Here is a 144179-nt window from a genome sequence, read left to right as displayed (position 1 = left end):
CTAGCACATCTCCCCAAAATACATACATACATACATACATAGCTTTATTTCATATTCTTAGGATCAAATGGATATCAAAACATCCAAAGAAAAGTTTGGTCCCTTGCATTTCTCAGCCTAAGCCTAATTCATGTATGCTATAGATTCATACAGTTTAATTTATTCTTTTTAACCAAGTACATAGTGTTAAAAAATCACAAGGACTGGCATATTGAATTAAAATACAAAGTATCTTTATTATATAGAAGATTACTTTGGAATGTGATATTTTCTTAATTTAATGCATTATATTATCTCCCAGAAGAAGAGCTCAATGAAGTATAAATTATAAACCAGAATATAGTTTAATAGAAGAAAAGTAACAAAATGAGATCACCAAGATATAGTCTTGTATATCAAAGATACATATATGTGTTGTCTTTCTATACTCTAACTCAATTTTGTGCCTAAAACTTGTAAAGAGATATTTGCTTTGTCATTTTCTAATGCGTGTTCACCATAAAGCACTTCTGAATTTTTTAAAAAAATTTTCTACATTTTTTATTAGTGTCTTAAATTGTACATAATGGTGAGATCTGTTGTTCCATGTGTGTGCATGCTTACAATATCACAATATAAATTGTTCAGTATAACTCCCCTGCACGTCCGTCCCACTCTCCCTAGCCCTTGGCCCTTTCTTCCATTCTACTGATCTCTCTGATTTTCATGAGATTCATTACCCCCTCCTTTCTTTTCCTGTAGCTTCCATAAGTGAGTGAAAATATACAATGCTTGATCTTCTGAGTTTGGTTTATTTTGCTCCTGTGACTAAAAGAACTAACAAGAATAATTTTAAAGGAGAAAAAGTTCACTTGGGGCTCAATGTTTTGGATCTTAGTCCACTGACAGCTGGCTTCATTCTTTGGGGCTCAAGGAGAGGCGGAACATCATTGGGGAAGAGTGGCTTAGGAAAGCAGCTCAAGACATCACATCAGAAAGCAGAGAGAGAGCTCCACTCAACAAGAACAAAATATATACTCTCCTTGCACGCTTCCAGTGACCCACTTCCTCCACCCAAAACCTACCAGTCTACAGTCACCATCCAGTTAATCCCTATTAGGATTAGCTCACTGATTAGTTTAAAGTTCTCCTAACCCAACCATTTCAGTTCTAAACCTTCTTGCATTGTCTCACACAAGGGCTATTGGGGGACGCCTCACATCTAAACCATAACAGAAGCCTACAGTATTTTTTTCTACCCACTCAATGCACTTATATTATATGTTGAGTTTTGCACCACAGATCTTAGAAAGGTGATTGTGTTTCATTCAGAGAGCCAGAGTGAGGGTACATGAGGAGGAATGACTGCAGAAATGAAGCTGCTTAACTTGGCAGAAAAAAAATTTTGAAGCAGATAGAAAAATGTGGGGGATAACAGGGACTTAAAAATCCACAAAGGGTATTACATGCAAAAATAAATGCACCCCCTTCTGCTTCCCTGGTTTCTCGTGTCTTTTACCAAAGCATGTGATTCTGTATTATTTTATTTCACTCACCTCCACAATTTCAATATCAAGGCATCTTGACCCTTATTATCCTTCAACTCAAAAATTCCTAAATTCTAACTTAATTTGTCGGTCCTGTTTGTCTTTATATTTGTCATGATTGAAAAGAAATAATTATTATTGTTGTTTCTTGAATTTGTAACACTTTGGCACAGTTGAAGCTTTTCAACCCTTTCAGTATCTTGGCAAATAAGTCTGAGACAAAGGACAATAATTGCAAGTTGGCAGTGTTTGTATCTTGAATTATTCACTAGTTTTTATTAGAAATTCTTGAATAACAATACCAGAATTTATCATGTTCAGTGGAAAGGGATTTGTCCCTGTTTAGACAATATTTTCAAAGCTGAATTAAATTAAAGTTTCATATGAAGCAGCAAACACATTTTTAAAAGTTATGTTGTTGTCCTTTTTGTTGACGTTTTAAATACAAACTGAAGTTCTTAAAAAGGCTTTCTAATAGGTATTTAATGTAACTGAACAAAATAGGTCTAGGATGTGAAAAACAAGGAATAATGTTACACCCCCAGTTCACTAATCCCTTCAACCTATTTAATTGCATAATATCATTATTGATATTATTTTCACTGCCCTACACATTTTTGGAAATGTTAGATGTGATTAAAACTGAATATGTCCTCCGATCTACTTAATTTCCATAAGTTACTATTTTAAATAAATTATAACTGAACATATTTATGGACTAATTCCCCTTACAGGATGAATTTGGAATGTGTAGTCTTTGCATGCAATCACATAACACACATGAATAGAGCAATAACATAGGTGCATTTCAGCATAATTTATTTTTAAGGTTAAATCAACTGACGCTTTGAAAACACTGTAATGCACCAGGATCTATCTAAAGTACTTTACATACTTTAACTCATTAACTGATGGTAGGTGTTATTACTAGCTCCATCCTACCTATCAGACAACATAGGCATGGGGAAGCTCAGACTTGCTTAAGGTCACACAGATGGGAATTATTGAGCTGGTTTCAAGTTCAGGTGATGAGATTCCACAGTGTGCCCCAGCTTCCATCATATTAAAGTGCTTTGTTGAAGATAAGAAATGTGTTTGTGAACTTTGAATTTTATGATACATATTTGATATAATTAAAGTTGTTATTCCCATGTGGTTAGTCAACTTTGGTCACTGTGACAAAACACCTGAGAAAAACACCTTAAAGAAGGAAAGATTTATTTTGGTTTATGGTCTCAGAGGTTCCAATCCATGGTCATCATTGGGGTCCCTTTCACTGGTCTTGTGGTGAAGCAGAACATCATGGTTTAAGGGGTTTGGTAGAGGAAAGCTACCTCATGGTAACCAGGAAGCAGAAGGAGGAAAGGGGAAGAAGAGGATGGGAGTAACCAGGAAGCAGAAGGAGGAAAGGCGAAGAAGAGGATGGGAGTAAAATAGCAACCTTTCAGAGGATACCCCCAGTAATTTGCTTCCTCCAATTATACTCCATCATTCAATATGAATCTATCAATAGATTGATCTATTGATGAGACAGATCTCTCATGAACCAACCATGTCCCCAAAGCCCACCTTCAACACTGTTGCATTGAGAGTAAAGCCCTTGAGCCTTTGGGGGAACATTCCAGAGCCAAAGTAGAACACATTCCATAAAGGATTTTAATTTAATAAATTTATAAGTATTGATTCCATTCTTTAACTGAGACATTTTTGCATTTCACTGCAGATATGAAAAACTATTAAAGTAAAGCATTTCAATATTCATACTTTATCAAAGTATGAGGAATCCTCTAACCATACTAAATAATTCAGGAAATTTTCATTGATTTCCTGTTATGCCTGTAATACACTTAGAATTTTAAATAGAAGTCTCAGTTTAAATATGAATATCCAACATCCGCTACTGTGCACACTGGATACCCCTTTCAGAGGGTTTCCAAAGTCGGGCCTCATTCAAATCCCTTCAGCGCTGTGTACAATGGCTCTACTTACTGAAATGTATAGAGAACCTTAAAGCATCAGTGAGCTGCACAGGATTTTTAATTAACAGAACAAAACTCATAGTAGCTTCATTGATTTATTCATTCACCCAATATTTGTTCAACACCTACTTTGGACTCACCCCCATGTGATTCATGATGAGGACCTATCCTTTGGAGTAGTTATGTTCATATCGAGTCCACAGTCTCCTTTTGACATTGAAGAATCAACTCTATTACCCAGCTGTTCACAAATGCTTCTTCCTTCACATCATTGGTACCTAACTCCTGCCAGAATATCAGTGTGCCCAGCTCCTGCCTAACAGTGCTCTTCCCTGGAGTCTCCCACAGAGCATCTGCTAGCTATCACTCAAGCCCTGGTACTAGGTTTGTAGCAGGAATATGACCTATCTACTTCCTAGTCCTCCTATCTCTGTTGCCTCTCAATTTCCTGTTAATCCCCCTCCATCTCTCATCACATCTTCTTCTCCAAACAAATCTTATTTTCGTTGTGGATCTCAATAGTGCTATAGATAGCCCATCAGCTCTCACCACCCATCCTGTGATCACAGTTTGAAATGTGCCACCACAAATAACTGTTTTCCATATTAAGCAGGAGATAGAGAGATCTCATTGCCACAGAGCTTTCCTGATTTAAAACTATCAATTTTTTCCCCTAAAACCTGTTAGATTCCTTCATATAAATGCAGCACATTTTTTTGTGAGTTACAGTGGGAATGATAGTTCTACAATTTAAATATGATTTTGAAAATTCTGTCATTATACCTTATTGTAATTCTTGAAGAAATTGTCTAAAATTTGTTTTCCTCGTCAAGGAACTAAGAAATATACCTGAAATTATAAAGATTACAAAGAATAGTAGGTTACAGTAGAAAAATAGTGGGTTAGAACAGAAAAAAAAACCTAGGACTAATATTGTAGCATTCATATTTGAGAAAGAAAGTGGAGAGAGAAAGATTTATTTTAAGAAATTGACTCAAATAGTTGATTGGACACTGACAAACCCAAAATCTGTAGTACAAGTCATCTGCTTGGAGGTAAGAGATATGGTCTTGAGTCTTTTTTTTAATATATATTTTTAATTGTTGATGGGTCTTTATTTTATTTGCTTATTTATATGTTGTGCTAGGAATCAAACCCAGTGCCTCACATGTATGAGTCAAGCTCTCTAGCACTGAGCTATAACTCCAGCCCCTAGTTGGAGTCCTTTTTAAAGAAACCACAGTCTTTCTTTTTACATCCATTGACTGATTAAACAACTTCTCTCATTTAATAGAAGGTAACCTGCTTTACTCTAAGTCTTCTAATTTAAATATTAATAACATCTTATAAAAGTACCCTCACATCATCATCGAAACTAGTGTTTACCGGAGCTGGGTATCATAGCCTAGCCAAGTTGCCACATAAAATTAATCATCACAAACAGAAAGAAAAAAAAAATGGAAAACTGAAGTATGCATCTATGTAAACAATTGTACAGTTATACTGATCAGATTTTAGTCAGTATCTGTTGATTGTGATGAATATGTGCAGTACTTTAACAAGTGTAAAAATAAAATCAAGGCATTTGTTTGAAGCATGTATATCCTGACCTCTCTATCTGACATTCCATCTGTTGCACCAAGAGCTTAAGAAGAAGATTTACATTAACAGGGTTGAGAGGTGGGAGGGAAAGGAAGTGAGAAGGGAAATCGCATGGAAATGGAAGGCGATCCTCAGGGTTATACAAAATGACATATAAGAGGAAAGGAGGGGTAAGACAAGAAAATACAAATGGAAGAAATGATTTACAGTAGAAGGGGTAGAGAGAGAAAAGGGGAGGGGAGGGGAGGGGGGATAGTAGAGAATAGGACAGACAGCAGAATACATCAGACACTAGAAAGGCAATTTGTCAATAAATGGAAGGGTAACTGATGTGATACAGCAATCTGTATACGGGGTAAAATTGGGAGTTCATAACCCATTTGAATCAAACTGTGAAATATGATGTATTAAGAACTATGTAACGTTTTGAACGACCAACAATAAAAAAAAATAAATAAAATAAAATAAAAAAACATAATATTTTGGCTTCATAATTTTATATAACACAATAAAAATCTTTTAACATTTTTCTGCAAATTGTTTTGGTCAGACATCAAAACACGTAGCTTTAACAATTTTCAAACTATATAATTGAAAATTACATCTGTGCTCCCAGCAAAGTCAAGATCACAAATAATTTTTGATAATTTTTAAATTTAAGAAAATTTGCTCTGCTTAAGTAACCATTATTCCAGCTGTTAAGAGTATTTTGCAAATTCTGACAACTTTGGGATACATATGATAAATTATCTCAAAAATATAAATTTTACCATCAAAAAAAAAATCAAGGCAGAGTACCATCTACATAGATAAAACTAAGAATATTGCCCAGCATGAAACTTGGAAATAATTTCACTATACATCCTTTATATATGCTCATATATTTTCCATATAGGTCTGTTTATTTATTTATTTATTTATTTTTGATAAAAACTCAGATTCTTCTAGGGTCAAAATGTGAAGATATCAATTTCTTTAGTTTGAATTTGAAATGTGCTTTATCTAAAAATTACCAAAAAATTGGCTGTATACTAATCATAGTATCCTAGTTTAAAACAAAACAACAATGAAACCTATGGGCAGAGCAGTGACTATAAGAAAACCAGTTACATACCTCTACATTGAGATAAAGTACTATTAAGATGGAATATGGGATACCTCAGTCAAGATATTGTCCTATTATCCATGTTGCTATGGTTTGGATGTGAGGTGTTCCCCAAAAGATTATATGTGAGACAGTACAAGAAGGTTCAATGCAGAGATGATTGAAATATGAGAACCTCAACTCAATAAGTGAATTAATCACAATAGGAATAATTGAGTGGGAACTGAAGGCAGATAGGGAGATACGGCATGGCTAGAAGAAGTGGTTCATTGGGGCCATAGCTACGGGGTATATATTTTGTATCTGGTGAGTAGAGTCTTTCTCTCTCTCTCTCTCTCTCTCTCTCTCTCTCTCTCTCTTTCTCTCTCTCTCTCTCTCTCTCTCTCTCTCTCTCGTTTCTAATCATCATGTGAGCTGCTTCCCTGTGCCACAGTCTTCTGCCATGATGTTCTGCCTCACTTCAAGTCCTGAGCAAGGGAGCTGGGTGTCTATGGATGGAAACCTCTGAAACCTTAAGCCCTGTAAATAAGCTTCTCCTCCTCTAAAACTATTCTTGTTGGTTCTTTAAGTCACAGTCAAGGCTGACTAAAACACTGGTGAATTTATGGTTGCATCTGTCTTAGCTCCAAAATATAATATGATACACAGGACACCATTATTATTTCCAACCCATGAGAATTCATTTAACAAGAGAGTAAATGCTGACTCTTGGTGTCTAAAAGAAATAAACAATAACAATGGCAAAACTGTATGGGGTTAAGTTGTGGCATGCCTGAAGTAATTCTTAAGGGCACATATGGTTTGTTCAAAGTCACAGATCAGATTGAGCTGTGCTTAGCTGGGGATCACTTGCTTCAGGTTCCTGACTTCAGCAAATGTCTGAGCTCAGGAGACATAAATCAAAGCAGAAACAAACAGAACTGATAAGCTTTGGGGTATGCTAGTCCACCACTGATTAACAGTATTACATGTCAATACTGAAATATAAGGTTCTCAGGCAAATTTAAATCTTAGCCATATTTTAATAGGTAAAATTAATTTCAAAACAGTTAATTTACCCAATATATCTTGTGTATTAACATTTAAACAGGCAATCATAAAATTATCACAACGTTAATATATTGTTCTATTTTCATATTACAACTTTGAAATCCTGAATTTTATACTTATATAACATCTCAGTCCATACTACCCTTAACTCAAGTGCTCAGTACTCATACGATTCTTATAACTGTTATATTGGACAACCCAAGCCTGGTCCTTCCCACCATGTTTGAGCCACTGAATTAAACAAATTAAGCCTATTTCCACCATCTGGGAATTGAACATGGGTGAAGAGTATCATGTGTGGGTTAAATCTGAGGTAACTTAGAAAATAGGCAAACCTACTCACTCTAGAGAAGGACTTTTTCTGTTTTTGTTTGTTTGTTTGCTTGCTTGTTTGATTATTTTTACAAGTATTTATGTATTTTATCTATTTTTAATTTTTATTGGAACATTAAATTATACATAAATGTGGGCTTCATTCTTACATATTTGCATATACAGACAATATAATAAAATCATGTAGAAGGACATTTTTTTGGAGGAATTGAGGTGTAAAATTCAGGATATCAATATAAAGCTAAGAAAGACTTCATAGTTGCTTTGGTAAATTTTGGATGACCTCTGTACTTGAACAGCTAATAATTTAATTTGATTGTTACCAATAAGTATTGAGTGACTTTGTTCCACAGGTTGGGGTACAAAGTTGCTAAATGCTAAAGCCTAAAATCCAGGCCCTCTGTGACTTAAAGCATTTATCCAAGGAATCAGAAATAAGTATTTAACAAAAGAAAAGTATGATTAAAGATATGACATGTGCTATAGAATATTCTTTTTCCTATCAAACATTTTTTTCCCAGAAAGGATATATTAAAATAACAGTAAAATTCGCTCTTTATAAATAGAATGGTTTAAAAGTCTTCTTTCAGGAGATTTTTTTTTTCATGACTTGAAAAATAAATCATATGACAATGATTTTGCAGTGGTGAAATAATATATGAAAGGGAACATATAGATGTATGTCAGTGCATGCAAGTAAATTAGAAGAGACTATTGTGTCTGGACATTGTGAGGAGGAGAATGATGCTGGAAAAATGAACAATAGCTGGTTTATAAATGCAGCACAGGACATTACTAGTTTTCATACAGCGTGTCAAGCAACTGTCAATAAGTAGTTCACCTTCATTTCATTTTCTCCTGGATAAAAGGGAGATGATAAATAAATTCACCTCCCATTGGTACTTCTAATACTTCAATCAGAGACCAAATAGGAAGTTCTTAGTATATTCCTTACACATAGCAAATATTTAGTACATGTTATTTTTTCTTAATGTCTGACACAATTTTTAAGTTTAATTTTACTTGAATGAGTATGAAAGCATAAGGTAGTTTAGGTTGGGCAATGACATACTGCAATAAGCACTTTAGAATAATTACATTGTCAGTTGAATAAATTTGAGGAAGATGAATCCACTATCAGAAGTATTTAAGAACCAGTTAAAAATCCTTGCAAGCAGGGTGTAGTAGCATACTTTTATAATTCCAGAGATTCAGGAGGCTGAGGCAGGAGGATAATAAATTCAAGGCAAAACTCTTCAACTTAGGGAGCAATTTAGCAGGATACTGTTTCAAAATAAAAAATAAAGATTAGAGTTAGATGCCCATAGTTTCAGGTGCAAGTAATATATATATATATATATATATTTTTTTTTTTCAATAGTCCATGTGTGAGTGTTGGCTTATATTTGGATAATATTTGTAGATGTGTGGAGATGAGTGAATAAATTTGAGACCTATTTAAGGAGTAGACTTGAGAGATGGGATGTGGGTGGTACACAAAAGAATAAAATCATATGTAAACTGAGTAGAATCACCTTTGGCAACCTGGCATGCCCTACTCTCTTAAGGACAGAAAACATTGCCACCAAGTTTCTGGATCAGTTTTTGCCAGTGAAAAACTCTGAAAGGCACAGAAGAAAAGCCAATTTGAGAGAAAGAGGAAAAACCATTATTTCCCACTCAGCAGCCTCGGGCGTAAGCATGGGTTTTGGCAGATAGGAATGTGTGTACCTCTTCTGCTGTTTCCCTACAGCTTTCTGACTGGAGCTACAAGGAATGGAGAATACTGTCAGAAGTTTCCTTGTAGTTCTGCAAATTAAGAATTTCCCCAAATCATCAATTTTTCCCTGACCTTCCCTTCTCCTCTGTTTTAGGTTTCAGACTATCATTTCCCTGTATTAAATTTCTATCTAGGACATGAGTAGAAAAGAGTGGTTTCTATTTCTCTCTTAATAGACTTAATTTCTCTTCTCTCCTCATTGTTTCAATTTTAACTCTACCAATAAGAAGCAGTTGAATGAGATCTGGAAGGCAAAAGAGATAAACAGAAGTGATGATTCCCATAACAGAGGGCAGATGCATGAGGATTAGAGGAAGCAATAATCTGTAGATCCCAGGCTTTATGTTTTCCCACCAATTTCTTATTGAGTGTCATAAATATCTCTGATTGTTGACATTTTCCTACAATAACTTTTTGATTCCCTGAAAAATTAAAAAAAAATTTCTTATTTTTCAAATGAAATTTTCCAATATTCTTATGCCTTTATTTCCTTAAATTAAATGTTATTTCATTTGATTTACCTGCAGTCACAGCAATGAAACTTCAATAAACAAAGCCCTCACTCGGAAACTTATGTTTAGCTACCAGAAGATTCAGATACAGAGTAAGGAAATTATGCATCTGGGTTTTAATTACCAACAATAAAATTTTTGATGTGTGTTTTAAAATATTTTTGAAAATATCTATGAGAAATATGGACTTCATGGTAGTGTTTTAATAAAGTATATATGTTTTGGATGTTCATAATTGGAATTCACCAGTTGATTCCTAAGTTAAAATTATAAATATATTTCACAGAAAGCTATTGTTGAATTTTATACTTTGAAACTGTCCATGACTTTGATTAAAAAGTAAAAGAGATGTTATAGTATCATCAGATGTAATAAAGCTGAGAAATTGAATGACTAGATGGTATGCTGTTGAAGAGTCTCTTCATCTTGCGATTTTAGCCAGTTTACTACTTGTGTTTTGACACTTGTCAAATCAAAATTTTCAGCTTATTTTTAAGAAGTTGTAAAGGATTTTTCACTGGTTTGGTACATTTTTCCAAGTTTGACATAGAATGTATAAAAATAATGTTGATATAAATCTGTGTAGTATAAAGGCATGATAACATTCCAGCTGCCACAGTTCATTTAATTCTTATTAACTTGAAATAGGAGGTATCTATGACCCAAAAAGAGCAATCCTGTGTCTCCGTCCAAATTTAAGCCTTCTTCTTTTTTGGATAAGTGAATTTCATAAGGATAATTTATGCTTTCTAATTTATGCTTTCATTGATCACCTATTAAGCACAAAGCTCAGTACTATGCTCTGTGATTATTAAAGAGATGACTTTTTGGCATGATGAATTAGGACCAATTCAGAAAGGAGTAACATATATGAATACAATAATCAAAGCCAACCAGTGATAAAAATAAAAGTTAAGTAACCACTCTGTCTTCATATGTACTACAAAGTGTCACTATGGGACTCTGTAAATGAAATGACTTTCATTTAATCCCTTTTCTAAGTGTACTTTTTGATACATTTAGAAGTTTCTGAAAAAGTGCATGTGGATGAAGATAGTGCTTTAACATTATTCCAGGATATAACTTCTTGGCATCAGTTCTGATATCTAGTAGACTAATCCAGCTATGTTTCAAAATAAAATTGCCCATAAGGATCTTGTAGTTACATTCTGAAAAATTCATGCTTTAGAAATTTTTTCTATAATTCTTTAGTAAAACATTAAACCCACTTTACTGTTAAATTATATAAGAAAAAAAAATCTGATCTACAGGCTTATGCTTTAAATAAATGTCAGGGGTGGCCACTACTAAAAGAAGATCTGTATCTTATGAGAAGTACTGTGTATGATAATCACTCCACAGAACGTGTCCATTCAAAGAAATGGCTGCACTGGGAGAGATTATGGATGAAATGTGGAGTTATATGCTAAAAATCTAGGTTACTTCAAAGTCATATACTCCTCTTTAACCAAGCCAAGTTAGAGCACAGCAGAAGAGCAAACTAGTTGTGTAGAAACCTCCTCTTTAAGACATGAAAGTACTGTGGAACAAAGAATAAAAATGTCATTGCTGTAGGAATATACCTCCTCAGAGGTTTCAACAATACTTTTCTGGGTAAGAAAAACTGTGAAAATAATAAAAGTATTCCTATATTTCTGTAATAAAATATCTGATATTTATCTTAAAGCATATTTTCTAATTTTATCTCAAAAACAATTATTTCAATGAATTCCTATAAAGAAACTAATATAGACATAGGGAGGTTTGATAATCTGATTTTCCACCTTCAAGTCTATCCTCCTCTCTCAGATGTTATGATAATCAATTTTGCACATGAATAAGCTGATAGGGGTTTAAAATCATTACCACATAACTGATAGAGTCAGTACTGGAACCTGACCTCCACAGCATTATCCAGACAGACTCTAAGCCATATTGTTTAACACTCGGGACATTGAAAATAAATCATTATTTAAAGCACTGGAGTACCAAAATATCCTGTAAGTATATCAGGTTTTCAAAGAGTGATTCAAATACAGATTGTAAAGGTGGCCAGTGAGATAGCTGCCTGATTTTATAATTAAAGTTTTATTGGAAAAAAAAACTATGTTAATTTATGTGTTGTCTATGGCTCTGTTGTGTATATTTAATCAGAGCTGAATAGTTTCAGTTGGGACCAAATGTACAGTAACCTTAATATATATTATCTTGTCCTTTAAGATAAAGTTTTCTGGCCACTTTCCTAGAATTCCCCAAGTCACAAAACACTTCAAATCACAGCACAACATTGATAAAAAGTCTATAGGACTCAAGTCATAGAGTGTGTTCATTATCTAAAAATTGTTCATATTTTCTACTGGTGTCCATCATTGATTATGCCTATTTCAGATAAACTTATATAACTTTACACAGAATTTCCATTTTATTTTATTTTATTTTTTTCAGTAATGGAGAACTAACTCTGGGACCTTATACATGCAAAGTAACCTCTCTGCAAATGCACTATACCCACATCCCCATACCCGTAATGATCATTTAAGGTCAGACTTAAATGTATTTGGAAAACAAATCAATTAGAATGATGAACATAGTGATTTTAGAATGTAGAATATGATTTAAACATTGGTGCATATTACTTAAGTCCTAGTTAATTTTGAGATAATAAAAAAATAAAATAATTTAGCTAAAGAAAAAAAATCAGAAAAATAGTAAGAAATTGATTGCATCATAATTAATTTGATAAAATTTAGGTTGTATTTGTCCAGGTATATTGATGTATAAAAACTGATAATATTGAATATTTTATGTAATATAAAAAATCTAGAAAGTTGATTTCATGAAGTTTTTCACAGTATTGTTATGCTATGATTGTTTTCTCTTGCAAACCAATAAGTTAACTCTGTCACAATTTTATGGACATTGGCAAAAAACATGAAAGTTGAAGGTCAGAAGCAGCAGAGTTTATTACATAGAGCAAGAGAAGCAGCCACAGTGTTTGTCTTGGTGCCAATTTCCATCCACAATTTCACAGAGTGATACAAAGAGCTGTGGGTGGTATCTGCTCATGCATTGATTTGTGTTTTAGAAGAGGAACCCTGAGTTTAAGAAATATGAATCTTTTATATTAGGTGGTAAGCATGACTGTCCTTTGTTTCTATGGGAGATGCGTATAAGAAAACTGGACTTAAGCTCTTGATTTTAACACTGTCCCTGTTTCCCTTCTCCCAACATTTTCACATCACATCATTGAAAAATGGCCCAAATAAAGAACAGTTTCCCTGTGCACAAATTATATATGGACATGAGCATGCCAAGCAGAACTTCTGTGTATGCCTTGTTGAAGATATAATGCTATTTTTATATTTTTTTTTATATGTACACTATGTATTGATTATCCACTTATATAACTGGGTGTGATGCTTTCAAAATGAACTGTTGTTGCTTTTTCTCATCAATAAATTTCTAGTTCCAAAGTTTTTCAATGACTTTCATTTTTGAAATTAAAATTTGGGGAGATAATTCTGACACCGGCATCAAAAGGAAAATACTTGGGAGATGTAATGTCCCCACTTACAAAAATAATAAATAATGAGCAAGCTGCAAAATGATGACCCTTCTTAAACCCACCAGAGAACTGAGGATTCAAGGAGAAATGAAAGAGCTGGGACTTGCTTCTCTGGAGGGAAGGTCCTTTTTGCCTAGATTAGGACAAGTGGCCTTAGGCTAGGGTGGACAGCAGTGAGAAAGAAATTCCTGGGTCTTGCAATCATTGAAGTTTTCACTTAAGGAACTGGAGAAAGTTTTCACCCTGAAAGAGATAACAACATCAACAAAAAACAAACAAAACCTTGAGTTCCCAGCAGTGGAACATGAAAAATAACCATTGGAAAAATACATCCAGAATCTTCTCCTGGGCGTATCCAGAGCAGCTTGTCTTCTTAGGCCCATAGCACTCTGCCAAGGCTTACTTTCCAGATAGAAGACTTAACCATGTACCCCACTTATGGGTCAAGGCATTTGCCTCCCACTATCCCACTAGCTTGATGCTCACATAAGGGCTTAGTGGAGCTAAGAAATAGTTGTGAATGCTACAGCATGGGACACAGGACTTATAAAAGAGGTCAGTCATAAATTGAGACTTAATTATAAAGTTAGATAATGTTTCACCTCTCTTTCAACCCATCATCACGTTACCACAGGTCCAGTTAAAAAAAAAAACAGTGGATCAAGAAATTATTGTAAGCTTGATCTCTATGTAATGAGACAAATGTCACCTTGGGAATCTCAAGTAATGAATAGACACCACAACAAACATGACTGATAATAATCCAAATATATATGTCATTACTGTATTTATTGATTTTTAAATTTGTCCTAATTAGCTGCACATGAGTGTAGAATGCATCAAAGTGCATCTCATTCATTGATAGAGTATTTATAGATTCATTTGCAGTGCCCAGAGCTTTACACATGAAAGGCAAGCACTCTACCACTGTTACACCCTTAGCCCCTTGGTCAATACTTAAAATGTACATGTCACAAATACAATAACAGATCTTAGAACAGTGGTATAAAATATATATACAATATCTTATATCATTCATCTTAAGTGTAATAACTTAGAAATTGGGAGTTGGGAAAAGATAAACCATGGTAATATTTAATCATCAGAAGTTGAAGTTGGTATATTAACTGCAATCAAATGGGACTTTTGAACAAGGACTTATGTAAAAGTGATACGGATATATTATATATGGTTTTATAATTAAATATTGTTGAATACTTATGTAATGAAGGAGTCAATTATTCAAGATGTTAAAACCCTTAATATATATTCAGCTAATAAGACAATATCAAAAAATGTGGGGCAAAACCTGATAATCTGGAAAGGAAACAGACATATCCACCTCAGAGCTACTTCCCTGATAGTGAGCAAGTTCTGAAAAACTCATTCTAAGTTGAAAATATTGTTAACCAAATATGTGTGTAAAGACCTCACCTGCTGACCAGCACTGTTTTAGTCTAGGCTACCTGAAATGTGGCAGGTATGTTTGCATTAGCCTTCAGCTGGCACAACTGTCTCACAAAATGCTTATTTTATAATGAAGGGATGAATCAATATTACATGTAATTTATTGAACAATATACTAAAAGTGAAATAAAGAATGATATTTACCCATATGCATTTCACACACCCATAAAGTAAAAATATTGTTGAGAACCATTGTAAATCAGGAACCACATGTTTAATGCAAGATATCAGTGCCCTCTTTCATCAGGTAAAGTTCAAACAGACAAAATATAAGTTATGATATAGTTGGTATGGACAGTAGAATCATTTATTTGCTCTGATTGACAACTATAGAATGTTACTTCCAACAGTAGCAAAATATATATTCATCCTGAGCTTCCATGACACATTCACGAAGATAACTTGCATGCATTCTTGATTATTAAAAACACTGCAACAAATTTTAAGACAATGGAATTCTATAAGAATTTGTTCACATACCAAATTATATTAATAGATAAGCCAGGATAGAAAAAAATAGTTGCAATATTGTTAAATATTTGTAGAACCAAAAATTTTTTTCTAAGTCTCACATGGCTCCAAGGAGAAGACTTGAAAATTAAATAGATATTTGGATTAACTGTAAAATAAAATTAGAACTTATAGAGACTCAGGGGAGACAGCAATGGATGCTCAGAGTGAAATATGTAGCACAAAATTCATATGTTACAACAGATGAATGATCTAAAAATCAATATTGTAAGCTTCCGCTTTAAGAAACTGGAGAAGGAGCAGTTTAAGCCTAAAGCAAGTAAAAAGAAAAAAAAAGAAAGAAGTCATAAAAGTCAGAAGAGACAGCAATGAAATTGAGACACAGAAACAGCTGCAGCAACCAGTGAAATCAGCAGCTGCTTTCTTGAAGAGATCAAGATGATGATTCCATCTCTAGTTTGGCCAACTAGGTAGGAAGGGGTGGGGGAGAGAGATGGGCAGGAGATACAGAGAGAGAAACAGACATAAAATATTAATTTCAGAAACAAAAGAGTGGTGGTAAGCATTAATAGATGATCTTGTAAGCAAAAAAAAAGGGGGCGGGGGTAATAGAAAGAACAACTGTATGTGATAAATAAGATAAAATAGAGCAGGTAATTGAAATTCGTGCAAAGAAAAACAGACACTCTGTATAGGTTTGTATCCACTGAAAAGGTGAATGAACAATTAACCTTACAAAAATGACTACACCTAATCCAGATGGTTCCATGTGTGAATTTTATCAAACTTTACAGAAGGGATCTCAACTCTCTGTGATCTTTTCCAAAAACATCAAAGCCGAAGGAAAACTTCCCTTCTGTGAGGCCAGCAGTACTGTAATGTCAAAGCCAGACGAAAACAGTGTAAGAAAGATTAACTACCCTTGAGCGTATCTGCTGAACAAGAAAGTGAAAGTCCTAAATATTATGTTAGCCAATCAATGTAGTAAAGTAAATATTAGCCAAACAGTTTATAAAAGAACTAGACACTCTAGTCAAGGAGGATTTATTCCAGTTATGTAAGTCTGATTCAGCATTTGAAAATCAATTCACACAACTTACTACATCAACAAGTTTAATACACACACACACACATACACACACACACACACATATGACCGACATCATTCATAATGCAGACACTGGATTCTTGCACTTTATTGGCAAAAGGCAGGGGTTTCTCCACACTACTACTTAATATCTCATTGCAATCTCTATTTACTATAGTTTACAATAAAATAAACTATCATACAGCCTTATTAAAATAAGTTTTAAAAACTTCATTCATTGATGATATAAAAATTTTTTAGGTAATTAAAAACAGCAAACAATAAATCTTGGAATGAATGAGAAAGATAGTAAAGGATCTGCATACAAAGTTACTGAATAAAAGTCAATTAACTTTTTATAGAAGAATGCCAAACAATTGGAAGTTGAAATATACATACATTAATGTGTATACTAGCAACCAATACAATCAAAATCCTTAAGTATAAACTTTAGAAAACTTGGAAATCTAAGGAATCAAAGATACAAATGAGTGGAGAGAAGTGGTTTGCTCACAGAATAGAGGACAGTATAATTAAGATGTCAATTCTTCTTAATTAGGTATGAACATTCAATGCAATTTCAAGACAAACTTCAGTAAGCTATTTTGTAGATAAAGACAAATTATTCTAAAATTTGTGTGGAAAGCAAAAGATCTATAAAAGTCAATACATACTGAAGAGGTTAAATAAGTTGAAGGACACACTTTCCCCAATCTCAAGGCTTGCTTTAAAACTATAGTATTTGAGATAGCAGGGCATTACAATAGATTGATGGAACAGAATGAAGAACTCAGACATGACTCAGATAAGCACAGTCAAGTGATCTTTGAGGAAGGGTCAAGAGGAAATCAATGGAAAATAGGCTTTTCAACAAATGACATTGGAACAATACCATTTCTAAAAGCAAAATAAAAATAATAATGATGAATCTAGAAATACATTAAACTATATGCAAAATTACACCTTAAATGAAAACCCCAAACCTGCAAATTTTCTAGAAGAAAATGTTGGATGGAAGTATTTTTGAATTTGGGTTTTCTGGTGCATCTTTAAATGTGATGCTAAAAGTATGGTCTGTGAAAGAATAAAAATATAATAAGTTGTATATTATTACAATAAAATATTCTACTTCAAAACAGTACCATTTAAGACAATTAAAAGAATAATTACAAAATGTGTTAAAATATTTGAAAAACACACATGATAAAAAATAATTGTCTAAAATACACTAAAAACACTGAAAACTCAATCAAAGAAAGCAAATAAGCAAATCAAAATGTGAGAAAAAGATCTGAACAGACATACTGAAAGAGATATACAGTTGGTATAATTACCATTTGAAAGAATGTTCAATACCACTCATTGGGAAATGCAAATTAAGACAATTATGAGATATAATTATGAGATATAACTACATTTATTAGGATGGCTAAATCTTAGAAGTCTCCCAACAGCAAATGCTGATGGAGTTGCAGAGCAAGGGGAACGTTCCTTCACTGTACAGTGGGGAACTCTAACTGGCACAGCCATTTGGAAAACCATTGGCATCTTAGTAAACTAAACTGTCCTATCACATGATCACGTCATCATACTCCTCAGTATTTACCAACTGATTTGAAAGTGGATGTCCACAGAGAAATCTACAGTGAAATGTTTATATCAGCTTTATTCAAAATCATCAAAAAGGTTTTTTTGGAGGCCCTCAATGCACACTGCTAAGTGAACAAGCAAGTCTAAATAGGCTATGTTGTATGATTCTAAAGATATGACATTCTAGAAAAGGCCAAACTACAGAAAAGGCAATGTGACCAATAGCTTCCAGGTATTTGGTGAAAGGAAAGGAGGACTGAGTAAGTGAAATACAGAAAAATTGAAGACAATGAAAATTTTCTCTATAAAACTGTATCTGAGGACACCTGACCCAAGGATTATCTCAAATTCAATTGACACCATTCCCATCGTACAAACTTTAATATAGTAAAATTAAAAATATTTCAGAGGAAAAATATATTTCAGAGGACAAGGGAATTCTAAAATGGAATGCATAACATTGTAAAACAATGTTATTTGTGTTACAAATAACAAACACCACACAGAAAGCAGGGGTCCAAGGTGCTGAGTTAAGTACACTTTGGAAATGAGCAGATTCTATAAAACTAAGGCCAAATGAGAGAAATTGTACAAAAGCCCTGACATCAGGTTGACTACATTTTGTCCCACATGGTTATCAATACTGACATAAACATAAATGCTAATTGGAATCAAATACCCAAGAAAAGGGATGGCAGAGGTTAGACACCAGACATTTCACTAAAATATGGAAAAATATATGAAACACATCAATATCACTTTTAACTACCATTAAAATGAAACTTTAGAAGCAAAAGATTAGTAACAAAATAAATATTTCTAAATATATATTTTCACCTTATTATGCTTCTATTGATAGTTGGGGGACACTTTGGGACACATTGTCTTACAAAGTAGTTTTGAAAATGTTAAGGTTAACTATATACTACTTTACTCCAAAGGCTATCCACCATTGCTTCCTATTCCTAACTAGTATCTCTTGACTCTTTTATTAGTAATGCAAAGCAGTATAGGTTTGTTATTTAGAAGTTCATTAATATTCTGATCTTCTCCAATCTACAGCAATGTCTTAAGGCAAAGGCTAATTGTAAAAGCCACATCTCAGATCGTTTGTACTTGAATTAAGAAACCACCTGGAAGAAGAAAAGCATATTGAATTGCTTTGTAGAGGTGATGCTGTTGTTGAGATTCTTATGTCTCAGTGGGACCATGGCCATGTTTAACATATTTAATACTTTGCAACATTCTAACTTTCAGAAAAGCAATTAGAGATCATAATGGAATACTCTGATTAACTTAATGCTGTATACAGTATAAAAATAAGTGAAAATTATTAGGGAAAGGGAAAATTGAGTCTGAAATCTGCCTCAGGGAGAAGTGCATGTGCGACAGAAAGGAGCATTTAGCTTTTAGAATTGTGCAGCATGTGGCAGAACAAGACTCAGAGTGGAATGAATAACTCTGCCCTGGTAATGTTCTTTGAGTTCAAATCCCAAGGTTCCACAGGCTTTGTGCAACCAAATTGGTTAGAATAGAGAACACATTATGTAGAAGCAAATAATTTACAAGGGTAGAGACCCTTCCACAATCTGGAAATGTTAATGCAATAGTGATTCACTTGTAAAGCCTAAGCAAGCTCTTAGTGTAGTTATATCTACATATTTAATAAATTTATTATTCAATGCATATTAGTATTGGAAACAAATAACAGACAATACTGGAAGCATTAATAAATTTAGGATCTTAATGTAATAAGACATGCTCTGTGTGTTAGTGCTAGTTCCCTGTGCGTATTCAATTGTGTTCTCTTCCTCTGAAAAGTTGACAGTAATGTTTGCTTTGGCACAAAATAGAGAAAGGTCCATATTCTTTAGTCTCAGCAGAAATGGGCAGCAGGCCCCCCTTCTGGGACAGATGAGGCGGATGAATTGTCTACTGTGTCTTGCCAGACTGAGGCCAAGTTGCAGTTCAGCTCCAAAGGGACAAGATATTTTAATTACCTGCTTTAGATCACAGTCATGATTTGATGCTGATAACTTCTATGGTGCTCTAATATTTTTTCAAAAATATTACCAAGGAAGGATTTTAGATTAATTGCTTTCTACCATGCAGAGAAGAAAAAATATGGGGAGCCGTCACTTAAACATATTTGCCCTTTGGAAACGTGTCTAGCGCCTAATTCATTCTAATTTTTGTCCATTGCATGTTTCTTATTTGAATAATCTGTATGTGTTTTGCCCCTCAATTAGATCAGAAGACATTTTGAAATAAGAAATTTCAAGAAAAGACCCCAATTAAATTTACTTATATTGTTTGAAGATGTCCACATTAAAAATCCAGGCTATATTTGAATATGTGTTAGAGGATAAAAAGCAAAATCACTCACACTACAGATATGCAAAAACATAGAGCCTCATTATTTTTTTAGTGCGTCCAAATTTCTTATATCCCCCTTCAGCCATTTTCCAGTAACTCAGTTTCTATTGTATAAATATAGAGTCACACTATTTATCCTTCCCCTTTGCTACACTGTCCACAGATGCCCTGGCTATAGGGATTGTAACTGCCAGTACCCACAGGCAAATCATCCTTACTTCAACCCCCACTGATACTGAGAGTGTTTTCAGTTTGGAGCATGAGTTCCATTCATTATTTGTCCTGGGCACCTGCCAGGACACTTCTACTTGGTAAGGTCATTTGTATTAGGATTCTACAGAGAAGCAGAACCAGTAAAATATATATATCTCATGTGCACACTGGGAAACGTGGTTCTGCCACAATCTAAAAGCCAGGGAAAAGTGTGGGTGCAGCAGAAAGATGCACAGGAGTAAGTCCTGGAATCTGAAGTCCTGAACGTCAAGCTCCAGTATCTGGAGGGTAGGAGCAGCAGTGATATCTGAGGTGAAGGAGAGAGAGAGAGAGAGAGAGAGAGAGAGAGGGAGGTGGGGAAGAGAGAGAGAGAGAGAGAGAGAGAGAGAGAGAGAGAGAGAGACAGAGAGACAGAGAGAGAGAGAGATTGATTCACCCACTTTGTTCTCTTCAGGCCCTCAGTGTACTGGATTGATGAGGATGGATGGTCTTTACACATTCTACTCATTAAAGTGTCATTCTCTTCCAGAAGCAGCACCCCTCTCCCACTGCTCCCCGCTACAAAACAAATAATTTTACTAGCCCTCTGGGCATCCCTTAGCTCAGTCAAGTTGAAACAGAAAATTAACCAACAAACTTTCCAGCCATCGGGCACCACAGCTGATTCTGGACCCTCTGTGAAACATAGGAGAGTTCAAGGACACTCCCAAAGCATTTCAAAGCAAAGGGAGGAGTAAGGCATGCGTGCCACATTCTCTTTCCTGACTATGGAAGCCCACTTAAGTCTTGGCCCTTGGGTGGCAGACTCCTATAAAATTTCAAGTGGAAAACAGGACAAGGCTGATTCTCTTCCCAGTGTTTGGTGGAAGTATTTTATACTGGCTTCACTGAATTTTATCTCAGTGGGAGTAAGGAAAATTTACTTTGACGTCGTTTTTTGCCTGCCTTACTTTGTAGCATGCCAAGCTTTTAATCTGTGTGTCTGAATTTTTTTTTGGGGGGGGTGGGAGGAGACAGAGGGGAATGAATACAGTGCTCTACCACTAAGATACATCCCTGACCCTTCTTTTAAATTTATTTATTATTATTCTGAGACAGGGTCTTTCCTAAGTTAATGAGGCTGACTTTGAACTTGTTTTCCTCCTGCCTCAGCCTCCTGAGTCACTGGGATTACAGGTGGGTGCCACTGTGTCTTGATTGAAAATTCTTTAAACTATTAGCTTCTGAGAGTATTTTCTAAATATGATATAAAGATATTTAAAATGGTGTTCCACTTTTAGATATAAAGTTTAAATCCCTTGTCTATCTTCCAAAAGGCTGAATAATTCTACATTGGCAGGCCAATTCTTTATTTGTCCTTTACAGCCACAGCTCCTTTAGGTCATTTACTATCTCTAGTTAATAAAGATGATGGTCTCATATATACAAATACCAAAGAAAAAACACATCTTTATATTTCAAAGGCATACAAACACACACATGCACACACTCATATAAACATGTATACATATAAGTCACACATTTATAATAGAAGTAAAAAAGAATAGAAATTTTCTTATAATATTCAGTCTTTATCAGCATAGTAATGTAAACAAGAAATACTTGCTATATAAAAGAATAAAGGTGGGTTATAAAACAAATAGAATTTTTAACATTGCAAAGTAAAGGGAAACAACCAGAAACAAATTTGCTCCATCTCTCCAAAAGGATCTCATGAATTTTTTATTTCTCTTAGAAAATAAATCAGACTTAAGTTAATTTGTTGTAATGTGTAAATGTTGAAACTCTATTAAAATTTATGCATTGGTAAAATAGAAAATATCATATTACTCATAATAATATAATGATAATCATATACTCATCTATCAAACCTTTAAGAAAACCAGCGCTATATAGGTCTTCCAGCGAGTTTTTTCAAAAAACATAAATTAAAATGCACAATTCATTAGAAATAAAAATTTAATTGAATTTTAAGCTACAATAGAAAACTTCTTGTAGGATTGCATACAGGTCCCAATTACTTAAAATGAGAACCATGTTGATAGGGCTCTCAGGATGCCAACAAGGTACTATTAGGATGAGAACATTGTTTAATATATTGGGAGCATAGTTTGCAAAACTGAACCATATTAGGGGAATTCTGGGAAATGGTCTGCCTTCTCACTACTGAGATACATACACACACTAAGATACATCATATATAACCTGCTAGGTATGGCCTGTGTGCACCTCACTAATGTATTAGCATGCTTAGATAGGGTCATGGAGGTGATTAGGTTAAGAGGTTGGAACCCTTATGCATGCAAGTAGTCTCCTCATATAAGAAAGCCTAGAAAACTGTCTTGCCTTTTACATCAACTGAGAGCTCAGCCAGGAGTTGCCTCATGTGAGCCAGATGCATTCAGATCTTCACCAGACAGGAATCACCAGTGCCTGATGTTGGAGTTCCTGGCCCCTAAAATATGAGAAATAGATTTCTGTTGAAAAGCCACCTGATTTATGTTTTTGTTTGTTTGTTTGTTTTTGTTACGAAGTTTGAACTAAGACATTCTCCTACCCAATTTAGAAAAACATGGTTCTCTAATTGCTGGAGATGTTGAACATTTTTTCATATATTTGTTGATTGATTGTATATCTTCTTCTGAGAAGTGTCTATTCACTTTCTTGGCCCATTTATTGATTGGGTTATTTGTTTTAATGGTGGTAAGATTTTTGAGTTCTTTATATATTCTATCGATTAGTGCTACATCTGACGTGTGTGTGATAAGAATTTGTTTACAATTAGTAAACTCTCTATTCACCTCATTGATTGTTTCTTTTGCTGAGAAGAAGCATTTTAGTTTGAATCCCTCCCATTTATTGATTCTTGATATTAAATCTTATGCTATAGGAATCTTGTTAAGGAAGTTGGGGCCTAATCTGACATGATGGTGATTTAGGCCTACATTTTCTTCTAATAAACTTGGTATCTGTTTTAATTCCTAGGTCCTTGATCCACTTTGAGTTGAGTTTTGTGCATGGTGAGAGATAGGGGTTGAAATAAAACTACTCTAAGATTTCATCTCACTCCAGTCAGAATGGCAGCTATTATGAATGCAAACAACAATAAGTGTTGGTGAGTGAGGATGTGGGAAAAAAGGCACACTCATAGATTGCTGGTGGGACTGCAAATATGAAAAGCTGTATGGAAAATCCTTGGAAAACTGGGAATAGAACCACAATTTGACCCAGCTATCCCACTCCTTGGTCTATACCCAAAAGACTTAAAAACAGCATACTACAAGGGACACAGCCACTTCAATGTTTATAGCAGCATAATTCACAATAACTAAACTATGGAACCAACCTAGATGCCCTTCAGTAGATAAATAGATAAAGAAAATGTTGTATATATACACAATGAAATATTACTCAGTATTAAAAGAGAATAAAATCATGGCATTTGCAGGTAATGAGTGGAATTGGAGAAGATAATGATAAGTGAAGTAAGCCAATCCCCCCAAAGCAAATGTCAAATGCTTTCTCTGATTTAAGGATGCTTATTCATAATATGCTGTGGGGGGTGGGGGAATGGGAGATTAAATGAACTCTAGATTGGGCAAAGGGGAAAAGGGGAGGGAGGGGAAAGGAGGGAGCATAGGCGTAGAAAAGACAGTGGAATGTGATGGTCATCATTACCCAATGAATGAAGACATGTATGAAGACATGTATGAAGACACGAAGGATGTGACTCTACTTTGTGTACAACCAGAGATGAAAAATTGTGCTCTGTATGTGTACTATGAATTGTAATGCATTCTGTTTATATAGATAACAAATTAAAATTAAAAATAAAGATATTGTGTGTCCACATAAAACTGAAAAGTAAATATTTAAAAGTTAATGACAGAAAAAAACATGGTTCTCATAAGTATGAAAAGGAAATGTACGTGTGTGTGTATGTAAACACAAACATTCTTTACATAATCTCATGCATAGTGTATAATGTTTCAAGAGTAGAAAACCAGCTTAATCCTGTGAGGACTCTGGTTACTTTAGACTTCAAATAGGATGCTTTATTAGCAAGACATACTGAGAAAATACTTTCTTTGATTGATTTTGCAAACCAGTCAAAATTTCTTATTTGCCTTTTGCAAATTTTTAATCAAAATTACACAAAATTATGAATTCAAAAAAAAATCAACAGTCTAAGTCCAATAGGCTATAATTCTACCCACCCCCTCTAATTTGGGGGATGGTTAGGTTTCTCAGCATATTAATTTCATATCACCACTATCCATTTTCCTAACACACAGTTACCCATTTTCATACAGTGTGGAATGTTCTCCATTTTTTGATTTACTTTTATCCTGAGTGGTATTGTGCTAGAGGAATCAACAGACCTGTCTGGAGGTCTGGAGTCATCTATGTTGTGAGCTACTCTGTCTTTCAGTCAAGAAGGGCTTTACTTCCTGTGGTAGAGATCATGCAGTCTTGGTATCAGAAGAGGGAAATGAAAGAAACATGTTAAACTTCTTATTTTGCTTTAGTTGTTTGGACAGAGATTGCTGTTTAGAAGTAACTCAGGGAATGAGGTCTGTTTGTGGAATCTTACTTTTGTTATTTAACAACAACAAAAGAATTTGCAAATTCTGAGTCTCTGTGGTCGGTTCTGAGGTTCTGAGTGTCTGAATCTCAAAGGTCAATGCTAATGCTTTTTCCTAGTTGAGGTTTAAATTGTGGAAAAAAAGAAAACAATTAAACACAGCTAGTGTAAGTGCAAATAATGCAATAGAAGCCCAAACAGAACTAAGGTAACAGAAGAAGCAGGAGTCCACTGTGAAGGAGCACAAAGGGGTGCCAGTTTGTTTGAATTCTCCAACATAAATTTAATGGAGCTTTTCTCTACTCGTTCTTATCTAATAGTTTGTCTGTGGCTCAAGAAAACACAAAAATTAGATGAAAATATTTCCTTGTATGCTTTGTGGAGAGATAATTATCATAGAAAAGAAAAAGACATTTTCATTGAATTAATACATTGGGCATGTATGCTAATGCATTCGATATAGGTTATCTAACAAAAAATATCATTGAGTAATGAGAATTTTTTTCTGTACCTACAGAGGTTCTGAGTATGTCATTTCTGTGGGTAATTAGCAGCAATGTGAATGATACATAATACTAATGAAAAAGAAAATGTTTGGCACTCAATATTAGTGATAGAAATTGAACTGCTGCAGAGATAATGTAAAAATGAGAAGATGTGATTTGAAAAAGCTACTGGACTCATTGCTGTGTATATATGATATCTAAGCAGTGATAACATATAAAGTAATAAAAAAACATCATTGGACACCAAGTATAAAGTCCCTTGGTTCCTGGGGAGCTCATGTGAAATGGAGAGCCAGTGCATTGGGATGGCTAAAGGCCTGGAGTCAGATCTTACTTGTCTGAGTTTGCATTTCAACTGTGCCACCTGTTAGGTGTGTAACCTGACCTGACCGCCTCGTCAGTCTGTTTGCATACAAGTTTCCTTGTTAGTACCCTGTGGGTAAGAACCACATTTTCCTTGTTATATGAGATGACATATTAAAACACTTAGAACAGAACTCAGAATTGTAACAGCTTAAAAAGAGTGACAGACCAATAGGCCAGTTTTGCCTGATGTATTCAGGGGGAAATAAAAGGAGCGGGGCGGGGACGGTGGAGAATACGAATGATTTTATTTTTACATAATTTCCCTTTTGATGCAGTAGCATAAGTCGGTAAGGACCAGTAAGAATCAGAGACACCTTTGTGAAGCCTGGAGGGAAGCCTGTCTGCAATGACATCTCACCCTGGCTGCATCCTCTCCCTGCACCTCCAAGTGTGCCTCATCATTTATTACTAGGATGCAGGTTATCCATCTTGTTAAGGTTCTCGGGAGCATGTATCACCTAGCAGTCAACGTGGAGAGGCACAGTGGAGCTACTTGTAAAGTAGATGCTACCTGGATAACGTGTTTGATGTTGATTATTTACTTAGTGTTCAATGAATGAACACAAGCTTGAGAATTTTTACAGTGAATATATTTTCCTACTATGTCCCTTGATACAATTTTTTTTCTGGTCAGAATGTAAAACAATAAAGTAAAATGTGTGTGCATTCTATATTACAAAGAGGGAGAGAGTTTTGCTATTACAAAAAAGATTATTTGGACACAGTATTTTAACAGCAAGTTATACCTGTAAGTTATTGTGGATAGATATATTGTCTATTGTGTCGACCCCTAATTTTAATTCCATAATTAATAAAGCTTAAACATATTCAAATAATTTGGTGAAATTCTCTACATATCATATGAGTATTTCAAGGGAAGAAATGGGTTTTAAAGAGAGTTAAAAATAGATAATTAGCTCTGCAGAGAAATCTTCCAGAATAACTAAGGGGTCATCTGGGAAGAGAATGGAGTTTTGAAAACTGTGGAGTCCTACAAGCTGGAAAATTGCCTGGAACTTGCTTAAGCCTCAAGACTGACTCAGATATGAGAGGAAAAGGTGATAAGGGTATGTTAGTTAGAGAACATATGGCAATGTGTCCTTAAGTTGTTTTTTTTTCCTTTTTTTTTTAAGAGCAAGGAAAGTAAATGGAAGTTCAGTTTCTAACTTTGAATTATATCCTGCTAAAGATGATGATAATAACTTCCTTAATAATCTATTTTTTTTATTTCTTACTACAAAGTTAGAATTATGAAGATCACATGTTAGATATTAACATGTTTGCAATACTTTCTATTGGATCCATTCCTATGTTTCTTTTTTTTTTTTTTCCTTTTCTTCCATGTAGAAGTAATTAGTTGCCAAGTGGGCAAGACCAACTCCATTCTTTGGCAGATTTTTCATTTAGAATATCTATTCTTAGAAAAAGTGACCACAAAAAGCCAATTGCCAGTTAACTTCACAGTTTTCCCCCTCCCCAAATAAATGCCATAAAGAAGAATTTTTCCATCAGAACACTTCATATATAATGTCTGAATGAAGCCATCGATTTCTTCCTTTGATAATGATACAGAATTACTCTAGGAGGGTCAAGGTGAAGGGGCAGGAATGGTGAGCTTAATTAATGTCCCAAATTAATTCATTTTCCTTTTTGTTTTTATCCATTTTGTTTTTCTAGTACTTGAATAAGGAGTTAGGTCTATAAGCCTTTATAAAGGCAAAGTCAAGGAGGTCATGATTATCATTGTTTTAGTCATATTAACAGGTGAACTGTCAACTATTTGCTGTATATTTGTCATGGTGCTATATTCCTCACATATTATGATTTCAATGAATTTCAGTAGTCTTATGACTCATGTACTCTTTATATCCAGACTGTACAGATAAAGGTATCAAGAAGAAAGATTTGGGGGCTGGTGTTGTGACTCAACGGTAGAGTGCTCGCCTAGCACATGCAAGTCCCTGGGTTCAATCTTCAGCACCACATAAAAATAAATAAATAAAATAAAAGTATTAAAAGAATCAGGAGTCATATTAAAAAACAAGGTTTTAAATAATTTTCTTTACTCAGAAAAGTTAGCAAGTAGAAAATAATTTAAAATGGATTTCCTAGACTGTTCACTCTACTAGCATAAAAACAAGGTACAATAATGGAAATAAATGCTCATATTGCTTTGATATTTCCTGTTTTTTATTCTTCTGTGATAAATTTTAGGATTTTTTTTTAGTTACATGTAGAATGTCATTGATATTTTGGTGGGAATCACAATTATATCACCATGAGTGATCCTGCTGACATCACAATATCTGATCTCAAATTAAGTATATATGGAGAAGAGATAGCAGATTTACCAAATGGTGCTGGGAAAACTGGACATCCACATGTAGAAAAGTGAAACTAGACTTTTACCTCTCACCCTTCGCAAGAATCAACTCAATGTGGATCAAAGACCTAGGAATTAGACCAAAAACATTGCAAATTCTAGAAGAAAATACAGGGTTAAACCCTCCAACATATTGGTGCAGGCCCTAACTTCCTTCATAAGACTCCTAAAACTCAAGAAATAAAGCAAAAAATCAATAAATGGGATGGCACCCAATTAAATTCTTCAGCACAGCAAAGGAAACAATTAAGAAGCAGAAGGAAAACAGAGTGTACAGAATGTGGGAAAGTCTTTGCCAGCTACTCTTTTGACAGGAGATTAATATCCAGAATATATATAGAACTAAAAAAAAATAACACCCAAATAACATAACCCCACCAGTATATGGGCAAAAGTATTAGACATTTCTCAAAAGGAGAAATGCCATTAATCAACAAATATCTGAAAAAGTGTTCAACATCCTTAGCAATCAGGGAAATGAAAATCAAAACTACAGTGAGATTTTATCACATTCCAATTAGAATGACGTCCATTGAGAATACAAATAACAATAATTGCTGGTAAGGATGAAAGGAGGAGGTACACTCATACATGGTTCATGGGACTAAAAATTAATACTACCACATTGGAAAGCAGTGTAAAGATTCCTCAAAAGACTAGGAATGTAATTACAGTATCCCACTCTTTGATATTTATCCCAAAGTACTAAAATCAGCATACTATAGTGATACATGCATATGACTGTTGATAGCAGCACACTCTACAATAGCCAAGCTGTGCAACCAACAGTTGAGATGCCCGTCAACAGATAAAAGGGTAAGGAAATAGGGAATCTTATGAAAATAGAAAGAATAACAGTGGAATATAAGGAAGGGATTGAGAAGATACATGGGAAAGAAAAGGAATAGGGGAATTAAATTGACCAAACTGTGTTATGGCTGGCATGAATATATCACAACATATTCTACTTTTATGTATTGTTATAATGTATCAGCTACAAATAAATGTTTAAAAGATCATTAAATTTTAATATAATTATAAATGGTAATATACATCATTCTATTTCCTTTAGAAGATAAAATGTTGTGTTGAATTCTGCCTCTCTATAATCATGAAAGCATTGTAGTTACCATGTCCAGCCTTATTTGTAGCTAAGAGAAAAGGTTTAAATATGTTGCCTTTACACAGCGAGGAAAAGTTAGCAAGTTGAAAATAATTAAAAATGAATTTCATAAACTATGGAATTCAATAGTACATCTGATATTTTATACATTAAAATAAAAATGCAAGGGAATGTGTGAAATAAATTTGTGTAAATCACTTTAATAGACTTTATAAACATTGTACATTAAATATAATTTTATTTATTTTGCTTATTATTCATGTTCGAAAATGGAGTTTCTAATTATTATTGGAAGTATTAGAAATACAAAGTGATTTGACATCTTAATGTCTCCAGTATTTATTAGGGAATCATCATGAAAATATTTGTTTTTTTTAATTCAATTTTAGATGCTTAAACATTTTCTTTCTTTCTTTCTTTTTTTTTATGCCCACCATGACAAAATATCAGATAGTTTCCACAGCTTCTGGGAATTTTCAAATATTAAGATAAACAATCTATTTTCCATTTAATAGAAGACCTTAACTTCACACCCAGGGTGAGTTCTATATCTTTCTACTGTTTCTGGTTCTCTGTGTCTGGATTGGGGTGGGAAAAGAGAGATGAGGGGCATGATAAGTATGCTGGAGCAATCATAACTTCACAGCCAGTGTCCTCCGTGATGACAGGCAGCCGGGTCCTGACCCTCTATCCTAGGGTACATGCATGCATGGGGTAGTCAGAGACACATTTCAAAAACTTGAGGTTTCTGTTGTTCCTTCAGCTGTGTGCCATGTTCTTTGGATGACTGGTTTAAGCTTCCTCCAAGCATCTACCATCTGTGCAACCTTTCTACAGAAGCAATCATTTAATCTGCGGGAAATTTACGCAGCTTTGCCTTGTTGAAGACTGAGACTTGCATTGTCCCCAGCTATCATTGTCCCCTTCCCTGCCAACTCAGAATCAGTCAGCCTTCCTTAGAGCTCTCTGGGTTCAAAAGGCAGCAAAACATTCTAAGTTTCAAAGTACTACCTTGTGATTGAGATGTCAGTAGCTCCTTTTCCAGAATATCACAGTTCTCATTGGTGGATTGAAAGATAGATACAGACATATCTGAATATATAAAAGGTCACAGAGTTCTTTTCTCCATTTATCTCATTAGCGTCCTTGCCTTTCAACTCTTTGATATCGAATACCATTTCACAGCAGACAGGAGAACCTGAAGCTACTTTGTGAGTTTTCATTAGCCTCGTGCACTTATTACCAAACTGTACTCCACAGTATGAAACAGAGTTTTAACCAGAGGCACACTTTTTCATGGTACTCACACTTCACTGAAACTTATTCACATGAAGCTTGCTACAGTGATTAACAAAGAACTTGTTTTGACAGAATAGGAAAACTCCATCAACTTTACCCCCACCAGGTATTTTATTAATGAATTCAAAGGAGCTGAAATGTCAAATTCCTAAATTCTTAGGCAGATTTTGAAACACAATCGCTGTACTCGATAACTATCTTGAAAAATACTCATGTATTAAGTAATTCTATATCACTATTCCACATTAATATGCAGTGAAAATCAATAGAATTTCTATACATGACTAAATAAAATAGATTGGGATTCATTACTATATTCAGTCAAGAAATATTTATTGCTTATTTACTATGTGCCGGAGACCTTTTTAGACAAAAGAAAGGAACAAGACTGATTCCTTTCCACATACAGTTTACTTTTTAATAAGGAGAGAGATAATAAATCCTATATTATATTATACTTATTTTACTATACTATATGTGATTTGATTTTTAAAAAGCTAAAGCAAGTGTCACAAGGTTGAACAGTGTTCAATAAATCTCTCTGAGGAAGTCACATCTGATCACTGAACGTAGTGTGAGAATGAAAAATACAAGTGTTTGGGAGAAGATTGTTTCAAGCACAGAACAAGAGATTGAAAGAGTAAATTACTAGTTGGGAAGAGGAAAGAGAACAGACCTCATAAGCAGATAAAAGAAGATAATATGTGATACATAGGTCAGGTCAAAAGTTGATTTATATTTTGAGTGTGCAGTGAAGGCACATACTAGATCACCACGTACTAGGAAATAAAGGGGTTCCCATTCTAGCAGAGCATATTAGCCATGATAATGACTCCCTATTATTTATGGAGTGTGCATGTTTTGTCAAGCATTGATTTTGGGGTTTGTTTTACATATTTTATTGTTTATTCTGTTTATTCCCCCTCATGTTAAATAGCCAGACAAGACTTTATTTTTTTATTTTTTAGCTTGGAAACTGAGGTCCAGAAAGATCAGGCAGTTTGACAAAGTTCAAATGGTCATTGAAATAAAAGGGACCAAATTCAAACTTACTTCTGGGAGGCTCAAGTACATGCAATGCATAAACTATATTTTCTGATTCCTACAATAAACTTTAAGTGTTTTCTTATTTTAATTATCAGTACTTTAAAGCTTACCTATAAAACTGCATTTTCCTCCTGGGGGCTATTTCAGTACTGTGGGAAATATCTACAAGCATCTACATTAATTCAGACTTTATTAAAATTTACGAAAAATAGGTCATGATTTAAGCTTAAGAAACAGCTATATGTGTGCAATATCAAATGACCAGATGAAAGACACAAGTTACTGAAATACAATAAGTGTAATTTCTAGGAATTTGTAACTTCTCTACTTGAATTGGATAGCCTTATTTGATATGATTAAAAGTGACAATTTTGGACCAGGTGCAGATGCTCTTTTCAATGAATTCTGTGGTTGACAATCCTAACATCAACTAATCCAGAACCTGCTTTAAGACATCTGCTTAGTGTTACTGAACACAAATATCATATCTATTCTTGTAGATATTGCATCCTTTATATAAGTTGTTATTCCAAACACACCAGCCTTTCATCCAGGGCAGAACCAACCATGATCCCCACAGACCCCATTTCTGTTTTTCCAACCTGTTTTCCATGGATTGATTCATCCGTTGTTTATCACACTTTTCAGTTCTGCAGCCAAGATGACATCACCCTGCTTTGTGAACATGATGAGCAAGCCCTCTTGGAGCAAATCACCATCATTGCCATAAGTACACTCCTGATTTCTATGTCAGTATGATAGAAGTACAAGCTTTCTATCAATTGATACATTGCTATTCTACTTACAAGTTTTAGCTTTTAAAAATATTTGTTCAGCGTTTTTTATGTTTTCCTTAGTTCATAATGATGCTAATACATTTGAATTTACTGCATCTTCTATCTTCTCATTCAATTATAATATCTTCTTAAATTGTTATTTTTCTTATCTGATTTTCTCATCCTTTTGTAAAGTAACGATGTTGGTGTCACAAACTTAATGATTCTCAGATCCTTATGATAAAAATTAATTTTTTAATTATATAATATGGATGTTCAAGTTTCAAAGTCTAGAGGGAAAATGCATAAACATTCCACTACCCTACCAAAACTCAAAATTACTTGAAATATTTGATTTTGATTTAAGAATCTATTGCCAATTTGGTTCATATCAGTCTTACATGGTATTAATAAAAAAGGTCATATGAAGCATTTTGAAGAGCACCATATTTGGTGCTTTAATTTCAAACTATAATTTTTGAAGTCCATCTTGATTTGGATATCATAAGGGCCATTATTTACAAGTTGATGGAAATTAAAGTGTCGTATTGTCCTTTTTTTTTTTTTAAGAGAGAGTGAGAGAGGAGAGAGAGAGAGAGAGAGAGAATTTTTAATATTTATTTTTTAGTTCTCGGCGGACACAACATCTTTGTTGGTATGTGGTGCTGAGGATCGAACCCTGGCGGCGCGCATGCCAGGCGAGCGTGCTACCGCTTGAGCCACATCCTCAGCCCATGTATTGTCTTGTAGTATAATATTACCCTAAAGTTTTATGCCAATGGCTTAGCATTTATTTCCTTTACAATATCACAATCAATGTAACTATTGCACCCAATTTTCTATTTTGAAAAAAAATGGCACTGAACGTCAGTTATATTGCAAGCTGTTAATAGAAAAGGAAATGCTGAGAATCATATCACACTTTGTAACCTGAGTGGTATGAGTCTGTGTGATTTATTATAATATTTAGAATAAAAAGAAGTTCAAATTTGCATCAAAATGAATCCTTTCACTTATTTCTCATTTTTAGTAGAAATAAAAATTTATTTAATTTTTTTCACACTTTATACCAGTTTTATAAAGTTTAAATTTAATGATAAGTAAATGTTGACATGCTTTTCACCATTGTATTTTGGCATGATAAAAGTATATATTCGGTTGCATATGAAAATAATCTATGAAAAATCCCAAAGCATATTTTCCTGCACCTCTTTAATGTCAAACTATAATATCCATAACAGCACAAACTATAATATATAAATCTGAGTAATTCATTTATATCAAATATATGTACAAATTTTAAATGAGGTTTAAAGAGCCTTCTTGGCAAGAATTTTAAAATATCAAACCCAAATAATTCATAGAATCTTTCACAGTTCCGCCTATTAATGTAACATAAATGTTTTTACATGTCTATGTAACCATCAGATTCTCCAGATGATAAATTTTCTCTCTATATATCATCAGGAACCTCACTCATCGATGCTTTATTCTTAATTTGCGGGAATAAAACAATTGAACGAATGAAACAACATTGGAGGGCCCGATTCTCTTTCTCAGGTTAGGCAATTAAACACTTTGAGAATTTGCCCTGGATATAATGGGATCTTATGAGGAACATTCCAGTCATGAAGTGGCACTGGCTTGCACTAGCATCTGAGGTCTATTTATGTGCATCTCTTCCAACATTTTTATTTAAGGACAATGTACTCCCAGGACATCAGAAAACTACAAACTCAGGCTCACCACGCTGCAGAAAGCCAGACCACACAACGCATTTTGCTCAAATGGGCATTAGCACTTTGGGGATTTTTTTATGGTAAAAAGTCCTAATTGTTGGAGTGCACTGCAGAACCAAACATACATGCTAATCTTTTAAATCGAGGTCCCAGCTCATTAAGGTAATCAAAATTTTCATCCTGGTCGGTGTCGGTTGACCCTAAGGAGCTCAGGGAGCCGGCCAAGGACCCCAGGCCCTCGAAGGCGTAGGTCTGAAGGGAGTCAAAGGGTGGGGCGCAGGGGTCCGAGTCCGCCTCGTCCAGCTTCTCCAGGATGAATTTCCTGAAGAGGGCGCTGTCGGGGCCCACCTGCAGAGACTGCCTGTAGAGGCTCCGGATCTCGGCGGAGGTGGTCTTCCGAGCCCTGCGTTCCCGCATCACCGTGGTGCTTCTGAGCTCAGCGATGTCGAAGGCCTCTGTGTCTTCTTCTCCACCTCCTTCATCATCGTAGCAGAAGATATTCTCTCCGAAGAGGTCCCCTTTCTCAGGAAAGAGGATCTGCTTTCTTTGTTGTCTTAGAGCCAACATCAAAAATATAAACCCTGATGAAGAAAATGTATCAGAATATGAATGCACACACACAGAGCATAATGAACTTCACAATCCTGAGCTTGTTACAAGCTCCAGACACAACCTTGATTTTGAAGATAACGTGACAGAAAGTAATTTAAAACTGGACTTGCAAAATGACATAAGGAAGAAGATAACAAACATTCTGGCTGATGACTTAGAGGGAAAACACTGTGAAAATACATTGAACTGTTTTCTGTGAACAATTTAGAATTCAAATTTTACTTTTCTCAAATATTAAAATGGAACCAAGTAGATTGAATAGAGCATTTTTCCAATCTGAATACACTTGGCAAACTTAGTGACCAATGAGTCCGGTTAAAGTTAAGTTCAGAACAGGACAGTTTGATATTCCACATTAAGGGGACATTCTGTGACATGATTATTTTCTAAGTTGGTATTTATTGACCACAAAATATATGTCAGTTTCTTCTAAAAATTTATATTTATTTATTGATTTAATTCTTATTAAATTCACATATATGTTATATCCCTTTAAGATGAGAAAAGTAAAGCCTAAAAGCATTTAAATCACATCCCCAGAAAGACCCAGCTGGGAGACAGAAAGGTCATCTTCAAATTAAGAAAGTTGTTTCAGAGCCTGGGCCCCATGATACCACATTAATTTCAGAAACTCCAAACTATCTTGCATTTGAATCATAATACTGGTTTGTGCAGATCAATATTTATTACACAAAATAGTTTTAGCAAAATGTAGAAACAGAACAATTTCAGAACACTTTTTAATTAGAAGAAAAACTGTGTGTGCATATGCAGGTGCATGCTTGTGTGTGTGTGTGTGTGTGTGTGTGTGTGTGTGCGCGCGCGCGCGCACATCTAAGCTAACCAACCTTTCCACATCCTTGGATTTACATATCTTTTCAGCACATCAGAGATAGGATTTGAAACACGTATGAAGGGATGTTAGAATTTTCACAAAGATAAATATATTGGTACTATTTTATACAAAAAGAAAACAGTCAGGAGTCTCAGGTTAGTAAAAGTAGAAATTAAAGATGAGGCATCATAACTGATATCAGAAAATAAAGGATAATAAAACATACTGTAAACTATCACAGACCAAGTAATTGGAATTAATAGATAAATTCCTAAAAATATATAGCTACCAACACTGTGCCAAGGAGAAACTGGAAATCAGGACAGAACAATAAGTAGTAAGCATATTGAATCAATAATCAAAATCTATATTAAAGTCTAGGACCTCATGGTTTCAATGCTGATTCTACTGAACAACTGAAGAAGTAATTCCAGTACATCTCAAAATCTGCTAAAAAATTAGGAGAGGGAATACTTCCAGATTCATTTTATGAGGCTCATAACACTTTTTGATACTGAAACCAGACAAATATACTGCAAGAAAAGAAAACTACAGACCAACATCACTGATGAACATAGATGCAAAAATCCTCTAAAAGGGTTGGGGAAGCAGGGAGGACAGGGAAGGTGGCCATAACCACTGTTACTTCATAAGGTTACTATGAAGATAAAATTTTGTAACACATGCAGAGCACGAGGACTATGTTCTGGACAACAGAAGTGCCCAATTGTTCTTAGGTATTTTTATATCTTATATTTGTGCAATGCATATGTCAAAACATTTATTAACTGGCATACATACACATACTCTTAAAATTGAAGTGGTCAGTGATCTTCAGTTTGAAATCTGGATTTGCCCACTCTATTTTTCAATTACTCTATTTGGTTTTAAAATTATAATACATTTAGAATAGCAATTAAACCATATTGCTGTAACATAATTATATATTTATCATGTTACTTTAATAAGTGGAGATATAGTCAGTTCAGCACTACTTACCACATATTACCATAATGAAGATCAGAATAGCAATTATTACTTCCACCCTGAGTCCCAAGAAAAGCACGAGTTTCTTATCACTGCAGGTCTGTGTATTCCCACTGTTGTCACAGTCACAGACATGTATGGTAAGTGTGTTTGTACTTGTAAGTGATGGGATCCCGTTGTCCGAAATTAAAATGGTTATGAAGAAGTTGGGCTCTTCTTGAAGGCTAAACCCACTTCTATTAGTCAAAATTGTAGCTGTGTTATCTAAAACAAGATACCAAAATTTATCAACAACATAAAATAAATCAATCCATCTTGTGTATTAGAGCCACTACTATAGAGATATGATTAAATAAGTTCAAATAAAAGAGAAAATTTTTGATTAAAAGACAACTTGAAGGTTCCCTGAAAATTAATTAATGCTTTGACATTACCTAATTGTGAAATGAGATGAATTATTTAAATCAGTTCCAAAACGTTTTTGAGAAATATGGAAAATAAAAGCAGATCAGAGCAAACATTTCTATAGTCACATATATGAGCATTTATAGGGGTTACTAGCATTAATTTTATGCAGATTCTACCAGTTTTATTTGGATCAACTGCACTAACACTGCTTTTTCTAACATCTAGAGCCCATTATTTTCATACATCCTAGAAATACATAGATTTTCTATTATATAACTATTAAAGCATGTGATCTCAAATAGTAGGTTTTCTAATTAGAAAAAGGAACTGATTTTACTTTTAGGGAAAGATAATAGTAGGATATCTCATTTTGACTTCACTCATTTTATTTTTAAAATTCAGAGAATCTTCAAACAATTTTCATCTAGAGAAGCCACTCAAAATATTAATGAAAATGGCCAACACATACTCAAAATGTAAAATTGTTTTTCCCCAAGTCCCAAAATATTCTGAATGATGTTTGTCAATGTGATTCTTTGGGTCTTAGATCTATATTTCCTCTGTATTTTTTTTTATTCAGAATAGTTTTGCCATACCTAAGTATGTTCTGAATCCATCAATCTGCTTTATAAGATGATAGTAAAGTGCAAATAAATGAAATCTTCTTGAAATGCATATGTAGTTAAAACTTTTTCCAAATCATCTTTTCAATGCTAAAAAGATAATGCTCTTGAAGTCCATAAAACCCATGAAATTTATGTACGAGGCAGATTTAAGTGGTGAGAAACAGTTCTCATCTTTTCAATTCATTGTGTTCTATTACCTTACTTGGGACTACAAACATTAAACCAAACTTGTATTCTTTAGGTTTTGCTATATTTATTTTGCCTCAGTAATATATTTTGAATTATTATAAATATGTATAAGACATATTATATTTGATACTTGTGGGATTTTTTTCTAAATATATTTGAACTACTTTCACTAAGAATTTGATACAAATAAAATAGAGACATGTGTCTGTGCCCTCTCCCACCAAAGGCACCTCTGAATTGGAGACTGGACCCAGTGGTGGGGAGAAATGGCTCAGGTATCTGGTCATAGATATTGTGTGGCTTATATATTTGAGGTAAAAAGAAAGGTTTAAATAGAAATCTATATTATGGCCAAATATCTCTTCCTAAAGCAAATTTAAAAGGAGCAAAATGGCTTTCTATAATTAATCCACTTCTACACAAAAGGAAGAGAAATTCTTTTTCTACCCAAAATCCTTCTAGAATATTTTATCCTTTGATTTATAAAATAATTTTGTCTAGAGGGAAAAGAAAAAAAAATAAACCACTTTCATATATTTATAACTCCTTATTGATGACTTTAAAAATTTGTGAATCAAAAAAAGCTCACCTCACAGTACACTAAGGGTATTTTCTCTTAGTACACTAAGAGTAATATTTACTCTTAATATTAAGAGTATTATTTCTCTTAATCACAAATACTGAAGATTAAGATATGAATGAACAGCTAGGGTTGTGGCTCAGTGGTAGAGCACTTGCCTAGCACATGTGAGGCCCTGGTTTTGATCCTCAGCACCACATTAAAAATAAATAAGTGAAATAAAAGTATTGTGTCCAACTACAACTAAAAAAAAATGTAAAAAGAAAAAGATAACGAAGGAATCGAGAATCCAAGACTGCAATGAAGTTTGCTGGGTCAGACAGAAAAGAGCTTATAGCCACTGTGACTTTAAAAACCCACCTCTAATTTGAAAAAATGCAGTGAGAAGGAAGTGTGGCCAGTATTTTCAGAACTTGACTCAGGTTTTTTTTTTTTTTTTTTTTTTTTTTTTTTACTTTTTTATTCTTACTCTTTTGCTTTATTTCTTGACATTATGATATTAAAAACAGTGTGAAAACAATGCTTCAAGTTCCATTAAAATAAAAAAGCGATTTACAAAAAATGAGTCAAAAATCATTATGACTGAATGGTGTTACCTTGATTATCTCTGATTGTGAAACTTGAGTTGTTTGTGTCTTCTGCAGAGAGAGTGAAATAAAAGTGGTGGTCTTCTATGGATTCATCTCTGTCTACTGCGCTGATGGTTTGAATCACCTACGAGAAGACAGGGATAGACTTTTATCATTGCTGTATTGATTCAGGGCAATTATCACTGCTATTATTATTTTCAGCTTTTATTAAGTACTTTAGCCAAATAATTAGGGACACTACAGATGGGTAATTGTCAAATCATGGAGAAGATTAAACATTTTCTTAGGCAACAATAATTTGTATGTTGTGATTTATAAAGAGGGTTATGATTTTATATAATACATTCTCATAAATGGATCATGTGGATTCCAGAAGCTAAATTTGTTGGAAGTTCTTCGAACATTGTTGCTATATTTTGGCATCATCTTTTACCCTCCTTTCCTACATTTTCCCTTTCCTTCTTTCTTTACTTCCTTCTTTATTCTTATTTATTCTGAAATCCAGTCATTATGACTTGCTGAATTTATACATTTCCTTTTTATACTGAGTTCAAAACGGGTAGAGTTATTGTCTTACTAAAGTATTTGCTAAAGTAATGAGTTTTTTAATTGATTTGAGGGAATAAGGCATTTAAAGCTTAGGGGCAAAGTATATGATTTCCTTTGACCCATAAAGATTATAAGAAAAGCGTTTTCAATCAAAATATGTTCCACTATTTATCTCAGATCATAAAATGGTGAAGTAATGCAGATATGAACACATCAGTTCTGAATTAATTCTTTTATTTCAAAACATGAATGTGTCAGTCAAGTAGTTCATTATTGTCAAAAAAAGATATGCTTGTCAAGATAGCATAGTGAGATTGTGATTAATTCTGAAAATTGAAGTAAATTGAGTATAGAAGCTAGTGTTTTAAATTTTCTATAATTAAAGTGCTTTTAACAATGTGTCAGACAAAACCATCCTCAGTTGCATGATGGCAAATACAAATTTATGAAGCTATATTTCAAATAGCAGATCTCTCTCTACATGCATGAAGAACATTGTGAGGCTAATGTAATTTGTCTATTTCTCTGCATTCATTTATATTTTTTTCATAACCTCCCTAAGTAAATAATAAATTTGTGATAACTAAATAATACAATAAAAGAAAACATTTTCATTCAATCCATGTTTAAAATAATAAATGCAAGTGTTGAATCAGGATGGTACTTTAATTTCAAATATCATATGCTTTTGTATAAGTTGTTTTGTGTAGGTTTTTGTGTAAGGAGAGGACAAGTCCTAACAGTCTCATACTGTGAATCACAGCTTTACTACTTGCAAGTTTTCTAAGTTTAAAAACTGTAGACATGAACACTTTCAAATTCATCTTTAGGATCCTGTGCTTTAACTTATCAAAGAGTTTATTGCCCAATTGGTATATTTCTATTAAGTTTTCTTTGTGAAAACATTCTCTTGTTGATATTTGTACAGGGTGGTGTCCTAAGTGATATTAGTAATCTCCTTATATGAATAGCAAGGTAAGATCGATGGCATACTCTAAAATTCATTTTTATGACATCATTTTTGATGTCACATACACTCTAGATTTTTAGACACCAGATACTTTATCTTATCACCTGATGCTCCATATTGAACACAAAATTTTGAGTATATGGTGAAAATCTCCACTTTGAATATAAAGGCTTAAGAAGACTGCAGAGGCTTTGAATATATTTTGAAATACATTTAAAATACTATCCCAACTATAGTATTAATAGACCGAGAGGGCAAGGATTCAAAACTCTGTCTCCTTTCAACAAACATAATTACAGTTCTATTTGCTTTATAAATTGAGCCTCAAATAAAATATGCGTTATTGGATTCCAGTGCTTTAAAACATAAGAATCCAATCAGTCCATATGAGGAACCATTGATTCAATTGAATTAACCTTGAACACGTGACATGTACACTTTTCATGAAAACAAAAAAATCTCTAACAAAGGACAACACTAAAATTTCTTCACTGAGAATATTCATTTTTCCTTTCAAAATAACATTGAAAAGGACTTTGTGTTAATTTTTCAATAAAACTCTAAGTAAATCCTGTTTGTTACATTGCCCAGAGGTCTAAATGATTTACTTACTTTGACTAACTTGGGACTCATTTCTGCCCTTCTATATTTATGAGAGAAGCAAAGACAAGTTGAAAAGTTAAGAACATACAACAAGCCACCATGATTCAAAAGACTGGAAATAGAGGCAATCGAATAATTCCAAATTACAACAAATGTCAAGAGCTCATACTTTTAATTTTCTCCTTTCTCTCTGGGTAGAATTTTTCCCCATGTCTTTCTCATATACTACATTCAATTTCCTATCTATAGTACTGTGAACTCTATGATGGAAGTATATTGTGCCAGCCTAGAGAGTCTTTTAATAGGGATTCATCAATGGATTCAATGCTATTCTATATATTATTTCACCTAATCTTGCCATAACCCTTTTGAATAAATCCTGTTATTGACCCCATTTAACCTTGAGTTTTATGTGAGGAAAGGGCTGGCTCAGAATGACAATGCAATCTCATTCTCGGATGTTTTGAGATAAGAGATTTACAGGAGGATCATCAGGCACATTACTCTTTCCCTGGGTTTGCTACTGTCCTTACAGGTAGGATATAAAGTTACTGAAAAAAGAAATGGAACAGAGAAGGCCAACCTGGACATTTCTTATGTAAAAGACAGAGACATACAGAGAAATGTATAATATAACATTTATAATATACAGAGTAGATATAGACCAAAAATAATGGTTAAAAGGCAAGAAAATAATCTGAGGTTTCCTGTGAAGTGTTTTTAGGCCAGAAGTAGAGCAAGTGAACTAATTCTTGAGTAAAACATGAATTAATGGGGAAAGTGTCACCCAGACCAAATGCTAGCCCGTGAAAACCAAGACGGCAGAGATATAATAGGTAGAAGTAAATGAGATTAACGTTTGTGGGTCAAAGATGGTCTAATATTGGCAGTTTCATAAATTTCCGCTTAATTATTTGATGGAGTAAAAATAGTTTTTGACTCTGAAGATAATCATGGGAAGAAAGATAATCACTGCACTGTGTATTTTTCCAGAGAAGAGGCATACGTAGGACCACTTACTAAAATGTCACTCCTAGCTTCATTATCCTCGTTCAAAAAGCAGAAATTTTTTGACAACTACACTAAGAAGCTGCTATTGTCTCCAACAATATATTTGACTCTGTTTCCTTTTCTTGCAGATCAGCTACCAATAAAACCTACTTCTAAAATAAGTCTAGGAGTAAATTGCTAAAGATTATAAAATATAAATTGAATCAATAAACAGAAAATGAGCAATAATTTTCATAAATTAATTTTATAAAATGTACTTAGTAAGCAATGTTCCTCAGTACAAAGATGTCAAAGAAAAAGTAGGAAATGCAATAAATAAATGACATAGTTTTTTTAAAATTTCATCTGGCTTTTTGATTATGTATATATTCTATCGATTTGTACCTTGCAGTAGGCTAAAGATGTAAATTCTTTCCCATTGTCAGAAAAACACTATTTATAAAGTTGAATTAGACCATCACCTTCTGTACTAATTTATTGGGAAAATGATTATAAAATAGACCCACTCTGACAAAAATAATCTATATAACTCAAAAGAATTTAAAAATATCTGTTCAAAAACTAAAAGTAAAAATTAATACAGTAGTAATAGTTGAGCCAACAAGAAAATATGGACAGTAGTGTTTTTGCTCTAGTTTTGCCTATTTAGCAGTTACTGGGAAAACATTTTTGAGAAGTTCATGGTAGTATTATATTCTGGTCCTAGACAGAGACAGAGAAATACCCAATTTCTAAAAATGAATCTCACAAAATTGGATTACATACTTTTAATGGCAATTTTCTTGTAGAAATAAATCTATGTTCGGTTAAAAATTATATATTATATATCCTTAAAGTTTTATCTCAATGTATAATTTCAATTCCCTTTAGGATAATTTCAAAATTTATAAATGTTGTACAAAATAAACATATGAATAAAAACTACTAAAGTACAAAAATATCTGATTAATGTCTTGATATAATCATTTGATGCCTATTCCACTGGCAAGAACATGCCAAGTGCTTCCAGACCCTGGACACGCACTGTCTGTCCCTATAGTTCACATTCTAGTGGAGGAGAGAGAGAAACAGAACTACAAACCTGCAAAGTGTTGAGGAAACACTTGAAATACAAAAACCACCTAAAGTCCATAATGCTCAGAATAAATAGGGTCAGAGGACCTGGGATATATACTGAAATTAGGAAACCTGCTGCAGAGTGAGTCTTGTGTGCATCATGAAATGTTCTAAGATGGCATATTACAGAGTTTAGACTTCATACTGAAAATCACAAGTTCTAAATTGGGGAAAATCATGATCACTCATTTTTATTTGGGGTCCTGTAACCCATAGAAATTAATTAGTTTTTGAAAAACTCTTTCGGAGCACATTTTTAAAGCAGGTATGAAAAAACTGTTGTCATGATACCAGGGACCCACTGATTGTTATTGAAGACTTCCTGATAAGAGATCCAAAAGGATGCTAACAATCAAAATCACAAGATTTATTTATAATAAGAAACATACAGAAATTAATGATGTGTTTACATGAATTTAGAATACTCAACATAACTCCAGATGGAGACAGAGCTTGTGAGTCCCACAATTTCCCCTTGGGTATGCTGTGCTTCACATGATGTCACCAAAACAATATTTTTCCCCCATTTCCAAAGGGACTATGTATTATTTTGACCATTGACCAACCACTGAAATATGATTGTCCAGGAAACTGTCTTCATGTGTACAGCCTTGCTTAAAAAATATAATTAAAAATATATAATTAAAATATAACTAAAATATAATTGATTAAAAAATTAGCACGCATTGCCATGTACATGGTGTGAGATTAAAAGAAGCAAAGTTTGATATTACAGGAGTATCCCTTTTCATAACTATCTAAGAAGGATCCACTTCAGAAGAGATGTTAGGTCCTGGGTAGTGTAGGATATGTGAGAAGAAAACAGAAATTGACATATGAAAGACAAGGAGGAGATGGAATCAGTGGAACTTGGTGATTTATTGCATCTGGAGAATGAACATAAGAGGAAGTAAGGATGATGTCCATATATCTTTCATGTGCATCTTGATGAGTGTTAATAGTTTTGCTAGGAGTATTGAGAAAAGGAGGAATTGAAAGCAAACAATATAAGCATAGTAAAGTTTTTTAGTATGTGATTTTGATCATTAATTTTAGCACTAGTTACAACAGTTCATTCTCATATTTATCATGTGTGAAATTTGACTTATTTTATGGCAATGCATAAATTTGGTTCAATTTTATCAAAGAGCTTTCTAGAATGCAACTTTTTGTGTTATTAATTGTTAGAGTCTGTAAACAAGTCTGGATGGCGCCTGGCAAAATGCCAGAGGGAGTGGTTTGTGAAGTAACGCCAGCAAGCCATTAAGTACGGAGATTCCTCATTGGTTGACTGCTGTATCTAGTTTATGTTAATTAGATAAGCTGTGTGGAATGTATAAATACTGCTTTTATCCTACAATAAACGGCTCCTACTCCTGCTGTATCAATGTACACAAGTTGCTCGTCACCCCCCGGCTATTTTGCTGCAGCCGGACTGCGGCAATTAATAAAATGATCATTAGTGAAATTAATAATATAATTACATAATGGAAAATTTTAATAAATTCAAAATATTAAGTTTTGCTACCTTTCTAAAAACATTATGTTTTTAGATATTACCTTTTAATTCTTCAGATCTTGTTCTTAATAATAATTTACATATTGTTACAACCATATTTGTAATACTATTTGTGTTGAAATTAATATGTGCAAATGTCTAATTTCATATTTTTTTTCTTTTTCCATAAGTAAAGCTACTTAAAATGGTTTGGAGGGCTGGAGTTGTGGCTCAACAGTAGAGCTCTCTCCTAGCACGTATAATGCACTGGGTTTGATACTCAGCACCACATAAAAATAAATAAAAAAATAAAGGTATTGTGTCCAACTACAACTAAAAAACGTATATTAAAAAAAATAGGCTGGAGATCCTTTCTTTATTTTGGGAAAGTTTAAATCCTATGATGATATTTGTAACTTATAATTTTGAACATATTCATGTTTGCAATTCTCTTGACTAAGATATCCCTTAGGATTTTATATCACATGCTCTAATAATCTTAATGGTCATTGCTTTAATTCTCTCTCCTTTGGTTTTTTTACAGCATTACTTGAATATTTTGTTTCATTTCAACCTAATGATTCTCTGAACTGTGTATTTTGAAATAGGTATAGATTCATAGGAAATTGCAAAAATAATCCATAGGCTCTCTTAAACACTTCATTCAACTCTTACTAAAGGGTGGCATCAGATGTAACCTCAGCACACAATTAACCTTACATCCTTCCACTCAAATAGTGGAAGCCAATCTCAGTGAGGCTACAGAGGGACTCACAACTTTTCATTTGCATCGTAAATAGCGGATACCCTCACACATCTGGCCAAAGACATGAACCTGGGTCTGCTGCCCTCTGCAGTCCACGCAGACAGTGCTGCTTCTATGCAATGCCAGCGCACCTGGCAGCACATTCTGGTCTTCACAGAAGGGAACAGGCTTCCTGCTAAGAACTTGGAGACACAGTCTCATCACGATCTTGAAAGAACAAGTTTCACTATCCAAAGAATTTTCCCTTAATTATTTGTGAATACAAGTTTAAAAAAATCTGATAATCTTGATGTTAACATTAAGGTAATCAGGGAAAATTGATTTTCTAGGATGATTTATTGATTGTTGTAGAATCTAATTGCCTCAAATTGTGTTACTTCAAGACTCATTAATCTGGTTGCTCTATTAATTTAGAAGCCAATTTGAAAGACTATTCTACTTTTTATTGGATTTAAGGTGCTTTATTATGTGGATGGCATTCAAAAACACTTCTTACTTTGGATAATATTCCTAAATTAAGAAAGATCATCTTTTTATACAAATTACATTTTACACAAGTTTTATATACTTTGATGGTAGCAGGATACAAAATCAATTTATTAAAATGCTCAATCCCCATGCTATTAACAATAAAAATTCTGATGTAATAGGATATACAGCCACATATCTCTTAATAACAGGGACTTGTGAGAAATGGGTTGTCAGGGCTTTAACCCCTGGGGCATTATGATGGAGTACTCTCACACCCACGAGGTGGAACAGCAGACCACACACCTAGGTGCCATGGGTCTAGCATCACCTATGTTGTCCCACTCTGACTGAAACAATGTTAGATAGTTCATCACTGTGTAATATAATATAATTTCTAGACCTTACAAAAGTAAATAATATGTTGATTTCTGTCAATACATTTCATGAACAATAAATTGTTCATATATTACTATCTAAATGTAGGAGGGAGAAAGAGATTAATAGCATGTTTGAAAGATTTCAGTGGCTCTTTCAAAGGCTATTTTGTTATTTAGTGTTTGGTTTTGATTTTACTTGAGGAAAACCTAGTCAGAACATTTCAAAACAGAAATCTGAACTCAAGTTAATCTGAATCTACTATTAACCTCTAGAGAAACACATGAAAGGAACAAGGACAATCTTGTCGACATCATAGCACTAATGCCTAGATTATGAAAATAAGGCTTTTCAATGAACACGAAATACAGTCCTTGTTGTCATGTACACTTAAATCACCTGCACATGGATTTCAGTCCATCACCTGTAGTGCAGCAGGGGGGAGACATATTTAGGTTTCCCTTTGGTTTTAAGTGGAGTAACATTCTTTCAGATACTTATAAAACTGAGATAATTTGAGAGTGACATCTGAAAGTTCCCCTCATGATTATTTGATGATGTCTGTCCTTCCTCCTTAAAGTAAATTGATTGTAAAATAAGGCTGATCCCTGTGACATTTTGAGTTTGAATTATGATTATTCCAGACAGGAGGTGAGAATTAAACTGACTCTTGACCTCAACATCATGAATATCATCCTTTCTACAAATCAATAGAGAAAACCCTTATTTTCATGTTTGTTTTCCACTATGAAAATAATTTAAGGATAGCTATTCAGATTACTATGGCAAAAATAGTTACAATTAACTCCCCTCTTGGAGACAAGTACATAGGACAGGCTTGACTTAATCCATTGTAAATTATGTGGAGTTGGAAAGTTAAACCTTTTTGAGGCATGGTATAATCATCTGTAAACTAGAAAAAAGCATGCTCTTTTATGGATATTCCTGCGTAACTTTACATTTAAACTTTCATCAGAGTGCAGGAGAACTCTTATGTCCTTAAATTCAAAAGACATTTCTTCCTTTCTTAGTGGGGTTTAATCTTGGCTATACTTTTATAGTATGTTGTACCAAACATTAGTATTTGAATTTTCTTTTGAAAAGTTCTACCAAGATGTAGAGGTTGATATTCTAAGTTTTTTTTCCTTTTTCTTTGTTTTCATTCTTACAAGTGTTCCAATGAATAAAGAAAGAATAATTAACTTATTTTAATTAAAAAAAATGTTAATTCTTTTTTCAATTACTATATGGGTACATTGCAAATTTTTAAAAAGTTAAGATACTATGGAAACAGTGATATATGTTTTGAACTTTGTCAAGATATTTCATCATTAAACAATTATTTCATCATTGCTCATAATTTTTTCAAATGTGCTTCTAAAGAGTTATAACATTTCAAAACTTGTACGATGAAAGGCCTACCAGAATGGTAAAAATGAAATAAATTTTCACCATAATATTCTTCTTTTAATTGTGTTGCTCCTAGTATTAATTTAACCCTCAAAGAGATATAAAAGAAGACTGGCACACTATCGTTTTAGTTTGATTTGAGCTTTCATTGTAAGAATTTTTTTATTTTATCATAAGCACAGGGAAAAGAAAACTGAGAGGGGAAGACATTTCACAAATTTTAAGTCAATCAGAATATGAATACCAAAGTAGAAACTAATACTGTAGGCTCAGGACACTGGTAAAGTTTACCATGAAAGCAAAGATGCAGATTATGAGACTTCAGGTGAAGTTATACCATTTAACTTTTCTCAAATTAAAAATTGTATCTTATCCATATAATTATACTGAGTTACACAGTATAATTATATGGATAAGATACAATTTAGTGATCATCCTATAAGTCATTAAACAAGAAGGATTTCATTACAAAATATCTTGTTTTGAGCCATTCTGTTTTGCTAAACATAAGTGGAATATTCACTTCAGTCTATGGCCCAAAGCCACCTATGAGCATGGTGTCACTGTCACTAAGTGGTACCCTCATTCTCAAAAAAATGTGATTACTCCTATTTTTATAAATACACTGACTTCTGAGTTGTAGCTTATGAACCAGAATCTTGGAAAAGAATGTGTCATCCACTCAGGTGGTAGAGCTACACATGAACTCCAATGCAATGAAAAAGGAAAACCCAATCTATCAAATGTATATTTCTCATTTTCACATGGTACAAAAGTAGAAAAGGGTTACTATTAACATAGCTATTTATAAGTTTTATTGTAAACAACAATAGAGGAGTTATAATAAAAAATACAGTGTGGTCATTAGAATCACCTGTCTTTAGTCAACAAATATTTATCAGCCAAATCTAATACTCTGGCCTAGACCCCAAGCCTCCAATGTGTAAGTTGTGCTGTCTTCCCAAGTCTTCTGCTCAGTGATCTTGGCTCAGCTGAAAGCACTGAAAATGCAGATTTACATGGTAAATGACTTACCACCTGGGGCATCATAGTTATATAGAAAATGAAGAATATTAAGCCACTTTTAAAAAAAATTTTTAGAAATAGGTTTTCTTATAAAGGTGACAATTTAAATACATTCACAGCTATTATGAAATTATTGCCATATGAGTTATATATTTTAAAATCCTAACATACTGCATATTTCAAAAAACTAGAAAAAAATCTTGTCATTTTCACCATGAAGAAATAATAAATGTTTGAAGACATATGTGTTTAACCTAATTGAAGCATAATGTGATATTAATTAATAAGCACATTTTGTACAATGAATCAAAATGCATTCTACTGTCATATATACCTAACTAAAATAAATAAATAATTTAATAATAATAATAAAAAAAGACACAGACCACCAAACTACCAGCATGTAAACTACAAAAAGTTGCCTTTAAAACATGCTCTAGTATTTCAAAATAGTTAATAGATACTCTTTTATTCTTAATATTGTTGGGAAAATATATTAAAAACACATATTAAAACAAATAAAATATATTAGAGAATCATAAAAAATGAACACATTTTTAATGTTTTAGGTACCAATTAAAAATAATTTTTTCAATTAAAAATTTTAACTAAAAAGTTGAAATATGTAACTTTAAAATTTAATTGTACTTACAATCATTGTAAAATATGATTTATGTTCAGGGCATAAATTTAATATGTATTGATTAGAAAATTGCAAGATATGTTGATTATTTTCAAATTATTTAAATTTTGAGGAAACAGATTTACTATATTTAAAGGATCATTAATTAGATGTAAACTAGTTAAAGTGATTTTTCGAAGTTCATTAATATATTTGTCTTTCTGTTCAAGAAATCAGACGTGTTTAAAATGTTTGAAAACATCAAAATTTATGTACAGCATATAAATTACAAGTGAAATAATCCACTTATAATATAAATTTTTTGAAAATTATGTAAGCCTAGTTTCCTTGGGAATTGTGAGTTCCAGTACATTTGCATTCTTTTCTTATTTTATTTTAATGATCTCTACCAGTCTACACATATGTCCCTGATGTCTAAATTTGTTAAATTTTATATTTCTGGGCAGTATAGCACAAGGGAGAAACTCAGAACTTTTGTATCTTCCACTTTCTCAAAAACTATGGATTTTAACCCATAAAAAATGAATAAATTTAAAAGGTCATTTTCATATTTATAATCATGTATTTTTTAAAAAATATATGCTTAAAATTACAAGATTTCAAATTTTCAGGATAAAATGGTTCAAGCATAAACATAATTGAACATAGTTCACTTAACAGTTTAAAAACCATTAACAATTTCCAGTATCTTATGGTTGAAAAATGAATAACAATTATGATGTACCTATGTCTTAAGATATTCCTATCTGCTACTGTATTAGAAAATTAAAAGTAAAACATAAGGTTGGTTACTACTCCTGATTGGTAAAAAATGTAATTCCTGCTTTTGTAAAATACAAATGGTCTCCAATTCGCTTCATTGAGAAATTTAATGTCATTTAGAATATATTGATTTCTGTATTTATGAAAATAAGACTATAAAATTTTTGGAAATTAGGGGCTATTTGAAAAATAAACTATGGTATGTTTCATACAGAGTGCCCTACAGAGTGTCTTTAGAAATTTTTAAAATAAAATAATCTTTGTTTTTAGAATTTTTTTAAATAAAAAGAAACATATACTATTATGTTTAGCACAAAACAGAAACATCTAATTAAGATAATTAAAGTGTCTATGAGAGCATTTCAAAGTGGGATAAGTATATAACAAAATCTATGTACAGCATATAAAATATTAATCATGTCTAATATGTGAAATATAGAATCACTATAGTATAATATATATATATATATAAAATATCATATGAATATTAGTATTATACATGATATAGTCATTATATATAGTATATAAAACAGTGATGTGTTACTCAGACTTCGGTAATTTAGGAAGCTTTCTTACCTGACCAGAGTCTGCATTTTCACACACATAAGTCTCATAGTATTCAGAGAACTCAGGAGCGTGATCATTGACATTTAGAACTTGTACGTACACAGGAACTGAAGAAATCTGTTGAACATTGTCTACAGGTTGAATAATATACAATGAAAAAATAAGTATAATAATGTCTTATAATCATGAAAAATTGCCTTCAAGACTATATAGTATATTTCTTTTTTTTCACTTGAAAAACCAAAGAACCAGATCTCTATATGAGGACAGGATCTGCAAATGATTCATGTATTTTTCAACAATATAGCCAAGGAAAATTTCTGTTTCACACATTCTCCTCAAGCAATATTTACTAAGTGTCTTTCACTGGATGTTGGTCATAGTGGGAAAATAGTAGGTATAAGGACAGCTTGCTTCATTCCTGTAATTGCTGTTAGTATTTATATAAACACACCTAATTCTGATGAATGTAGGTATTGTTAATTTCCCTGACTTCACTGACAGAAGATTGAGAAACCATTTACCATTCAGCATTGCCTGAGATTTCAGTTAATGTAGAAATATTTGTTTAAAAATATACAAGGCAAGCTGGGCACAGTGGTGTATGATGTAATCCTGGGAGGCTGAGGCAGGAGGATTGCAAGTTCAAAGCCAGCCTGAGCAACTTATCGATGCTCTAAGGAACTGAGCAAGACCTTATCTCTAAATAAAATATAAAAAGTGCTGGGGATGAAGCTCAGTGGTTAAGCGCCTCTGGGTTCAATCCGCAAAATATATACCAATCAATTCTCTTAATCACTAAAATTTAGGTGCACCTTTTAAAAACAAAAATTGTTTTGTTTAAATAGAATGTTCCACAATGTACAATAAATTATATTTTATTTTAAAAATAAATATAATATTTTAAAAATATCGATACTTCTATTTCAGATGATCAATTTCAACATTGATGATTTTGTATATAAATTATATATCTACTTTTATTAAATCTCATGTTTTAATTTTTTTCCTTAAATTCAACCTGAAGCCTTACTGTTTTTCTCAGGAGAATTCAAACATTTCCAATTCTTTTCCTTTGTTCTTATGTTATCTGCATTTATATTCCTTATTTTCAAATATATAAGTATAACTGAAAAATAAATGTATTTTGGTTTTAATTGTTTCAAGAAAATATTTTTTTCTTTTCTTTTTTTTTCCTCCTGGTATCACGATTGAATCCAAGGGAGCTTAACCACTGAGCCACATCCCCAGCCAAGAAAAAATTTTTTAAGAGAATTTCTAGCATATTTTGGCAAGAAAAGCCCAAAGTCTTTAAAACATATTTGGTATCTACTTTTTTTTTTAAATCCCTTGAATCATTTTAGTATTACTAGATACATGTTTCACTCACTTGAGAACATAGGAGAAACAACATATTGGAGAGAAATGAGACACCACAGAGAGTAGTGACGGGAATTTGGCTAAATGTTCTCATAGATTGTTCAAGTTTGGTTCTAAGGAAGCCACACAATGGGGGCTAATTGAGACCCTACATTTGAGTCATTCATACAAATAAAAGCATTTAAATATAATTGTCTTGCAAGTTTAAAAATGGAAAAATGTGACTGCTGAGGAGTATAGTGTTTATAGTTAATTTAGAAAACACTGAGTGAAACACATACTTTCTTTCATTTGCTCTATTAATATGGGAAAATGTAGCATAGGATTAAGACAACAGGCTTTGGAATCTGATGTAATTGTGATCGTTCTATCCATTTAACACTGAGGGTGGGAAAGCAAATTACAGAGGCTGCAGTTTTTTTTTGTGTGTGTGTGTATGTGTGTGTGTGTGTGTGTGTGTGTTTGTGTGTGTGTGTGAAATTCAAATAATATTGACCTCAAATTTTACTGTGAATTTTAAAATAATGTTACATAAAATAGTTTAACAAATCGATGAGATGTTAATCTGTAAAATACTTAATAAAATGTTTATACTATGCAGTTTCACAGAACTCAATCTTTTTAGCCACAAACTATAATTTTTATAAATTAATATGTGAAAATGTGATTCAGAAGTGACAAGATAAAGTCATTTTCCCTGATGTGCCTCAAATGATTCCCAGTTTCTGCTATCATTGCTGTTTGGTTATTTTCTTCAACATACACAGCATTGTAATATCTATAGTTTCTAGTGTAAGCCTTTGGAATATGTCATCTTTTAAACTATAAATTTTATGTTCTATTAACTGAATAATGTACAGTACCACACACATATGTAAACATGTGAATTATGCAGACCATATGGAGCTATTTCTTAATGCTGTAGGGGCTGTGGATCAGTTGGGGAACCAATGCAGCTTAGGAGCTGAAGTCTTGTCTGAGTACCTGCATTGTACTGTGCTGGTCTTTAAATATTTTAATATCACCCTTGAACAGAATATATGATGACATAATTATAGTGTTTATCAGATTATGCACTTTATTCATAGTACATATGTAAACATACAAGTGTTGAAGTAACGACTTTTGTGGATAGCAGGTATCTTATAACTCAAAGATACATATCATTGTTTTTGTTTTGTTTTACAATGCTGAACCAAAAAATGCTTAGATAATTTTCCAATAGGGATCTTCTATCATAGAAAGGCATTTGTCTGATAAAAAAGTAATTATATAGCTAATTTGATAGTATATAATTAAATTATCTGGCAATTTTTGTTGCATTCATTTATTTTTTTGATTCTTTTTATTCATACAAGATTAGAGCATTTTAAATCTAAAAGTACAAACTATAAATTTTAAAGAGTTTACCTTCTAGTAATTCACATTATGGTACATCTAAGTTAAGAAAAGAAATTATATATTCTTATAAGCATTATATTAACATACAAAATAAGCTAAAATAGAAAACATTTCTATACATTCAATAAATTTTGATCATCTAATAGCTGAGAGCAATTTTATAGAGAAACATATTTTTTGAGGAGTCTAGTCTTCCCTCAAACTGATTTGGATTCTTTTTTTTTTTTTTTTTTTTTTTTTACAATAGCTTTGTAGAGAGTGACATTATGAATAATTTGTTCTCAGAAATAAATACGCATTGAATAAAAGCTTCTTGCTCTCGGAATAAACACCTTTGTGCTTCCTGACAGGAAAAGCCTTGGCATTTCTTCTGCAGCAGCAGGCATTTGTTCCATTGTAACATTTGCTCCTCGTCCTTTATTGTTTAGTTAGACAGAAAATTCAAATCCTGACCCAAGTCCTGCTGCAACATTTCTGCAGAGTTACTCAACATATTGCAAAAAAACATGTGAGAGCACTTTCCACTCTGCCATATCACCTGCAGCTGTTCAATAACATGAGGAATAAGGTAGACTAAGGTTTAAAGCCTCAAAGAAATACAAAAAAAAGTGAATAAGATTGTTAAAATTCAATGTAAAATCGATTATAAGAAAGGATGCCTTCAAGAACATCTCAAATTCACAGCTTCACTCCTGTGCTGTACTACAGTATTACACTAAATTCATGTGCCAAATAATGGCGATGATTTTGACAGTCTTTCCTATTGTGTTGTATTTATTCATTTATGCTTAATGTCAGATGATTGAAAAACCGATTCACTCATAATGTTATGGACACTATTCAAATGGTAAATTGGTATTATTTTACCCACTTTTATACCTTAACAATGAAATCATCTGCTTTTCGCTGAAACAAACAAGCAGACAACTGGTCATTAATGATTACTAAGATCTGACCATCAGTTCAACTGCAAATGTAAGTTTAGTTAAAAAATGGACCACTCTTGGGCTGGGGATGTGGCTCAAGTGGTAGCGCGCTCGCCTGTCATGCGTGCGGCCCGGGTTCGATCCTCAGCACCACATACCAACAAAGATGTTGTGTCCGCCGAGAACTAAAAAATAAATGTTAAAAATTCTCTCTCTCTCTCTCTCTCTCTCTCTCTCTCCTCTCTCTCACTCTCTCTTAAAAAAAAAAAAAAAAAAAAAAAAAAAGGACCACTCTTTTTGGGATATGCAGACAGCTGATGAAAATGATTTGTATCCTCCATATTCTGTACTATAATAATATTGAACTATGTTAAATGTCTAAATTGTAAAAGAATTAACACTCACATTTTATCCTAAACACAGGAAAAAACAGAGGCATTCCATATTTGCTTTCTGGAAGAGTTACTTGTAAACTGATAGACTAAACTAGTTATGTTTGAACTAAACAAATATAAATCATTATAAACCTAAAACTTTAGTTCAAACCTTATAGTTTTACTATTATTTTCATAAAGCAGCATATAAAACTAATTAAGTACTTCTCTAAATTGACAATCTGGAGAACCAACACCATGAATTGAGTGCTACAGTTTGCTACCTGAAACAGTCTTTTCAGATGAATGTTTTTAGAAATTACATAAGATTTTCCTTTTTTAATTAAAATGATAATATAAAAATAAACTCACACAGAATATATGTTCAAAAACTTGTAGAAATATGTTTTTTGTTTTTAATTATTGAAATGAAAATATTTCAATGCATATGATTGTCAGGGCATAAAATTTCAGGTTTTATATATTGTGTTTTCCTCCAAATTATCTTTGCATTAAACATTATTTATTGTTATATAATAAGTAAAAACAGTTTAGAAAATACTTAGTGGTAACATTTTAAGAAAGCTTTAATAGAAATGAAAACATAATAATTTATGATCAAATAATATATATGTACGTAACCTTACATATCTAACATCATTTAACTACAAATTTCAACAACATTTAAAAATAGCTCTGTCCTCAGGTGTAGGGATAATGCAATGTCATTAAGACCACCGTGATGAAATATATGGTTTCCAAATTAGTACTTACATCTTTCTGTGGCTGTGACACTTAGGTTGTACCATGCGTTGATCTCCCGGTCAAGTGTGCTAGTGACAATGATCGTGCCATTGTCACTGATAGTGAACTCTTTATTTCCAGTAATAGAATATCTGCACCAAGAGAAAAGACCCCCCTTGTATCATCATATTTGCTGTATCACATTGATATATAACATGGCTTTATGCCACCAGGTAAATTATTAAAAGCATACTCTGCATAGCTTATGAGATGCCGGTTTTAAAAATGGCACATTCACATATTTAGTGAACTCAGCAGTCATAGGAAAAAGAAACTAATACAGCTTTACATTTAAATTGGTGTATGCTAAATCTAAACACGCATAACTCATTATCAAACCCAAGAGAGGATTTTAATATGTAAATGACATGGTTAAAAAGAAATACCCTGCCGTCCCCTGCAAAAAAATTTTGTGAGATACAGAGAAGTAAAAGTAAGTAGTAGAAATGAGTGACTGTGAACCTTTTCTTTTTTTCTTTCTTTCCTAAATTAGATCTACTGCTTGAGAATCTGTGTATGATATAATAATTACTTAATTACTATCATACAAAAGTTACTTTTGTCCATTTAAATAAAAAATTCAATAGGACTTGATAAAAATAACTTCTTTTAGGTAGCAGATTGACCTTTAATTTTGTTCCAGAATTATATAATATTTCAAGTTCCAGAAATATCCTAGACCCACTGTCCTTTACTTTGGGGATGTACATATTGATTAATGTACAATGGAGCACACATGAAAGGAAGTCAAGGTGCAAAATACGTCATGAGAAAGTCTGCAAAATTATCTCAAATCTACAATGAAAGAAGCCTTGAAGTTCTCTGCATGTCTCATCAGCTTGCAAATGATGAATAATGAAAAGTAAAGTAAAATACCATGTGGTTTCAATGACGGCTTCTCACTGTGCATATATTCCTGAATATTTCCAGGAGACTTCAGTGAGATTTGCCATAATTGTGGCAAAGATGAGAATAATTTAATCTTGAATTGACAGATTTCTAAAAATATTATACTAATTTTTATCATGGTGTTCAAGAAAGAATTAAAATAGAAATTAGAATGAAGACTTAGAGGAGTTCAGTTTTAAATATATTTAAACATTCAGAAGCATTTTATTTAAATAGCTACAAGTGATCATATTTCCCGCTGAATATATTTGTCAGCAAAATAAAAGAGGATTTTAACAGTTGACATTTTGTATTAAATATCCCATTTTGTTTCTGGAAACACCACTGCAACTAAAACCCACTAAAAGTTTGATAAGGAGTTATAAACTCTTATAAATTAGTAGATAATGAATAGATCTAGATCCCATTGACAAATTAAAATGGAATAAAATCATATGCGATCCCCTAGGAAGATTGGATAATAGTATGTGATTTAAGCAATAATAAATAATATGAATTATTTTCCTTATTTTTTTCTAGAGCCACCAATTCTGATTATATAGATTTTTTTTTCTTTCTCACATCATCTTCACCAGATGAAATCTCCTTGGCCTTGAGATAAATTGCAGCAAATCAAATTTTATATGTGGATGCATTTTCCTTTTACAACATTTTTTAAATTAGGAGAAAACATCAGAAAACTAATCAATAGTAAATTATTTTATTTTGGTTTGTACTATCCTCCTCTCAGTTACACTGGCAATGTTCTCACTAATCCAATTAAATGCATATTTTTAAATAACTTAAGTCTCATAGGACTGTTGTCAACAGTACAAATTTTCCCTTATGCCTCTCACCCAGATTCTGCTTCTAAATTGTTGTGTATGACCATAATGTTATTATTATTTCAAGATAAATTCAATGCTCTACTTTTATTAAATAAAATACAAACTATAGTATTGGATTTCACCAGTCACTCCACTAATGTTCTTTTCCCTTATTCATAGTCCTGTCTGGGATTATGTAGTGCATTTTTTTCCATGTCACTTTAGTCCCCTCCACAGTGTATCAATGTCCTTGTTTGGTATGCCCTTTAGTGTATGGGAAAATATTAGTTGGTGATTTTATATAGTGCCTCTCAAATGTCGGTGTCTGTCTGAGGCTTTCTCATGATCAGATAAAACGGGCCTGAAAGTTACAGAGGTATCAATCTTGGTTTAGTAATTGTAATATTAGCTGTGACTCTTGATCAAAGTATCTGCCAGGTTTCTTCACTGTAAAACTACTATGTTTTTGTAATTATTGAAGATCTCAGGAAGATATTCTGAAAACATTTGGTTTCTTTTTATATATTAACCTACTGATTTCAGTATCCATGTATAAATAATGACCACAATATTACCACTTTATTTTGCTAATGTTGATATCTATTCCTTTGATTATACATTTATTAATTACAATTATTTTACAAGTGATTAAAAATGTGCCCCTTAATTTATCTTCATCAGTATCTATTCATGAGAATTGTTTCCAATGATTCAAACCAAAACTCATCATACAAACCAAATATTTTAATTCATTTTTTGTTCAAATACTCAGTTTTGGACATTGGGTATTAATTACAGCATGATTCCTTGGTCCTTTCACCACACTCCTATTCTTCCATTCTTTTATGGCTTCTTCCTTACATTTTTAGAACCACAATGTTCTCCCTGTAATAACTGTGGATTCAACCAGTTCTCCAGTCAGTCTCATTTCTTTTGATTGGAGAAGAGTATTTTAAGCAAAATCTGGGTGCAACAGTCTCCATTACTTCTTGTGATTCCTTTATTTTAAGCCCCCTGAGTAAATATCAAGAGCAAATATATGTATGCATATCTGTGGTAAAAAACAAACCTACCTTTATTATCATATTTATTATATATACATATATAGAGAGACAGTTATTCCTTCACATATGTGGGTTCATGTCAGTGTAGTCAACCAACTATGTATCAAATGCATTTGGAAAATGTGTGTTTATACTGAGTATGTACAAGTTTTTCATTATTTTCTAAACAACACAGATAACAACTATTTAAGTAACATTTACATTGTATAAGGTATTATAAGTAATTAAGAGATGACTTAAATAATATCAGAGAACATTCAGAGTTTACATGTGAATATTATGGCATTTTATATAAACTTCAGAGTTTCATGTAAACTTCAGAGACTTTAGAGACCAAAGATATTGTATCCCTGGGAGTTCTGGAAGGAATCTCCCAGGATATTGATGGATTTCTGCATTTAGAAGGCTTTAGTGTACACTGAGACGTGAGATTCCAATCCTACACCATGGTGTTCATGTAAGGCTTTTCCCATTTCTTTTCTGTATCCTCTTCCTTTGGCTATAGCAGACTTGTTCTCATTATCTGCAGTGTTTTTACGTATTTGTTCAACCCTAGTTTATGTTACATGTATCACTGCAATTACTAAACAGTCATATTAAAACAACAATTCACATGCTGAGCACATTATTTGTTTTTATTTATATATTACAATTAAAATACTATTTCCCCAAATCACTTGGTTATATTTCTATATTTACCTCTTTAATTTTCTTATGTTATTAATTACAATACAGCAAAATACACTTACAGTAGTTTGCATCATATTGGAATATGTCCAAATTCTGCTTGATTTTTCCAAAATTTACATGTATTCACTTCTTTAGACAGAGAGTCCCTTGAATTTGGAGAATTGAAAACTTGTGTCCACCATATGGGGATGACCTAGAACAATTTGATCACTCCCTCTTTCTCTGCATTACCTTTGTATTCAACCATTTCACAGGTTTTATCTTTTAGCTTTAGTTTCAGGTTTTGATCCATTTGTCCAAAACATGTTATGTGTCATTAAAATAATGTTTCAGTTTGGGGAGTTTATGAATAAAACTGCTCTATATTTCTGCCTACAGTGCTTCATGTCAATACAAGTGCACGGTAGGTGAGTTGGATCCACCCAGACACCACAAATTGAGTGGCTAAATATGGCTGAAATTTATTCTCTGAGTCCTGAGAACTCAGAGTCCAAAAATCAAGTGCCATCAAGGAATCATTCCTTGCCAGATGCTGCCATTGTGCTCTGGCCACCTTCACCTCCTAAACTTGTAGATACCCTCCCTCAATCTCTGCTTCCCTGGTCATCTGTTTCCCCCATTTCTGCTTCCATTGTCACTTGTCTGTCGCCCATCCTTGTGCCTAAGTCTTCCTGTCAGGACATCAGCCCTATTGGATTCAAGGCCCACACTCCCGCCCTCTGACCTTCTCCTAACTACTCATCGCTTCGACTTCGACCAGTCTCCCCCATTCAGGCTACATTCTGATGCAGTTTGTTGGACCCAACATCATCTTTTGGAGACATAATTAAACTCAGAACATTGCACTGTCATTATTCCTGAACCAGTGCCCGAGAGGAGGATTTCTGGGGCTTCTGATAAGTGTCTGCAAAACTTTAAAATAATCTTGTATTCTTCTATTTTGAGAAAACTCTTCTATGTGGAAATTAGGTGAGAAGGTAAGAAGAAATACACACAATTGTTTGTTTTCTTATCCAATCAGACTATAACTCATACTTTGAATAAAAGAAAAAGAAAATCACAACATAATAACTAAAAGGAGACTATTTTAATATATAACAAGCATGTTGTATCTGATTGTACCATGAAAATTTATTTCTAAACCATTGTATTTATATCACTTGCTCCTGTTTACTTCTTCACTTTTTGCATGGCATTTCGATTAAGTAGAATTTAAATGAACCACATATCAATGAAAAGTAATTTTTCTCTTCCTTGGTATAGAAAAGGGTTCATTTCCCACCCCCTACACTCTGATTAAGAGTGCATCAACTGCACTGAATTTTTGTTGGTGATTACCTATTTCTTGCATACATTTGTAATGTCCTATTTTACTGCATCTTAAGCAACACTAAGGATCCCTCTGTTAACTAATTCAATTAAATTGGTACAAATTCATTTAAAAAAAAACATGTAGAGAAATGTAGGTGAGCTGTTTCCTTGCTTACATTAGAGTTAAACTTTATTTTCATACTAATTGAGTGACTTATTAATGTAAAGCTGACATTCTAGACTGACTTACCTGATGGGCGATTTCCTTTGATCTGGATCTATGGCAGATACTGTGCCTACAAAAGCTCCACGTGGATTTTCTTCCAAAATTTCAAATATATAAGTTGGGAGGAGGAAAACAGGAGGCTCATCTTCATCCTCCACTCGGACCTTAATGAAAGTGGTGGAGGCATCAGCATGGTAGATCAGGAGCTCCTTGTCCACATGCCGGTTCCTAACTTTGGCTCTAATACCGTAGTGGCTCTGGTGCTCAAAGTCCACCTTCTACAAAGAAAAGCAGTGTACACAGAAGAAATGGCTTCATGAACCCAAGGTATTACTTAGGAAAAAAATGTATTGCTTATTAAATAGCATTTGTTTTTCAGTTAAATTTTACTTTTTATGTAAATGAATTACTATTATATTATCATGACACAGGCTTCGGAAATTTATCTCTTCACAAACTTTATCGTAAAGTGGTTTGAAGTAACTATCTTTTCATTTAGAATTAAAATTATATTTTTATAAGCATACATGTCTTGTGGAGTTGACAAATAATTTCCTGGTATTTAGGATCTTCGTTCAAAAAATCTCCTTTATTTGAAAACCTTCTTATTTATAACAATTGTACATATAATTCTAAAAGCTCTATAAAATCTCTTTCATCTCTGAACTCATTTTCCCTTTAAACCATAAATCAAGGATTCACATTTCAATTACTTAATGAAGCAAAAAACAAACCAGATACACAAAATAATTAAGTTTTTTGTTTTTGTTTTGCATATTCTGAGAAGCAAATAATCTAAAAATATACTTACCTTTTTTAATATAACAATTCCTTCTTGAGTCTCATTATCAGTAATGATGTCAAATGTTTTTGAATCATCCTCTTCAATGCTGTAATCCATTTCTGCATTCTCTCCTATGTCACTATCATATGCCATAATTTTTCCAATAGATGTCCCAATGGGTGCAGATTCAGAGACTGTTAGGCGGTAGAAACCTTTAAAAACAAAATTTCAGATTCTTAGGATAAACACTTAACAAACTCCCAATTATAGCATTCTTTGTGTATGGTGTATAGAAAAATCCCTAGTTATTCTTCTAGTTACTTTTCTAAATTTCAATCTCTTTCTCTCTTTCTTAGAGTGCATGCATGTTTGGGTATGTGTGTGAGTGTGTGTAATATATACACACTTTTTACCTTTATTATAAAATCTGAACTTTTCCTAATAACTTACCTGAGTACCTATCATCATCTCATATATTTTAGTGATATCACCAGTATATATAACTCCAGATACCCATTCATATATGCACCTTAAATTCTGTGATTGACTTTTATTGCATACTTTGACCATCACAAATTAAATTTGATAACTTTTTTTCCATTTTTACTTGAACAATTCTTGATATTTGAAGTTACTTATGAATGTAAGTGTAGATTAAGTTTGGGAGAGACTGAACACATAATAATCTGGTTTTGAGTTTATGAGCTTTGATTACATTAGCCATATTAAAAAAATAAAGAAAAATGGACCCAAAAGAGTTAATAACTTAATAAGAATTTTGGAGCTGAAGATGACTAGATTGATTTGGTCAGATGAAAATGATATCATATATTTAAATTATATAGATGGAATTGTAAATTACTGAATTCATTTCTTAATTATTTTTTCAGAAGACATGTGCATAAAACTAATAGACTATACCATACTTAAATTATTATTTTTAAAAATTTAGTTGTCTATGGACCTTTCTTTCATTTATTTAAATGCAATGTGAGGCAAGCACTTTATCACTGTGTTACAACTCCAGCCGCCCATTCTTAAATTATTATATGTGATTTATTCTGAAATGTAAGAAATAATCCTAGGTGTTTATATTTCAATGAATGAGACTTCTTGAAAATAAAATATTAAAATAAAGCATACGTAATAGAATTATTTAAAGGAATTTTAGGTTCCTTTAGAAGTATACAGCAAGTTACTTAACAGCTTGCATTTTGAGACTATACTTTTATTTAAAGTGGGAGAATAGTTACTTATAAATTGTGAATATATTACTCTTTATTTTTTGTTTTCTTTGTTCTTTTATTTTTTGGAGTGAATGTAATGATTTAACTGTAGTTCTTCCTTATGGAAACATTTTTAAAAATAATTGATTTGATTGTATAAATTAAAGTTCCCAACAATTAATCAAGAGAAAACAATGACATTAACATACACTTCAAAACAGATGCTTCAGAATTAAATATTATTGAGTTTATATTAAACCACCAGGTTTTAAAATTAGAAAACAAAAGAATATTTTCTACCATCAGTACTCAGTCTTTGCAGTTTATTTTACATTCAAAAATATTTTTTTTCAGCATAAATTCTTAACAAGTCCATATTCTAGTAACTGGGATACAACAAGGTAAAATATATAGAATGATGCTTCCCTCTGCTCATATTAGCAGGAATGAAGCATGAAATAAACTGGATACTAACAAGTACTCCGGCTATGTTGTGGTGGATGGTTTTAAATTTTGATGAAGTGGAACGAACTCACTATTGATATGGCTCTTGGTTAAGAACTTAAATAGGGGAAGAAATATCTGAGGACAGAGAAGATGAAAATCCATGTTGATTGCCTGAAGTTGGTTTTCCAGAAAGCAAAGGGTAGAGTGACACAGATGAGGTCTCAGAGGTCCTGAACAGGATTGAATGGTGTCAGATCATTTAGGAACGCTAGGACCCATTAGTTGATACTAAGGGTGCTGACTTTTCATCTGTGAGATGGGAAGGCATAGAACTGATAAGATGTGACATGCACTTAGCAAGATCATGACAGCTGTGTTGAAATAAACTGAAGGAGGAAGACGGTGAAACTCGAGGGCTAGGTGAGAGCTTATTGCAATAACAGAGACTGATGAAGACAGCAGCAGGATCCAATGTGGTTGGAAGGAGCAGGTGAGAAGCATCCAGATTGTTTTGAAAGTGAGAAACGAACAATACCTGCAAAAGATTGAGTTTTTGGTTTGAGAAAGAGAAAAGGACTTCTAAACCTTAACAGAATCGTCTCCTCTTAAAAGTTGAGTGTGTGTATATGTGTCTTTGCTCACAGAAAAATAAAAATCAGAAAGTATCAGCAAATAGACAGAATTGATCATCAACTCAGCTGAGTAGAAATTAAAATTGAACTGGATTTGGCCCAGTTCAATCTGAGTTGGATCATTAATTCTTCACACCCAGTGGCGTTTGAACTAAATAAATGAGATTTCAGCTTTCACAATATGGAACCTGGATTTTTTAATAATTGAGATAAGAAAATCCGTAGGAATAAGAGGAATAGCAGGCAGATGAGATCAGAAGCTCAATAAAGAGAATGTTAGCTTTTAAATGTGTATAACATGTACAAATGAAGATGCTGAGTGGGAAGTTTGATGTCTACCTGTGGAGTTCAAGAGAAAGTTCAGAATGGACATGTAGACTTGGAAGTTTTCAGGCCTAGCAGCAGTCTTTAAAGCCACAGGGTTGATAGCATCAAGGATTAAGGGTTTTGGGAAAATAAGTCCAATGACTTGATCCCAGAAATATATCAAAGTTTAAACTATGTAGAGACTGAAAGTCTGAAGACTGGGAAAAGACCAAAAACCTAACCAATAAAAAATAAAAAGAAAAGGCATGGAGGATGTTACAATGAGCATTCAAATTGTGTCAAAAAGGAATTTTTCAGATCCATGATACTATTATGGAACCACTGCCATTCTTCATTGTTGACCAAAACATTTTTTGTTACATAAATGTTTTGCTTGACAAGTCAGAAGATTTGAGAACCCGAATCCAGACGAGAATTTGCTAAGTTGAGCAGCATCGACATGATTTAGACCTGTGCATTTAGTGTGTACATGCACACTAACAAACCATTCTCCCATATACAACTAATGATTGGGAAACCTAATATGTAAAAATAGATTTGAATGTTGCTAACTTGCTGTGGTTTACTGATTATTCTACTGGAAGAAAATGAGTGAAAGTGACTTCTGTTGAGCCATCAACATAAAGATGATTTCACTGGACATTGGGGCATGGGGCAAATCAGGGAGAAAGGGATAGAAGAAGAAGATGAAGCCATCAACAGTTTTGTTTCATTTTTCAACAGTCAATAATTAGGACATCATGCTCTGGTTGAATATGTGTGAATAGATACAAACACACACATACACAATTTTATTTGCTACTTCTTTGTTCTACGTTTAATCATAATTTCTTCTTATGACAGTTGCTCATGCTTTCTGGAAATGTTTGTAAATGTATTTGTGTAGCTAAAACAGAGTCTCCTCAAAAAGATATTTCCTTAAAAAAAGAATTTTCATACAATCTATCTTACATTTATTATTTGAGCGATCAAAGCAAGTGTCTTATTCTTGCAACAAAATTGAACAATAAAAATAGTCATTTAAATTATTATTTGGGGTCTGCAGAAGAATAATCTCACAAAAGTATCCATGTCCTAATATCTCTGATTCCATAAGTTTACTACCTACAGCCGCAAAAGTGAATAAAAGCTACAGATGAAATTCAAGCTGCTAATCCGCTGGCTTTTCACTGGAGAGCTTATTGTGACTTATCCAAGCATGCCCAACATAATCATACAACTTCTGAAAAGTGGAGAAAGGGGCAAAAGGTTTGGGCAGAGAGATGTCAGTGTGAGAGGTACTTGATAGGGTTGGCTGCTTGATTCTGAGACAGGCGGACTATGTCGAGAACCAGAAGGAGGCATCCAGGAGTTGAGTGTCCTCCAGCTAACAGGCATCAAAGAATCAGGCACTCCCTTCGTAAAACACACAAAACTAATTTCTGCCAACACTCAAGTGAACAAGGTTGTGGACTCTCCCCTGGAGTTTACAGGAGGGCGGAGAGCCCTATCTACACCTTAATCACAGCCTGGTGACCACCCATACCAACTGTTTTTTTAAGATGATCAGTTTGTTTTAAGCCATGAAGTTCGTCACAGCTTGTTACAGCAGTAACAGAACACTGACATTCTACTCCTTCATTTGTATTTGACTTCTCACAGTAATGAAAATTATACCTTAGAACAATCATCACCTTCATTTTACGTAATCCTTGTGGTGAATCAGTGCTTTTAGAATGCAAACTCCAACATCTGTTTGTACTCAACACGCTTACATTTCTGTAATAATGATTACAGATGTTTCTACTTACTTTCCTTAAATACTGGCTTATTGTCATTAATATCTGAAAGTTTAATTAGTACACTCGTTGTTCCAGACAGTGCTCCAGGCTGGCCAATCATATCTTTGGCTTGAATAATTACCCAGTATTCATCTTGTAGTTCTCTGTCAGTTTTGGAAGATATTCTTATGACTCCTTTAAAAATACAAAATAATTCCAGTTTTCATTTCATTATTTATCATACCATCATCCTAGTTAAATACTTAAACAGTCCCCCATACAGTCATTCTCTTTCTATCTGCTGAATCACTAAACTGAGCTGTCTACATTATTTAGATGTTTGCATTTGATATGCACATGTACATATTCCCAGCCTCTCTGGTAAACCATTCATTATCTGCTGCTTCTGCCTGACATTACCTCGAAGACCAATAATAATAATGGTTTTAACACCAACTCTGCTTCCAATCTAGAGTGGCCAATGCTAAAAACACTGGTAGATCATTAGTAAACTACATGTTGGTCTAGGAGTTTCAACTCTGCCATGCTATGAAACCCTGTTATGTATTCCCCATACCCTGCAATGTCCTTCCCATCTCTCTTCTACTAGGCCACAGGGTCATTTCAGCCTTCTGGATTCAGATACTCTACCTTGACCATGCAGTCTAAAGTTTTACTTCCTTTCTTTGTCTAACGGAATCCTTTGTTTCACTTTAGAGTTACTCACCAGTTCAAAGTATGTATTTACGAATAACCACACTTAATGCCTATTTATAAGTATCAAGAGAGAAAAGTCCATGTTCAAGTTTGCTTTATGTTATTGTTATGCTACAGTATCAAACCTCTAAAAATCCTGTATGCTATGTAACACTTTGTACCTAGTCAGTCTTCAAGAGCCAAGATTGTGTGAAGGAATTAAATGTTTTAAGGCATCTACTGCTTATAATAAAATAATGTCTCTCCTGGGTATCCTGAAAAGTAAAATATATGGACCCTCTATGAGAGAAATAAGAACATAGGCATGGAAGTCAGATTCATTCAAATACAATGCTCTCAAGGACTTTGAGATTGGCTAAGATATTTAATATTTGCTAAATGAATGAATACATTAGAAATACATAAAAATTAATTTTGTTTAATTTTTAATGTAATCAAACTAGAATAATATTTGCCTCTTGATAACAATCATATAATTTTACTTCTTTTTGCACGTGGTACATATTTTAGCAATTTGTTATAAACTTCTTTTTTATCTCTATCAATTATTATTTCCTTAGGTGAAGACTCATACAAGTATCTTTTTTGTTGTTTTGATTTTTAGAAGCAGGGTTTTTCTTTTTTGCCCAGGCTGGTCTTGAACTTTTGGTTCTCTTGCTCAGCCTCCCAGGAGGCTGGGATTTATGTGTCACTGCATCCAACTCTGTATCTTCTTAATCTTTGTTTTGAATACAAGATTTAATATTGGTTAAATTGTTCAGTGTTATATATGTATATGTATTATGTATCCAATAAAAATGTGTAAAAAGAAAGAAAAAATATGTGTTCTATAGATTTTATAAGGCATTCAATTGATAAAAGAAAATTGGAGAAACAATGAGAGAAAAAGAATCAAATGTAATATTCATCTAAACGAAATACATAAAAACAATACTTTTAAGTGACTTTGTCAAACCAATTCATCCTGTCTTCCACCCTTGCTTAATCTCAGTCATTGGGATTGCTATGCAAACAAAGATATCTCACCATGTTTTCCCGATGACTAATGAGGCTGAGTGTTTTTAAGGTTTATAGTCTTTTTCCACATCACTTTTTGTGATTGTAAATCACAAAAATTGCTTGTAAAATTTTCTCCCCATATTTTTCAATTGGTTTGTCTATCTTTTTTCCTAATTGAATTTTAAGAATCCTTACATATGTTTTATACCACATACATAAATCATTTGTGATATGAATATGGAAAATCCAATCATCTAATCTTAGAAAAACAGCTTAAAGACTAAATGTAATTAAATGTTTAGGAATTGCAACCCATTTATTTATTGAAGATTCAGGTCTACTTCAAAACATGTTTTTAAGCTGATATTTGCCTGCTTTAGAATCATGTTAAAATGCAGTTTTTAATATTTAATTTTTTAGTTGTAGTTGAACATAATATCTTTATTCTATTTATTTATTTTTATGTGGTGCTGAGGATGGCACCCAGGGCTTTGCACGAGCTAGGCAAGCACTTTACAGCTAAGCCACAACCCCAGCCAACAAAATCAACAAAACGGATTTTTTTTTTTTTTAAATCAGAAATACCTGTTGTGGGTTCAACAGAAAAATAGGCTTGCCCTTGTCGTAAGCTGTACAGGAGACGTGCATTATTGCCACTCGTAGGATCATCAGCGTCACTTGCTGTTACCTGGATGACGAATGTTCCTGAAGGAAAAGCACATATTGACAGGAAATTAAGACTTCAATATTATTAAATATGAGTTCAATTCTGCAAAGCACTTTTCATTAGCAAGGAAGATCATACTATAAAACAAGATCCTAGTTTACCTGCTTTCTCTGAATTACTGAAGTAATGTTATTTTACAGACAAGGAACATAACCCTATGTAAACTAGCCCTGATTCTTCTTCACATTACAGAACTTCAGATGCAGATTCATAACATGTCAAATATTAAGCAGTTTACTATAATGTATAATCCATAATCTTTCCAAGATGTGTTATTATTGGAAAAATTTTAAAAAATACTTGAAAATGCTTTTCATCAAAAATCTTAATGTGGCCGGTACCTCAAACAATTGCAGAATGTTGACAAATATTGATAAAGATTATTGAAATGAGCTTGAAAGAATATCCAGTGGAGGCTAAGAATAATGATTAGGCCTGTTTCAGTTCTTTCCTCTGTACCTATTTGCTTTGAGGAATAACAAAGCAAAACAAAATCTAGTTTGATATTAATAAAGTAAGCCTTCTTTCTAACTTCAGTATTAATCAATACAACCATGTGAAATAATTATTTGTACATTTACTATAAATGCCCAAGTGCAAAAATATTTGCATAAAATATTGAGCTTTGAAATCATATCTATACAAATGAAATTGAGCATTACCAATTTCATCAAAATCTAGATTTGTTGAAACACAATATACACTTTCAAAAAGAATGATCATACAATGGTACAAAATCCCATAAGCTCTGTGATTTTCTTTAGAACTAGTATTATTAATTTCCCCACCACTAACCCTGGACCATGGCATGTGCCTGTAATCCCAGGCACTAGGGAGGCTGAGATATGAGGATCACAAATTCAAGGCCAGCCTCAGAACATTAGAGAGGCTCTAAGCAACTGAGTGAAACCTTGTCTCAAAATGAAAAATAAAACAAAAAGGGCTAGGGTGTGGTCAGTGGAAAAACACCCCTGGGTTCAATTCCCTGTAGCAAAAGAAAGAAAGTAAGAAAGAAAGAAATTTCCAACACAATCCTATTGTATAAACTGGGACACCCTAATAGGAATTGCTTCTATACTTCAAACTGGGGGTGGACCTCAGTATTATGCATTTGTCACTATTTGTATTAGTTCTTTTAATGTTACTTACAACATTTATTTTAGTATCAAAAAGAATCCCTTCTTGTTACATAACTTTAATTAGGCAACACTTTCACAGGGTTGAAATAAAACTAGAATAATAAAATACATGAAAAGAAAAATTTACCTATCCCTTCCAATACTTAATTATTCCAACCACTTAACGTGTAGACACTTGTTAATTTCTTATATTTGTAAGACATGTCTATACAATAATTTTGATGATTTGTTCAAATAAAATGATTCAGAAGGAGCATTACTTTAACCCAACTGAGTTAGATTGATTGTTTCATTTACCCTTCTAAGTAAACATCCCTTGAGTTAAGGAGTTAGATTCTGTTTCCAGCCCTGCTCTTTAATAGCTCATTTTAAGTTGAAGCTTTCTTTACTTCTAACTGAAACTTACCTCTTGAGCATCTCAATATGTCATTCCCTTGCTCTCTACAAAATGGAAAACCTAGTGTACTGTTGAGAGAGAGAGAGAGAGAGAGTGAGAGAAAGAGAGAGAGAAGAAATAAAAAAGAGGGATCTCATGAAATTAGAAGAAAGACCAAAAAGTTGAGGAAAGAGATTGAGAGGGAGGGAGGAGGGGAAAGTAAAGGAAGTACTGAGGAATTAAATCTACCAAATTGTCTTATATGAATTATGAATATACCACAATAAATATCACTTAAATATATAGTTATAAGGCACTAATTTAAAAATAATAATAACAACGATAATAATGCTATAAGGGAGATCAACAGAGTAGAAACAAGCATATCTTGGTGATGGAAGAGGAGAAGAAAAAGGAAGATACGGGGGAATGAGAGATGCATGTGTGAAGAGGGCATAATTAAATTTACTATTATCTATCTATAATTATAAAGCACCAACAAAAATAAAAAAGGTCATCAATAATACATAAACATCAAAAGATTTCAGAAATATAAAATCACTTGATAACATTTTATACATTCCTATTTTGCATATAGTTAAGAATCAATTGTTCAGTCCACACGAGAATGAGAACAATCAGTAGGAGACTAACAACATGTCTTTCAATATAAAATATCCATGGTCTCCTGATCCCTTCTTTCTCATATTATCAGTTACATGCACATTAATTAAGCTAGTTAGATATTTGTATTAGTTCTTTTAATTGGACTCTACCAGACCAAAGATTCTCTTAATCTTAAATATTAGATGTGGATGAGACAAATAAATGATTAATTTCAACACTAATTTCTATAAGAATGCATGATATCCTTCCTTTCTTGGTCAGTAATATTAGAGATGCCTCAAGCTTGAGTCTTGAAGACCTCCACAATGCTTTTTTCATGTACCCCAAGGTTTCTGGGCTTCTAAAACTACTTCTTTTTATGTTGGGATCATTGTTTCCAACTAAAACCTCTGCCAGTAGGTTTATAAGAAATGTGGCTCCATATCCTGATCATCTGTTCCCTAACAGTACCCCAATCATCACTATGAATTGTAATTGTTCTGTAAAATATCTCAGGAACTATTCTACACAAGAACCATTGCTTTTACATGCTCATGTATACCTACTTATGAAATTGTTTAAAAAATATTATTTCTGTATAAAATTGCATTGTGATTTTTTTAATTCAAATTACAACTAAATATCTCATGCTATGAGATATTTACATGACCTTCACAAAATAGTATATTTTTTCGATGGCAATATGTATTAGCACATTTCATGTGTAGGTACATTTATATTCTAATATTGCTATGCTGTACTGAAGAGTATTTATATTACATACATTTGTATTTCATATACATTATAGAATCTGTGTGAATCCTTAAAAAATTAATCTAGATAACTGTTGAAAGGGATCCTAATTAGGATTCTAAAAAAATTTACAACTATTATTCCACACAAATGAAGTGATAATTCAATAGAGAATATAAAATTTTAATGAAATTGGATCATTAAACACATGGTTCTTTTACCAGTAGAAAAGCAATCAATATACATTTTAGCATTAATAAAATAAAGACGGAACATGTAAAATATTACAATAGAAATATAAAGTCATCTGAAAAATTGTGACTTTTATTTGTAATAAAACTTTAGAAAATTGGAAATAAAAGGTACTGTATAAATCTGAACGTGAACATTTTTTAAACTTGGACTGAGTCATATTTAATTGGAAAGTGCTAGCACATTGCTTCTGAAATAATTTTAAAAAGTGATGCCTCCTATCACAGTTATTTTTAAACATTGTACTGGACTAAAATGTTACTACTAAGTATTTACGAGGAAATGAGGGATGATAGATATAGAAAAAGAATAAGTAAAACTACAACAATTGCAATAATGTTTAAAGGCAAAAGTATTGTACCAGAAAATTAAGCATAAGCTATATGTATAATAGTTTACAGGAAAATATTAAATTAATGAATTTAGATGATCATGGGCATAAAAAAACCCAGGATAGATATGTGTACATTAAATAGCTTTGTCCTTACTTCATCTTTAATTCCTGTTGTTCTACTTTAGGACATCATCCTCTGATCGTATTTGTATAGTTGATGAAAACTTAAAAATTGAAATTGGCCAGATCCTTGAATCTCATCAGGAGGAATAAACAGAGAGTAGAAAAACCTTTACTTGGTTATCAAGGAGTCTAAAGGCCAGTGTGCATCCCTCAGTGGAGTCAGTATTGTTTGGTCAGAGATCCCTGAGCTTTTAGGAAATAGGGAGAGCTAAATGACTGGACTCTACCAGCCCAAAGATTATCTTAAATCAATGTGTATCTAACCTGTTTTATTAGAAAAGTATAATTAGATGACTGTGGTCTCAGAATCACATTGCGATAAGACTAACTTATCAATTGTCTTACTTGTTCCAATAATAAACATAAAATATAATTGTATGATAATTTTGGTTTCTATTTTTACTATGATTACTAGTATCAGTTGGCTGTATTACTCTTCAGAGACATTTTTTTACAATTGAAATTAAAAATATTGGTTATGTCTTTGTAGCTAGCTTCTGAATCATTATAACTATCTGTCATAAAAAGTCCTTGTGAATTTAAGTTTAGCTTGATATTTGGCTAGACCTATTCAAACAGGCACTCTATTTGTAGAAACTTATTGTTAAGTAGGTGACACAGGATATCAACCTGCACTGAGTGCTTCAATTAAAAGACATGGTTTTTAGAAGTCTTTGGAAATTGCCTTTACTAATTAGTTCTGACACATAAAATTATAATAATAATATACACACATACTAATAATTCTTATGTATGTGGAGCTGCACTTAAATTACATTTTTGTGGCAATATTAATAAATACTAACCTATATAAAGTTATGTAAATGTTTTTGAAGATTGAATTCATGATAGCATCAATAACAGAATTTCTCAGCACATGAGACTTATTCTGCCATCACTGAGAACAATCTTGTGTAAGGAAAGTGTAGCTCTGTCACTGTTGATTATGTGCATTTTATTATCAACCAAGAGTTTCACAGAAGATTGAACAAGTCTCCTACAAATACTAACTTTAACATTACAAGAAAGCTTTATTGAATGATATTGTCACACATCACATAGAATGCTTTAATCTCTGGTGATTATGGGAGGAATCCAAACACAAAAGCATAAAGGAGAGGTAATTTTTTTATATGAGAGTAATTTGCTATCATGTACGTATTAAGGAAGTCAGCAACCTGTGGCAAGAGCATTTCATAATTAAGGCTTGCATTTATTACAGAATCCTAAATTAAACACATGTGCTATAGTTTTTTTATTTTACTATTTGCTGAATTCAAACTGCATATTTCAAAATAACTCATTTGTTTTAGTATGTAATATCTTGGTGTGAAATTCTATGTTATAAAGGTTAACAGACTTCTTTTAGAATGAAAATATAAATTGTCCAATAGGAAAACTATTTTAACTTGCAGTTTTAATATGAGTGCACTTGAATTAATCTCAAATAAATTTTTGAGATGTTGATTTGTATAAAGCAGCATAGATTAAAAAAAGATTTTTACCTGTACTCTAAGGCTGTGATTTTAGTAATAATCAAAGAGATATAAGGTGAATTAGAGAATAGAGTGGTCAAATTCAGGATGAAAATATTAGTTTCATTGGTTCTCCTGTTTCCACCTTTCAATGGAGACCTGATTTTATCAGTGTGAAGACTATTATTTATTCACAAGTCCTGACTGGCCTATCCTCAGTGGATTTATATTTGAGAAGCAATTACTTTACAACCTAGAACCTCCAAATAAAATTCTGAAAAGAGACAGTATTTTCCTACTTGTCACCTTAACTGTGCAAAGTATTCCTCAATTATTTCTGTTTTTCTGTCCATAACTATCTGGAAACTAGGTCATTGTTATTATTTTTGTGTTTTATTTTTGACATCTCAACTTTTTATAATTTGAGATAGTATAATCCAAGTCAAACAAATTAGACTGTGTAAGAAAGCAAAACATTTAGAAAGAATAGGAAAAACAATTTATCCCAGTCTAATTTATTTTCAGCTCATGTGTCTGAAGGCATAAGATTCTTAAAATCTAATTTTGAAATGTGGTAAATTTCAAGAAATAACATTTTTTTTCTTGCGAAGGAATTGAAATTAAATTTACATGCATTTTACATTAATCGAATTTAAACGTTTTTCTTATCGCCACTTATTATGATATACTTGTGCCATATTGATGATAAAATAATAAAAGTGAGTTTTATATGTGCTATTTCAAAAATATAAATTATGTGAATTTAAATATTTCCTTAATAATCATAGAATTCAGTATAACCCACTTTATTCACATTTCAAATCTGAAAGGTTATAATAATCCTTATTATCTTTAGAAAAACTAAAGTTTTTCTCATAAGACATTTCACTTTCAAGAACATCCTGACTTTGATAATAAGTAAAATGCCCATCATAAAGACCAGAAATGTTGGACTCTTGCTAATGTTGAAATTGTTGTTTCATGAAAAATTGGGTGGACAAAATTTATTTGATAGTGCTCCAAAACATGGGAATAGAGGACATTAACTAGTAATTTATTCTAGCTATCTATAGGGAGAAAAAAATATAAAACCAAACTTTAAAGTATTCAGGCTTTAAATTTTTTTTTGTGTATGTATACATATACATATATGACAAAATTTTTATGTATACATACCTATACATATATGATAAATAATTTTAACACTAATTAGCATTTGATGCATGTGAGGTCTAAATATTTATTGATTATCATTGTTTTACACATAATGTGGCCTAACTTATTAAAGCATGATTCACTTTTAGCAGGATGTTGTAGTGATCTGCAGAAAACAAATCACTTGAGTCTGCATTTTAAAATCCTTCAAGGCAAGAGTTCAGTGTTTAAAACAAACACTTCTAGGTAGGTTTGGGTGATATTGGCAGAACCTGTCAAAGGAGGTTTTATTGTTCATTAAGCAGCATACAAAATCTATTTTTAAATGCCCTTTCCTTTGATGACATGCTAATGTTTTATGTAAAAGCTAATGGCCGTCATGGAAAGGACGGATTATCTGTTTGATAGACAATTACTATGGTACCATTAAAAGGACATAAAAAAGAATATGTAGCTTTTGCACTAAAAACTTTCCAAATGATGACTCAGCATTTACAATTTACCTCCAGCTCTTGGGGTATTATATGCCTCCATCCAGACCAGTAAAGTCTTCCTGCATTTCACAGCCACCAGTATCAGCTACCAAACCTGTCCAGTCACTTGTGTAGCATTTTTGACCACAAATATATCCATTCATTCATTTATTTGATCGTTCCAAACATGAGGCACCCCATGTCTCCTGGTATTGTATTTTCACATGGAAGGAAGACTAGGACTTTTGCCAGCCAGGGTAACAAGTGGGAAAATATAATGTTTTATATCCATTCTACTTGACAATTGAAGTTTGAAAGTAAGTGCATTTCAAATATAAACACAATTGGCCAAACCCCAACATTATATGTAAAGAAATGTATGTTTAATAAGCAAATGTATAATGAATATTCTATGGTACTCATAAATATGGATGAATATTGTCAATCAAAAATAATTAATTAATTTTAATAGAGAAAAATTTGTAATGTTTTGGGTTTTCTCATGACATTCAAATGTAGATTTCTTTCAGTAATTCTAACTAAATTCTAAGTTCAAAGCGCAGACTCAAAATCTAATAATTAGTGGTTGACTCCAACACAAACCAATATATTTAAGAAAAAAAATTGCACTGGTTAGTTCTTAAAGGCTGAAATAGTTGGATACTGAATTTGGAAACAATGGCAACATGGAATTTGGAAACAGTAACCCATCACTTGGCAGTAAATATGAAAATAAATTGAAAAATTAATGATCTATTTAGTAAAATAATTCACTTTATTATTGATTAAACATTACAATAAGCCTGTATAATTATATTATTTGGTTTCTTTACTCCTAATCAAAGTCAACAAAGCGCAGAAATGCTTCAGAGGGCGCTGATGAGAAGGTTAACAGAGCAATAGGTATATCTCTCTATGTTTGTAATAGACACCTTGATGTTACACACTTTGTTGGACTTGGCCTCCAGGGAGGTATAAAAAGTGCTCAGTAGTGTTACTATGAGTCCATGTGCAGCCTGAATCCTGACTGGCACTTTCATAAGACGTCATGATCTATGCAAATTGACTAGAAGATTTATGCATGGACCTCTAACAGGAGTGCACAAGATGAGTATGGCAGTTAGATAGTGCCTGCACTAAACCATGATTTGGGGGTCTCTTGGAAGCCACAGTTAGACTGCAGTGATACCATGTTATCAAAACTGTAATGTATTCAAAATAATCCCCTTGTAAGTGCACCATTCGACTCTGAACAACACCTGCTTTTTAAAATACTTCATGTCTTTCTCTTCTTCCTACATCACCAGCCAAATCTGCTCTTTCTAATTTGCCAGCCCACCCCATTTTGCTTAGCAGTGGAGTAAGCCCGGGTGTTTTTGAGCTCCCTAGCTGCTGCATTCTCTGCTAAAAGGATCTCAGTTATGACCTACATCATTGCCATATGTCAATGACTCACACACTGCTACAAACAGTCTTCATCACTCTAATATGGAAATCATCCTGGGATAAGGTGTGGCTGGCCTTTTTGCATCACACACTTTAAAACCCACCTTTTAAAGTGGCCCCTATTTCTCCATGCAATTCATCATCATCAATCATTTACGCTTTACATTTTCATAACCCATCTTGTCAATTATAATCTTGCTTAAAATTAGTTATTTCTTGTTTGTGTACGGAATTAAAATATAATCCATGTTAGAAATTAATTTCTGTGTGTTCTTTGCAATTCTATTCTCAGTTTTACAGAAAAGCTCCTAGTACATGAGTATGTGAGATATGCTTGATGAGAAAGAAGGATAAGTCAGAAGATTAAGGAAGAAAAAGGAGAAGGATGAGAGGAATGAGGAGGTAAAGAGGAGCCAAGCAGGACAGAGAGGAAGAGAAGGCAAGGAACTATTCCTTTGCTTAGCAAACAAAATTGAAGTATTTAAAATAATTTTTAATATCTAATAATAATTTGGATACATATTTCACAGCTTGATTTGTTTACACACTAGTTAAAATACTTATATTCTAAAGGATGTAGAAATATACCTTTGAATTTCTACCTAGAATATTAAAATATAAGAAATCAGAAAATTATATGAAAGAATATATATTTTTGGAATCATTGGATAATGAATCACATTTTTAGGTAAAGCAGTTTTAAAACATGTTAGCATCATTTTAAATGATCGTTATGGAATCCTATTTGTCAAATTTAAGTAAATTTTTGAATTAAATTATACTATTTATTGTGCTTTTAAAGTATTTTCACTGATTGAATTAAGGGAAAATCTTTGCATAAACATAGTTTTTCCCCTACTAGAAAAACATTTCCAGTTTTCAAGGCAATAAATTCCTATGTCTTATGGAAACCACCCTGTTCTTTATATATCATATTTAAATCATTAGTAACAATAGCATTGGACTTTAAAAGAAACTTGAAATAGTTGCACAGGGGTTTTCCACCACTTTGCTTCATTTTTAGTCTTTACATTCCTTGGTTTTGATGTCAATAGTAGCTCTTGTTTTATAAATTGGCTTTCTATATTCTACATAGATATCCTGCAGAATTTTATTAATTGCTCAAATAAACATGTTTGAACTTTTTTACTGCTTTCCAGAATGAGACAAATTTAATAACACAGGTAATTTATTAATGCACAGTACCATTTAAAAAATTTTTTTTACCATAGACTAGTTTTTTTAAAAATATTTCACTTAAACATGTTCATAGAAGGAAGTATTAATGTCATACTTAGATAATCCACTTCCAAAACATATGCTCAAAAATTTAAAATTTGTTGTCATTGTTAAAATATCTTTGATGTAAATTAATATGCAATACCTTCTGGAGACATCTCTGGGACAATGGCCTCATAAGGTTCATCTAGGAATTTTGGTTCATTGTCATTGATATCCGAAACTCTGATGACAAACTCAGACTCAGGCTCCACAGCCCTTCCAGTGGTGGTGTCTATTACCTGGGCTCTCAGGGTGTAGAGGGACCGTTCCTCTCTATCGAGCTTCTGTATGGCATATAGGTCACCTGTTCTGTTGTCAATGGTGAAAAGACTTCCAGCTCCATCTCCCCAAAGCTTGTATTGAAAAGAGTTGTTTCCATTGTCCAAGTCAGATCTTAGCTGTGAGTACAAACAGGTACAACTGAGTTTCCAGATATGCTCAAAATGAAAAATCCATTTTAAGAGTTCATTTTCTTTTGTGCTAATCATTCCTTGAGTTAATAATTCTATTTAATTCCTATATTATTTTAACTCACACATCAATTTCAAATTTAAGATCGACCATCAGAAAGAGAGTTAATTTTTTTAAATATAAAGAACTACAGAAATTTGATTCTTCTACATAGACAATTCTAGTAATATATTATTACTGAAAAACAAAGCCTCTTTCATAAAATATTCACAACATAGCTGGTCCATGTTTGTTCTATGGTTACATCCTTGGTCACTAAAACCAAAGCCTGGAATATTTATATTTGGTTGGAACCTAGAGAAAATTTTACTTATATCTATGATCACAAATAATATAATTATTACAAGTTACATAATACATAATTATTACAAGTTACATAATACTGATGAACTCAATCTTTTCTATGCAGAAGCAAAGACAGAAAATTTTAAAAAATTACCCAGAGTCTCAGGTTTCTGGGAAGTTTTATGATTTGGCACAGGACTGTGGATTCCAAGATTCACCAGTGATGATAATTATATAACATGCTTTTAAATCTTTAATTTTAAGCTAGAAAATGCCCACTCTTTCTAACACATTTTACTTGATGTTTAAACATACACTTTTCTTCTTTTTATTTTGTGAAAAATTGCTCATTCATAGTTTTGATGAGTTATTTAGATTTTAAAATTTATATGTCAAAAGATGTCATTTGATATTGATATGGTTAAATTGGCTGTCTGGTTTATCATAATTAAATCTACATAAATAATTCTCCTTTTGTACGTAAATGATGCCTTTGTTATTACAAATGTGAGTATATTCACCATTCATGAATATACTCTTCTTCAAAGGAAGACTTCCTATGAAAATACAGAGATAACCATGAAATGCCATCCTAAACCAATTACAACTTGTCTGATGGCTGCAGTTAAAAGTTATTATTCCTCACCAACTCATAAAACTTTTCTATGCTATTGTGGAGAAATTCTAAACATACCCCAAATAACAATAATATAGTATTATTGTTGTTGTTGCTCTTATTGTTGTTGTTTTAATCTGTATTATCATTGCTACATACTGGAAGAAACAGATTTGGGAAAACTAACATCCAACTTGATATTATGGTTATAGCTTTTTTAGTTTGATAGTCCTTAATTATTTATAAAGAGACGAGGTTTTCTATGTCATGAGGTTATGAAATTAAGAATAATTAATATATTTTCTAATGAATATGTCAAATGAGCAATGAATAGACCATGTTTTTTAAATGATATCACTTCAGTGTAGTTTTAAAATTTGTTCAATATTGAATGAAGGTAAATTAAATTCAGTAAAGAATAGGAGTATACCAAGCTTATTTAAATTATAAATTTCAAAGACCAAGGAGGTTAACATTTTTAAAGACACATTTTTTTTTCTTTCTTTCTTTTTTTTTTTTTCGGTACTGGGGATTGAACATAGCAGCACTCAATCACTGAGCCACATCCCCAGCCTTATTTTGTATTTTATTTAGAGACAGGGTCTCACTGAGTTGCTTAGTGCCTCACTGTTACTAAGGCTTGCTTTGAACTCAAGATCCTCCTGCCTCAGCCTCTGGAGTGCTGGGATAACAGGCAAGCGCTACCATGCCTGCCCATAAAGAACAATTTTAAGTGGTAAATCACCAAAACTCTTTTACTGAACACTTGCCTCTAAATGTCACAAAATGCATGTGTTAAACTCATTCTGATCTCATGCACTATAGTACATATTTTGAAATTTACTATATTTTTATTTTAAAATATTTTCTCAATTAAGCAGCTGTTAAATATTTGACCAAACAATGTCACTTTATTTTTTTTAACATAACTGCCTTTCCAATTTTTATTTTTTTTAAATGAATGTATCAAAAGGCACTTTTGTGGGACACATCTTACCAGCAGTTCTTCAGTTGCATACACCTAAACATCCCCCAAAGTTTCTTCCAAACCAGTTATCTCAGTGTAATGTGAGTCATGAGGTTGTTTAGAGGAAAAACAAGTATTTTCATGGATGTTTGTTATAGAAAGAAAAGAACAGGCGAAGCCAATCATTCTGTGAGATGAGGAAACAAGAGGCTGGTGTAGGTGGCAGAAACGGAGTAGGAAATGTGACAGCCAAGGAGATAGTCTTTGTTCCTGTCACATTGGTACAGTTAAGTACCTTATTTACGAAAAGCCACTGAACGGTATTTGCCTGTCACCCTCTTCAGTGACAGAAGAGTTTAAGTCATTCTGGAGATCACTCTAAATGGAGCTAGATAGACTCAGTTCATTAGCAGCCCCTTAAGACGGACCCTATTTGTGCCACAGGGCATGTGATTTACCTGCAGACATTGTGGAGAATTAAAAGGGTAAGGAGGACCCTGTGGGAGACAAACACAGACACACAGGAGTGTTCTGAAGCCTGTTTGCCTAAGATCCTAATCTAAGCCTGTGGTTGAAGGCACTCCTGTGCCTGTGGTTGATAGGATAGAGGTACTTAGATGGAATCCAGAAACCACACTAATGCTGAGGCTCCCCTGAATGGGCTAGAAGACAGTTAATGAATTTTGAGTGCTTCACCCTTTGGGCCCAATTAAATTTTAGTGCCAGTTAATTAGCGGTTAAACGTACTTCAATTCATTCATCTAGAGAAAGAACCTTATGGAAAAGGACATGATATTATAATTATCTGTGTTTAAAGAAAACCAAATAATAATCAAAACCAAAAACATAAATTGGAGGTGTTCTGTCTCATTAGGGATATTTTCTTAAAATATATTCTTCTAAGAAGGTGAGAGTAACTATTCTTTGCACTTCAACTTCACTAATCAAATGAAGTGTGTGGGCTTCTGACACTCCTTGACTGCAAAAGGATATAGTATTAAACTGTTTCATTAAAAATGAAGGAGGGATAAATCAATAGCTATTTAGCATAACAGAAAAATCAGGCAAAAAAATGTTGGTAGATGATATTTGACTCATTGAGTCTGCTTTGATTTATTACCAAAAATTGCACCACTGAATTTCTAGCTATTGATCAATGAAGGCAGCCTTTTCATGTAGGAGACTAGAGTGAAATTTGAACCCAGAACTCAAGTTTTTAATGATGTTCAGGTGCTTGAAAATTCTAAATAATTAATAATGTTCATGTTTGAGGTTTTCTAGTGGTTCCACTGAGAAAAATGCAGAACTCAGCAAACACCAAAACCATGGACTGGAAGACTTTCAGAAAGTAAGTACCCGTCCAATGTAATGAATTCCATTCATTTCCTCTGGTACAAAGAATTGGTTCCACACCCAGCCTCGCTTCACTCTCCAATGAGAGTCTGCCCGTTTTTCAGCCTTCTCTCTACTAGAGTCTCCTGCCACTGCAAAGCCAGGCCAGAGGCAGGGGATCCCCAGCACACAAGGCAGCAGCCAGCAAACGTGCATTGCGATGTCTCCTTGGGTACCAGTGTCACTCTTCCAAGGACAGAGTGTGTAGCCCACCAAAATCCTGTGCTTCTTTATCGTCTTTTTTTCTCTCAAATATCTTTTGTATCCCTAAAGCACAGAAACAAAACAAAAATTGTCTTTTAAGAAATAACATTTTCTCCCATAATTACTAAAGACAGGTTACAGCTTTTGCATCTGAGAGAAATGGAATAAAATATACATTCAATTTATCCTTTGATTAAGCTAGTGAATTATATTTTGTAGCCCAACAATAATCCGATTGCAATAATTATAAATTTCTACTCAAGGAACACTTGTTGTAAACTGTAATCACAAATCCGCCTGAAGGTTGAAAACTTACTCTTAGCTATCTCTTGACTGACAGATGACATAGAGAGAGAGAGTTTTAAAATATTATTTAATTTACTTATGTCCTTCTAGCCATCTCAGAAAAATTCATACTATTCCCTTAAAGCAATCATCAAGTCATGAGTAAAAACCGAGGCATGTATTTATCATCTTTTCATGCAATATAAATAAGATTTATCTTCCAGTTTTGAAAATTATCATGTTTTATGTAGTTAATTAAATAGACAAAGTAATAATTAAGCTTAAAACCCAAGAAATGTAATAATAAGTTAAACTATAAAAGATCCGAACTAGAAAGCCTGTGCAGGATATTTACCCTTGTATATTTTGAAAGATTTGGTAAAATTATTTCTCATCGAAAACAAAAAAAGACATTTTTTAGGATTAAGTACAAAATGTGATGCCAGGGTAAAATGGCTCATGGTTTATGATATGTATGATAGCTATGAAATGAAATAGTAAAATAAAAAACTCAGCTTACTGAGTTTTTCATTCAAAACCTATTGTTGAATGGAAGCTGATGTTACAAACTGTCTCTTTCATAATTGGTAATGCTCATCCTTATATGTAATTGAATAACTTCATATTTCCCTCCTCTATTTAGGATTCTGTCAAACTATGTGGGGTTTCTTTCTTTAGCCACCATGAAGGAAAATTTGGTGAGATCCACAGTAGCATTTACTTTCATGAACTCATCAGGAAAGCCATACGTCCTGGCTTAGAAGTATTTCAGCATGATCTTGTTTTGAATATTCTGTAGGTGTTTTTTTAATGATTCCTGAGAGAGTTTGGGGTCTTTGGCTCTTGTTAGGAAAGGTTATTAAAAAACACTTAATTAAGAAAGAACACAGGGATTCTGTGTTCCCTCTCTAGTCCCTTCAAGTGGATGTATTTTTGTTACTTGTTTACTTAATGGAGGTCATGAAGAAATTCAGTTGAAATGAAAATTAAGGATAAATTTTATCCTTACATTGAATATTTTAAGTACTTAAAAAGTCTATTTTTTAAATGTTCGTGAAAAATATATTTTGATAGCTAGTAAATAATCATTTGTAACAAATACAGTTTACTTAATAAAAAAGATATTTTGCATAAGTTTGGTAAACTATCACTCAGGGTGATAGGAAAGTATTTGTCTTATTTGACAAAGTGATATTTCTGTTAACATTATATTGTAACCTTCTCAGACAACTAAAAATAGAGAAAATAACATAATGAACCATTGTGCATCCCTGTACAGCTACAATAATTACCAGCACAGGGACAACCTCACGACATGGATACATACACCACATTGGAGTAAAACAGATTTCAGATGTCACATCATTGTAACCACACCAGACACACTATACTTGAGCTTACGTGATACATGTGTATTTGTATGCACCTCTAAAAATCAAAATTGGATACTTAAAGCTAATATTAAGATTTTGACACAATCAAATACACATGGAGTGTTTAAATTAAAAAGTTTCAAACATCTTTGAATCACATTTCAAATATATTCACACAATATGGTGTGCTGAGATATTTGTTGTCTTGTTGTTAACTCAGTTTCCTCTATTTTTCATTTTCCTTTCCATTTATGTGATATAGTCTTTGGTCTCTATATTGTTCCCCACCCTCTGAATATTGCTAAATGTATTCCCATGTGTGATCAGATATGGTTCTTTATCTTGTGAATTCTCTATAAATTTCTAGTGACTTTCTTCGATACAATTTAAAATACTTGTTAAACATAACCATAACTCATGTTTTACACTTCTTATTGCATGACATCCAGTGGCTGAAATCGCCTGGAATTTTTTTTTCATATCTTGTTTTTACTGTAGTGGGAGATGGTTTTTTATTTTCTCTATATATGTATTAGCAGATGATATACTATCAGAGGAATCATTTGTTATAAATTTTATAGTAAACTTTCTCTTAAGGTTTTTTTAGTTTTTGACAACTATTGCCCAAATTGAATGTTTCAGTAACCACAGTGTGAAACAATGAAGAAATATAAACTCTAAAAAAACCTAAAAGTAATCCCCCAAATTTAATAATATGTTATTTGAAAAAAAAATTCACAGGACGATTTTTATCAGAAGGTTGAGTAGTGCAGAAGAAAATATCTTTGGTTATGAGGACAATTATGAGGACAACCCATCAAACTAAATTACAGTGATAAAACTAACAGTACACAAATAATTTTTAAAAATAAAGAGGATTTCAATATCTTTTGGAACAATATCATGTGGCATAGCTTATGTATAATTGGAATTGCAAGAAAAGAGTGATAGTGTAAAAAACATTTTTTAAATGGCCAATTATTTTTCAAATATGCCTTACATTGTCACATTGAAAAAGAAAAAAATAATAACCTCAGTAAACACCAAGAACCCCTCCAAAATAGCAACAAAATCAACCCAATTATGCTCTTGTAAAATACTAAAATTATATATATATATATATATATATATATATATATATGTGTGTGTGTGTGTGTGTGTGTTTATATATATATATATATATATATATATATATATATATATATATCTTAAAATCACTGTTGAAAACAGCAAACAATAATAATGTTTGTTAAATGTTCATCAGATCTGGGTGTGATAGCAGCCTGGGAGGCTGAAGCAGGAGTATCATGAATTCAAAGCCTGCTTTAGTAAAAGTGAGGCATTAAGCAACACAGTGAGGCCCTATCTCTAAATAAAATACAAAATAGGGCTGGAGATGTGGCTTAGTGTCCTAGTGCCACTGAGTTCAATCTCTGGTACAAAAAAAAAAATCATCAGAAATAATGTATGGTAAATGGAAGCAGAATATCATGCCTGAAGTTCTCAGAAAATACACTCCAATTTATAATTATGCATCCCACACTATAAGAACAATATTAAGCAGAAATGCAAGACTTCACCAGCAGCAGGACTTCATGACAAAAATAATGAGAAAATCTTCAGATGAAAGACATATGCACAAAAGTAATGAATCATGTAGAAGTATTAAATATGAATGAAATTAAAGGGCATTTTGCTTATTTATTAATATATTTAGAAATTGATGTAATAACAACAACATATTATGGGATATATAACACATGAAGAAGGAAAGTTTGTAATGATAGTGGCTCAGATGGTGAGATATGAGAAGTGGAAACACCTTCCCTTACAAATGGAGTGACACAGCAGGCCTTCAAATGATGACCCTGATAAGTAAAGAACTCCAGTTCAAATCTCTGCAACAGCGAGATCTCACAAAAAACAATGTACAAAAGGAATAATATGAATACAAATAAAGTCTTAGTATGACAGTATAAAAGTACATTTCACCAAACAGAAAAAGCAAACTCAAGATCATACAAACAAACCCTACAAAATCAATCACTGTGATAGAAAGGAATCAGTGAAACCTGACAAAGAAAAGGAGAAGATTGTCACATAAAGTTTTAAAATTCAACTATGTACTATGCAGAAGGAGAACACTTTGATTACAAATACACAAGAAATTCATCAGCAGGATGATAAGGAAAGACAGTATAAGAATCATGCCTTAAGATATTGGAAATAGCCGTAAAAGTACTTTGAAGTAAAATCCCATGACCGTAAATATTACCTGAATAAGAAGGGACATTTATTAAAGATAAAATAGATACATTCATCCAATTTTAAGTATGAGTCTACTTATTACAGAGCTTAAAAATACATGAAGCAAACCTAATCATGGTTAACAAAAAGCAGACACAGTCACGTTCGAGGAGGATGGTGGATTATTTACCACTATTCTCCTTTATTGAAATGCCAAGAGGACAAAAAGATCATGAAGTACATGAAAGATTTAAGAAGTGAGCCAACTAGCTTCAAGGAATGAAGCCATTGTAGAGAGCCGCACCAACAGAATACAGATGTTTTACAAGGACACATGATACATTTTTAATGGAAGAACATACACTGGGCCATTAAAAACTTTTTTCAACCATTTTCAAAGGTTTCCTTATTACAAAGTACACTCTGTAATGGCAATAAATAAAGTATAAATCAATAACAAAATTATTTTGGGAAATAGCTATGCATTAACAAAATTAAAAGTATAGTATCCTTATATAACCAAATTAAGAAATCATCAAGAGAAGATTGAAGCAATCTCAATGAAAGCAGAAAAAGAAACAGTGACTTGAGAATAGAAATAAATAAAGTAAGAATGGTAATGACACAAGGAAAATTAACAATACCCGAAGGTGCTTCTTTTAAAATATCAATAAAATTTATGACTAATTAGTCAGAATAATAAGGGAAAAATGAAGAGGCACAAATTAGCAACTAAAATGAAGGAGAGGATGGTAATCTATCTTCTACAAATTTAGAAGGGGGATGTGAAAAACACTGTGAAAATGTTTAAGACAATAACTTTGACAACTTTTATCAAATATTGAAATAAAAATTATTTAGCTGACATAAAGAATATAAAATTGGAATTGTTCAATAGATATTAAATGCATATTCTATAATGTACACTTTCCTGCAAGGAAACACATAGATCCAGGTACATTGGAATACAACATTTACGGAAGAAATACTACTAATCTTAGATAACTTTCTTCCAGAAAATACAAGTAGACATTTCCCTACTTATTATAATGAGACAAATATGATATGATTATCAAAACAAACAAAAACACAATATACATTTAAACTACCAATTGGCCTCATGGATATAAATGCAAAATCCTAAACAAAATAATAATTATATAAATAATAAATAATCCAAACTTTTTAAAAAGGAAATGCATCAGAAAACAATTTTATCATTTCTGTGAAGAATAAAAGGGATTTTGATTCAGATATTGATCAGCATAATTTTCTCTATTTACAGAATGCAAAGGGAAAACCTTGCATAATCTCAGTAGACACCAGAATCTGCTGTTTAAGGGCAGTACCCATATATGTAATGCCAACTCATAATGGTAGAAAGCAAAAAGAGCTCTGGTACTCCAACAAAGGACAATTACATAAAATCTACACCCACCATCTTAGTTTAAATTATAAAATGAACATTCTCCCACTAACATCAAAAACATTACAAGGACGGGGGCCCATTGCACTTCTATTCTTACACACTCTATTCTACACTTTTGTAGCAAGTGCCATAAAGAAGGAAAAGAAATAAGTGAAAAACAAAAAGGAAAATATCTTCAATTAAGAACAGTCAATTTCTGCAAAAGAAAAATGGGATGAATTGAGATGATAGCAATATAATGGGAAATGAATCCTTAAGTGTTGTGAAATAGGAACAATGAAGAAAACACAAATGTCACACACTCAATGCAACAGTTATATTTCTACATTCTAGAATCATGCTATTAAAATGTGAAATAAAAACGCCTTAGACAAACCCTTTGAAAAACCCTTTCATGATAACAAATTATGGGCAAGATCTTTATGCATAAAATAGAAAATACTGTTGAAAAAATAAGAATTAAGAAAACAGAAGTATTGCTCAATAATTAGTAGACCAAATTTTATTGTGATATAATTTTTCTAGTAGGTTCAGGTTTGTCATTTTTTACTAAGACAGAGACATAATGGCTATATTTATTTTTTTGTTGAAACAATTTAAAACACACAAATAAATAAGTACATGCAACAGTGCTTCTCAAGGTATTAATTGTCACTCATTGGAGGATGGTGATCTATGAGAGACAAGAAACAGAAGCAACAAGTCCTAAAATTGCCCCAAATTACTGAATGCATAGGAGTCCAAGCAGCAATTTTGAAGGGTAGAGAAGCCAGAGAAAAGCTTATATTCTGAGTGGATGAGGGCTGGAAGCATGGTACCATGGTAGCTCTAGATCACAGGGGACACCACTAAAGATGAGAGAGTTGTATGATTAGAGAACTTTGGCAATCTGTAGAGTATCTCCATTGCATATTTAGTAGATTAATGTTAAATTATGTATGTGAAAAAACTACATTTTCCCATGGAAGGAGCCACCTGAAAGCATTGGGGGAGTAGTCCTTTAAGTCTGTAATCAACAGTGAAAGTGAGATGCCTCATGGTTCATGGGTACAGGTGGGGTACTCAGTATTTTTCCTAGGCAATAGGAAAGAACTGTTCTAGATAAACACTGGTCTGCTTTTCTCCAGAAAATCTTAAAAGCAAAAACATAAAGGTCAGCATTTCCAGCTAAATTAAAAACATCTCTGAACAGAGTTCAAAAATAAGCATAGGAAAATAAAGCCTTCAACAAAAAACAAGGTAAAATTTCGAGTCTGACATCCAGTCAAATGGCCATGCCTATAGAGAAGAAGGAAAGCATGTCCAAGGAGATTTGTCCCAATCAATTAAATCAACCTAGAAACCAATCATGGTATATCCATAAAGTGTAATACTCAATATCAAAAACAAATAAACAAGTGATGCACACAGAAACTGAATGTTGACACTAAGTGGAAGAAAAAATTAACTCAGATTGTATGTTTCCATTTATGCGTATAAATTTTTAGAAAGTTAAAACCAATCACAGTGAAAGAAATGAGCCTAGTACTTGAGGCTGGGAGAAAGAGTGAAAGGAATGGATTTCCAATGGACCCCATGAACTTCAGAGAGTATGGATGGCTATGTTCATTACCTTGATTGTGCTGATAAAAATAAAATATCTCAAAAACAAAAAAAAAAAACAGCAACAATTGATCTTGAATACATACAATGTATTGTGCCAGTTATACCACATTATTACACTTAATTATTTTATTTGTCAATCTCAGAAGAAGAAATTAGATGATTTGTGCCAAAATGATAGTAGATATTCTGATATGTTACATTTTAACATAACGGACACATTCTTAAAAGTATTTTTATCAAAAATTGAAAGTTAATTTCCAGGAATTTACCAAGAATAAAGTTAACTAAACCAAATGAAATGTATCTAAATTGTTAGTTTCTCTGAAGCTCATTTACCCACAGTGAGATTTGTGCAATACCAGCTGGTTGTGAAGCTTGTGTGAGCTCCAGCATCTCCAGATACAGGGACATCAAGTCAGCATTTTGTCACACTACCCTTGAGGTCTGTGCATGACAGGAGTTCTGAACAGCACTGGCACCAGAAAAAGGATCCAGGTCCTTCAATACGTCACTGGTTTCAGAAGAACAAAATAAAAGTAGAGATAAGGAATATACTGTTCTAGATTAAAAGAAATTCAAGAAACACAAAACCTGGTAGGATAAAATGATGAAACATGGATCATGAGTTGTGCTAATATGATTTTATACTTAGGTTTTTAGGATAAATGAAAATTTAATATGTGTACAGTAAGTACTATATTAGGTGATAATCAGGATATGCTATTAATGTGAATGATTGGAAGTTTCTTTGTAGTTGTATAGAATCATGCCATAGTTTTGGTTATGTATAATTCATATCTTGGTGCATATTGGTTTGGGAAAAAAACAGGATGCCTAACTTCTAAATATTTTAAATTAAATATTTTAAATTTAAATATTTTAAAATATTTTAAAATATTCAAGAATAAAATAGGAAGATAGGTAAATAACCATGGCAAAAACGTGATAACAATTATTCCAATGGGGTCATGAGAATTTGGATAGTTTATTAATTTATTTTTTCAATTGCTTTTAAAACACACACAAAAACACACACACACACACACACACACACACATATATATATATTAAGCCAATAATAAAAATAGAAAGTTTCATTTTAACATTAATATAGTAATCTGAAATCAAGTTATTTTAAGAGCAGCTATTAATGAAAATATACAGAAAAAGTAATATTCCATAATACTCATAAAAATGAAAATTTGTAAAGCATTTTGGAGAGTAATTTGGCCATGCAATATTTTAAAGTGTTTAATATATAAGCTAGAAGTTATATTTTATAGTTCCATACCTAAAGAAATGTTCAAAATTGTCTGCTGGTAGAAAAATACAAATCGGGTAAATTTAGGAAAAAAATGAAAAATAATGTTTAAATTAGGATTCTGAATGATATTCATTATATAAGTATTTTTCTAAATTTCAAGGCAATACTCTTTCATACTGTTAATGTGAAGAAATTCTGTATAATTCTAAGTCTGATAATATTCACATGAACCACAATATTTAATATGGTAACTTCCATAATAGTAGGAAGTTATGTTGTTTTAATGGTTGAAATTTAGAACTATTTTACATTTTCTTTTCTCTCCAACAATCAAAAGTAAATATTTCAGATATAATGATGCTCACTAGATGTGAATTATCTCTCTCCTATATGATAAACATTTTTTAAATTAAGTTCATATTTGAAATATTCAATAGCTAAATTTAAAATTAACAGCTAACATATCACTTTATAATTCTACTAAAAAAAGCAGATCTGAAAACTGTTCACTGTACTTTCAAATATATATTCATAATGAAAAAAAATGAAATGGAAGCAATAGTTATATCTGAATTATGAAATACTGTGGTTTTGTTTATATGCTTATATATTTGAAATTTTCTATAATGGTCATGTATTTCAGGGTAAGGAAAAAAATACCTTTTCAAATACTGGTGCACTTTTGATTGAAGACTGATGACAGCTGTCAGCTGTGCAAGACTGAGAAACTTTCTGAGCTGAGTCTAGGCATACAAGGAAAAATGCTAACAATTAGTTATATTTGAAATGGGCTCAGGAGAAACCAGTGGTGGCATTTCTGCCTTGCATTTGCAATCCTGGTTATATTTTCCAATCAGGTGAATACATTAATAAAATCTTCATAATACTTCAATATGGAAGAAACATGCTAATACTGTGTCTCATATTAGTGTGGTTTTTATTCTCTTATTGCTACTATGTAGGTGCATTAATGAATATTTATCATGTTGTACAGTAGAGTACATTTCAACATATATAATGCATATAAATAGCATGAAACTTACAAGGCACAATAATAGATAACTACTATTACCACCTTAATACTATTGGAATAACACTTAACCTAAGCATCATCAAAATACTATCTCCAAAGAGAATCATATGAATTTAGTTTTGAAAAGTTTATTTAATCTAATATATTACATCACACAGGAAAGGATTTATATTCAGAAGTGACCTTCCAAATATCAAATATTTCTTTGAATGTAGAAAAAGGACTGAAAACCTCACTGCACTTTACTGAACAGGAGATAGGAAATGCTCAGACACATAGCATTGTGACATCTGACACTGACGTGGTGTCCCCTTGTTTACATTGAATCAAGATCTATACACTGAATTTTAACCTTTGGGCCATTCTTGAAACCAGACATAGTAAAATGTTTCCTATTATCCTCTTCCAGACACCTTCTATTCCCCCACCTTGTTCTGAGGTTTTCAGGTTAAAAAAAAAAAGTGGTAAGAATAAGTCAAAATGATGGATTTGGTGGCTGGTGGGAGAAGATAAAAGTTGAAGCTGCAAAAAGTGGTTGGGATAAATATAGAAACGTAATCCTATTTGTGATCTCTTAAAAATCAAGAGAAACTTGGCAGCCTCTTAGAATGACGCTAGGCATAAAGACTTCGAAATGGCTTTCTCAGAAGGAAATATAGAAAGAAATGTGTGTGGAAATAGCTTGCATACATAAGTGCAAAAGAGGCAATATTTCTGGGCCAAAGATTGTTAATAAATGGCATGCCAACTCCTTCTCCAAAAGCATTCACTCCAGAGAGCTAGAATATGAATGATCTTTCTCTGTCCCATTTCTGAACTCTTGTGAAGCATGTGTTTTGCATATTTACTGTCACAAAGAAGCCCTTGGCTGCAGATAAAGTAATACAGAATCATATGTCCTCATAAGACTCTGCATATATTCTCATCAGACGCCCTCTTTGACTTTGCAGAGCCTTCCCATTGACCATTTGTGTGATGCCCTAAGACAGCTAAACCACTTCCCCCACATAATAGTTGTATGACCTTGAGCGAATGGTTTGACCTCTACTGTCTCAGTTGCCTCATGTGAAGACTGATGATAATAACTGTGCTCATCCCCCAGAATCATGTTTTTTATAAAAAGAGTTGCTGCACATAGAATTTTGCCTGAGGTGCTATGTTAAGTGTTGTTAACAAACTACATAAAGATAGCTAAGAATAGGCTAATGGTAAAGATCAGATGTTTTCTATATTTCTCAACTTTGGAATATTCAGCTATTTTTAATCTCTCCAAACAATACACATATGCAATATCTTTATAAATTTCTATTGCAACTATAGTCTAGGCCTCTTGAATGTCATTTTTTTCTAAGCATGGCTAAGTGACTATGACAAATAAACATTGTCATGCTTGAAGCAATACATGATATTGCATGGACGTATATAAGCTGAAAATGATCCCAGTGTGACTCAGAACAATTATGTTTTCAAAGAAGACTAATTATGACTTTAGGGATGGAAAATATTATAATCTATGCACTTATACAGTTTGAAACTGAATCTAATTAGAAATTGTCTTTTCTATGACCTCTTCTTGGTTACATAAAGATAATTATTCCATCTGTGAAAACTTATAAAAAATATAATGTATTCTGGAATGCATGTGGAAAGCTGAAATACTGAATGTCACTAAGCTCAGCTTCTCATAGAGAAAAGCAGATGGCAATTAATGTAATGGCCCCATCTTTGGAAAACTATTGACTATGCTTGGCCAAAATGATACATCATAAGACATAATATGTGACGATCTGGAAGTCCCAAAGCTTAAAAAAGAACTAAGGAAGTCTCTTAAAGTTTTCTAAAATATTGCTAAAATAGGATAAAAAGTTTTGCTACATCAGTTTAAAGAACATATAAGTTTTTTATATCATGATCTAAATGTACGAAGCAAGGAAATACTATTATAAGATCTATGTGAAGCAAACAGAATAAGGGGATCTTTTGGAAATAGCAACAGACTTCACTTTAATCTCTTCTTATTTCAAGGATTCCTTATAAAAAGCAAGAATGAAAGCTTTGAAGTATCTAATTACAGTTCCCCTTTATTTCATAAGCACATATAATATAAATACATTGCAGAGCAACAATGTGGAAAGTTGGTGGCAGTTTTCTGACTGTGTCTCAAAGTCTGTTTTGTCTTGATACACATGCATACCTCTTGGCTTATCATGTCCGTCTACCTTCCTTTTACCCTTGCCCGCCTCCCTGGGCACCCTTCTTAATCCCTCTACTACTTAGAGGTTGTCTTTGTTGTACTTATTGTTAGTTTCCACATATGAGAGAACACGCAATACTTGTTTTTGTGTTTTGCTCCTTTCACTGAACATGCTGTCCTCTAGTTCCATTTATTTTTCTGAAAATGACAGGACTTCATTCTGGATGAATGCTACTACATTGGATGTATGCACCATTTGGAGCAGCTAGGCTGACTCCATATCTTAGCTGTGTGAATATTATCACAGTAAACATGGGTATGCATTTATCTTTTATATATTGTGACTTCATTTCCTTTGAACATATTTCCAGGAGTGGGAAGCTGGATTACATGGTAGTTCTACTTTTAGTTTTGTGAGGAATCGCCACACTATTTCTACAGCGACCGTACTGATTGACTCCCAACAATCGGAAAATGTTCCTTTTTCTCCACATCCTGACCAACCAACATTTGTGATTTATTTTTTTTTTTTAAACAGACGTTCTTATTTGGGTGAGATGGCATCTCATTTTACTGTTAATCTTCATTTTCCTGATGACGAATGATACTGAACATTTTTTTCAAATATTTATTAGTCATTGGTATTTTTTTTTTGAAAATTGTCTAGTCAGATCATTTGCCCATTTTAAAAATTGGATTACTGGAGGCCCTTGGAAACTGTTACTGATTTTTTTTTGTGTGTGTGTGTGTGTGTGTGAGAGAAAGAGAGAGAGAGAGAGAGAGAGAGAGAGAGAGAGAGAGAGAGAGAGAGAGGTATGTATGCTCTTTACATATTCTAGAAATTAACTTTTTGTTAGATGAATAGCTGGTGAAGATGTTCTCTCATTCTGTCTCATTCTGTAGGTTGTTTCTCCACTCTGTCGACTGTTTCCTTTGCTGTGCAGAGCTTTTTAGGTTGATATACTCCCTTTTGTCAATTCTTGCTTTTAATTTTTGTTTTGTTTTGTTTTTTGTACTTTGGAGTCGTATCCAGAAACTCATTGCCTATACCAATACTTTGAAATATTTCTGAGTGTTTTCCTCTAGTAGTTTCAATATTTGAAGCCTTACATTAAGTTCTTTGTTCCATATTGAGGTGATCTTTATACAGTTTGAGAGATAGAAGTCAGCCTTTAATTTTATGCATGTGTGTATCTTATTTATCCAGCACCATTTTTAAAAAAGGCTTTTCATTATTCAATGTATGTTTTTGGCAACTTTGTCCAGAATCACTTGGCTGCAGAGTGGATATTGTTTTCAGTTCTCCATTCTGTTTTATTTGTCCGTATTTATGTTTTAATGTCAATGCCATGTTGTTGTTGTTTTTTTACAATGGCTCTACAATATGTCTGAAATCAAGTATTGTAGTGCCTCAAGTGTTCTTTTTGCACAAAATTGCTTGCGCTATTAGGAATCTTTTGCAGTTGCATATAAATTTAGAATTGCTTTTTTAGGTCTGTAAAGAATATTGGTATTTTGATGGTGATTTGTTAAATATGTAGATTTATTTGAGTAGTAGGGGTATTTTAATAATGTTATTTTTTTCCAGTCTATGATTATGGTCTTCTTTGAATCTTTCTTAAGGGTTTTATAATTTCCATTGTAGAGATCACAATAAATTCACAAGTAATTTGTAGAAAAGCTATTGATTTTTGCATGCTCATTTTGTATTCTGCTACTTTACTAAACTTTTTTTATCAGTTTTAATAGTGTTTTGGTGAAGTCTTTATTGTGTTGATTTCTGATATTTCTATATATAATTTATTCCATGATATTTTTTCATGAAGAAATGTTAGATTTTACCAAGTTTTTTTTCTGCATCTATTGATATGATCATGTGATACTAAGAAAATATGTTAAAACAAGAATAAATCAATAATAAATAACCAGATAGACTTGGTAATGAGAAGATTCTCAGCAAAGAAAAGTCCAGGACTAGACAGCTTCACTCCTTAATTTTATCAAGTATTCAAGAAGAACTAATGGCGATGCTTCTAAATTGTTTCATAGAATTGAAACCCCTTGACCCATCCTATGAGGCCAGCATCACCCTGCTGCAAAAACCTGATAGGAACACAACAACAAGAAAATGAAAAGAAACTGAAGTTCCATGTCCTTCTCTGATGAATATCAATGTAAGCATCCTCAGCAAAATAAAATTGAAATCAACAGCACAACAAAAAGATCACACATGGTTATCAATATGGTTCCAGGGATGTAAAGATGATTCAACACACACAAGTCCATAAACACGTGGACATATTTAAAACCTTGTCTGTGTACCTAAACATAGATAGAATGATGTTAATAATAGAAAAACATGTTAGGTAAATAAAAATAAATCCCTTTGTGGAAGTTTTCTGGCTGAAATATCTTTTGGAATCTGTATTACCTACTGCATTATTTCTTATTTCAATACCTATCTTATTTAATTCACATTTTTTATTTTACATTATCATTGTATTATGAACTATTTAATATTTTAATATTTATTTTATTTGCATTGTAATCTTAGATTTCAAAGAAATAGTTTGAATTTCTAATTAGTTCTTAGAAGCATTGTGATTTCATGACTTTGAAATGATTTTTTTACCCATCAAACACCTTGAGTCCAAGATTAAGTATCAACCACATGAAGGTATTTACCTAAGTGCTCAGGCTAATTCTGGTCCCTAGAAAGGAATAATATGAACAAAATTATCAGTTATAATATGGAAACAACTGAAAAAATCTACTGACCAAGTGAATGTCAAAAGTAATAGTTTATGTAAAAAAGCATCAATGGGAGTTTAGAAATACTAGCATATTAAGATATATTCACAATTATAAGTTAATGTCTAAGTGGATCCTGGGTATTCTATATGAAGATGGAATTTCATAATCATGATATCCTTCCTTCAACCCTATCACTCCAACAAAGGCTTATCTACATTACCTTAGGATTTTGTGCACATCCTCTAATCTCTGAGTGATTGAGCAGCTAAAACTACTGTGACTGGAAAGTAAAAGAGAGGAGTCAAAAAGAACTGAAATCCTTTGTGGCAGAAAATTATTTTAATAATATCCATCTTGCAATTGGACAAGTTCACGCAATTAGTTTTATTAATGAAAGATGAGGATGCGTACCCTTTTAGAACAAAGGCATTGAAAGGTTTATGGGTGATGCTCTTTACTTCCATTTCTTTAACTACTACATGCCTTAGTTAGGAGATGCTGGATTCTATGCCAAACTCCCATCACTGAATGACTGAGTGAAACTTAGCACCCCATCTTACTAACTCCTACTATACATTTGTGGTAGGATGTTTTTGAGACCCAGGAAGTCCATAATGCTAGTTCCTGTATTTTCTTTGTAATTCAATAAGAACAATTATTATCTCCATTTCAAAAACAAAGTAGGAAGATCAAAGTGAGCTCATCCAGGTCAACTATACCTAATAACTGGAATAAAACTTTTCCAGTTACGGAAGAGAGAAAAATGCCTAACTTGGAAGAATGCAAAGGGTGAGCATGGTCAGAGTTGCCTTTGCCTATTAATTTCTAAACCATTGTTTTAGACAGCAGTAGAAGTCAAGTCATTTCCAAGGTCACATAATGAGGGTAATACACTGGAAATCCTCACAAACTCTATAATTGAGGTAATTTCCTCTTGTGCACATGTCAGGGCTTGGTTGCTCTTATTCAACTCAACCCTCATTCATCTAGGATATTTCTCTACCACATTAAATACTATGTTAATTATTCTGCCACTTTTTCACTATGTGAATAGCAAGTGCTTAGAGGAGCTTTCAACTTAAGTTCAATTTTTCCGTGTCATGTCCCCATTTGTCAGGTGCATCCACATTTGAGTACAGTCCCTTGACATCTCACACTAGTCTGTTTTACATGTGTGCCCACAATGTATGAAGTGTTAAGAGCAGTTTGGGGTACACCATTCAAAAGTTAAAACTCTTTGAGTCATACTTGCTTATTTTTCACACGTATGTAGGGGAACGTATATAGTCACCATCATATGTAGTGTCCCCATGAGGTGGCGAGCAGAAAATAACTTTGTTACCTGGTTTTACTTTCTGATGTTAATTAATACTTAAAATTATAGCACTTAAGTGTTGAAAATGAAACCAGTGGAAGATGTAAATTATAATAAAGATAAAAGATAGTTGAGAGTATTAAGTATGAAGAGAGATAAAAATAAAATCTAAAGTACACATCCATAATGTGTACATGGCAATTCTTATATTGTAAAAACATTACTAGTTTTATGAATATAGAAAAGCCATTCTCATTTACATACTGAACACGAAGAACTGAGACTCAATCAATATTAGTAATTTGGTGTAAATAGAGTTTTTTATCATATATACATATATATACAGCATACATATTAAAAACTGAATTATATGTGAATTTCAGTGCTTAACTATATTTTTGATCAGAATATTATCTTGAGCAGAATAAATATTATAAAACTTTCAGAGCTCAACATGTTATTGCATTTTCATTCTGATAATTTATATGTTTTAATCTATCATATCTTAATCCTAATCATACCTACTAACCTGGGTACAAAGAGAATTATTTCCATAAATTGTTTAAAAATTGTTTACTTTATGTATGTTAATATACAATATGTGTTTGGAATTTAGAAACCTGCACTCATCGTGTATTGTATATGGTCTTGTTCAATTTGAATATTTAGTCAAGATTTAAGCTTCTGATATTAATACACATAGATCTACATTAATTTCAACTGATACACAAAAATCTCAGTTTATAAATCCACCAAGCACTGATGGTGCTGTATGCTATTTTCTCTTTATTTTTTGTAATCAATATATAAAAAAAGGTTTGTTTCTGTTTCCTTGAATCAATATTTAACTGTTTCTCTGTCGAAATATTAATAAAAGAAGTTGATACATTATGGGGTAATTTTTAATCACCTTCCTGGATTTTTTTTAACATATTTACAAATTATATAGGAGTTTTTTTTGTTGTTGTTGTTGTTTTGTTTTTTTATCACTGTCAGTATCATCCATGCATTTTAGTTCACCCAAATTGTTACTGCCATGCTATTACAAATGGCATAATGTTTTGAACGTGGCAAAGAAATAGCTTACTTATAGGAAGTATGTATTTAACATATGACTTTTAAATTTAATTTCTGTTTCCCTAAATTGTGAGATTAAACCTCTTTTTCTAATTATTGTCATTAAAATATTTTAGAGAGTATGTAGGATATAATTCCAAACTGTTTTTATATCCAAAGGTCTTCTGTCACTGCCTCCTTACACTGACATTTGTTAACCACATCTATATAATTTATATTAGGAACTGTGCTGTTATTTAAATTTTCATTGGTTCGTTTTGATTACACATAATAGTGGGATTCATTGTAACACCACACACACATACACACACACACAAACACACACATGTGCATTTGATATAACGTGATCAATTTCATTCCCAAGTACTTTCCCTTCCTCTCTTTTTCCCCTGATCCACCTCCTCCACCCTGTTGCCCTCTCTTCTATTTTCACAAGGTCCTTCTGCATGCCAGAGAAAATATATGATCCTTGACTTTCTGAGTCTGACATATTTTGCTTAACACAATGCTCTCCATTTCTATCCATTTTACTGGTAATGACATAATTTCATTCTTAGTATAGTTGAATAAAACTCTATGATGTATGAATACTGTATTTTCCTTAGAGGTTCATGTATGGATAGGCACTCATGCTGGTTTCATAACACAGCTACAGTGAATTATGTAGCTATAAGCATTGGTATGCAAGTATCACTATAGTATATTGTCTTTGATCTGTTGCTAGCTAAATACTGAGGAGTGGTACACCTGCGATGTATGATGGTTCCATTGGTACTATTTTATAAACCTTGATACTGATTTCCATAGTGGTTCTACTAATTTACAATCCTACAAAAGGATATGTGTTCTTTTTTTCCTTTTATATTTTCATCAACATTTATCACTTCTATTCTTGATGACTGCCATTCTAACTAGATTGAGAAAAATCTCATCATAGTTTTGTTTTGCATTTACCTGGTTCCTAAAGATACTGAACCTTTTCATATATTGACTATTTGAAATTCTTCTTTTAAGAAGTGTATATTTATCTCATTTTTCAATTTATTAATCAGTTTATTTGTTTTATATATATATATAATATATATATATATATATATATATATGTATGTATATATGTGTGTGTGTGTGTGTGTATGTGTGCATACACACAAAAAAAAATACCTTCATTTTATTTATTTATTTTTATGTGGGGCTGATGACAAATCCCAGTGCCTCACATGTGCTAGGCAAGCACTCTACTGCTGATCCCTAGCCCCAGCCCTGGTTTATTTGTTCTGTTGGTGTTAACTTTTTGAGTTCTTTATGTATGCTAGACATTAATTCATTACTGAAGAGTAGCTAGCCAAGATTTTCTCCCATGCTGTAGGTTTTCTCTTCATGATCATATTCCCTTTGCTGTTCAGAATCTTTTTAAATTTGTTGCCATCTCATTTATTAATTGTTGGTATTATCTCTTGAGCGTTCTATGAGGAAACTTTTCCATGCTGTATGTTGGAACTTTACCCCTGTATATTCTTTTAGCAGTTTCTAAGATTTTGGCCCAACTCCTTGCTCTTGAATCCATTTGAAATGGCTTTTGAGTAGGATGAAAGATGGGGACCTAGTGTAATTCTATACATGGGTAGCCAGTTTTACCAGTACCACATTTTTTTAAAGGCTGGCTTTTCTCTAATGTCTGTTTTTGGTGCTTTTGACAATAATTCAATAACTATCTATGTGGGTCTATCTCTGTCTTCTATTCCATTGGTTTACATGTCTGTTTCTATGCCAGTAACTTATTATTTTTATTAATTTAGTCCTGTAGTATAATTTGAATTTTGGTATTAGATTTCCTACAGCATTGCTTTTCTTGCTTAGAATTCTTTTGACTATTCTAAGCCTTATATTCTTCAATATGAATTTAGGAAATCTTTTTTTTTTCTAATTCCATGAAGAATGTCATCAATATTTGTGGGGGATGAATTGAATCTGTTGATCAGGTTTAGTAATAAAATTTTTAACAAAATTAATTACATAAACATGGGAGGTATTTCCATTATCTAGTGGTGTTCTACTTCTATTTACTTTTTCAGTGCTTTGTAATTTTTGTTGTAGATTTCTGCAACCTCTAGACTTATACTTAATGTTTTCTTTTTCTTTTGAGACAATTGTGAATGGAATTATTTTCCTGATTTTGTTTTCTGCACATTGGTTATTGGTGTATAGAAAAACTATTTTGTCTCTGTGTGTGTGGTGTATATGTGTGTGTGTGTTTGTGGTACTGGGGGATTGAATCCAGGGGCATTTCACCACTGAGTTACATCCCCAAACATTTTTTATTTTGAGTTAGGGTATTGCTAAACTATTGAGGCTGAGTTAGGTGAGTTGGCTGGCCTCAAGTTTGTGATCCTCCTGACTCAGACTCCCAAGTCATTGGAATTTTAGGCATGCACAACTGAGCTAATAAACTATTGATTTCATATCCTTTTACTTTACTAAATTTGCTTAGCAGCTCTAGAAGATATTTTGGTGGAGGGTTTTGTATCTTCTAAGCATAGGATTGTTTCATCTGCAAGCAATGAAAATTTGACTTCTTTTTATTTGTATGTCTTTTATTTCCTACTCTTGCCTATTTTCTCTGGCTAAGATTTCAAGTACTTTATTGTTACTGATTTTATAAGAAACAAGTTCAGTTTTTCCCCATTCAGTATAATTTTGGCTTTGAGTATGTCATATATAAAATTTATGCTGTAGATGGAAAGGAAGTATCCAATTTGAATCACTATATTTTGTTTTACGAGAATGGAGTTACCTGTTAATTGGACTGAAGTATATTTTACCTTTATGCTTAACTTGAACAAATCTGATTTTATTTTGTTAAATAGAAACAATGTATCTTATGTTTCACACACAAATACATGCACACAATTTGTGTCTCAACAAATAAGAACACTGTATTTGTTTCCAACTTTCTATAATATCTTTAAACTCACAGTTTGAAGTTCAAGAGTGTAATATATATAGAAATGCCACTGCACCACTGATTTGGAAAATATGACACTCACTATATGCTTTCTCTTAGTATAACTCTAGTCTTAATGAATGAAATCTTTTCAGATAGCATAGGACCAAAAAATAATAATTTGTACTTCCAACAATAACTAACTAAAAAGTTTAGGAAAGTTAAAACTATAAATAGAGTTTGAAAGTTCATGAAATATCACTACATCATTACAATTTGGCAAGTCCATCAATTAACATATATGTAAATACAAGGGAATTCCATAATCACAGAATTGTGCAAACATTGTTTTGGATAATTAACTACTTTCCTCACATGAATATTACCTGACAAGGATGGACTCACATATTTAGCTACAGAGAACATATGAAGGGAAAATCATTGTTACGGACAACATATTCTATTGTTTCAAGAATTTCTTACAGCATTTATTTCTTTTGTCTTAAATTTCTGTTATAAAGATGTGTTTTACTTCTTATTTGTTGAAAATCATTTTACCCAACAGTTACTAGAGTTAACAATAGACAGACTTGTGTTCCATTTGACAGTTTTGCTGATGTTGTGATACTAGTACATAATACCTAAATAAATATATCTCAACTAGATGTTCTTTTCTCCAATTATCGATTTCTTTTTCACTGCATATTCCCCATAACTACAATATCTATAAATTTATTCTGATGTCAAAAGAAATACTTAGTAAGCACCACTGCTAAATGGTGTGTAAAATATCATTTTTTTATTGAAAAAGGCATAATATAAATATGGTTTTTCTAAGACCCCATCTTTAGCAAATTGAAAAAATAAAATTGAAACAAGTTGCCATTTTTCTTTTTATTTGTGCATACATATGTGTGTATGCTGTGTGGAATGAGTATACTACCTAAAATTAATATAATTGTATCTCAAAACCACATGGTATCTAATTCAGATGAATTGGGTTGAATATTCAAAGAATTTCTCTTGCCCCTAAAAAAATCACCATATCTGACAATTATAAAATTAATTATTTTGAAATATGAATAAACATGATAAAACTATTATTATTATACATTGGAATTTTTCATATTTTTTAGTTTAAAATTTTATTATTCATGTGGAGAATGAATACTTCCATCTTTAAAGTGTAAAAAATCCAGGAACTTGATGAACTCAATCCATCTATTTTGGGGAAATGATTTACACACATAATTCTAAGTATCAATTGAAAAGATAGATTAAAAAGTAGATATCCCACTCCATAGCTTTCCCTTCATAAGTTAGATACACAAACTCCAAAGGTAATTCTAAGGCAAACCATATGGACATCATCATGTTATCATTATCATCATCTTGTCTAATGTGTGTCATGTGTTTACTCTAGGACAATGACTACACAAAAACTGTGACAAACTGACAAACTGATTTGTCTTACTATGATTCTATGGCAGAGGCTCTACTATTGTTAATTTATACATGCAGAGTTTGAACACATAAAATTAAAGTAACATGGTTTAGCCATATAATACCTGATTGGACTGGAACTAAAGGAATCTGCTTTTTCCAGAGAAGGTAACTTGAGCAATGTCTTTGCAGGAAACATTTTATGGAATATGTGTGTTTTTTGAGAAAGAAAAAAATAGAGATATATATAATTGTTGGCTTTCTAGGGCATTATACCCAATTTCTTACCCTTATACTCTTACAATAAAATATTCTTAGGATGAACCCCAATATTTGTATGCATCTGCATATGTATGTCTATACACATATTTACCTACTAATGATTTTCATGCACAATGTATACTACTAAGTACAATATTTTTGAAATCTCTTTATCTTACCATACACAAAAATCAAGTCAAAATGAATCAAAGACCTAACTTTTAAACCTGAAGACTACAACACTACACAACAACTGAAGACTATATAACAACAACAAGAAAACAAAGAAGAAACACCTCAAGATATTGACACATGCAAGAATTATTTTAGACAGAAACCCAAAAGCACAGGCAACAGAAGTAAAGATGAGCAAAGATGACTCCATCAAATTGAGAAGCTTCTGCACAGCAAAGGAAATAATCAACAGGATTCAGAGACAATCTATAGAATGGAAGAAAGTATGGGCAAATGGTACATCTGTCAAGAATTTGGCATCCAGAACACAGAAGGAATGAAGGAGAGGAATACCAAAGAAACCCATTTTTAAAATGAACTAAATAGACCCTTTTTGAAGAAGACTTATAAATGCCAACAGATACATAAAATTGCTCAATTTCACAAATCATTAGAGAAATGCAAAATAAATCCACACTGATACCATCATCTTCCTCCAGTTGTAATGGCCAACACCAAAAAGGTTTAAAAAATGCTAGTGAAGATAATAGGAAAATAAAACTCTTATAAACTGCTATTTGGAATACAAACCAGTATAGTCATTACATAATATGGTATGGAGATTTTTAGGGAAAAAAATTATCTAAAAATACAACTACCATAAGACCCAGCAATTCCACTATTGAATACATTCCAATGGATTTGACATATTTATATCAAAATGATACTTGGATCTCCATGTTTACTGCAACCCTATTTATAAAAGATAAAATATGAAAGTAACCCAGATGCCCTTCAGCAAATGAATGCATAAAAATATTGTGGTGTATTTATGCAATATATTAGCCATAAAAAGCAGGTCTTATCATTTGTACCAACACAGATGCAACTGGAGAATACTATGTTAAATTAAACAAATCAGTCTCTGAAAGACAAACACCACATACTCTTATTCATTTAAGGAAACCAATAGGTCAATCTTGTAAATGTAAAGAATGAAACAGTGGTTACTAAAGATGGGGAAGTTAAAGAAGGGCCATAGAAATAAAAGGGTCTTTTTAAAGAAAAGGGTCTTTTAAAAGAGGGTCTTTTAAGGAATGGGAAGGATATTGGAGGGAAGGGGAAAAGTGAGAGGACCCAAGACTAAAAGAAAGTTTGTTGGACACAGGGCACTAGCCATGCATATACGGAAATGTCACAGTCCATCCCATCAATTTGTAAAATTAATGTGTTTATAAATATTCTAATAAAAATAAATTTAAAACAACTCAGAATTTCAATTCAAAAGAATGAGGTAAAGCCATAAATATAAATAAAATTTCTCATATTTTTCCATGGCTGAAATAATGGTCAGGATGACCTCCTGCAGACTTTGGAGACTGACCTGCCAGGTGAAGGAGCCAGGCATGACCATTTTCTTCAGGTCCACCTCCCCCTTTTATTTTGATTTTGGTTCCTCATTTCATCCCTTCAAGAGAACAAGTTTCACCAATCCTCTGATGATTGGTTTTTACTTTCTATGATCAATCCTACAAGAGTAACTTTAAGTTGCCAGATTAGAGTCAGAATAGATGGTTATTGTAAAGAGTACAAACTGAGAGGATATGATTGTGGACAAATATGCATCATGAAGTCAAGAACGTGGTCAATAGACTGTATTATTCCCAACTGCTTCCATTTTAATTTAGTTTACTTACATGCTATTAATTAAAATGACCAGTACCATTTAGTGAATAGCTGAGATGTTTTAGGAGTGACTCTCAGAAATCAAAAATAATGGATTAAAGATTGAGTGAAGGTCAAGAATGGAATTTCAATAGCAGATGGATAATTTAAAGTAGTTTCTCAGAGAAGAAAAACAGGTTAGCAATGATAGCAGGGCTAGGGGTTGAGAAGTGGATTAGAGTTAATGGTGGTTATTAAATAGAGAGAATACAGTGTCTGAAAGGTAGTTTTTACAGCAGTTAAAAGGTAACATAGATGCTGTTGCACAGAAAATGATAAAGTACCAAAGAAAATACTTGGAAAATTGTACTTATCATAAAGAATAACAAAAATTATAATTATGATATAAGTAGCAATTAATCGCCAATATTTTTATTTCCCTATGACTTGAAAGTGAAGAACAAATTCAGAAGATTCAAAGTTAATTATTATATTAGTATGAAAAACATTAAAATCATGCTTGCTCAAATTAATTTCAAAATAGAGGAAAATGAATTCACAATTTGCTATTATTATCTTTTATCATAAACATTTGGGAATCATATTGTATTAAAATCTTGGGTCCTAAAATGGAATGTACATCTCAAAGAATATGTTTTAAAAAGAGAAGAGAATATATTATTTGGGTTTAAAATATTTTGAAAAAAAATCCTCCTTGAAATAAAACTTATTTTAGCTTTACATTACATAATGTAAAATTCAGTGCTTTCTAAGTCTCTTTTGAATAATCCTTACAATGCAAATATATGCACCACTTTTTTTCTGTACACTAAACTAAAATAATTACATGAGTTCACATTTTCAAAAGCTTACTTTTGTTATAAAAATTATTATGAAGATAAAATTTAAAATTATATTGGCTAATTAAGCAGAATGTTAAAATAACTTTACATTTTGAGAACATTATTTTATGATTATCTTGTATTAATTTTGCATAAAGTATGATAAATAAGGCAATTTAGTAAATATGATATTGGAACTATTCCATGAGGGAGGTTGCTAAAACCATTCAACATGAATGGCATGAATAGAAAATAGTTTCCTACTCTGTGCTTCCTAAACTTGGAAATTTAGGTACATCACTTAAATTTCAAATAAAAAAATATGGTGGGAAGAAATAAAACAGAAGTTATTTTTTATACACTGTGGCAAGTATATTTTTAAGGACTGGGATTGGTTAAAAAAACAAATCAGTTTAAGACAGCAAAACAGTCCTGAATGTGGTTATTTTGAGATACAGAAAGGATACCAAAAAAAAAAAAAAAAAAAAAAAAAAAAGGAAGGATGTCTCCTTTAAGATTTGAATTCTTAGGAGTGGATACCAGACAGAAAAAAACAAACAAACAAAACCAACAAACAAACAAAAACAAGTTTCTTTTAGTCAGTGTGGAAGCATTCAGTACAATCTGGAGGAATGGCTGAATGGATCATAGAATATATGGATGCATCTTTTCTCCTTGAATTCGAATTTTGTGGCTTATAAGCCCATTTTAATTTGTCAATAGGTAGGGAGAAAATTTTTATATTCTGTGGGAAAGAATGCTATAAAAATAAGGCCTCATCTTATTCTTTTAAGTCTAGCAACCCTAATACAATATGTAAGAAGCAGCTAATGAATATCTTGCTGAGCTTTGCAATATTTACCATCCACACTTACAATCTTAAAAGTGTATTGTTTTTTTTTCACAAATCAAAATATTAGTATTATTAGACTAAGATTCCACATAATCTCATAAAATTTATACTTTGGATTAAAAATCATGTTTTAGGCATTGACCTAAAATGCATAGTTAGTTAGATATACGTGTACACACCCATACATAAATGCATACAATGATAACATTTCTTCATGTATTTAAATATAGCCTAATGTAAATTTTATAAAGTAACTATAAAATCATATCCTATAAAAAGCAGTACAAAAATTATATGGTCATAAAATTATCAAAGGACTATACATATTAGTTTGAAATCATCTATCTCTAGACAAATATATAGATAGGATTATGGATATATATATGTATAGATATAAGCTTATTTATTATTAACCATAAATTGGAAGTCAAATTCTGATATGCCAATAGAATTAACTTCTTTTAAAGACATTGCTTAGAAGAGGGAAAATATAGAAAGGGAAATCTATGTCCTACAAATCCTCATTGATAAAAGTACTATTTAAAAGAAAGAGATACATGTATATCTAACTCAAAAATAAGAATGTAGCACACTTCGTTTTGATCAAACATTATAGAGAAAGGGTTATATTTTACTTTACCAGTTGAAGAGAAATTTCAAGCACTGGCAAGAAGTATTTTCTTAGTGACAAATAACAATACTCTTTTCAAGATTCAAACACAGATGTTTGTATGTACTTTCCTCTTTATCTTTTTTTAGTGTAGTTACATTTGATGTTTGTATATTTGGTAGTATTAATTATCTATTTATCAAAGAAGGTCACTGGCTTTCTACTAGAGATTTCTAATAATAAAACAGATACAAAACTCTTTGGAACAATTTAGCTATAATATAATTTATGGGTAGAAAAATGGTAGAATTTTCTATTTCCATGAGTTTTATGTACTTTACTCATTTCCACAGGAATTACATTTCTAAATTTTACACATAGAGAAAATTACCTACATTAATTTAAGGTATGACTTGTGTGTAAAATTATTCTCATTTTAATATGCTGTCATGAGAGTTTACAAATTCCATTTATCATGCAACTGCTTAGGATTGAAGACCAGATAAAATGAGATGTATTGATCAGCAATATTTATCTGCTCTAAAATAACTTCAAATTTGACTTGGTACACTATAATAGGGTTTCTGAAAAACAGGGGTTCTCATTTAATCTTAAGACAAACTTTGATGATTCTGAATGTTATTGTTAGGTAATTGACATAACAATTCTGAAAAAAAATGTGTCTTACTAATTCTCAGATATTGATTGAAACCAGACAAACACATGCTAATGGATCATACCAAAATCTTCCAGAGAAAAATTGTTTGAAAAAGAAATTGATATATTATAAACATTGGAAAACAAGTTCTAGAACATTTATCTGAGTTCCCTCAACTGAGGGGTGGTGATAGTGGGTAACAAACTAAGAGGGTGTGTTTTGTTTTGTTTTGTTTCTCAGGTGTCAAATATCATTCTGGTCAATTTGGAAAAGGCAATTCATTGAGCCTGTGAGCTGTCTTCAGCATTAATAGAAAAGATTCTTGTGTGATTCTTAGTAGATTCCACACTCATTTATATTTCAATCTCAATCTGTTGCATCAAAGTAAATACATGTATGTCCGAAGACATGGATATTAAAGGAAATCATCATGGAAAAAATAGATTTAAATGTTCCATTTTCCCTTATTCATTAGCACCATGCCAGTAGCAACCAATGCTCACAAAAAGAAAGCTATGAAAAGAACAATAATCCTCTCACAGAGGGGAGTACATTATTCCTACTGTACTCACACTCAATTACATGCCAAGTAATACTCTTCAACATGAGAACAACCAAATTTAAAGTGCACACATTAAATCATGAGTTGCAAAACAGTCTGAATATGTTTATTTATAGATTATGATTTATCAATTTTTAGGTAGCTGTATTATGAGAAACTCCTTAAGGAAGGGTCTGGTTACCAAAGAATACATGAAAGACATTGATGCACATGAATTTTTTTTTACTTTATAATTTAAATTAATTTTAACAATTGTATTTCACAAAACATCACTCTTTTATGCTAAAAACTTTCAAAATGAAAACAACCTTAAAATGTGTTTTGTTTGAGATAATTTAATCAAATTAATTTTTTAAAATCCTACGGAAAAGTAACTTAGAAATATTCCAAAATGGAAAATAATTCAAAACAGAAATTAAAAATGGATCACATATGCTTAAACACTGTACAAATTGTGAATTTAAATGGGTATATGTATAAGTAGAAAAATAAAAATGTTTCATGAGGGCAAAAATTTAAAAATTACTAAAATATGAGGCTATAAAATGCATACTTAATTTATATAATGTGATGTATTTCATTAGTTGTTATAAAACCTTGGCAACCTAGGACACACTTATAAAGAGCAGGAAGTGAGGTGATTTCTAAATTACATAAATTTGTTAGTCTTTTAAATAATCATAGACATTTAATTTTGAGGTGTTTACTATTTTATAAACCTTTTTAGCTATTAAATTTGATAAATCAAAAGGTTTGCATTATTTTGAAAACCCAATTTTGCATTCAGCTTTCATAAGTATTCATATTTATAACTCAAAATATTTGAAATATTTAAATTTTGTAATATAAATACTATATAAAAGCATATAATTTCACTTTATATTACAGAAATATCCAAAATATAAAAAAATCTAGGAATTTTTAGCTAAATATCGTCTTCCTTGTAGAAGAATTTATGGAGCTAAAGTAAAAGTTTCTATAAAGAAAACATTTGTCATTCTATAAGGATTTTTCTTATTTTGATGGACATTTTATTTTATTTTATTAATATTTTGGTTAGATTGACTATATCCCTTTTGCAAATTTACTTTGAAATATTTTATTAAAATTAGTAATACAATTAAAAGTATCAGAATTAAAACATGTTTTATGACTCACCTTTTTGCCTTTTCTTAATTTTCATTTTGTATTTCACATGTATGATGAATTATTCTTTCACTACATATAATTGACATGGTGCACATGCATGTACAACAATATGCAAACATGAACATATAGCTATGAATTATTTTGTATTCATGAGACTCAATATTTCATTTTAATTAGAAATATTTACAGAATTTTGAATTACAGATTTTGGCTTTAGAAATTATTGAATTAAATCGAATGATTGGACCAAAACAAACCAAAAAATGGACAAAGATGAATAAAAACAATACATGCTAACTTTGATAATAGCTCATTTTTAAATAAGTGGAAAATATTATTCTGAAAACCTATGCTTAAAAAATAAATTTTAAATTAATATTTTTTCAAAACTAATATTTTCTCTAATTTAAGTGATGACAACAACTTCATTATTCATAATACCTGATGGTACAAAAAAATTCATAGTAAATTAAAAATTAAAATCCCAGAGAAGGAAAAATGTGCAGTAGCTATACATTCATCAAGAAACTTAAGCTTTTTATGTTGTGAGATATGAGCTACATTTTTCCCTCAGTTTGCACTGTCATGATAAAGACTTGTTTTTATACAAATTTGTCCTAAAGAAAGTTCAATACACACGTGATTTCAAAATTTAGAATTTTCCCTAATGAAGTACAAACTAACAACATTTTTTCAAGTATTTTTGACCCTGATTATCAGTAATAAATTATCAAAATAATTCAAAATATGCACAATTATCACAGTCTTACCTCTATAGCTTCAAATGCAGGGCCTCCCTGGAAACTGAAATCCAAACTTCCAATAAGACACAGGAAAGGAGGGAAGATGTCCTTAATTTCTTTCACAGGCGTCTAGTCTCTGCAAACTTTCCATGTGCCACATTGCTCTGAGTTACAAATGCTGTGCTTTTAGTACCACAGCACTGTCACTATGTCACTGCTTACTGAATGCTATTTTGGGTTCTCTGCGTGGAGCCATGAACACTGAGCCTTTTGTGCAAAATATCATAAGGGCATTCTAATGTCCCTCCATAGTCCAGGGTTAATATGCAGACAACTAAGCAAGTAGATTAGCTAGGTTTCTCTCTCTCTCCCTCTCTCTCTCTCTCTCTCTCTCTCTCTCTCTCCCTCCCTCCTTTCCTTCATTCTTTTTTCTTTTGTCTTTTGTACTTTTCTTTTCTTCTTCTTTTCATCATCTTCCTAACAACAAACAAAAAGAAAGAAAGAAAGAAAGAAAGAAAGAAAGAAAGAAAGAAAGAAAGAAAGAAAGAAAGAAATTTCTAGCTTGAGTTGACAATTCAACTTATGATAGAGAATTCTGCAAGTGGAAGGACTTGCCCTTGGGGATTAATTTATGAAAAAAGTGATCTGTTTAAAGCAGACACAGAATTTTACTAAAAGGAGAAAGGAATTTCCACATAAGTCTAGGCAGGTGCAGTCTCCCTGACCCAGGAATTAAGTAAAAACAATAGGAGGGCAGTGTCTAAATTATAACCAATCCTCTCCTATTCTTTCATTTATTTATTCAATTAAGATATGTATTACTTTATGCAAAAATAAATCTTGCCATCAAATAATGATTGATTATGAAATATGTAAGTTTTTTTCTTCATGTTGTTTATTCAATTTTTTTTAAGTTTAAAAATATTTTGATCAAACCAGAGATAGCTGAAAAAGCAATGTAAACAGTATCTTAAGTCATAATTAATGCCTATAAAACAATATTTTTTAAGGTTCAAATATGTAATTATTGTGAAGAAACAGGCTTCAGTTTCAGAAATATACTTGAGTCTTTAGAACTGGGACTTCGTGCAGTTCCATTGTTTTATTTATCTATTTATTTAGCATTACAAGGGAAAGACAGTAGAAAAAGGATTGTATTACATGTAGTGGCTTGTGATGATTTGATTCATCTATGTTTATTTCACTTTGGAAACCACAGCAATTTTATTAGTTACTATTTGAAAAAAAAAATTAGATGCCTTTGCAGCATGAAGCAAAACCAAACTCTGTCCATTAGCATTATGTAAAAAGTGCGTCTTCCTAAATCTCTTTATGTATTTATTTATTTACTTACTGATCATCTTAACATTTATGGACAGGAACAGTTTGCCTAAATTGTGGGTATCATCAGAACAGCCACAATTAATTCATTAGTAATTCATTATTTCACATAATTTAACTGCGTATAAATTTTCAGTCACTGCATTACAAAAATATTTTCTTTTCAATCACTGCAACTAAATCTATACTGAATCACAGGCTCTCAGTTCCACTAATGACATAATGTTTATTTTTGACTTTTATAGGCAACCCTTTTAAACTAAGGATTCTCTTCCTACTCTTCCACTGAAAGTCTTTCTGAGTTTCTGTGCCCGTGTGCGTGTTTCCCTGGTCTGCATTTCAGCTCCTGAGGATGGTGCTGGGTTTCTCCAGGACATACAGGTAGCTCCTTACTTAGAAGTTGGCCTCCACCTTGTGCTCCATATGGTAGGACCACATTGGTTCTAACATCTCAGTGAAGACTTCTCTTCTTCTTTGCAGGCTAAATGGGCTTCTTTGAATTAATTTTAGCCATGTTTAGTCACTGGGGAGTGGGGCAGGAGGGAGTATTTTAAGCTGATATCTTAAGTCATAGTTATACTCAGGAATCTGCTTATCACAGTCCCCACATCAGCCTGGCTCCTCACACTTCACAGCAATGGAGGGAAAGAAACTCCTCAGTACCTGAGGGGCAAGCAATGCTCATGGGGTCTACCTACCCTAAACAAGGGGAAATTCTTGCAGTTATAAGCATCCCTGAAACTTGGTTAGTAGAAGCAATTCGGGAGAAAAGACACATGAATTCCTTTCTCTCTTCTTTCTTTCCCAAGTTCTACTCTATCTACTGGGATGATGTAAAATCTAGTCTCAGCATCATTATGAACCATTTCTACACTCTGCTTCCCTGCTTCATGTCCAGTTCTCACAAAATTATAAATACTACCCTGAACCTCCTTCCAAGTCAAAATTTAAATGAAACTAATGAACACAGTAGGAGTAAAACCAATAAAACTTATTGCACAGCACTAAGCTTTTGTAAATAAAATTCTTTTTTCTTTCAAAAATATTGACCGTTTTGACTTCCATTCAGTAAATCAACAGCTTCTTTGTATGGACTGTATTCACCTCTGGAGTAATAAACATAACGTCTTCAGTAGATCATAGCCTGAAAGAAAAATGTAATTAAGGTCAAAATGTACTGCCTCAAAATACCCCCTTAATTTGCCAGTATTAGGTACAGAACTGTAAGTGTTCCCAGATTCTTCTATAAGGAACTGGTGAAGACTTCATCCAAAGTTCTGAAGGAAGATGTATCTTTAGTGCACATTCCCCCAAATCTTTGCTTTCTCCAGTTCTAAAACTCCAGGCATGTGCCTTGGATAGGAATACTCCTACCTGATCATCTTTGTGCCCGCTTTTTGTTTCTGCTTTGTTTCTTGGTTTTGCTACTATTATCACAGTTTTACCACAAACATTTTCTCAAAATCACCCTTTAATTTAGTGTCACGATTTACTATTATGAAGGTGTGCAGTGCCCATCAAACCCCCTACGGTGCTAGTTACCTTCTTGTTGCATGGGTAGTAGTTCCTGTGTTCATTTGGTGCTGAAGCTTGTTGTTGAAAGCCAGTGCTCTGTCGGTTTTATTCTGGGTTTTTTAATTATTCATGTATTTTACCTGGTTATTCAACTTGGTGGAAACAGTGAGCAAAACAATTGTTGAACAACTTTAATTCATCCACTGCCCCAGTTCCTGTAGCAGAGCCAGTGTGGTTGTTTTACCTCTGCAATAAAATAAAGTTTAATGTAGGAGCAGGATACTCTACCTTTTTAACAAATTCAGATATTTTGGTCCTCTTAGCTTCTCTAAGCTCTCATTTTTAGGCAGTAGTCAGAGGACCTGCACACACACACACACACACACACACACACACACACACATACTCACACACTCGCACTTCCCATCAGGCCATGCATAGTAGGTGGTTGCATTAACTTTTGAACAAATCTTGGAGAGATGGATTTGGGAGAACAGATCTTCAGACAGCAACAGCAGGAATAATGTGATTATTATTTACAAGATAATGATTTTAATAGTGATTTTTTATTTTAAAATATAAGAAGAAAAGCTCTCTCAGGTTTTCAAGATACCAGTGAACAGGAAGGAATAAGAAATTTTACTAACTGGGGCTGCCATCATGGCTCAGTGGTAAAGCTCTTGCAAAGCACATGTGAAGCAATGGGTCTGATCCTCAGCACCACATAAAAATAAATTAAAAAAATAAAGGCATTGTGTCCATTTTCAACTAAAACATATTTAATAAAAAATAAATTTTGCTAACAATGTCAGAGGAATGGTTAAACATTTTTCCCCTTTATATTTTTTAAAGTATGAATACATGTTAAAATACCTATTTAGAAAATACCTCTTTAAATTATTCACTCGGGAATGATATATTCTAGGGTTCTGTCAGAATCTAATGTCTTATGGAATGCCATTGCTATTGTGATGTGGACCCAGTGCCCAGCTGTGCTTCCATTGCAGCTATACTTTTTTTTTTTTTTTTAACTGTGAGTGCAAGTTCATCACAATGTCTCCAGGGATCATTTTAAGTCATCAGGGAGCAAGTGAGGTCAGCATTCACCTCAGTGATTTTTGCAATACCACTAAAATGGCAATCAGCAGTGTAGAAGCCACACTGACACTGGATTACATTTTATTCAGAATTTACAACTTGGAACTATATATTTAGTATAAAATACTATTAGCAGCAATTTGTGATTTCATTAAATAAAAGCTTGGTGTAAAAGCATCTATGTAAAGTGACAAAATAGATTTGCTTTCAATCAAAGCACTAGGTTAGGAAATAATTGCCCTCCTTAGAAGAGAAGATCACTAGCAGACAGGTGGAAATGCAGGAAGGCTCCACTTAGCTCATCCTATATGGGCTTAGCTGTGATGATGGGAACAGTCATCCAACACGTCCAGGAGGTATTTCTATTGCCTTTTGCTCATATTCATAAAAGCATCTGAGATGATTTTCCACATATGGAAGGAGAAACATGTCTAAATAGTGAACCAAGTATGATTGTGGAAAAATGGAGACATGCTACCATGCATGCCACTGTCCATGTGAGAGTCACAGCAGACACTAAGAGGTATTTGAGGTCTTCATACCAGAGAGTAAATGTGAGGCAGGCCAGACAATTCCTGAGACACAACTGCTCCTTTATGTTGAAATACCTGTTTTAAAAATGCCTGTTTAAATAACTGGCTGGCATATGATATATTCTAGGGTTATGTAAGAATCTAACCTCTTATGGAATGCCATTTTCTATCATGAAAACACACAGAACCTTCTGGTAAGCAATCATCAGCTTTCTTATGCAGTCTTGGAGAATTCTGCAGTGCTCAAAGATTCTAAATCCAGGATAATATTGAGTTAATCCAAATTTTAAAAATTAAAACGTTATTCATCAGTGCCCTGAAGAGCCACTACACTTTTTCCAAATCAGATAATTCAGAAATGTAAATCTCATGATGAACTAACAGACAAGACTGGCTAATGAAATTCAGAGCTATCCTAGGGGACAAAAGAAGAAAGTCAAGCATCATTAGAGTTTTCTATTCCACCCCTTGAAAGCAGGCTTTTAATCAGAAAGTGTACGCCTGCCTACTTTCCACCACAAACTTTAAGGTGCCACTGTTAGATGCTCAGACTTTCTTCAACCAGCTGTGGTCAGGAAGACAGGACTCAAATGGTTTAGAAAAAACTTATGATATATGGAGGTATGTATGATATGACTGTATCAGTTAGGAATCTCGTGCCACCAAGCAGATAACAAAACCAAACAGTAAAATGCAGAAGCTGACTTAACAATGAAGAAATGTGATGCACATGTGTACAGTTAAGGAAGGGGAGAGGGCTGGCTGATCCAGGTTCCTCATGCTGCTGACACTTACCCAAGTGCATCGGCCGTTTCTGTGTTTCTCTTAAGGTTGAGCAGTTTTCCTTCAAAGCCCGCAAACATTTCCATTTTTGTTTCATTGACTAAAATTATCATTTTTCTATATATTAACAAATATGTCTAATTAAAATCAATGAGCTATTGCTGATCCTGGGTGGAACTTGGTGGAAAAATCAGGCACATGTAGGGGAACCTACTTGTACACAACACTATTCACTATAGACACTCATGTAAATGAGCTTTGAAAAGTCCGAAAATAAACGTAACTTTCCTTTATGGACAATGTTTACATATTATTTTTTTCCCATACTCCAATTTGCCAGATTTTCTTTTCTGCTTTTAGCAATGAGCATATATCACAATAATAAATCAGAGGAAAAGAAAACAAAATGCATAATAATAGAAAAGACAATAAATAAACATCAGCTAATCCATATTGTTCAAACACTGCAATATACTCTATTATCACACTAAAAAATGAGGCTTAGAGTAAAAGAACAGACTCCTGAATCTGACAACATTTACATGGTCTTAGGAGATTTATTGTTTCAATTCTAGTTACAGCAGCCATTTGTTTAATATAATTAAATCATTGTTGGTCATATACTTATACATAAATATATATGTATAGGTATATGTATTATATCTACTTTAGATTTTTTCTTTATTTTCTTTCTGTGTTGTATTATTTTTGCTTTCTTCTGTTAGGAGACATTGCTGTGGGCCCTGCATCTAAGGAAAAAATATATATATTTGTTTTTTAATAACCTACAACAAAATTTATCTAATGGAAGAAATCCATTGCAGTAACTGGCAATAAATACATTTATAATAACAAATGTGTCCATTCTCTAAAATTCACTTGTAACAGGCAATTCTCTTTCTTCCTCCCCCACACCCCTTTCTCTCTCAAATACTTAAATTCAGTTGTAAACAAAGAGAAGCATTTCACCCTTGACCCATGGCTGTAATCCCAGAATTTACCAGAAAGACTCTCACCTAGACAAAAGCCCCTCAGAAACTGAAGATTAGTATTTATTTTCTGAGTCAGGAGGAAAATATGAAACTTTAATTTCTGGAAGAGATTTTATATTCTGTAAAATTTTGGCTTCTTATGAAATTTAGAGTTTATAGATCACAGCATTTAAAAACATTCTTTCTGGAATTATTTAGAATTGTGAAATTATGTGAAGTGCTAATCTATCTAACATGCATCATAATACTTTAATTCATACAAGATAATTTATTAGATAATATAATGACAACTTGACCAACAAGAGTTTTATTAATCATTTGTAGTTAATAATTCTTCTATAATTAAAATTAAATTTTATTAAGAATTGAAAAATATGCCTATTATAATAATTTATGGGAATTACTGAGCACAGTTCTTGATATATAACTCCAGAACATTTCTTGATATACTAGTACCATTACTAAGTATTAATTGGCCTTGCTACTGTTTTTAATAGTGACAGTAAATATAACAGTGGTTGGTATAAGTACAAAAAATATATTTTAAGCAAAGGAATGTTTTTAAATCAAATTTAAATATTTAGTTTTTCTTAATAAATAAAACCTTATCATCTAACAATAAGAAAATTTAAGTATTTTGGAGGTCTTTTTCTCAGTATTGTTAGACTCATTATTCTGAAACTGGGTCCACTTTTAGTTAATTTTTGTGTATAGTGCAAAATGAGCATTTAATTTTATTTTTATGCATATATCCAGTTACCTCAATACCATATTTGAAGTGATTGCCCTTTCCCCATTGTGTGATCTAGCATCTTTGTTGAAAATCAATGGACCATAAATCTGTGGATTTATTTCTGGGTTCTCTGCTCTGTTCTGTTGGCCCATGAGCCTGTTTTATACTTTCCTATCTGGATTTTTACAACTTTGTAGAAGATTTTGAAATCAGATAGTGGGAAGCCTCTACCATTGTTCTTTATCTCTTAAAATGCTTTTGGCTCTCTGGGGTGTTTTCAACTTTCATAAAAATTTAGAATTTTTTTTTGGTCAAAAATATAATTGCAGTTTTGATAGCAATTTTATTAAATCTGCTGATAATTTGTACAAACATATTTACAATATCAATTCTTCCAATCCAAGAGCACATTGTTGATAAACAGCTATATAAAAAATTCTACATATCACTAATCATCAGAGAATTGTAAACTAAGGTCACAAGAAGATATCACCTCCTCCCTTTTATAGTGGCTATTATTAAGGAAATATGAAAGAAAAGTGTTAGTGAGGATGTAGAAAAAAAGGAGAAAACTTGGACACTATCATGGGGTGCCAGTATATAAAACATTATGGAGATTCCTCAAATAGCAACTGTGTGATCTAGCAAACTCACTACTGGGTATATATACAGAGGAAATGAAATCAACATTTCAAAGACATTTCTTCACCCCATGATCATTGCAGCATTACTAACAGTAATACAGTTATGGAAGCAACCTAAGACTCCATCAGCAGGGGAAAGGATGGAATAAATTTGGTATAAATACTCAAAAACATACTATTCAACCTTAAAATACAGAAAGTTCTGCCAACATGGACAGCATATTTATGAAATGATAGATGAAAAATGAGAAGGGTGTTTTAAGAGAAATAATCCAGGACCAGAAAGCCATATAAAATATGATATCCTTATATGTGGAATATAAAAAGGTGAAATTAGAGAAGCAGGGTAAGACAGTAGGTACCAGAATCTTTGGGGAGGGAGTGTTAGGTATATGTTGTCTACCTACTTTCTGTATTGTCTTTGGCTGCTTTTATGCTACAATGGTAGGGGCATATATTTGGAACAAACTCTTTTATAGAACCTAACATAGTTACTATCTAACAATTTGCAGAAAAAGTTTACACTAATTTTCGATTCATGTAATATAGTGACTTTCAGTTTCTATATAAAACAAAGTATACTTGAAAGTTGAGCTATGTATGTGTGATCAACATAGTGTATATGTGTGTGCATGTACATGCACATAAATTGAAAAAATTTAAAAGCCACTAATCTATGCAGCACAAATTTTCTTATTTTACAAAATTTTACCTGTTAGTGGGTCAATGAATTAATAGAACTGAATAAAATACCTAACTAATATATGCTGTAGTATATTCTAAAATATGCTAAACATCAAATACAGTAAATAGCTATAAACTAATAACTTAGTTTATTCAGTTTTTAAAAAAATTAATTACTTAGCTTTTGGTGTAGATTGTCAAGCTATGTTCTCCGAGATAGTATCCTCATATTTTTACACAAACTGAACCATCATAGATCTGTTTTTCTATTCATTTTAGAAATAATAAAAAAAACTTAAAGAAATATAAATGACCTACGTATGAAATCTTAGATTTTTAGTAGACTGTTCTTTTTAAAAAAGTTTTAGATTCACAGAAAAATAACGTATTCAGTACAGAAAATTCTTCTAGACCTGCTCGCACACACTCAAAGCTTCCCTCACTATCAACACTGAACACTGAAGCGCTACATTTGAAACAAGAGTGACCCTACATTGCCATAATATTGTCATCCAAAAGCAGTAGTTTACATTAGGACTCATTCTTTGTGTTGTACCTTCTATGGATTGTTGGCAAATGTACTATGGCATTCATGTTATTACAGTGTCACACAGAGAAGTTTTATTCTATAAATATAAATACAATATATTCTTCATTTATTCATCCCTATTTCTCCCTTAAACCTTGCAACCACTGATCATTTCACTGCCTCCAGTTTCACCTTTCCTAGAATGCCACACAGTTGGACTCATCTGATATGTAACCTTTTAAATTGGCTTCTTTCGCATACAAATATGCATTTAAATTTCTTTCATGTGCTTTCCTGGCTTGATAGATTATTTTTAAGCTGACACTGCCTGTCTAGATATCTGCCTGTTTATCCAGTTACTGGTGAAGGACATTTTGGTTGCTTCCATATTTTTACAATTATGAATTAAGCTGCTGTAAACACCCATGTGCAGGTTTGTTGGGGTGTAGGCTTTCAACTCTTTTGGGTAAATGCCAGGAAGCACAGTTGCTGTACTTCCTGCTAAGGGTATGTTTGCTTTATCAAAAACCACCATGCTGCTTTCCAACGGGGCTTCACCACTCTGCAGGCCCATCCTATGGGGAAATTCCTATCGATCCACATTCTCAGCATCACTGGACTTCTGTGTTTTGGATTTGAGCCATTTTTTAATAAGTCCACAGTGATCTCCTTGTTTTCATTTGCAGTTTCCTAATGATATATGACATTGCACATCTTTATATAAACTTTCTTCTGTCTTCTTTGGTGAGGTGTCTGTTCAGTTCTTTGCTCCATGTTTTACTGATCAATTTTTAAAATAAGTTCCTCTATGCTCTCTAATGGTACTTATGTGGAATTTGTCAAGATTTTTCAGAACTCTCATCTTGCTATCTACAGAAAAACAATGACATACTTTTCAGGCATAGTTCATTTGCTATATTTTGTAAAGTCTGTATTTTCAACAAGAAAATCTGTAGGCATAGTTTCTTTAAAAGGCCACTTATATCATTTTCTATTTTTATTGCTTTTCAATATGAATATTTAAACCCACACAAAATTTTCTCCAATACTTGCTTTAGCTACAACCCAGAAATCTGGGTATGTTTTTCATTACCATTCATTTCAAAATATTTTCTAATAAGTTTCACATTTAAATCTTTAAACATTGCACATACCTACATGTGTGCATGTACATGCTTTGAATAGCTTATATATGATTATTAACAAAACTAGACACACACATATACACATTATATTTGTATATTCCATTCTATTGAGATACTAATTTGATATTGAGAATTGACATCTGTTAGAGATTTTGCCAAACCATTTATACTTGTCATTACTAGAAAATCTTGGCACTTGAAATTTGTCTATATTTTCACTCTAGGTGATAGAAACCAAATTATATAAACTACTATTTATTTTACCACAGATACTCTTATAAAGTTTTTCCCATGTAGTATTTTACTTACTGCCCACAGCAGGGCTGTTAGGCAGATGTATTTTCCCACATCAGGGCTAAAGAGACTGCCAGATAGTGAGATTAAGTAACTTCTTCAATGTTGCATATTTAGCAGGTGACAGAATCAGGATTCAATGGAGGAAGAAAGAAATCAGGATTTATAATTGCAACCTATGACATCTGGGGACTTTATAAGTGCGATTAAGGAGTTAGAAATGCTAAATATAATCACAGGTGGTTTGCTTTTAAATAATTGCACTTGCTAATTATCAGATAAAAGATAAATCTGTAAAAATATCAATGATATATGTAGTTTGTGGAATAATCATAAAAATAGTGATGTGTCACTTATGTCTGTACTTGGATCTGAACATAATTTTGCTTCTCTAAACACAATCCTCCTCCATGGAATTGTGGTTAGAGCCAAGCTACTGTGTACATTCTCAGGCTGTGCCCTCAGGGACACTGTCATACTAATATTCTTCAATTAGAGCCCCCTGGGATGTGCATCATGGTGACTCTGAACAGTCCCATGCTGTCAAATTCCAATTTTAGCCCTCATTATATGCATCCATCCAATAGTAAAGTTTTTTCTTTTTTTTTTTTTTAAGTACTAACCTCAACAGAACATTTCATGTACAATTATTTTAAAGATTATGATGTGGAGTATAACAAATCAAAATCAGAAAGAAAAATAAAGAGGAGGTAAGGACACTACAATTAAGAACTTGTTAAATGCTTTCAAACAGACTTTTTAATTAGCCTGGAGGCTAAGGGTGTGTTCTGTATGCTGCTTCAAAGCAGTGATAATTCTTCAACTCATCCCAATTTATTTTACCTTAATCAAAATCAATGACTTTGTTAAAATAATGGAACAGGCCCTGCGACTGCTGCCAATCTCCTGCCCTCACTTTGTCTGGCAACCCTCTCTCCTCCCTGCAGGCCCTGACCTCTGATTGTCCCCAAGTCTGAGCAAGCACTGAAGTGGCTGGCGTCCCCTGCTGAGTTTCTCCTGGGCAGCTCCCTGGGGGACAGGCTGTTCCTGTCACACCCTGCTGCTCTTCCTCCTGGACTGTCCAGCTTCCCTTCAAAGCCGAGTTCATCGTTGCCTGTCCTGCCTTACCCTCTGTAAAGAACTCTTCTTTATGATCTTAGACACTGGCTAATTTCTGAGGAGGGAACATCCTCTCTATTGTGATAGTCTTTCTTCTTGGTAAAGCCTTTTATCAAAATCCACATTTGTTTTTATTTGACATATAAATCCTAAGCCTCTCCTATCTGACCTGAGAGTATGAGTATCCACTGGCCCAAGGAATGTGTAGTCAATAGCTGTCATTGATCTCCTTTCTAAGTCTCTTTGTATTTCTTGCCTTAGATATTTATTTATTTCTACTGGTGATTGAACTCAGGGTCACTTTACCACTGGGCTACACCCCAGTCCATTTCTTAGTTCATTTTGAGTCAGGATTTATCTAGTTGTCCAAACCGGCCTCAACTTTATAATCCTCTTGCCTCAGACTCACGAATACCTGGGATTATAGGTGTGCGCCATGGCTACTGGCTAGCCTTCCTTGGATTTTCATGTAAAAGGTAAAAAAAAAAAGAAGCGACTTTTCATTATGACAACAACAAGTGTTAGCATTTCTTATGTTTTTTCAGTTGAAAGTATGCCTCCTCTGAACACATTTTTTTTTCCCTTAACAATTTATATACTCAACCTTGTATTTATTTTTGTGATTGTTGGAGGACATATGGAGGAAATATATGTTTATTTTACCTCAGGTTATATCTTTCACTTTTTGCATGATTCATGCTTCATGCACTTTGGCAAGACTACCACAGAAAGAAGCAAACACAAAGAATTAAATACTCTCTTATAAATTACAAAGGAAATGCAAACACATTCATCTCTCAACACTTTCTTTTCCTAGAAGAGGTAGATTCTGTCTGTCAGGATAACTAACCACACAGATTCTTCTGTATTAGGATAATACTGAAAACGTTATCCAAGGAACCACATAAGGATATCTAGGACACCCTATAGTATCAAACTAAGTCCTTTTAGGGATCTGAGTGGCTTATGAATATTATAGGATTTCTGGTTTACTAGAATGCAGCTGAGACACTCGGAACACAGTACTGAGAATGGATTTGAGCAACCAGCCAATCAACCAAATCAGTTTTTTTTTTTTTAAATACTGGTAAAATCACAGGTTCTGCTTTATTCCTGCAGCATATTTCTTTGTTTTCCTCATATGGAAGTTAGGGACTTTGTTCCCACTGTGAGAAGACATCAATGGACAATGCATATTTTTTCTCTTCTTGAACATGTGTGTTACACAATAGTTTCCATCTTGGTGACTAGATACCCCATTCCTACTGGTTTATCAAAGAATTTTTATTAATAGTATTGTTTATTTTCTCTGAGAATTGTGAACACTTTCTATCTATACACATTACACGCTATTGTAGCTCCACTTAAAGATGTGGTCCTTTTTTGACATGGTTCATGAGCACCTGACCTGTGCAGTCCCACAGGGATCCTTGCTGAGAGTAGCTCATTCTCAGTTTAATGCTTTGCTATAGGAGGCATCTTTATCCTCTTGACAGTTTTTGAATTTTCATTTTCTACAAGGTCCCACAAAGTGTGTAGTCCATGTGGAGAGGGTATAAATTATTTTCAGTAACCATACATCTGCTACCATCACACTCTTGTTGAAAAATTCTATCTCCACATTTATGTTAAAAAAAAATCCTAAACAAAAAATATACTCTGGAAATGTATAATATATTTGCAACTTCCAACCATGTCTTCTTCGAGTTGAACTACTGGGCTTATGGAAGCCTCAATAAAAATTTCACTCCTTATATCATACAGCCTGTATTCAAGTTGTTACCTTGCTCCAACACCTTTTAACCTAATTCCATATCTCCAAATCTGTCAAATCCACACCTGAAAGGCAGTTCTATGGGTTATTAGATGGTCTCTAACTTGAAGAGCAATCTTCCTACATTAAATTCTCCAGCACTTTTTCTATAGTGAATTACTGCACAGCAATTTCTATGTTGCACTGGAATATCTATTGGTAATTGTTGCTAACATTAGAAGTTTTATTTATGTCTCAAACCACAGGTCTCCTAAGTAGCTCTTCCCCAAGTATTGACTTGAGAATCCAGGATGCTTCAGTCTTGTGTCTCTGCACTCAGAAGGCTGTAAAGTGACTTGCAGAAAAGTAAAGACAATAGATTGTTATGCAGAATATTTTTTAAGATCAACACCTGGAAGTATCTCATGTCTAATCTTATGCTGACAATTCAATGGTTAGTACTCAGTCATTTGACCCCAACATAAATGATGTAGACGCTGGGAAATATATCCTTCTCTGATTTCTGAGGAAGAGGAAATTTTGTGATGAATTTGTCACAGTGTCTCTGCCAAACTTGAAACAAGCGATTATATCTAATTCATTTATTTCTCTTTAATAGTACCTTTTACAAACCTTTGGATTGTAGGTGTTAAACTGCTAAATGTTGAATATATGACTCCATGCATCTACATAGCTAACTTTTCTGAAGAACTTTGAACATTTCTTTATTTCTGTTCACTTAGCTAAAATCACAGCCAATAGAGCAATAGGACTTCAGAACAATTACTTTTATAATTTCTCATTTTAAAATTATCATGAAAAATAATCAAAAGAAAAAGAAAATAGTGTTGAAATTTTATTCTGTATTTATCTTAGAAATTGCGTACTCTATATTTACTATGTGATTACTGTCCTATGTTAGAATAGTGAAATCTTTTAGAAGACAGGAAAGAAAATAAAACGGGTAGATGAAACTAAGTAACTGGGAAATAAGGTTGATCAAATTATGTTATATACATATTCAAATATGGCATAATGAACCCCACTGTTAGGTATGATTATAATGCACCAATAAAATGTTAAGAAAATTGTGAGTCAGAAGCATGATTTATATAGAGTATAAAGATATTATGAAGTAATAATTGATAGGCTAAATTAAGCAAATTGTGAATTGCTCTTAACATAGATATGAAGGGGAAGACCAAGACACATGCACTGAAAATGTACCAGTGCCTCAGAGAGGCCCCTAAGGCCCCCATATTCATGATGTGCTCTTTGCATATGAAATATATGAGACCACTTCAGAGATCTTATGTTTTAAATCAGCCACCTCTAAGTGGAAATAATTTTTGCCTGAAGTAACTTTTACTCAAGAAACACCAATAAAAGCCAGCTAATTGATGGGACCAGATGTCCAAGTCCCGGCTTCCCTGTGATAAAGTGAGTGTGCCTGCTGGTCCCAGGCAGCCTCTGTTACTTAGACCCACTTGATCAATCCTCTTCCCCAGTCCTTATTGGCACAAGATGCAAGGTAAGTTGATGTGGCAAAAAAAGAGAAAACAGGGCACGTGGATAACATGTCAACTTAGATGCAGTGGTCCTTCTACCACACGTGCATCCTATCCCCACCTACCCCATTCCTTTCCCGTGTTTCAACCTGTCTAATGTAAATAGGTTTTTAAAATCATGTAAACAAAACCCATAATTTTGTTTCAGTTTATTTTCATTGTTTTTAGTGAACCACAGACTGGTTGGCTTCAACAACAGAAAACATTTTCCAAAGTTCCAGAGACTGGAAGTCTAAAATCAAGGTGTTTACAGCTTTGTGTTTCTTTTTTCTTTTCCTTGAGATCTCTCCCTGGGTAGTAGATGGTCACCATCTTGTGTCCACACATGGGCTTCCCTTGTGTGTGCACATTTTCACTGTGTTTTATGTGTTCTCATTGTTTTTCCTCTGAGGATAGCAGTCATTCCGAATGAAAGCTGACCCTAATGGACGCATCTTTAACTTAATTACATACTTAATGATCCTATTCCAGAATGTACTCACATCCCATGGTACTGAGGGTCAGGAATTCAACATATGAATTTTGGATGGACACAGTTCAGCCCATAACTGTTATTGTTGGTGTCCTGGGACAGCTTGACTGGTAATATACTTGTGGGTTATTATTGTGTCATAGTATTGTTCCACACACCACTATATTTTTAGAAAATGGAACCAGTAGTTAGGAAATAGGAAGTAGACATGTTTCTCAGCTTTTCATAGGTCACAGGTGTTATTTTATTTTATCTTACAAATTTCTAAGATGCTAATTCTATTTGTCACAGTTTTAAATAATTATTTTAAAATGTTAATCTCAAAATTATGTAACTGGAAAAAAACTCATATAAAATAATTTTCTGTAGATAAAATTCAGAGACCAAAATCTTTTAAAGGATCAATCTATAGCTAAAAAGATTATTCATAGAGGAAAAATCAGGAAAATATATCTCTTAAGGAGAAATATGAAACTAATTGTATTTGTTAATTAAAATTATTTGGAGTAATCAGGAATAATTGAAACAGGGATGTTGAGTGTATGTATTCTCCCTGATGTGAAATTAATTTTCTAATAGAGAAATCATGTAATAGTATTTTATGATTTTCAAAGTAGCATTATAGAATTGACAATAAAAACTCCCTACATACCTGAAAGTTGACAAGAAACTCGTGATTTTAAAAGCATGGTATTGATAGAAAAACTTTAATCATTAAAAAAAGTCATAAAGTAAAAACAAAGGAATATTTATTGTCTAATTGAGCAGAAAAATCAATAAAAAATTTAGTATTAATTTAGAATAATTTTCCAAAGTTAAATATAGAAAAAGGCAAGAATAAACCAGCAAGAGCAATTCAATCCATTAAAAATAGCCAAGCTAAAGGATGTCATTTTGACTTATAGCAAGCAGAGAGGCTTCACATTGCACTGGCCAAGATTTCAGTGAATGAAAGATCAACTACTCAAACCTTCAGGTCACTTAGCCAGGGGCAAACTGCCAACTGTGAGAGCCACACTGGTCAGTCCCAAACCCAGGTGTTTGGTTTTTTTGTTTGTTTTCCTAGAGTTGTCCCAAACTGAAAATCCTGCTAAGAAAAATCTATTAGAATGTGATTTTTTAAAAAATGGAGATCTAATTTGACAATCAATTATGAAATTGACTATAAGTAACTAAACAATGAAGATAAAAGTCAGTATATATTTTTGTTATGTTACCTTGCAAAAATGATAAGTTTCCCAGACCAGTTTACTTTTTGTTTTTTTTCAGAGAACTATTTCAGAAAAGGTGTCCTTCATTTATTTTTAAAATGAAAGGAAATTTTTTTTTTTTTTTTGCGTGGTAAGCACAGTGATATGAAAGTATACTTAATTATTCAGCGCAAGGGCAGTCCAAATTTGAGGTAATCGATGTAGTAATTGTCTACGAACCAAATCAGATTTTTCTTTACAGCATATAGAGAAAATATGACTTATATAAGTGGAAAATGATCTAGAATTATGAAGGATATCATTATCAAGACCTAAGCCTCCAACTTTCTTAGTCATCACCCTTCCCATTAACTGTTCTCAGAATTAAGAGCCTAAACTCACCATTTACTGTTTTCATACATAAATTTAGAGAATCAATTCATTTTATATAAAACACTTTCTATATATGTTATCAGATTGATCCTCATGTGGTTGGCAAAATTTTTATTTATTTGACTCATCTATTTTATTTAGAGACATCATTATCCAAATTATCTGAATCTGACAGTTTCCGACTTAGTATTTCTCAGAAGAGAAATGCCATTGTAAATCCTAAGTGAGTTGCTTTTTCTCCATTTCCAAACAGCAGCCCCTGAGCCTCTCCTGCCAACTGTGCTGGAGGTCTCAGCCTGTGCTTTGGCAAAAGCATGTTTGGAGATCAGTTCTATCTGAATCCCCACATCCTGATAGACTTGACTGACATTGAAATGGGAATTTCCCCTTTATCTTTCCCTCTTCACTCTATATTCTTAAGCTTCAGATTCCCTGTCCATTCCTTTTGCCTTCACTTAACTCCCCGAAGCCCTGGGGAAGTGTCATCCCTTGTTATAAATTCCATGGCCTCTAGGTCTACACTCAAAAGGCTTTTCCCCATTTCTAGTCTCACCTCATGAACTCAAACCAATCCTGTCTTTACCTTAAGATGAATTCTTTTCCTGGAAGGTCTGCAGTGCATTCATTTGACTCCTCACTTCCAAAGTCTCCTGAAGCTCCTAACTTTGGTGCTTACTTTCAGGTTCATTGAGGGAACAGATTCCTGCTTCCTGCAGGACCCCAGATTCCTGTTCTTTGTAAACTCTCAGCAGTTATCCTGGAAGTGATGGTCCATGGCTAGTGGACTTCTTGAAGCTTGAGCTGGGTCCTGCCATATTCAGCCTCATTTACTTCCTTTTATGTGGATGATCCATTCAGTGCCTTAATTGCCTGTTTCCTTGATTGGTTAAATTGGTTAAAGAGGGGTCCAAAGACCCCTCTTCAACTTCCTCCCTACTCCACATTGTATTGAACTTTTGTTCTAATTACCAGCTCTCATTTCATCAATAGTTTCAATCTATCCATTCATTTTCTGTGTCTGCCCAGCCTACATGTATGCTCATGTCTCAACCACAGAACAAGAAACAAACCTGTATAATTCTACCATCCATGTCCCTTAAACAGAAGTTTTACCCTTCCCATTCCAATGTCTATACTTGCTATATATCGATTAACCTGTATTTTATAATCTGGTGCTTCCAGAGGCTTCAGTGAATTATTGCCAAACCCAGTGGTTTGGTTTGAATTGTTTCTAGTGTAACATTTTTTTTTAAATTTGGCTTTATTAATATTTAAATTAAATTTGAACAAATTATGTAATTAACACCAATCTGGCTTTAATAAAGTACACTCTGATGTATTTGTGTTGTCCTTTACAGAGGTCTTCTTTACTTGCTTAGTTGGCAGCATTTTTTTTTTTTTCATTTAATCGATGACTGTCTGTTTAGAGAGGCCTCTCTCTGGTTTAGGTATGAGGTGTCCTCAAAAGCTTGTGTGAGACAACACAAGAATGTTCACAGGTAAATGAGTATATTATGAGAACCTTAGTCTAATCAGTGGATCCATCAACTGATACAGATAACCTGGGCAGTAATTATAGGCAGATAAGGTGTGGCAGGCTCAAGTAGTTCACTGCTGGGGGGGGGGGGTGCCTCTGGGTTTTATATTTTGACCCTGGTTAGGGGATCTCTCTTTCTCTCTCTGCTCCCAGGTTACTCTGTCCCAAACTGCTTTCCTCCACTACACCCGCCTCCATGACGTTCTGCCTCACCTCAGGCTCAGAGCTACAGAGACTGCAGACCAGGGATTGAGCCTCTAAAACCCTGAGCCCAAATAAATGTTCCCTTTTTGCTTTTATCAGATCTTTTGGTCACTGTGACCAAAAAGCCAACAAAAACAGGCCACTTGTATGCTTTCATATTTCTCATGTTTGGAAAGGCAGTGTTTGGGGTGATTGGTTCTCGTTAACACTTTCTCTTCATTATGACTTCATGATCATAAATACCCATCATCTCCAGTTGAAATGCTTTAAGATCAGGCTGCTGTTTTACCTTTCTCAGTAACAGCATCCTTAGACAACCTGGAGTTAATTGTTCCATATAGTATTTATCCTTTCTTTTTTTTTCCCCTGTGTTCACATTTCCATTTGTCTTTCCAATGGGAAGAATCAGTTATTTCTTAAAATTTAGCATCTATACAGACATATTCATTTCTATAAATGTGATCTTTGATCTTTGAAAATTTTTTCCAATTGATGTTTTGGCATTTGTTAAGAATGTTGTTTGGTAGAATTCACTTTAATTTTATAAACTGCATTTGTTTTGATTGACTAAAACTGTTTCACCTTAAATCTTTCAATCATGGTGGCCCTGTGAATTCTTTCTTTTGATCAGTCATTTGGTTTCCATCATGTGCCTCTAACTTTTTCTCAAACTTTCTATTCTGCCAGGGTGCTGCTGTACCACTTCTCAAGTCATTACTTTAGCTGGAGTCACTTTCAATTTCACCTTAATTACATTTTAATTTTGAAGACTTGTTTTATTTAATTTGTGCCATTATCTATTTTTTTTTGTACTAAGCAGCACCATGAAGAATATTATTCATGACTACATCTTTGTCTAAAATCTATAACATAAGATTATGTAACATTCTTTAAACTACATATTTCTGTTTCATCTTTCTCCTTGGTTACGATTCCCACAGTCACATTACTGTGTGCTCTGTACAGAGTTCCTATGGAAGAAGAGGATTTTTAAAAAATATTTTTTAGTTGTCAATGGACCTTTATTTTATTTATTTATATGCAGTGCTGAGAAACAAACTCAGTCCTTCAAACATGATAGGCAAGTGCTCTACCTCTGAACCACCACCCCAGCCCAGAAGGTGAGTTCTCTTTGCTTTTACCTGTGACCTGCTGCCCTAGTGGCTCAGACTGGAAGGACTGAGATAAGAGAGCCTTTCTGATTGTGAGAAATGCTCCCAGGTTATCCCTGGGGATTCCTCCATTTCTCTGCTCATGTAGTAAATGCTCTTTCACCAACTTCACTCCATTTCCTCAGAATAAATTGCTATACTCTCAAGTTCTCAGTGATGTCAGCCTTCACATTACATAAAACATGTATTTTGTCTATTTTTTTTATCTAGTCATTTATTTTGAATTCAGCCTGCAAATGTGGATTCTTCAATTTTATCAGAGAGGCTCTTACCAGGTTGCTGTACCTGCTTTGAATTTACTCTCACTGGCAGACATTTCTCAGTTTCCAACCACCTTATTTAAAGAGGAAAACATACGTGTGGACTGCTTTGTAGTTGGGTGCCTGTCTCTGTGTGAGCTTATGGTGAATTACCCGAGAGTGGGGGCTCAGACGTCACAGAGGGTGTCCTTGCCTTTCTTTCCTAAATCAGATACAGAAGAATCTCTGACTGCAGCTCTTATCATAGCTGGTAACACAGTCACCTTGCAGTGACAGGAAAATATCTGCTCCCTTGGATGCATGCTAGTTACTCTTCACACAGGGGTTGTTTTGGAGACTATGGGGATATTATGAGGCAGCACAGACCACTGTCTCTAACCAAACCTGCAGGTGTTTTAAGAATATCTCCACCTGCATTGGGAACTGCCACAGAGGGGCTGAGCACCCTTAGCCTTGAGCAACTGAAGTGTGGAATTGGCCTCTGCTGTGTGTGAAAGCAGCTGGGCCTCACCTCCACTCTGCAGGGGAGTGAAGCTCTGGGAGTGAGCCTCACCCAATGGGACTGGCTACACCCCCCTTGGCACCCAATCCCTTGCCTCATTTGGGTGGAACTTTTGAGTGTTTTCTCCTCAATAAATAGCACTTCAGGTGGGGGTCTCCTTTTCTCTCTCCCTCTCCCTCTCCCTTCTACCAGTTTCCATTGCCTCCCTTGAGGGAGCTGGGGCAGAGGAGCCATTGCTGAACCCCAAGAAAAAGGTCTTTCCTCTCTCTCTGTGTGATTATTTCATGCCAGCCGAATTCACCTACAGTGAACCTGACTGGTTTAGTCACGTGTGAGGGTATACCTGCCTCCTTCATTGCCCTTTGTTTGATTGCTGCTGGTACACTAATTGATTACTTTTGTTTATATTGTTAAATTTCAAGGAAATACTTTTGGATTATGCCATTCAGTTGCATGAAAACTAAAGATTCTGCAACACTAAATAACCCTGAAATTGTTAAAGCCCATGGAAAGAACAAATTCAGTAAATTTATGTTGACTAATAAATGAACAAACAAGGCCAGATACTACTTGTTTATTTTATTTTTTTTTTTTCAGTTTGGCCCTGGATTTGAATAGCATCATTCCCTTCCACACTTGCCTCAATTATCTTGTTTCCTTTCCCTCTAAATAGGATGCAAAATAAATTTTACATTTAGTTCCAAGGATGCTCTTCAGTTTTCATACTAAAATAAAAACGTTCTGGGAACAAAATACCAAATAATCAGACAGTTGTGGAGAATCATCTGGGACAGTGAGTGACAATCCTTTGTTAACATTGAATGACCCAATGTAACTTTGTAAATCAAGCTGGCTTATTTAATTTGGCTTCCTCAATTACTCCACCTGATAACTAAAATAAATAAAGTAATAATTACTCATTATTTTCCCAGATAAAATTAGCTTTCTTTCTCACTTTCCTATTCTCCAGAGATCATTTGATTACATTTCCTTGATGTCCCAAACCAATATTTTATATATTTTCCTGAATTTCTTTGCCTCAGGTAAGAGGGCAAATATTTCCTCCATCGTAAAACTTCCATCTTGTATAGCCACATGGAAGCCCCTTATCTATATGTGTTGCATTGTTGAAGTGAAGCTTCTGATACTAGGAAGATGGCCATGGTGTGTACCAAGATCACACAACTGGTACATTTAGCAGCAGATTTTAAATTTCATTTGTCAGATTCTAAAAGATTCCAAAATTTATTATGGTCCTATGATGGCTGGCATGCACATTCTCCTCTAAAATTGCACCAACTTGTCTAACCTGAAATACTGTTCCCATATCCTGTAGTAACTACTGATTCTAGACTCCTCCCAAGAGTTCAGCAGTGAAATGGCTTGGGATTATTTTGATTACTAAATAAATCTAAAACCAGTCCTAAAAGATCTAAGAGAAGCAGAAAGCTGTGGTCAATAAGCCTCTACTCAAGAGATCTAGCTGTCCTTGGTCACTAATTTGACTTTGCTAACAAAATTGCACACTAGTTCTATTCTTATCTGACCTGAGCTGCAGAATAAGCTTGAGATGGCAATGGATTCTACCCTGGATCACGTAACTAAAAACTACTCCTATTGAAAGCTGCAGAAATCTATACTAAATCATTTTTCTATGATATTCTTTATTGTGAAATACTTTATCTTGCTAGATTCTATAATTTCATATACTTATAATTCCAACTAAAAACTGTCTTCAAATCCAAAGAATTATTAGACTTAGTGTAAATTACAGTTGGTGCATTCCACAAGAATCTGTGCATTCCACGTTTCCAGTTGAGTTTGTTAAAGTACCCTTTGATTTTTTTTTCTGATTGTATTGAAGGTTACAATGTATTTTATCAGTAAATCTATTTTCATTTATGTGGGTCAAATGTTGAACATACTTAGGGCAATATAGAGATTAATCTTGTGCTCTACCACACATACAGTGTTATATTGCTAAATTAAGATTCCATAGAAATAGAAAAATTAGAGTCCACCTATATTTCCTTCATTAACTGAAATATTTCAGGAGCTCTAACAAAATGAACTACCTGTTTAATTTTGTGGAGACTTAAAAAGTCATATAAAAATATATAAAATATATATATATATATAAAAAATATATGACTTTTTAAATACAACATTCTGTTGTATAGTTAGAGTGGTATGCAACAATTGGTCTTAAAACACTAGAAAAGCAATCATTCTCTTTTATTTAGATAAATATGTACATGTGTATAGTTTAGAGTACCATGAGAGATTCCCCTCTCCAGGCTCCATGGCTTTGAAGATGGCATGAAATTGAGAATGTTGGCCTTTTGTAAGACTTATACCTTACTTTGTTAATTTTTCTTGTTCTATCCTGCTAAAAAGAAACATCATATTTTTATTGTAATCACTATGGTCAGCTCCACATTTATTTTTCAATAGAAGTGTTTGTGAAATAATGGAATTTCTGTATGCATCACTTGCTTGATTTTATATCTTGGAAATATCTGATAGACTTCACATTGCTTGGGATCAGCAGACAAACTTGATAACTAACCAGGAGATAGTGCATAGTAAATATTCTGTAAAAACTTAAATATACCTTGATGAAAATGAGGCATGCATTTTCCAAATGCACCCCAGTTTTTGGTATTCACACCTCTATATAATTCCTTCTCATTAAGTGAGGGCTGGACCTAGTAATTTACTTCTAAGGAATTACATATGATGAAGGTGATGGAATGCCTCTTCAGTGCTTAAGTTTCAAAACACTGTGACTTCCTTCTTGATGGGATTCATTCTTGTGTTTGCAGTCTCTGTCTCCTTGTCTGGTTTTACTTGTGTGCTTTCTCTGATGCAGCGCACAGAAGAAGTCCATGAGATCATAAATGAATGAGGCCTCTGGCCACCTGCCAAAAAAGAATGACATCCTCATAGTCCCCATGTAGTTGAATCCCATCAACAATCACGGGAGTCACCTTAGAAAGGGACCTTCCCTAGTCAACCCTTCAAATGAGAGAGGTGACAGACCACAGCTGCAATGGCTTCAGTATTGTGTCCTCTCCAAAATTCATGTTGAAACTGAATCTTCGGCAGAACACTATTAAGAAATGGGCTTTGGAGAATGATGTCAGGCCATGATGGGAGTCATGTCAGCAACCCTATATATGATGAGTATCTTCTAAGAGAGCTTGAGGGAGCACATTCCGTCCCTCTTCCATCCCTCCTGTCATGGATGCAGTTTTAAGGTGCCATATGGGAAGCAGGGTCCCTCACCAGATGGAATCTGAAGATACCATGGGACTTACAGACTTCAGAACCCTGAGAAATTAATTTCTCTTGTTTCAAAATTAGTCCATCTTGGGTAATTTGTTCCAGCAGCACAAATGAACTGGGACCACAGCCAAGCCCTCAGTTGGGCAGAGATCCTGAAGTAGCACACCCAGATAAATCATGTCTGCATTCCTGACCCACAGACACAGGGGAATAGTAACTGTGTGTGATTTCAGAGCATCAAGTTTGGGACAACTTGTTATACAGCAGAAGATAAGTAAGGCAACAGCAACCTAGGAACCCTCTAACTCCTGCTTTCCAAAGAAATCAGCTACTACCACTAACAGATGTGTGTTGGTGATACTGGTCTCATCATATGTACGTAAACCTTTGGTAAAGAGCCTTTCTTAACTCATTTCCAATATGCCCCCATGTTATTAATTATTCACATCTTTATTTAACCTTATGAATGTCAGCAACCCTATATATTATTTCTATATTAATCTAGTAAATATTATGAATATTTATTAAGAACTGAATTTTTAATAAGAAACGTTTTCCTTTCAGAAGATGCTCTGTCTTTGGGGTTCTTTTCTTCTGACCAAGTAACAGTACCATGGGTATTAGAAGTCAGAAGTCATACATGAAAGAGTCAGTGTCAAAGGCTACCCATAAAAAGCGGTATTCCTGAGGCAAAATTCTGCTTTACAAGTAACTCTTAATTTGATATTTTCAAAGTGTTTGTCAAATTAATATGAAGAAAAAGATCTGCATACTGAGACTTAGACTTTGGAACTAGAGGAAAATATTACTAAGTGCAACCAAGGCTATTTAAGTTTAAATGTAAGTTTAATTTTAAAAACTTAAAATTCAGAACTTATACATGACGATGTGAATCTTAAAGGTCTTTTCCAAGATAGCTTAGCAAAATAATTTTCTGTCCTCAGGACATAGATTAATAAATGACAAATCAGGGCTATCTGAAACAAATTTTTCAGGGAATTTTTTTCTCCTTTTTTTTTTTGAAATTCTGTGGAGGCTTGGTAACATATTTATGTGTTTCAAGGAAACTTACTCTTATTACCTTTCCTTTTAGCAGTTCTATTTTAGGATATTTCCACTAATAAAACAAAACACTCATCACTACAATAGTTGCAAAGGTCAGTAATAGATTCCACACATAGTCCATTGCCCATCAAGTAGCTGAAGACTGAAGAATGTATTCATGCCTGCTCTGATACTGACATAATGAACCAGATTTTTGCCTATTTAAAGTCAAAGTCAGTATGTGGAGGTATAGCTGAGCAATTGACTAATGGTGGGTGAGCCAGTCTCTGAAATGGAGTGTGACAGAGTAGAAAAGCTTCGGAATAACTCATGAATAGATTTCCGCTTCGGCTCTTCCATGTGTAAGATGCATGATTAAGGACAACTCATTGTTTTTTGCTATCTGTAGAGTGGAGAGCATTGCATAAATATTCGACTATAAAATATGAATCAAAGTGTTGCAGGCTCCTTATCATGCTGACAAATTGTCACTTATTCCTCAGCTAAATGCAAATGTTTGGCTGCCAGTACCATGAAAGATTGGATTGTGCTGCAAATTGACTTAAGTCAGTTTGCTTGAAACTCTGTGAGGTTGGGTTTCGTAAATGTCCTTCATTGAGAATAGAGAAAAGATACATGGATGAGAACACATGCGCCACCCTACTCCCTTGACTCTGCCTCCAATAATAGAACCAAAGAGAAACACCAGAAAGACTTCATTCTCTGGATAAATGTGCCCTACCTACACACTTTCATCCTCCACCATGGCATTGACAGGTTAGTGGAGAGAATTGCAGATGCCCACACTCCCTGGAGGGATCTTAACCCTCCACTTCTCCCTTCCAGCATGGACAGCCTCAGCTTCTGCCTAGGGGGTAGCAAGTCTAATCCCAACTCTGCTGTTTAAACCTGCTCTTAGCACAATAGCCCTAAGTCTCTCAGGGAATCCCTGTCTCTGGATGTCCATCACCACAGAGCTCTGTCTTTCCAAAATCCTTTCTGAATTCATAGTCAATTATTAGAAAAATTCCAAATAATATCGTTTATGAATGTATTCTTTAGTTTCTTGTTCTCACCAGACTCGGCTCTCCATGAGTATACAGCTTCACCAATGATCTTTACAGCTTCTATTTGGTTATTCCTTTATGAGAAGTGAAAGTCTCAAAGTCGGGAATGGTTTCTTCTTGTTCCTGAGAAGAAGATCTTGTCTCACTCCAAGTTCCCAACTGTAGTGTTCATGATCCCCTCCTGATCAAAGAAACTGTGCCCTTTTCTCTCACATTATAAGGTCCTAATGTCTTGTAATAGCACTATTCTCTCCAACAAGATTATCCAGGTTTTTCCCAGAAGACTCTTCTAACCTAGATGGTCCTTGTGCCTTGAAATACTCTTCTCTGATAGAATTTTTCACTTTGTGTTAGCCATGTATATATCCTAGAATCTGTTGTTACCCAGGACATTTTGTACAATCTTGTTTTTAAGCATTTTTTTTAGCTTTCCAACCCATAACCTTTCTTACATGATAATTTCTCACCACAGAGGGCCCAGGATTCATGTAGACACAACGTGCCCTCATATACTCTATTTCTGCTTGCTCACTTCACTGCACTGTAACCCAGAAGGCACACTGCTGTGCATTGCAAGTACAAAAATCCAGGTTTTAATTGCTATTCCTTCTGAGTGCTTCTTCCTTCAAAGTCACACAAAGCTTGTAAGAAAGATTCCCAGCTGCACAAATTCACTAATAACTTAATGCAAAATTAAGAAATCATATGGTGAAATAAGTAGAGAGTCTTCTCTTATTTTTAGGAGGTGATACATGCAAACAAGTGGTATTTACAATGTGACAGAGTCCCTGGGAGGCATTGAATGTTAGCTAACATCATATGTGGTCCATGCAACTGTCAATATACTTGTCTACTCTGGCCAAAAAGAAACCCCACATTCCTTCAACATTAATCATTTCCAAGTCACATGAAGACTGAGATATTATTTTAAATTTTCCATGCATATTTGGAGAGCAACTTTAATATGGTGTTTTTAGCCATCTCAGGAGTGTGCACTTGCCATGATTTAAATAGTAGGTGTCTCCCTCAAGCTCATGTGGGAGACAATGCAGGAAAGTTTACAGGTGAAATAATTGGGTTATGAGAGCCTTAGTCAGTGAATTGATCCTTTTATAGAGCTTAACTGAGTGGTGATTTGGTGATAGATGAGGTATGGCTGGAGGAGGTGGGTTGTTGGGTCTGTGCCTTTGGGGTGTAGATTTTGTACTTGCTGACTGGAGTTTCTCTCTCTCTCTCTCTCTCTCTCTCTCTCTCTCTCTCTCTCTCTCTCTCTCTCTCTCTCTCTCTCTCTCTCTCCTTATTGATGCAATGCCCTGAGCCACTTTCCTCCACTATACTCCCCCAGGATGCCATTCCTCCTCACTTGAGCCCTCAGGAAAGGCACTGATCTTCTGTGGACTAGCTCGTCTGAAACCACTTAAGCCCCAAAATAAACTGTTCCAACTCTAATTGTTTTTATCAGTTCTTTTGGTCACAGTAGCAAAAAGTCTGACTGAAACATGGCTCATTCTGATTAGTATATGAAACACTCTGCAAATAAGCATGTTTCAGTCAGATTTTTGTTTTTGCTGCTGTGACCAAAAGACCTGACAAAAACAATGGATTCTGAAGTCATATTTCAAAAACTAAGTACTAGGACCCCTGGAGTATTGATTACAGAAACTAACATGTGCAGATAGATACCACACTATGTATAACAAAGCATTTTATGGTAAATAAATCAGGACGGTAGCTTGGTTTGATCTGTACTAGCATGATGTGGAATCAATAACAGTCAATGAAAAGTCAAGAAAGTGTTTGCTTTCATATATTTGCTAAGTCATACATAATTTTTCTGGTACCCATCTTCCAAGATCAAGATGCAAGCAGAAAAACCTCAAAGTGCAACAGCAAATGGCTCAGAATCACCCTGTCATGAGCAGGCACCAGCTTGCAGTAGCCTGGGGAAATCATGGACTTAACAAAGATGTGGCAGATGGTGTGACCAGTGGGGTGAGACCTGGGTTGTCAGTAAACTATGTTTTCTGTAATGGTAGTTCATATTAGAGATTTTCATGGCTAACCTCATGACCACACCCAAAAGTATGCCAAAAATTTATCTTTTCTTTTTCTTAAAAATTATTTCTACTCTTAATGCAAAATTAAGAAATCATATGGTGAGCATGAGGGGAATGGTGCAGTAAAGGCTGATTTCTCCTAAGCTTGCTTGAGACTAAAATGAAAGATTCACAAATATGTCTTTACTTATAAAGATCCATTCTATTGTGGAGTTAAAAGGTAGGAATGATGAATAGGAATGATGAACATTAAAAATAGAAAAAACAAGCCAGACCCTTTGGTGCATGCCTGCAATCCCAGCAGCTTAGGAGGCTTGAGTCAGAGGGTCTCAAATTCAAAGCCAGCTGCAACAACTTTGCAAGGCCCTAAGCAGAGAACCTGTCTCAAAATAAGAAAGGGTTAGGGATGTGGCTCAGTGGTTAAGTTCCCCTGAGTTCCAATTCCTGGTATTAAAAAAAATAGAAGAAACTAGACATTTTCCATTATCTTTTCCTAAGTAGACCATCTTATGCTTCTTTTATTTCTGATCCAGCCCTTTTGCTTTCAAGATTTGCCTATATTGTATTTATTATAGTGTATTTATTATAATTCTGTTAGATAGCAAGTATTGTCAAAAACACTTTCTCTAAAGTCAATGGTACTTTTGTCAATTTAACCTGCACTTCATATTAAAATTATTACTGTGCACTTCACAAAGGTATATATTACCAAAGTTTCTGCATATGTGGATGAATGTCTTAATTCATTAGTTGGGATGTCTGTGCTTGAACTTTATAACTGAACGAGAGGCACTTGACTTAGTTGGATGATACAAATAACTAAATTGCTTTAGTGGTGTCCTGGATATTCAATAAAATATCAAAAATATGAAAGCTTATAAGATGTGATAAAGACAGTTCTGTATAACAAGCTATGACATTACTATTATAAGGTTGGCCATGAGCCACTTGCACGCTACCCTTGGGAAATATTATGAGGTAATTCAACATAATGCACAGTATTTCTAACATGCTGGGTTAGTTTTCAAGTCGTTTCATATTAATATTAGAACTGATATGAATATTCAAGACTAGAAATAAAATTATCCTTCAGAAAGTTATTTCAAATGTATAGAAACCATTGCACATTTTTCATTCACATTCAAATAACACTGATATATATTTCTATGAAAACTAAAATGCAAGATACAATTACAGTCATGTGAATTTATTCATATATGCTACTGAATCTTAACCTCATTCACATGTAAACATTAAAATACATACTAAATTAAAAGACACTTGAAATCGAGTTTTTGCTATTAAATATCTGGTTAACTCAGATATTATTTGTCATATGATTTTATTGATAAATGCACAAAATTATTTTAACTAAAAGCTAGTAGTCTCTGGATATACTAAATTTAGCTTCTCTGCTCAAAACTTGTTTTTGTCTGTCTTGGTATATTTTGCTTTCACTATATATTATCAATAATAAATCCAGTTCCTAGGAAGCAACTTACTTGTAAAGCTTGATTTATGGCCAAACACTTTTTTTTTCCATTTCAGTATGTCTTTTGGAAAATCCCAAGAAGGACATTTTCACGTAAAGGAAATCTGTAGCAAAAGTATTTCTAACCTGAACCAATGAATAGTAGTTGTTTTCTTCACCAATAAAATTGATAGCTACTATGCAAGCTATATTTTCTGTGCTGCTCTCCTGGTATGTATTTTCTGCAACAAGATAACAATTGCTTCACTGATTGCTTCTCTCTGGGAAACACTCTTAAATGTAAAATGCACTGCCTAGGTAGTTTCTGTGTCTAAAAACAATGTTGGCACTGGGGAGAAAAGTATGCAAAATGTATTACTCTGATGTTTTAGTAAAGTTCTAATTTACTAAAGGTACAGGGGAACAGGAATTGGAATTCACTGTACACCAGGCTTTGCTTCTTTTTAGAAGCTATATTTTTCTTATTAACTCAGAATATGTGTGCTATGTTAACAACTCCTTCTTTATTTAACAACAAATAAAGAGTCATATTCTGTATAGAAATGTATCATTAGCCTTAAGATAATGCCAAAATTTTTAACATGAAATATGATCAGTCAAATTAAATTATCAGTCCTCTCCCAACCTCTATACACATCTTTGTTAAAGGAGTAAAAAGAAATGGTTGCTTTTATCTATCAGGATAGACTAAATAAGCTGTGGTTTTAAATCACAAACATTCTGTGGCTTAAAAAAATATTCTTCTATACCCTCAGTTTTAGGGTTTAGATATGAGCTATTCCCCAAAAGCTCATGTGCAAGACAATGCAAGAAATATTAGAGGTGAAATGATTGGGGTATAGGAGCCTTGTCCTAATCAGTGCATTAATCCACTTGAATGGGTTAACTGGGTAGTAACTATAGGCAGGTAGGGGTGTGGCTAGAGGAGTTGGGTCACTGGGGGGAGTGCCTTTGGGGTTTTTCTTTGCTCTTGTTTAGTGGAGTTCACTTTCTGTGCTTCCTGGTACCGTATTCTCAGCTGCTTTCCTGCAACACACTCTTCTGCCATGATGTTCTGTTTCACCTTGGGCCCAAAATAATGGAATTGGACATCTATAGACTAAGACCTCTGAAACCCTCAGAGAAAATAAACTTTTTTCTCCTCTAAAGTTAGGTATTTTGGTAACAGTGATGAAAAAGCTGACTAAAACACTGCTGTGTGAACCCTCCTCTCTCCCCAGCTCCTGGGAACAGGGCAGACACTGTGGTGAGCTGAACTGATGCCTGCTATAAGGGCCCAGAGAAGGAAATGATGGCTTGTCCACTGGCTCTTAAATTTCCACCTAGACCTGATAGAAGTAGGTTTTACTCACATTTTATGGTGAGTAAAATGTGAGTAAAGGGGAGCAGTGAAAAACACATGAGATCCACAGGAAGAGAGTAGGAAATGTTGGAGGAACAGTCCTGAGGTCACTGCAGGAGCACATATTCACTTCCTGTCCTCACTGTGCCTGAACACACTCTCCCTAGGGAACAGACACTGTGTTCCAAGCTCTGCTACCAGGAACTGTGAGCAGTGTTTGTTTTTGTCATAGTTTTTCATGTCCAGATGTGGCAGTTTTGATCTAGAGAATTATGTATTAGAAAGATATATTTTTTTCAAAACCCAAACAAAAATGTTAAGTGATAGATTTGGCACAGAGCCCACAGTCTGCTCCTTGGCGTGGACAAATTGCTAGGTGCCATGGAGTGGTCACAGAGGGACATCCATTATGAAGTTTCCCACTTAGGCCTAGCAGGGTCCTTATCCTGGAGATGGGGACGGCTCCTGGGTTATGGGGGCCCCTGGTTGACCCCGCCCACTTTTCTCTGTAGATGTTGGCATCACCTCCTGGCAGCACCTTCAGCCCATTTTCTAACTATTGTTGGGGGGAGAACAAAGAAACATATTAAGTCTTAAACACAATTTATTTTGGTCCTGGGAGGACAGTAGACATTTTGGCAGAGCAAATGGCTCTGAAAACTTGTGGCCTCTGCTGTATTTGATCCCAATCAGATCCAAATGCAAACAAATACACACAGAGAGCTCTTTCTTAAATCTACCTCCTGAATTTGCAGTGTACTTTTTTATCATCCTGACATGAACCTTGATGAGTACATGTGGTAGGTAAGATTCTCAAATATTTCCTCATATTATGATTGAAATTGAATTCACATGCAAATGGTTACATTGGATTGATATCAAAGTCTGAAATTAGCTGGAGTAGGAGAAACAAATGAACAAGTATTTTAAATATTAATTGAGGTTTTCTGAATATATCCAAGAGATGTAAATGCTCATAAACCAATAAAGCGACAATTATTGATGTTGGATTTTTTTAAATAAATATTGTCAGTTTAGGTTGTATAAAGTAATACATTTCAGGTACAAGATTTTCTGCAGTTACCTGTTTGATTTGCACACAGAGTCTTACAGTTTTGCAATATCCTTTTAATCTTTAAGCTTATTCCTGACAATTTTTATTTGGACAGATAACAAACATTGGAAAGTTAAAAAAAATTAATAACTTTTTCACAAAAGAACTATAATATAGTTGTAAACTAAGCCAGATACTGAAAGGCTATGACATAAAATACATTAGAAAATTTGAGATTAAAATTGGTGCAAATATTGATCATCTATAACATTCTTATGTATTTTTCATTATGTTTAATAGCATTATTGTATTTCAAATGTAACCAAGTTGGCTATTAGGTTTGGGAATTATTTGACTCAGTGAAGTCTCATCACTAAATAGTTTCTCATATACAAACTAGTTTAACAGATTGACTGCTCTCAATTTAGAAAATATTTCTGAATAGAAACTTTAAACTGTGTTGAGAAATGTTCAAAAAATGCAATTCAGTTGTAATAGTATTATATTGATCTGCTAAATTAAGTGTAGATGTGTTTGCTCCCTTCAAAATTCTACAAAGCAATGTGTAGAATTAGCATTATATTGCATTAATTGATTACCAGAATTTTCCTGTGAAATCATATATTGGAAATGTTTGCATATCAATTTTCAAAGTAAGAATTAAGCAACTCTGATTGCTATAAATTTGCCATAATAATTACTTTTTGTCAGTTTATTTTCGTAATTTGTTTTGTTAAAGAATTATTCCTTTTCAACTAAAGAGTTTAATTTACTAGCATACACTTTCTCATGTTTCTTCAATATTAAAAGGCCAAGACGATATTTCCTTCAGAAGACTATGATAAATTTGTAAACTAATGGATACTCAATGCATCTAAAATACTGAGAATTACAAACAAATGGTAGTTATTTTAGTAACTAGATTTATTTATTGAACTTTAATAATTGTTTGTTTTAAGGAAGGTTTCTCAACCTTGACACAAGTGACATTTGGAGTCTGTACGAGGGGGTCATCCTGTGCTTATTGATGTAGTCTTTGCAAGATCCTTGGCTGCGATCTACAGATACCAGCAGAAGCCCCAGTGGAAAAACAAAACAGACTCCAAACATTTCAAATGTACTCTGAGAGCAAAACCATTCTTGGTTAAGGAGGTCACATCTCCCCTAATGACACCATGTATCTATGTGCAATTACATAAGAGATATGCATTGTTACACTCTTTTGGGGGGGAGGTTACCAGAGATTGAACTCAGGGGCACTCGACCACTGAGCCATACCCCCTGCCTATTTCGTATTTTATTTAGAGACAGGATCTCACTGAGTTGCTTAGTGCTTTGTTTTGCTTTCGCTGAGGCTGGCTTTGAACTATCCATCCTCTTGCAACAGCCTCTGGAGCTGCTGGAATTACAGGCCTGCACTACTGCACTTGGCCATCGTTACACTCTTTAATCCAATATCTTAAATAAATGGAAGTGACTAACAGAAATGTAAGTTGATAATTCAACTGGTCTAGTCACAAAGATACTCTCATTCTAATTTTAAATTGCTTAAAACAAGAAGGATTTAAAAATGGAATTATGTCTATTTGTCATAATAAGGATAAGATGGATAGCTTTTTAAAAGAAAGAATGAGTCAGATATTCGAACAATTAGAACTACTGAACCTTAGGTTGAACTTTCAAAATGCATGCATATATAATGTCTTAAACAATTTTCATGGGAAAATGAAATGTTTAATGAAAGATAAAATATCATAGATGAGTACAGTCAAAAGAGAAAGTACAAGATTTAAAAAATAAAGGAAATTTTAAGGTCTATAAAATTTATATGAAGATGTTTCTAAAATCTGTCATTTATATGGACAAACTCATTCAGACACATTAAATTGTTGAATATGTAATTAA

General features: G+C 33.2%; 1 protein-coding gene across 1 annotated transcript; it reads right to left on the bottom strand.

The window, feature by feature from the left end:
* Positions 1-33817: 33817 nt before the first annotated feature.
* Positions 33818-110602, bottom strand: Cdh19 (cadherin 19). Its single transcript, XM_077792332.1, has 14 exons — positions 110497-110602; positions 90856-90938; positions 89272-89442; positions 81753-82055; positions 78161-78455; positions 68443-68562; positions 66172-66336; positions 61777-61961; positions 60990-61243; positions 55930-56051; positions 51084-51205; positions 39314-39431; positions 36927-37178; positions 33818-35061 (listed from the first exon to the last, which is right to left on the bottom strand). The coding sequence occupies exons 4-14, from the start codon at positions 81942-81944 to the stop codon at positions 34571-34573; spliced, it is 2316 nt and encodes a 771-aa protein (XP_077648458.1). The 5' UTR covers positions 81945-82055; positions 89272-89442; positions 90856-90938; positions 110497-110602; the 3' UTR covers positions 33818-34570.
* Positions 110603-144179: the final 33577 nt, after the last annotated feature.

Source organism: Urocitellus parryii, chromosome 13 (assembly GCF_045843805.1).
Source record: "Urocitellus parryii isolate mUroPar1 chromosome 13, mUroPar1.hap1, whole genome shotgun sequence".
NCBI classification, from domain to species: Eukaryota; Metazoa; Chordata; class Mammalia; order Rodentia; family Sciuridae; genus Urocitellus; species Urocitellus parryii.
The sequence above is the reverse complement of the archived record's forward strand: the minus strand, read 5'-3'. Positions and strand labels throughout refer to the sequence as shown.

Excerpts from the sequence above, each read along its gene's own strand:
- Cdh19 (XM_077792332.1), bottom strand. The coding sequence starts at position 81,944 with ATGCACGTTTGCTGGCTGCTGCCTTGTGTGCTGGGGATCCCCTGCCTC. Across the intron at positions 61,962-66,171 it reads TAAGCCAGTATTTAAGGAAA|GTTTCTACCGCCTAACAGTC; the intron begins GTAAGTAGAAAC and ends TTGTTTTTAAAG. Across the intron at positions 37,179-39,313 it reads CACAATCAGAGATAATCAAG|ATAACACAGCTACAATTTTG; the intron begins GTAACACCATTC and ends ATCTTGTTTTAG.